The 132,983-nt window shown below is 38.1% G+C and overlaps 12 protein-coding genes across 15 annotated transcripts; 4 read left to right on the top strand and 8 right to left on the bottom strand.

The window, feature by feature from the left end:
* Nucleotides 1-265: 265 nt before the first annotated feature.
* Nucleotides 266-2,489, bottom strand: LOC118808305 (RING finger protein 223). The gene is made up of 2 exons (XM_036570875.1): nt 2,105-2,489; nt 266-1,569 (listed from the first exon to the last, which is right to left on the bottom strand). Exon 2 carries the CDS (start codon nt 1,546-1,548, stop codon nt 868-870), a length of 681 nt encoding a protein of 226 aa, XP_036426768.1. The 5' UTR covers nt 1,549-1,569; nt 2,105-2,489; the 3' UTR covers nt 266-867.
* A 7,333-nt stretch (nt 2,490-9,822) lies between these two features.
* On the bottom strand, nt 9,823-14,976 carry cunh1orf159 (chromosome unknown C1orf159 homolog). Its single transcript, XM_036570876.1, has 9 exons — nt 14,861-14,976; nt 14,358-14,433; nt 14,000-14,084; nt 13,297-13,383; nt 12,899-12,943; nt 12,460-12,594; nt 12,242-12,267; nt 12,077-12,107; nt 9,823-11,553 (listed from the first exon to the last, which is right to left on the bottom strand). The coding sequence occupies exons 2-9, from the start codon at nt 14,418-14,420 to the stop codon at nt 11,441-11,443; spliced, it is 585 nt and encodes a 194-aa protein (XP_036426769.1). The 5' UTR covers nt 14,421-14,433; nt 14,861-14,976; the 3' UTR covers nt 9,823-11,440.
* A 1,241-nt stretch (nt 14,977-16,217) lies between these two features.
* On the top strand, nt 16,218-20,012 carry LOC118807631 (interactor of HORMAD1 protein 1). The gene is made up of 7 exons (XM_036569666.1): nt 16,218-16,273; nt 16,460-16,616; nt 17,062-17,201; nt 17,456-17,504; nt 17,618-17,708; nt 17,935-18,041; nt 18,698-20,012. The coding sequence occupies exons 1-7, from the start codon at nt 16,218-16,220 to the stop codon at nt 19,796-19,798; spliced, it is 1,701 nt and encodes a 566-aa protein (XP_036425559.1). The 3' UTR covers nt 19,799-20,012.
* A 525-nt stretch (nt 20,013-20,537) lies between these two features.
* kbtbd12 (kelch repeat and BTB (POZ) domain containing 12) lies at nt 20,538-25,115 on the bottom strand. 2 transcript variants are annotated; one of them, XM_036570862.1, is made up of 6 exons: nt 24,986-25,115; nt 23,428-24,624; nt 22,790-23,060; nt 22,326-22,476; nt 21,642-21,839; nt 20,538-21,422 (listed from the first exon to the last, which is right to left on the bottom strand). In XM_036570862.1, the coding sequence occupies exons 2-6, from the start codon at nt 24,507-24,509 to the stop codon at nt 21,253-21,255; spliced, it is 1,872 nt and encodes a 623-aa protein (XP_036426755.1). In that variant the 5' UTR covers nt 24,510-24,624; nt 24,986-25,115; the 3' UTR covers nt 20,538-21,252. The 2 variants fall into 2 exon arrangements, with proteins under 2 accessions (XP_036426755.1, XP_036426756.1); XM_036570863.1 differs by having other exon boundaries at nt 24,878-25,109.
* A 2,180-nt stretch (nt 25,116-27,295) lies between these two features.
* On the top strand, nt 27,296-36,310 carry slc26a6l (solute carrier family 26 member 6, like). The gene is made up of 19 exons (XM_036570856.1): nt 27,296-27,541; nt 27,806-27,945; nt 28,398-28,508; nt 28,887-29,062; nt 30,229-30,393; nt 30,484-30,636; nt 31,168-31,250; nt 31,380-31,527; nt 31,961-32,074; nt 32,192-32,269; nt 32,383-32,478; nt 33,058-33,164; nt 33,306-33,375; nt 33,635-33,727; nt 33,852-33,962; nt 34,257-34,664; nt 34,752-34,806; nt 34,971-35,113; nt 35,867-36,310. Exons 1-19 carry the CDS (start codon nt 27,402-27,404, stop codon nt 35,888-35,890), a joined length of 2,415 nt encoding a protein of 804 aa, XP_036426749.1. The 5' UTR covers nt 27,296-27,401; the 3' UTR covers nt 35,891-36,310.
* A 2,787-nt stretch (nt 36,311-39,097) lies between these two features.
* On the bottom strand, nt 39,098-47,801 carry p4htm (prolyl 4-hydroxylase, transmembrane (endoplasmic reticulum)). Its single transcript, XM_036570866.1, has 9 exons — nt 46,585-47,801; nt 45,326-45,407; nt 45,004-45,194; nt 43,347-43,443; nt 43,018-43,180; nt 41,638-41,823; nt 41,374-41,464; nt 41,153-41,276; nt 39,098-40,005 (listed from the first exon to the last, which is right to left on the bottom strand). Exons 1-9 carry the CDS (start codon nt 46,912-46,914, stop codon nt 39,797-39,799), a joined length of 1,473 nt encoding a protein of 490 aa, XP_036426759.1. The 5' UTR covers nt 46,915-47,801; the 3' UTR covers nt 39,098-39,796.
* Nucleotides 47,802-50,124: 2,323 nt separating this feature from the next.
* On the bottom strand, nt 50,125-63,572 carry myhb (myosin, heavy chain b). Its single transcript, XM_036570848.1, has 41 exons — nt 63,097-63,572; nt 62,831-62,886; nt 61,871-62,086; nt 61,628-61,771; nt 61,361-61,517; nt 61,246-61,273; nt 60,641-60,752; nt 60,458-60,550; nt 60,282-60,345; nt 60,058-60,156; nt 59,830-59,933; nt 58,895-59,033; nt 58,536-58,654; nt 58,301-58,450; nt 58,040-58,210; nt 57,646-57,952; nt 57,274-57,341; nt 57,077-57,164; nt 56,773-56,890; nt 56,472-56,595; nt 56,248-56,384; nt 55,883-56,138; nt 55,539-55,781; nt 55,274-55,450; nt 55,031-55,176; nt 54,849-54,939; nt 54,372-54,761; nt 54,129-54,255; nt 53,864-53,982; nt 53,579-53,775; nt 53,315-53,498; nt 52,937-53,102; nt 52,698-52,822; nt 52,282-52,590; nt 52,010-52,213; nt 51,805-51,930; nt 51,535-51,705; nt 51,317-51,421; nt 50,747-50,842; nt 50,353-50,484; nt 50,125-50,249 (listed from the first exon to the last, which is right to left on the bottom strand). The coding sequence occupies exons 3-41, from the start codon at nt 62,072-62,074 to the stop codon at nt 50,232-50,234; spliced, it is 5,808 nt and encodes a 1,935-aa protein (XP_036426741.1). The 5' UTR covers nt 62,075-62,086; nt 62,831-62,886; nt 63,097-63,572; the 3' UTR covers nt 50,125-50,231.
* Nucleotides 63,573-70,555: 6,983 nt separating this feature from the next.
* arpc4 (actin related protein 2/3 complex, subunit 4) lies at nt 70,556-77,287 on the bottom strand. The gene is made up of 6 exons (XM_036570880.1): nt 77,177-77,287; nt 75,183-75,301; nt 73,443-73,554; nt 73,124-73,219; nt 72,510-72,680; nt 70,556-71,376 (listed from the first exon to the last, which is right to left on the bottom strand). The coding sequence occupies exons 1-6, from the start codon at nt 77,177-77,179 to the stop codon at nt 71,371-71,373; spliced, it is 507 nt and encodes a 168-aa protein (XP_036426773.1). The 5' UTR covers nt 77,180-77,287; the 3' UTR covers nt 70,556-71,370.
* Nucleotides 77,288-78,458: 1,171 nt separating this feature from the next.
* LOC118808317 (histone H1.10) lies at nt 78,459-79,536 on the bottom strand. The gene has a single exon (XM_036570890.1). It carries the CDS (start codon nt 79,435-79,437, stop codon nt 78,823-78,825), a length of 615 nt encoding a protein of 204 aa, XP_036426783.1. The 5' UTR covers nt 79,438-79,536; the 3' UTR covers nt 78,459-78,822.
* Nucleotides 79,537-81,266: 1,730 nt separating this feature from the next.
* LOC118808318 (ras-related protein Rab-7a-like) lies at nt 81,267-85,551 on the bottom strand. 3 transcript variants are annotated; one of them, XM_036570891.1, is made up of 6 exons: nt 85,476-85,551; nt 84,898-84,955; nt 84,519-84,645; nt 83,869-84,087; nt 82,223-82,351; nt 81,267-82,103 (listed from the first exon to the last, which is right to left on the bottom strand). In XM_036570891.1, exons 2-6 carry the CDS (start codon nt 84,948-84,950, stop codon nt 82,008-82,010), a joined length of 624 nt encoding a protein of 207 aa, XP_036426784.1. In that variant the 5' UTR covers nt 84,951-84,955; nt 85,476-85,551; the 3' UTR covers nt 81,267-82,007. The 3 variants fall into 3 exon arrangements, with proteins under 3 accessions (XP_036426784.1, XP_036426785.1, XP_036426786.1); XM_036570892.1 differs by having other exon boundaries at nt 84,898-84,951; nt 85,476-85,531; XM_036570893.1 differs by lacking the exon at nt 85,476-85,551 and adding an exon at nt 85,320-85,469.
* Nucleotides 85,552-88,375: 2,824 nt separating this feature from the next.
* si:ch211-157b11.8 (fibroleukin) lies at nt 88,376-97,237 on the top strand. The gene is made up of 6 exons (XM_036569583.1): nt 88,376-89,108; nt 90,486-90,672; nt 92,316-92,414; nt 92,688-92,800; nt 93,797-94,059; nt 96,907-97,237. Exons 1-6 carry the CDS (start codon nt 88,872-88,874, stop codon nt 97,235-97,237), a joined length of 1,230 nt encoding a protein of 409 aa, XP_036425476.1. The 5' UTR covers nt 88,376-88,871.
* A 10,228-nt stretch (nt 97,238-107,465) lies between these two features.
* Nucleotides 107,466-116,368, top strand: gata2b (GATA binding protein 2b). The gene is made up of 6 exons (XM_036570895.1): nt 107,466-107,520; nt 107,812-108,130; nt 108,841-109,188; nt 111,008-111,150; nt 114,235-114,360; nt 114,542-116,368. Exons 2-6 carry the CDS (start codon nt 107,872-107,874, stop codon nt 114,773-114,775), a joined length of 1,110 nt encoding a protein of 369 aa, XP_036426788.1. The 5' UTR covers nt 107,466-107,520; nt 107,812-107,871; the 3' UTR covers nt 114,776-116,368.
* Nucleotides 116,369-132,983: the final 16,615 nt, after the last annotated feature.

Consider the following 132,983-nt stretch of genomic DNA (forward strand, 5'->3'; position numbering starts at 1 on the left):
GGCTGTTACTGCAACAAAGGGGGGCAAATTCCCAATTCATACCCTTGATCTTGATTTCTACAAACTTTTGGACACTGGTTGGCTGGTTTTATGGAAATGTATTAAGACTAAACTGGTGTTATGCTAAAAATGGAAAAGTTGAAACAAAACAATTACAAAAATGAGTCTGTTACATTTTTAGCAAGTGAATAACACTTTTTTGTGCATTTTCGTCATTTATTAAGAATGCATTAATAACACTTCTTCAGGCACTAGTAGTAGTAAGTTTGATATCACTTCAGACATCAGAATCACCACAATGTTTTAGGTGCCGGTTAGGTTTTAAGTGCAATTTTTCACTGAAAAAAAATGTTTTACTGTACATTATAACATAGTTACACTTACTGTACATATATTGCAGTCCAAACATCTGTATACAAATATACACAATCTGAACAATACAAAAGTGATTTCCAAAAAAAGAGATGATTTGCTGTGTATAAAACAGAGAATGTTTTTGTCTGTTCCTGAAAGAAGAGCTAGAGTAATATTGCTAGGAAAAAGCCCCTCTTTTCCATTGTAATTTGATTTTTTGACAGTGACAATTTGTTGGCTCAGTTGATTTTAGCAGCAATACACAGTGTCTCTTTACTTGACTTCTACTAAAACCTTCTTCAGTCAATATATTCACAAAAAAAACTTCATAGTAGGCACACCAGTCTGGTCAAGATCAGAGACATTAATATGGAAGAACCGGACTAAAATTCTTACTTGTGGCCAGGGTGCTCTCAGTGTAAATCCATGAATAAGTGTGCAATCAGATCACATGGCCAAACCCAAGATTAGTGTTGGGTCACCAGAAGAATTAAAGACACAAATTTCACAACTTCACCTACGAGTGGTGGTTGAAGTTGTAGGGAAGACATTCACGGACCCTGCTTGCTCCCTAAAGCAGCCTGGCATGAAACCATGGCTGAAGCTACACTGAATAGGCCAGAGGATTACAGCAAGCAGTATGAGGAGCACTATGATGAGGGTCAGCAGCCGCTTCCAATCGCCATAAAAGCCTAGAAAACGCAGAAGCCTGCTCCCACAACTCTCTCTTTCTTCTTGTCTGTTCTCGCTCTCTTGTTTAGTGCCTCCAATATAAATGCAAATGTAGCTGGGTGTTGTTGGATGTGAGTAGCAGAGCTTCTTTCCATCGAGCCACACATTTCTCTCTTGCTGTTGGTGGCTGGGGAGTTGGCCCAGCACCTCCTGGCTGGTGGTCAAAGCTGGTGGACCATTCTCAGGAATAGAAGTTGGCTGTCTGCAAAGCGGGCAGGTGATCTGGGTGCCCTCTTTCTCTGGTGAAACAGTGATGAAGCGGGACAGACACTCCAGACAGAAAGTATGGTTACAGTCCAGAATCTTAGGCGTTTTGAAGGTATTATCATATGAGTTGAAGCAAATGGAACATTCTGGACCAGCATCCCAGACTTGGTCTTCTGCATCACTAGTGGGTGCTGTCTTATGTCGGTGTGATGATGCATTGGAAGGTGTCCTTATTATTACTTCTGGTTCCTGCATCCTTCTGTCTCTTCAAGGATCCTAAAATAAGGAAGTTCAGTTAAACAGACAAGTTGCTTATAGGTAGCAAATTAAAGAAACATTTTATCTCAAGTAAGAAATTCTAAAATCTTACTAGACTTTATAGTATACTGTACACAGTATATAAGCCAAACTTTTCAAATGTATACAATGAGAAAAAAAATGTAGCTTAATTTATCAAAGAATTCCACATACAATAAGTAAAAATGTAACGGTTCAAATATGAAACTATCAATTTAAAGTTACATTTATTTTTGTCTGTATTATTTTTATTGTTATTATTATTATTATTATTATTAGTAGTAGTAGTAGTAGTAGTAGAAGTAGTGAGAGTAGTAGAATTTCTCTTCTTATTGTTATTCTTAAGTAAAACATAGAAGCTAAGAATTATGTTTTTATTACTTTTATTATATTATTTGTAACATTTTTCATATTATTTTTAACATGTAATAATTTCTTTTTTCTTATAGATCTTACTTGTGAAAACTTTTTTCAGTACTGTTATTTATTGTTCATTCCCAGCACAGTATCTTACCAAGATTAGGAGAGGCTGTATCCTGCTCTGTGTAAATCCCTGTGGAATCAATCAGTCCAGAAAGACTCTTCTATTCCAGTCCACACCAGACAAAGCAGGTATATTTCCTGAAAACGTCTGACTCCGTCTGAATCTCCAGAACCGTCTGCTGATCTCGGCCCCTCAGTTCACTACTTTGTTCCTGTACCTCAGCTCTTGTGTGCACAAGTGCAATGAACTGAACTATGAAGCTGTTATTCTGTCTGCTTCTCTGTTAATACAAAGTTATTTCCCTCCCTCTTCACTCTATGAAGTAGCAACCTTGTCCAGCCAAATAGGTGGGAACAAAGAGAAAGGGAAGAAGGAAAGCTTTTCAGAAACTGATAACACTCGCAATACAAACACGAGTGCGTGTGTGCGCGCATACACAGTATTCATATCCTGCAGAATAAGAGTGACGAAGCACTTACCTGTATTTTTATGAGTAAGATTTTCCATGGTTTTAAACTTTTGACCAAACCAAATGAGATGAAATAAAAGATTAAGAATATGAAACATGACTCACGTACACTCGCAAATCAGATATAAAACATGTTTTTATTACACATCTGTGTGTCTGTACTTAACCATAAACGGTTTATGGCCTAGATGTCTAGGAAAACCTTGAATTAGTACAGGACCTTTACATTATGTGAAGGTTCTTTATGCTCATGTCTTCATACACTTACATTTTTGACATCGCTTACGAAAATGGTTCTTCAAGGAATCAACTGTGGTTCTACTCTGGTATCACTCTAAAGAACTCTTTTTGGTGCCTTTGTGTTTAGGAGTCCATGTGGTGTTCTACACATTTTATGTTACTTCTAACACACATTTAACGCAATCCGACACTAAAAATGTGCTGTTATTTAACCGAATTACTGTTTCTTATTGCTAAATACAGTGGTTAGGTATGAATGTTTGTGCTAGGCCTTCAGTTTGGGCAATAAATGTCAAAATTTGTCAAAAAACACCTTTACTTTAATTCTAATTTCTGCTGGTGCTCCTATGTGATTTTGGTAGTATTTTAGCACCACGCTAACAATGATTCACCTGAGCATTTTGTGGCCATTCTGAATTGAATACTGACAAATAAAGCTTGTAAAATACATTTGGTGTTTTATTTGAACCTTCTAGCAGAATTTAGATTGTAGTATTTAATCTGATGTTAGGCCTTCAGTTCAGCTCCTGAAGTCCTGAACATTGGGAGAGCTTGTTTGACTGTATCTACCAACATACAACTCTATGAGAGTTCCCTACAGGCTGAATGTGAACAGTAACAGTTTACTGGAATTTGATGTTGTACAGTATATTTTTATCATACACAGCTGACAGTTTTACAGCTTATTTTGCTCTGTGGATCCTGTGATAAATAACACACATGCACATGGCACCCTTCTGGTAACTGTTTCTCTTGCTTCTACACCACTAACAGCACTCTACTGCCTTTCCTAGTGCTCTATATACTGATAACCCATCATGATAGCAGTATAAAAAACATATCAATTGAGGAAACAAGTGTACAATGCACACCCTAGCCAAAGACTTACAAGAACAACAGCTGCCTTTCTGCTAACAACCCAGCATTTTCTCTGAGAGATAAGTGGTCAAATATAAGGAAGGACTTGAGGAATGTTTATGTTTGCTTGTATGTTTTCCCGTAAGCTGGCAGGGAAGTTATTGACAGAGGAATAGGAGAGTAAATATTGCTGCTATCACAACAAAGCCTTTCAAATCCAAAATGGCAACTTTGCATATTTGTCACCTGCAATATGTAAGTAATGTTGGGCCATTTTGAAATTATGTAGATAAATTTAAATAGAATAAATTATATAAATACAGCATTTGAATATAGTAATATTGGAATGTTATTGATAATGCCATGATCTCAGTTTTATATGTCCTTTGGTTCATATTGCCTCTATCCAGAAAACATAAACAAACCCAAAGCAAAACATGTATGTCTATTTTTGTTGATTTTTACTTTTCTATACTGTGTGAACGTTGCAGCTGTCCTTTGTGTAAAAAACTCTTGACGAATGGACCAATAGAAATGCATCTTGTGTTTTTTTTTCTATGGCTTACTTGAACAGATTTATTTTATTTATTTATTTCATTTTTTGACATCAGCGATATGTTCTCTGAGCTTGTCTGACCATAGCTGTGAGAGTTTTTTAAAGCAATCAAACTACATGGCTAAAAAGTGAGATTTTATGGCTTATAATATTAAATTAAGTCTTTTGGTCACATGAGACTACTGATTATTAAAAAAAATTAAAATCCAAATGGATTCTGATTAAAAGTTACATACAATCAAAACAATCAAATAAGTACAATTAGATCTTGATGGTTAGATCCAATGTATAACTATAAAAATTCCCACCATTTTAGACCAATCAGAACAAGTTCTGTCATTTTTCCTCATCACTTTATATGCCAATGCAGTTTTTAGTAAACGTAGTATTGTCACTACACAGACACAAATGTTTTATCATATTTTGTCTCAGGCTCTGCATGGCTGTCTCACTTTTAAGGACATTTTACTTCAGAATCTGGTGCATAACAAACTTCACTTGTAAAGGCATAAACAAAGTGGATTGTGTTTAGTCTAACTGGGGCAACTGAAATATGGTCAACTTTTAAATGTTATGTTTTAAGCACAATATGTCCACATTTACAGTAACGGTCAATGCATGCGTTGTTCAGCAAGCTATGTTATCAAACAAAATTCATCTATTTCCTAGTTTATCTTACAACAGGCTCATTTGAGTAGATTCAGAACATTATTAAAGGCATGCTAGCAGTCTTTCCAGAAAGCATGCTCATAAATTAATTTGTGTATTTGAAAGGATATAAATGCTTTAAGGCTTTTATGGCATAAGTGTTTCGTCTTTATGACAGAAAGTAGTCTTTCTTTGAGCTGAACGTGAGCTCAAAGTCCCCCCCCCCTTTCTCTCACTCTATCTCTGTTTACTGAAGGCAGCCGCAGGCAATTGTGACGCATGTTTATGGTTTACGGTTTCCTCATAACTTGGGCAATTTAGTGAGTTAGTTCGAAAAAATTCTGGAGCCAGGGTACAAAACACTTTAGCTTCAGGACACAGACAGACAGTTCTCAGGAAGTCCAGCATTAGCTGAGTTTACTAAGAAAGCACAGTAAATGGACTGCAGTCCAGTATATATTCTTTCTAGTGTTCTACTATTCATTTATTTATTTTTTCCTGAGTTCAGTTTGATGCTTTAGTTGGTTTTATGTACAATGTACATTTTTGGTCTTTCTATTCCTAAAGTCATTTTAGTTACTGCACAGTTGTATGCAAAAGTTTGGGCACCCCTGGTCAAATTATGTTTTGTTGATTTTGTAGGTTGAAATAATTTAACAAATCCCCTTCAGGAAACAAATTTAAATATGGCATTTTCCAGCAAATTTAGTGGACAACCTCTATTTATTTTCTGAGTTTAACATATTGGAAAAAATAAAACAAAATTGTTGCATGTGTCACATTTTATGTTTTATTTTTTATGTTAAAGAGGCCATATCCTTCACATTTCTTACATACTCCTGCAGTCCACTTATAACACTACTGTGGTTTTATGTACCAGACTTCATTTTTACATAATTCATAATTCACAATGATGTATGTAAATGACATCAATTCTGATTGGCTGTGCTGTATTGTGCCTCATTCAGAAAGCAGGCTGAAACACTTCTTATAACTTCAGTATTTGTATTTTTCAGTATTTTTCAGTAGTGGCCATGGCTAATTCAAAACAGAATGACGAATTAAAAATAAGTTGCTTTTGCAGCTTACTTACCATATGTGGACTGTATGGATTGAGGAATGGACAGGATGGTGGTTTTGTTTACATACTTTTGTTTACATACTACATCAAACTCTTTGGGAAATTCAGTTTTCTATCACATGGGCTCATTAAATTCATTGAGTGTATGGTAAATGTGCATTAAAATTAGTAGATGTTTGTTCCCTGTAGAAAGTGTTCAAACATAATTTAAAAAACATAATTTAAAAAATCAACACAACATGTAATTTGACCCAGGGTGGACAAACCTTTGCATAAGACTGTATCTTTAAGGCTCTGTTATAATGAACTATTTAATGGGTGAAATGTGATACACCATGCTCCTCACTAGCAACATCAACTGAAACTCTCCACTAACTAGACAGCAGCAGCTACGATGTAATACCTCCTGTGTCTAATTTTGAGGCAGAGTATTGTTTCTGTCTAAAAAACAGTATCAGTTTTTTATGCATCATTTGAGCACAGCGGCTGTCCTTTATATTTTGTGAAAATTTCATTATGACTGAACCAATAGAAACACTCCAAAACTGAAATTGAAATAAAATCTTTTGTTACATCAAAAGTAAAGAAACTTTTTGCCTTCTGCTTAAGTGGGCCCTTCTGTCAAAACAGAGGTTTTCCTTCAAGCCCACCCAGCAGCCAACACCAGGAGTAGTGTGCTGTCGTTCTGCTAGGAGTATAGAGGAGAGTGGGGCACAACCTAACATGAGGTAAAATGTAACATGGACTTTTTATGTAGTGATACAAGTAGAAGACGCTTTTGATCATCTTTTCGTATTCCCATTTGACACACTGTCCAAATAAATAAATAAGTAAGTAAGTAAGTAAGTAAGTAAGTAAGTAAGTAAGTAAGTAAGTAAGTAAGTACCTCCCAAATTGTAACTTTACAGGAGAGGGCAAAACATTCTTTACTGTTAATGTTAATATACTTTTAAGTTAATGTAAAGAGATTTCATTTCCAATTATTTGGGAGGATTTCTATTGGTCCATCATCATGAAAGTTTCACACAATGAAAAGTGTGGCTAGTGAAATTGTTGTGCTCAAAAGGTGTAGAAAAATAAAAAACTGAAAACAATGGAGATACATGCAGGGAAATTCTGACTGCAATCAGACAGATATTTCATAAGATTCACCCTGAAGAACCAAACCATAAAAGTTACTTTTCTGGATTGTGTGTAGACACAAAATTCACACTTATATTATTTTAATCACTTTCTTGTTGGCAGTTATATAGAATCAACTAACAGTGCTAGCCTGACTAAAGTACAGCCTCAACATGGTGTTGGGATTAGTTTTAACGTGGTGTTATAACTACGCCTTCTGACGTAAACAATGAGAGAAGTTCATACATCCACATTCAGAACAGTTCAATTTGTGGACAGATTTCATGCACAAATTCATAAAACGTACTGATGTCATGTAAGTAAAATGTTCGATGTTTGTAAAATGTTCTGATATTTGACTTATTACTTTCTACAAATAGCCCCTCAGCCTATTACAGTTAACCACACCTATGAGGTAAGTTTACCTTTCAGTTCAGAGTTTTCTGCACAAGCTAGGTGCTGGAAACAAAATTGTTGCCCTTATACAAAACATAAATTTTGCTCAAATATTTTTCAAAATGATTTATCAAAATACTAAATTGTTAGGCTGTGTCCCGCTCTCACCTACATTTCAGGCTTGTCTGAAGGGAGGGATTCACCAGCGGATGTCTATGCAGTGAATCTGCCACTATTTCTCCAGCAAACACACCAATCTCAGGCTACCATAACTGTTTTAACCAACATCAAATCAGCTGTGCTGTTAAAACTGAACTGTCACATACATATTCTTATGTTTAAAGCCCACTAACGGAGCCCTGACTGGGAATTTTGGACGTAACACCATTAAAAACTTAAGAATATCTCTTTATGTCTCTTTATTTTACTTTCACTCCATCACACACAGAAGCGCTCCTTACTGTGGTTCAGCTATTTTGCATCTCAAACATTACATGACAGCAACCGTTACAGTGTTGATTCAAATGTGTGTGAATACATATGAACACTGCAGGTCAAACTGATATCTAGGAATGGACAAAAGCATCACCCAGCCACAAATCTTGAAGCCTGAATTTTCTACATACTTTTTTTACACATAACAGTGACACAACCTACATAAACAAGACTTTGACATCACTTATAACATTTTTGAAGTTATTGCATGGTGATTTTGACATGTTTTGTGTAAATTTGATTAAGCTGCATCATCATTAGTGTATATATTTAACCTCTTAGGCCTTAAGGAACCCGATATATGTCCAGACTTTCGTTTATCCCTCTCATAACTACATAGCTTATGTCTTATAGTAGTTATTGTGTAATTTGCAGAAATTAAGGACTAATAAATCTTAATTTTACTCATATTTAATCCTTCTTATTCTAAGATTAAAAACAATAGTATGTCTAGGTTCAAGAGGTTTTAAATGGAGTTATGAAATAACTGAAGTTTGGGAGGAAGACCATGCCTAAAGCTGAGACACTGTCCAATCTAATGCCCTATAAACTTCCATTTTTACTACCTGTTATATCAAAATGTGGGGTCCAGCTTTCAAGCTCAAAGCAAATCTATGCAGAACTCCAGCCCAAGTTCTCAGAGTTCTGTCCTCACCAACAGCCACATTTTCCCACACTACAACCATATGCTAAAAGAATGGTCCGAACTAGAAAATTAATCACTAAATGATGAAAATCTGAGGGATATACTTTCAAGTCATGGGTTCATAGACAGGTCCAGTAAAGTTGGAACATTTTGGCAAAATCTGCATTGTGTTTGGATAAGAAAGCAAGCACTGAAATGTACTGAATAAGTTCACACTTGTTTCTATTATTGGGTTGCTGTGCTATGCAAAGTAACATTCGCTTCAACATCCAACAATGTTACAATGTTTTGACAGTTTTCTCTTGCATCTGCTACAAACTGATCTGACAGGCTGTTAAACAGAACCAACCACTGTAAACCCCTTGTTGTTTAAACTTAAAAAAAGAACTGGCTGTCTTTGAACTTCTAATAGTGAATGAACAGAACAATAATCAATGTGTTTTGTCAATATATTCTTGGAAGTTCTATAAATTCTGAATCCAAGAAAGCTGACACCAGAATACTGACTGAGAATAGGAGAGCTACAGGCTCTCATGTTTCTCCAGTGGGGAATAAACTGGAAGGAGGTTTTGGGTATTTGGGGAACATAAGGTACCATGTAGATCCCATCTGTCAAACACAAAGCCCACGGCACAATCCAATGTGGCCCTCAAAATCATTTTGATTTTCTATTAATATTAGCCCATTTCACAAATCAGCAGCACTACAATCCCCAGCATGCACTGCAACATAATTTCCGCTGACACCACACTCCCAACAACAATCTATGGGACAGCAGTTTTCTACCCAATTGTACGTCATATCACCAAATACACCAGCTGCATTTTAACTGCAGTTCAACCAACATAAACACTATTAACACTCAGCAGCTCAGAAACTGCTCCCAAGAATGAATGAACTTTCAGGAAGAAAAGTTGTCACGTGTTGAGACCAAGCACGCAGCGAGGTTTAAAAGACCTACATCCTGGGGACATTTATAGAGACTTAACAGTTATCTGTAGCTAATGTAGTCTAAATATACTCAGTACTCACATGTAACATTCAAAGGTTCACTATACGTGGCTGTATTTTGCTGTTGACGTTTTGGCATATTTAAATATAAACACTTTCTGGCCCTCGGATTCATTGAGATTTTTTCGTATGGCCCTACTAGTGGTTGAGTTTGACACCCCTGATGTAGATGGTCAATCTCTTAAAATCAAAGGAAACAATTTGAAATAATTTGAAATACCTGAAATCCTGTTGATCTGTTCTAAGTAAATGAAAGCTTTATTCCTGTAAACATTGACATCATCAGATTTCTTTCCACTCATTGATTATTACAATTTGAATACCACCATACAAAGAATACAGCATCATAAATCTATACATCAATATATAAAAAACAATTTGTACAAGATTTCCAGTGGCTGCACAACAGCTAATAAAATGACACTGGAAACTTTGACTCAAGGCTTCTTTACAATCAGTGGTTATATTTTCAACAGCTACTACATTTGCTCACAAATCCATGTTTTGGCTTCTGCTTTTTATTTAAATAAACTTCTTCAACTGTTCAACTCACATACTGAAAATTTGTTCATCCACTATACCACGTAATAAAATCAAATACAAAGTATACAGCAAAATCAGTTAAAGCCAACCTTAAATACAATAGGACCACATATAGAAAAGAGAGTACCTTTTTTTAAAAGATAGATATAGCGATAAACTGGAATGCTGTGACATACCATACGAATAGTTGTAATACTACCCGCTCAGAATATGTATACAAGATGCACACAATATTTCACCAATTGATTTTTCCAGCCCTTGCCTAAGAAGACCACACAGTGTATATTATAAATCTTTTTGGCACTTCAGTGGTGTTGGCTGTGCAATCAATAATCTATACAACAAATTGGCAGACCACATTCAAGCATGTTCACATTCTTCCACTGTGTTTCTGTGGCATTAAATAAACATGGTAAGTGCAAGAATTTGGGAGAAGTCATTCAAATTGGATTCAAGAGTGTATATCAAGATAGTGCAAACTGAAGCACTTATTTTTTCTTTTTAGAATCTTCATATTTGGTTTAAATCTATAGTGCTTCAACAGAATAAATGGTAACTTGTAACAGGTCACAAGTTGGCGCTTTTTCCCAAAAGTACAAAACTAAACATCATTATCTTCAAAAGTGCAGGTGGAATCCTTCATGCCAAGGTATAATAGATTCACATGACTGTGGCATTTTAACAGCTCACTCTTCAAATTACTTCAGGATTCAATGTGCATCCTAATACCATTTTTCCTGAAAACACAGTGACATTCATTCAGCATCCTCAGTAAGGCCTGACATTAACTGCAAAATTAGAGCCACAAAATGAATTGGGAATTTTGTTTAGCGCAACATATTTTATGCAGTTTCTTTCTCTGGGATTAATTCAAAAAGAGTCCTAAAGGATGAAGGCTGTTGTGTTCTTAAGAAGTTGTGAAAAAAGCTAACGTGCAAATAATGTCCATTTAGGGATTTCTTTTGGACACAAGGACAAAAGTAATACATGAAAATAACATAATAAATATATAAATTAAAAAGTTTCAGAAAATACCTGACTTAATGTATGACCCCCAAAATAACAAAACACTCAAAATACTCCCGTAGTGCGTCAAAAACAGTCGGTCTCTTAAGATAAAAAGAACGGAAATAACATTCTTTTTTGTGCATAAAGAAAGAAACAGGAGAATATGCAATTGTACTACTAGCCCATTTAAATAACCAAAGAAACAGCCATAAACTCAAGAGATGTAAACAATACAATCAATTACTTTCTGCAACAAATCGCTGGCTTTCACCTTTCCTCCGGGAAACCAGGCCCTACTGGATGGTCACATTGTACACCTTTGTTACAGGCCCTGTTGCCATGGTAGCACTGCTGGCTGCTGAGGATGCTGAGGGCCTCTCTCTTCTGACATATCTTGGTTTGCGCACTGCAGATTGGAACAAATAAATCAACATGAATAATTCTCACTAGCCATCCACTAACAAAAAACGATTAACTAATCATGTCAAGATCTTTTTGTAATTAAACCAGTTCAACCCCAGCCATAATAAACTGACAATAAATTGTTATTCGGAAAACATGTTCAAGAGATAATCAGAAAATCAATAGCCAAGCTTAGTCTAATTTATCTGAGAACAGACAAAAGGTTGTTCAGACTGTTTTAATACATGTTTTTGAATATGAGGATTATTATTATTATTTCTATGAATGCTACTCATTGCATTTAAAAGGTAAAAGTGACTCAATGTTTATGTATAACTGTAAATATTAGAAATGTATATGTTCTTTTATGTATGCATATATTTACTATACTTGTACAGTGTTAATTCATCTCCTTAATTCATTTAATATGCTTTATCTTTTAAGAGCATAGCTACATTGACAACAAAACCCAAGATAGTCAACAACTAAAACATTCAATAAACAGCTAAAAATATATATCTTCTTACCTGAGGATGTGTCAGCAGGTATCATTACAGCCTTTAAATAAAATAAAACAAAAGCTCTTTATATAACCGTTTTTAGTATGTGCTGAACAACTGTCCTAAGCATGATTTAAAAAATAAATAAATAAATAAATAACAAATAGAAAAGATCTGTAAGTAAGACCTTACCGTTTCACTAGGTTGAAATATGAAAGCTGATGAAGAGAAAATACATACTTTCATAAACTTGAGCGGATTCAATTAAAATACAATTTGAACGAGATGTTTCAGATGTAAAATTAAATCCAGCCAATAAATCAATTAAAAAAATACATGAATGAATGTTTTCTTCCATACTTGGCTGCAGGCTTCACAAAATCACATGCAGTGAATCTGGGTTTCATTACCTTTGTTACGCTTGTAGAAAACACCAGGGAGACGGTTGGAGCGTTTGAGGTAGAAGAAAGAGGCGACTGAGAGAATAAGGAAAAGACTGATCAGCAGAGTCCCCAAAAGCACGGAGGCTGCAATGCCTGGACCACCTGCACACAAAACACATGACTAAGTATCATCACTGTTATATGAAAACCTCTTTCCTTTGCTCTACCATTTTTTTTGCTATATAAAAATGCAAGCGCAAACATTTCATGATGAATGGACCAAAATTTGATGCTTTAAAGTTAACATGAATAAAAAAAATTATAATGCACTTAATATGACTTGGGACATAAACTTACAAGGTAAAAACAGTTACATAAAAGATTACTGTGTCTGTGTATAGTTAACAGTAATAAGGCATGAGACATAATATTTATTTTCACCTGAAATTTAAATGCCTCATCTTACCAATCTTAATTGGCGTAGATATTGAGTTGTTGTTGCTGGTCTTTGCTGAGAAGTGAACAAAGTAAAAAGGGAGAGAGAGAGAGAGAGGGTAAAAAGCAGAAGTATCTCATACTATAGTATTAAAATAATATTATTTATTACAGAAGAACAGTCACATTATTTAAATAAAGACACTAAAATGGGGAAAATGTAAAATATCTGTGATAACACAACAAAGTAACAGTGCTATTAACATAACAAAAGCTTTATCTTTGGCAATATTATCACATGAATTTTCTTTACCAAAGCAAACAAACTACCCTAGATAGATCAGTAAATATGCATATAACAAAATGGCAGGAAAGGGGTTCCTATTTTAGTCTTTTTTGTTACCCAGTTTTTCCTCGCACAACACTTACTGTAGTAGCAAAGTGTGAGGTTCTCCAACTCTGAACTCAAAGAGTCACATGGCACGCATGTGTTGTTCTCCAGAACATGGAGGCATCCTAGTGGAGAATATGCACCATCATTAGGACAAAACTGTCAAATATTGGGCTGTGTTTACCAAATTTTACAGGACAATTGATGATCTAGGCCCCAATTATTGTTTTAATACCATAAAAAATAAGAAAGAAGCTTTTATATGTCCTTTTATTTCAAATATGGCAGTCAAGACATGTAAGATCCAAATAGATTTGGACAGTTACTCTCCTTTCCTGTTTTGGCTGTATAGATGGAACCTAAGCAGATGAATGATAGTAACTACTCAGGTTAAATATTTGATATATTAAAAACATAGAACACATTTTGAAATGGTTTTAAGCATCTAAGTAGTTCTGTATATCATAAGTGTATGAAAATATTTTTTTTAATCAAAGCTGACAATCTGCATTTAAACCCTAACTATGCCATTTCAAAATCAGCGTACATGAATGCAGAAACTACAAAAAGCAGACAAGCCTTTTTTGTAGTTCACTGCATATTTCAGACTTTCTAAGCTTTAAAAATTAATCACAACTCTCTCTTCATGACTACCCTGGCATTCTGTGTGTACAGACTGTAGATAAGAGGAACCGTATGAATAGAAGTGCGAATTTAAAATGGAGAACATATGGAATATACCAGGATAACAATGTGTGCTGTTTGCACAGGTTTCATTCATCTTCTGTATTCGTCCACAGCAATCATTTGTGTTTTCCAGCAGAGCCTAGAACACACAGACACACATCTCATTTTAGTGTGAGAAACTGAGGCCGTCACTGAATTGTAAATACATATTAAAAATTTTGTGTTTACTTGATATCTAAATGCAATTCTACAACACACAGAATATAGTCTGTTTTGGGTTTACAGTTGCTTTTTCACAGGGTTGTGCTATTCTGTGAACATGCAGTCGGGCTCCTTCAACAGTATAGGTAAAACTGCAGAAAGTTAACCTCTACAGGTTTTTATCAGTGATAGACAAAAATAAGACAGGTACCTGTGCTACTCGAACTTCTAACACAAATAGCGCCACCCCGATGATGCAGTAAACTCTGATCATGGTGAAAGCGGTCCTGTGGGTTATATTGGACTGTGTCAATGTCGACAAATCGATAAATGAGCTGCATTTTTCTTAAAGAAGAAATTAAAAAGGTTACGTTATCCCATTTAGCATCCAACACAACACCCATGTGAAGGGTCAACGTTACCCTAATGATTTAAAATAAAGATGCTACAGTAAGAATTTAACTCTATCCAAAGGGTAAATTAAACGCCCAGTAAGCCATCAAACCAGTAAAAACTGACTTAACAACTTAATTAAAATTCAAACTACACTGATGACCAGCATCAGCTAGCGCTAGCCAAATGGCTACTGTTAGCTTGCTGTTTATTTATATCCCAGACACTTTAAATAACTGACAAAATAAATTACAACGGAAATAAATCTGTCGTATTTAAGCGTGTACAGATCACTGAGGACTAAAACAAACACAAACTTACCTTATCGGATCAAGTTTCTTAGGATGACAGCTTCGAAGATTCGTGTCTGCAGCGATGTACTTCCTGTTTATCAAATTGCTTTCCAAAATAAAGGTTTCTTGTTATTTAAATAACTAGACTACTTTAATATTTTTTCCTAATGGTTTGGCATTAAAGATCGAATTTTACATTTACTGATTTAATTAAGTAACAAAGAAAAGCAGATCGCCATTTTCTCTGATCAGTTAAAGAGGCAGTGAGGGGCAGTTTCAGTCTTAGAATTCTACAACACTGCAGTGATTGAAGTCATGAGAGGCAAGAAAATTAGCTGATGAACATGGATGAACTTCTCTGTGTTGTAACCCAGATAAATGTTTTTAGGAATAAGCCTGTCTAACTGTTATGGAACCTTGAACTTCCTTGGCATATCCTTACTCGTTTGTGTAATTTATGGCTATCGAAAGATTAGGATGGACATCCCTTGATAAAAATAATAAAAAAATAATAATAGTTTAGTTTGTGTTTTCTTATATTTGGTGCACTTCATATAGATTTTTTTACAATAATAAAAATAGGCATGGACAAGAGTCTCAGATGTACTTCTGTCAAATAATATACACAATTCTTACATTTTGTGATTACTTTTAATATAGATAGATAGATAGACAAAAATGAACTATGAAAATTAAGTTGGAGTTTCTAGCCTACTTTCCATATTTACATGTCAGGTCAGGACAAACGTCAGATTTTTGAGATAGTTTTCTTTGGCATTCATGTTATCGCCACTGATACATAGCAGAACTGGTCGTTTATCACTGTCACGTGCGCGACAAATGATTAGCCAGCTCGCGTGGGGCATATTTTTTTATTTAACGGTCACTTTTACCGTTACTTCAGCCGTAAACGACTTTTAGAAACATTACAGGCTGTTTCAAATGCTGTCATTAAGCTAAACATTGTTTTAGACTTAAGTTACTTGTTTTGGGGTAAGTTTTGAGCACAGGGTCTCCCACTCTTGTGAGGTAAAATACTGAATTAATCTGTAAACCCGGCTGTGACTAAACCGTTAGCTAAATCAGGCAAGCTAAGTTAGCTAATAACCGTCCGTGGTAAACTAAGTAGGATTGTCATATTGTTAGCTAGCTAGAAAGCTAACCCTGTAGTTAAGTACCTAACCTAGCTAGGTTAGCAAAGACGGTATCCTAGAAATACGTTGCAAACTCTCTCCTTTCACCTGTTTATTTTCCTGGCTGTGTTTATGTTATAATGCAGGTTTTAGTGTGTAAAACTGGGAGTTTTGGTTGGATGGGTATAACGTTGATGAATAATATTTACTAACTTTATATCTTTTAGTGGCAGGGCATAGCGATACTGGAAAATGAAGCCAAACGTTTGGAACATAAAGGATGTTTTGAATATCCCATCAACCTCGATGTAAGTTAAGTCTCCATCTGAGTTTTACATCTTAGTCTGGCATTATGAGGCTTACGTAGATTGACCATTGGTGAGCGAACACTCTATATTATTGGTTATATGTGGTAACATACAGGCATCAGTGGTAATTCTGTTGCACCTGTTATGAACACTAGCATGCATTTCAACTTATTAATCATTTCATAGGGCAGCAAAATCTGGCAAGGGAGGTGCAACTAGTGACTACTCCAGTCTGACTGACTCCCAGCTTCTGTTTGGATCTCAGTTCTGGCCAGAGAATTCTCAAGGCTTTTCCCAGGAGTTAAGTGGACCGTTCAGAGGTTCTCAGCCAGCCTCACAGGAGGTATGATTTAACAGCTCTTTAGGTTATGGATGGATGTATTCAGTCTGCCTGCTCTCTGCTACTCTACTGCATACAGCCATGCTTTAAGGTCTACAGCTATCAGCTTAGCTTTTAGGTATGAAACCGTGTTTACTATGTTCAGTATTTCTAATTTGATTCACTTACTAATGTCTTTATTTGCTATGAAGTTTTTCTTTCCAAATTACAAAGGAAGCTGGACTGTTGCTCTTGTACCTGTGTACTTTGGAATGTTTATATGCCCTAAGAAGCATTTTTTAGATTATCTTCATATGTTTTATCATTTTTCTTCCATTGTTTAAATATTTTTAAGCTGTTTTAGATAAGAGGGCCTGCTAAATGTTAAACTTTAATATGGAAATATTAAGCCAGTTTGTAAACATTTATCTTTTCAGTAATATATTCTGCTTTACTTAAATCTTGACAGATAAGTGAACTGAAGGTTTCGACCAGTTATCATTCCAAGCCTTTGTTGTTTGGAGATGGCAAAGCAGCAAACATCACTGGTGGTAAAACCTTGGGCATATTAGACAGGTTTGAAGAGGAGAAAAGAAAGGCCAAAGAGAAGTATGTATATTTCTCACCTTACAGCCTATTACTTTCTCTGTTTGTATAGGTTAGGATCTTTTATTGGAATTTTGAGAAAAAAGGCTTGACACTGAAATGTTGTGATCCTGTATCTACTAGAAACAGGTGATTTAAGATATCATGAAAAATAGATTGAGAACTTACAGGCATATGTGTGATGATTATATGACCAGTGATAAAATACCAGTGTGTCTTATACTTTCTTTAAAACAATTTTCCACTGCTTCGTTTAGTGAAATTGTCAGTCATGGATTCCGACAGCTGCATGAAAGTCTGGAAAATGTAAGTGATAAAGGAAGAGGGACAAACTATCTGTTCAAGGTTTACTTTTTGTGAAATGACTTTCTTATGCATGTTATAGTCATCTTAAGATTATTTTTAAAACTTTGTTCCAGATCAAAAGAACGATTTTAAACGTCATTGAGGGGAGCTGTGATTTCAATAAAAAGACTGTAGCTGAAGGAATCGACAGTCTTAGAAAAACAAGTAAATATCATTGTGCCAGTTATTATTTCCACTTTTCTATCATACATTTCCACTATCATATACTGATTCAGTGTATTTAGACCATAAATGTAATTTGTCAAGCAGAAGGTGCTAATGCTCAAACATAGGGGTAATTGTAGAAGACCCCTGAGTAGCTGTCGTTTAGTCCATGTTGCTTTTTTTATATGCCAAATAATTATTTCCATTAAAATAATATGGACTGTAGTTCAGGATGATTTAGCCAACGTAAAGGAGAGCATAGCAGGTCAGGCAGAAGTGCTGGCGAATCTGCAGAACCAGACACATAAAGAGAGGAAGGACAGTGAAGCTAAGGTGAGACAAAAAGCTGAGATATACTGATAGTGAATGTGTGTTGCTCTTGAAAGGATTATGTATTCCTTGCACTGTTGATTGCACAATTTTGAAAAAGTCATAGTTAATAATTGCTTAGTCATGATAGACTGCCTTTCCATTACTGGTATAAGAGTTGCATCAGTGGCAAGCACTCTAATGAGTAAGAGAAACGTAACTCTTGCCCAACTCTGTGCTCATTATTTTTTGTTATTTTTATTTTATTTTTACAACTGGGACATTTTGGCTATTCTATACAGAAACTGTCCTCATACATTCTTAAAAGTGAAAAAGGGTTCTTTGAAGCTACCATAGAGTAGAAGAACCGTTTTTTGTTCCAGAAAGAACCTTTCAACGGAGTTATTTAAAGAACCATCAAATTTAAAGTTTTTTGGGGAACCAAAAGCAGTTCTTCCAGTCTTTAGCATTGCTCCAAAGAGCGCTTTTTGACACCTTAATTTTTAAGAGTGCAAGATGTCTCTCAGTTAGCAGTAACAATTTGGGATGGATGACTTGCTTCTAATATCAGCATAAAATGCAACTTTTATTACTGTGATTTAAAAAAAAGCATGTTTCTTGTTGATGTACTCTGTCTTTATTACAGTGTGTGATCAATAAAGCATTAGATTGTTTGCCAGAAAATAATGAAACAGCAATGTAAACATCACAAATTGGAATATTTTACTTTTTATATCCACACTCTGAAGGAGATTTCTCTGTTTTCACAGACCACATTGGCTGTAAAAGACTTGAGCTCACTCGTGCTCAGTCTCCAGCAGGATTTGGAATCTCTAAGAGAAGACCAGAGAAAGGAGCACAGTGTGTTTGGAGAGCTTCAGTCTCTACTTGGCACAATAATGGCCACTCAGTCATGTGGAGCTCTTCCTAGACCTGTCAGAATGACTGACAACACGGTTCAGACATCACCTGGTCTTGTAGAGAGGTTCTGTGTCATTTCAGAGGAAAAGCATTTTTGTGAAGGCATTATGTTTTGCAGTGGGACTCATTCAGAGGGAAGAGCAGACCACAGTGTGTGTCTTGTTAAAGCAAAATCTCCAAAAAAGCTTAACACAGATGCATCTCTCCGGGTCTTACGCCCTGTGTCTATTGACAAGCAGAAGCAACTGTTCAACAACACAGCGGCTGAGAAGTCCTACTGCACACGCTCAGTGATGACCACTGCTTCGAACCCAGCAGTCACTACGACAGTCACTGCTGATCTTCAGAGAAGTTGTATAGTTGGAGCCCCTGTGCATGTGGAACGAGTGAAGCCTTTGGTTAATATGGAGGAGAACAGGTTCACAACCTGGAATGAGGTATCTAGACAGAAAAAAATGCCCAGGAGAGGACAGAGAAGCCAGCATTTCAGAAGGAAGAAGAGGGCTTTGATCTTACCACAGAGGAGACCGAATAACAGGATGGCTTCAGTTGACATTTTTGAGGATAACCAACATAATGAAGAGCATGAAAATAGGGTGCCTCTATCAACAGTCAAAACTGTTCCAGAGAATCATCTACCGTCTACAAAGCAGCAAGGCACAGCAGGACTGACAAATAGGAGTGGTTGTGGACAGCACCTGAATCCTTGGTCATGGTCCCAGGACAGCAGCAGCTCCCAAATAATGGTGGAATACAAGAAGGCTGAACACGAAGCAGTGATGTCTGAGCACAAAACTAATACTATAATGAGACAGACCGGCATCTGGCAGCTCTTTGATTTCATCAGTGACTCGGATTAATTCTCTAACTAACGCTCCTAATGCCCTGATGAGGGCCTAACTGTTCAGAGAAAGGCTAAATGTATTTTATCAAAGGCAAAACAAGTTCTTTATTAAGGATTTCTGTAGAATTTTGTATTTCTTTAAACCTTGGGAAAATAATTTCCAGTTCATGTGGTTCCACAATTTTATGTTTCCAATGATCTACAAATCCATGAATTTAGAACAGCAAATGTGTACATTATCCAGTCTTTTTTTTTTAGAAAAATGTATTTACATTTACAAAACTTGACACAGCTTCTTTTGTTTTTACTAAGGAGCTTATTAGGTTTCATACATGATTTTCCAAAAAAAAATCTGTTTGTGGTACTGTTTCTATGCAAGCTGCTTTTTCTGAAGTCATTGTATTTACCTTCAAGCCAAAGTAAAATAAAAGTGACACAGAAATAATCTTTGTATGATTATATTTTCAGAATACAGTACAAACGTCTTCTATTGTATTAGTTAAATCAAAGTTTCAATTGTATAAGTTTTATAAGGTGCATAAGCAGGTGTAAACAACATCTTTATAATACATTAAGTCCACCAATTCAAAATTTCTACATCAATCAAACTTTGATAAGTAACCAAAATCATCCAGAGTGGTTTGTTGTGAAAAGGTACATATTAAAGAGAATCTTAGTGACTTACCAATTTATTTACAATGGTGGTAATAGGAATCAGGGTTCACAATGTTTACAGTGCAAGTATAGCCATTTTATTTACTATTCAAACCAACAGTGAACCTACACGTCTTCTCACTCTTCATATGTTACAGTGATAATGGTTAAATCATGGTAAATCTAAAAAAAAAAATATTTCAGTACTGTTTCAGAACACCCTGCATGTACTATTTTAAAATTATTGTAAAATGATCGATATCGGGCATCAAGCAACATATTTGTAATCATTTCATGTAGTGGCTTTCTAAGAGGCAGCTTGTGAAAACATATGCTTCAGATGTTCCTATGACCACCACTGAACAATTCTGACTCTAGAACGGAGCATTTCACAGCAAACTACTCTGAATGAATGTTTTAATTATGCAGAAATTTTGAAAAGTCAGTCCCTTTTAATGACTGAAGAATTATTTCATATTATATTTAATATATCTTTTTCAAGCAGGAGTTAAATGAGTGAGATTCAGTGTAATTTGTTACATTCTCACTGTCAAACAGCTCAAGTAAACAAGTAAACTGAACAGTATCAGCAGTTTGACCTAATTATAAGAGAATGAGAATAACTCATTAACTCATAAACAATATACTAACAGCTTTCATACATAAGATCAAAATGTCCAACTTCAACTATGATGCCTTCAGTGAACATAAAATACAACCTATATATACAGAGAAGATCTCTTATTACGTAACTCAAAAGTGTGCCATATCCAATTTCTGACAGTGGCTTCTTTTGTCATACATGAATGTTTTTTGTTATTCATCCACTAAGTCAGCAGGAGGGGGCATGAGTCCTCGAGGGTTAAGGTTTGCCACTAGACACACATCATAACTGTCATGCATTATGGCCTGTTTGACCATCACAGTCCACTCATTCTCAAATGGATCCAACTGCAGGATGTCCTTGGTGATAATGTCATGCCGATCTGGGGAGAAGTTTATGGTTATAGGTATGTTATGGTATGTAAATATTCACATCTGAAGTGACATTTTCAAAATATATATTTGAATTTCAGTTGATTTCTGGGTACTGGGATGTTAGAGGTTTAATGGCAGGGTGCACGTTGATGAGAATCAAATTTATATCATTCCTCTCTCAAAAGCGGGATCACTCCATGAAGAGCATTAGTTTACTGTATATTTACCTGCGCCTTTATAGTATCCACAGACATATAGTTTTCCATCCACTACACCAGCATTCGTTGCGTTGCTTCGCAGTGACAGAAGGGGCCAGGGTAAAGGAGGGCCATCTCTCCAGAAGTCTCCATCTGGGTTGTAGATCTCTACTGCATCAAGACAGCGACGTGACTGGCCACGATCCACACCCTCACATCCAATACCACCTGTAAAGGCAGATACATCACATAACCAGATTTGCAGGCCTAGTGCACTTATAGGAGTAAGAGTTAATCTGATATCTACATTTATGACTTACAAAATTAACTGAAGCAATTATGTGAACATAGTGAAAGGTGGAAATGTATCGTTTCAGACTAGCATGGCATTGCTTATGAAGTACTTGCTTATCTATAACATTTAGCCTTTTGTGAGACTAAAAAAGCATGATATTTGTAAGCAGCTGCATGTTGCATAACATAAAAATCTTATGACATCATCGTAATATGAGCAAACCACATTCTGCCAAAGCTACTGCACAGTTTCACACTACCATTTAACCATTATATCATAAGTCAGTATGTCATAATAATAAAAAAGCGTTTGTTTTGTTGTTTAACTGCTCATATTGGTTTGGTGGTAGTTCTCCAGTTAAAAATAGCATTTGAGTCAAAGACACTATTCCTAATATTCAGCGTCCTGTTTCTTCTCACCTATAACATAGATTTCTCCATTGAGGGCAACTGCACTGCAGCGATATTTGGAATATTTCATAGGACAGAGCTCATTCCATTTGTTGGTCTCTGGGTCATACTCCAGAAGGCGGTTACTCATACGGTCAGGCTCCTCATCTGTGCGGTATGTCTGTCATTCGTGAGACGAGTCCAAACAGGTGCAGTTGGGGTGAGCAAAGAAAGAGAGAGAGAAACAGAGTAGGGTTACACACTGACACAATTACTGTGTTCCTCTCTCAATATGATCTTTTTTCCTCCATCTTGTGCAATAGCGCATTGTTAACAATGTCATCCTGCACTGCACATTGTTGTGCATTCTCTGCATTAAAGCACCTGCCTTTAAACTAAATTACAGCTGTTTTAACTAGCTGAGTCAGATGTGTTCAAACAGGGAAAACACAAAAATGTGAAGTGAAGGGGTAACCCATTCTTTTGTCTTTTACCTGTGGGGTCCGCCCTCCAAGCACATAGAGACAATTTTTCATCCTAACTACACTGTGATAGGCCAAGGGCATTGGCAGAGGAGCAGCACTGCGCCAAGGGCCGCCCTGTAAGGACCAGCGGTCAACACTGTTGGTGATGAGGTATTGGTTCTTCAGCTTCATCTGACCTCCGATTAGGTACAGGTTATCACCCAGAGAACAAAGTCCATATGAATCGCGATATTCTGCTGAAGTCAAGTGCTTCCAACTTCCCTGCGCTTCCTGATTATACCTAAAAAATGAAGTAAACAAGATTTTTGGTAATTATTTGATGTATCGAACAAGGAAGAGTATAAGCAGAGATATTGAATAGCACATTGCAATACAGTTGGCTCTTCCTAATGTGGAGAAACCTTAGGTTTTCACTGAAGTTTTACCTCCCAATGCCATATTCTCTCTATACTTACTATCAACCTTATACTTGTTTTCAATGTCAGTTGCAATGTCATGCTATTTTGAACAGATATTTAATTACAAATGACAGACTCTTAACATGTAGTTTTGTACTAACAAAATAACATAAGTGTTATTTTTTTTCCATGTTTGATGGAGGCAAATGGCGATTAAAATATTTAAGGCCTTCTGTCCTGGAGCCTTACTTGAAAATCTCAACATTCCTCTCCTTCTGTCTTGCCATCCTTCGTGCTCCTAATTCTCCTGCCACAATGATTTCATTCCCTTCAGTGACGACCCCAGCACAGACATATCCAAGGGCATCACCATAGCGAGGGGAGGTGATGTAAAATGTGCGACCAGTGTTGGGGGCATAGCAGAAGCTGCGGTCCAAATAGCTACCATAGCGTGACCGTATTCCTCCTGTGTCATTGCCAATGCAGAGCAGTAGATCAGTAGTCTCCATACCATAGCGTAGCTTCAGTCGGCGAGGTGGAGCATCTGGATGCATGCCTGCTGCTTCCATTGCATCTTCCATAATCTGTAGACATTCTGCATCAGCCAGCAGGGCTGTGTTGCGCTTCAGGGTCTCCTTCAGGTAACTCACGCTCACCAGTGGAAGACGTACCTTCGTCAAAAGTTCAGGGAGATGTTGGACACGGTTTTCTTCTTCTAGCCCTGGACCAACTGAATGATGTTTCACCCATCGCATCACCATGTCAAGAATGGTCTCCTCCCGGGTTACATTCAGGTCATCTGAAGTCAGCAGTGCTCCTAGCTGGTGGGCCTCCAGCTCCAATACTTCATCACTCAGACACACCTCAGTGAAGTGTTGCCGGAGGTAACGCTGAGCCTGATCAGCCAGCTCCTCAGCTCCCAGGTCCCGGGCGTAGTAATAGATGCCGAGGCAGTTGGAAGCATCCATTTTGTCAGTCATGTAGACCTGGCAACGTCCAAAAACATCATCCATTTGCAGTAGAAAGGCAGCAACAGAGATACCTTGCACATTGTCAGTGGTCAGTGGGAGCTTGGAGCTGTACATGTATTCCAACAAAAGGGCTAAACTTTGAGCCGGCATGTCCCTCAGAACCACGTGTCGATTGGCACTCTCACGCAGGCCACAGGTGAACATAACACGGAAGTAAGGACTGAATGCAGCAAGGACAGAACGGTGACATGGAAAACTGATGCCTTCAGCAACTAGCACCACATCTGTCAACTGTTCAGCCTCTCGCATGCGATTCAACTGGTCCAACAGCACCAGACCATGCTTAGCTCTCAGATCCATTTTGCTTGTTTATGAGGATTGTGTTTTTTAAAAAAATCTCAGAACTTCACTAAGTTTTCCTTTAGCCCAAGGACATTCTGGAGGTGATCTTTTCAAAATGGTAGGGAAGGTTCATCTGGCAAAACACAAAGACACCCAAGCTCAGCTAGTGCAGTTTGTTGACAACAGTGTGACTCTATTTTAGTGCATGCTGTTTACATGTCAAAGCACAGATGGTAACCCATTAAATAACACTATTTTAGGGACTCTTTTCATGCATAATTTTAAAATGTATTTGTAAAGCACAAGTCCTTTTACCAGGTCTAGAAAAGCAAAACTGCAACAAATGCCACAAGCACTCAATACGTCCCGACACACAACAAGCCTACCAGTTAAATATGGATCACAGTCACTGCTGTTTCAATTCCAGTATTGACTACTGAGAGAGACGCGCCAGCGCTGTGGGTTAGATCAGCACATGCATTGATGAGTCGTACCAGATCACTGGCCTACTGTGGTTTTTGCCCTCAGGAGACAAGCCGTCCATTACCCTCGCGTCACACACAGACACACACACGCTATGCCTCTGACAGTACAGGGAGGAGGAGAGAGTGCAAGAGAAATCTGTTTACTCAACCCCTTTATGCCCCGTGCTAAGCAACATAGCTAAGAATAGACCATGATGTGTCAAATGCCCAATGGGGGATAACAGGAAAGAAACTGAAAGATATGTTCTAAAAATACTTGAAAGTAAGTTTCTAGATAAATTGCAGACTGTCTAGAGGTTCATGTTCACTTTCAGTATTTAGCAAGAAGGTGAACTGACTTCAGTGTTTGTATATATTTATTTATTTTTCTGTCATGTGTGTGCATGTATGGAATGGCCCTCCAGGCTGCTGGGCATTTGGGGTCAGATTTCACGCCATCACGTTGTTAAAGTGACTACAGACTCTGAACTTGAGCATTAAGTCATATAAGCATTTGTGCATTCCATGTAAAATCCAGAATTTAATGGACTTGCTAAATTCCTGTTTGTAAAAATTCAGCCAAGCCTTACAGTATAGCAGTCAGGTGACTTGGAGACTTCTGGATGGGAAAGTAATAGGGGTGTAATTATACACTATACATTGTGATGCAAGAATGTGGAGATGGGAGATATTGGCTGTATTTTAATAATTACACCATCTAACCAGATTAGATTCTTTGAACTCAATTAATCGGCAGCAGCATGTTTAGTGTCATTAGCTTAATTAGATTAATCTCATTAGTAAGTTGTGCAACAACTTAAATACAGTCATGATTTTTAAAATTTCGTTGAAAATATTTAGAGAAACAAATTGTGAGCCCCGTATTATTCATCAAACTGAAGTATGAGTGGAATCTAAGGTTATACTCTTAGGAAATAAATGGCTCTCTTAAAGATAAAGGGAGACCATGAAGGTTATAACTCAATAAATTATGACAAATATCAATTTCTTTTGCTTTGTCTTCTTGTTGGATTTTTTAAAGATTTTGTTTCAGTTCACAGTCTCCTTATAGTTCATTTTTTACCAAGGGAGGCATTTGTTCTTGCTTCTCCCAAGAACATCATGCCACATGACAATTATTTTTAGGCTAATTAGAATAATGTCTGAGGTCCAAAACATTCTTATACATAATACATCCAAGTAAAAAATACATAAATAGGTTATGTAACTGACAGATGGTTCTTATTTAGCATATTTTAGCAAATTGTTGGGCTTTCAGTTTAGATATTATTCAGAAGTACAATTATAAACCTGTGATTTGGTCAACTGGCCTCTAACTGCTATGGAGGAAGCCAAATTGATGATCTGAGTTAATACAATGCACTGTAAGACCTTACTACACTCAAGAATAATAAATGAAAAAGAATACCATGAGTGGTCAGCAGTTTGCAGACAGTGGTTCCCATGCTATGGAAGCTAACCTTTAAACAGTCAGCCCAATTATTAATGGAAATATTAACCATGGAGGGCTTTGCCCTTGGAAAATGTTGATGTAATAACTGACAATGAAACATCCTGTCCTTCACAAAAGAGCTAGTCAAAATTCACTGTATAACAGCACTGAAGTCACAGAGTTTTAAGAATATTCTACTAAAGAGATCAGAAGTGTGTAAATTATGAGGATGCAGTAGATTATGGAATTCTAAAGTAAAGGTAAAATATGTTTTTGGTAATATTAATTCAGCTGGAGCTTGAAGGCATCATAGAATGCATTTCATGCTTCATTAGGCTTACTTTTGCAGTGTAAGGCCTCTAAAGAACAGAGTCTGAACAGAGACAATTCCTGTGTTGAGAAGAATTAAAAAAAATGAAAGACTGATGGATAAATAATTCTTCCTGTTTCCTGTGATGAGATTATCAGATTATTCATTTCTTACCCAACATCCGGATAGAATCCGTCATCAGAACGGAAAATGTTTTCAATACAGCTGACCTAGGGCAACCAAACCAGTGGAAAGTAATAAGAGGAAATGACTGAATCAGCAGAAGTACATAATTAAGAATAGAGCATAGTACAAAATCATGTTATTTAGATATGTATATGTCAGGTTATAAAAGTGGAGGGATTCATTCAGTATCTCAGTATTGTGTTTTTGATTGTCATTTTAAAAATCTATTAATTAGTATTTTAGACAATGTCTTTAATTAATGGTTAGCTAAAAGGACGTCCCCTTTTACCACCTCCCTGTCATTTAAGTATCTGTGAGTGTCCTATTAATGCCAATCACAAGTGATGGACAGTAGAGATCAGACTTGCTATGTAATTTAACACAGTATCACTTTGGCATAAAAAGTAAAAAAAACGGAGCTGAAGCAGACAAGTGAACAAGCTACTAGGAAAAGAAGACTGTAAACTAAGTTAGATTTGGACTAAGCTCGTGCAAGTATGGCCAAAGGAAGGAAAGGTGGTGGTTACCGTGTGGAGAGAGAGATCCTGGATGAAGAGAGACTGGAGGAGCTGTCTCGGAGGCTGGACATCTCACAGACTCGCATTCCGTTCGCCTCTCGCCTGAAAAACTCACTCAGGTTAGACACTGCTGAGTGTTAGAGCGCACTAAAAAGGTGACATTTGATTCAAATGTACACCTTTTCCACATGAATATACAACATCAACAGTTTTGTCTTTCAATTTACTTACTTTTGCCAATAACTGCATTGATGTAGTTTCAGTGTGTGTGTGTCTGTGTGTGAACATCATTTGTCTGGGCAACGCAGTGGAGGTATGTGTGCTTATCAGCCACCATTAAGGTGAAGTTTCTCTCAATCCTGTCCTGTCTCTCCCTCTGTCAGGTGTTCTGTTCCCTCACTGAAGCGTAGGGTGGTGGGCTGTTTGCCTGTGCTGTACTGGTTGCCTCGTTATTCCATTTGGGACAATGGCATGCCTGACCTCGTCTCTGGGATCAGTGTGGGCATCATGCATCTGCCACAGGGTACAAACACACTGGAATTACTATTGAGGGCCGATCTTTATGGCATTATGGCAAAAAAAGCATATTGCAATACTTAAGACATTTTCATGATATGTATCACTGTATTTTGACACATGGACACAATGCATTAGTAGTGTCACATTTAAAAGCCATCAAAACGATGATTTTTCTTCAACATTTCACATAATGTACTGCATTAAATCTAATTAAACAGTACAAGTTATGTGCTCTTTTTAATGAAACATGCAATTGTTTAGTGTTCTTTACATACAGAATATATCCACAATATACTCAGAACAGCATTTTGTGTATCATGATAATAAAATCGATTAAAATAACAATTAAAAATAAAGATATTGCCCACTTCTAATACTAATACATAGGACTGAGTTGTGTCCTGTAACCTTACACTTTCGCTTAGGCCTCATATTGGTGTGTTGCATGTTTTGTAGGAATGGCCTATGCTTTGCTGGCTTCTCTGCCTCCAGTGTTTGGACTCTACACCTCCTTTTATCCTGCACTTGTTTATTTCTTCTTTGGCTCCTCCAGGCACATTTCTATAGGTAAGGAGATGAACATATGTCAATCAGGTAATTAAGTAAATACCACTGAAATTAGTTTGAATATAGCTTGAACAAAAGAGACTTGAGCCCATTTGCAATAAATTAGCAATAGTTAGAGTGAATATACTGTGCACACAGGCCAGAATACTAAAAAAGTAATGCACTGATTAAAATTTCAACACAATTATTGAAAGACAAATTTGTGAAGGCATTATGATTGTGTGTTTTCCTGCTTTGTTGAAATGAAAAACTGCAGCCACACTGGCCCTTTGTGGATAAGACAGGACACCCCAGCTGTAAACCTTAAGTTTTATAAATGTTCGTTGAGTGTACGATGGTCCAACAGAACTCCCTGTGTGTGTATGTGTGTGTATGCAGGCACATTTACAGTTCTCAGTATAATGGTGGGGAGTGTTACAGAGAGACTGGCCCCGGATACAGACTTCCTGATCATGAACGGCACTAATGTAACAGCAGAGGTGGACATCACTGCTAGAGATCAGTACAGAGTCCAGGTTGCTGCTGCCACTACTGTACTGGCAGGATTAATACAGGTCTGTACACATACAGATCAAACTAATGACATGGCAGGGAAAAATGGTTGAAAATGTTAGACCATATCTGTGAGTTTTGCATTTTACACAATGTGATGCCTTAAGTTACACATTAAACTGTAACAGCAGACATTTTTGTTTTTATAGCACAAAAAAGGAGATCTTAGAAAGGCACAACTTGCCCCACCACCTGGCAATAAAAATATTACATTTTATAATTTAATTGAGGCCTCTACTTATGTCTTAATGTTTCCAGTTAATTTTAATAAGCTATAACAAAAGACAAATGACAGTAAAATAGAAACACCTGAAACACAAAATTCCTTTTTGGGGAAACACTAATAACAGTAAAAAAACATTCAAAAGCAATAACATTCAATATTTAATCAGTAAATGCAAATTATTATTAGACCTGACAGGGCAGATCTGAGGCAACTTGCTGTAAAACTCATATACAAATACGTCAAATACATCTCCAGCAAACTGGCCAAAAATGTTGCCTAATTCCAATGCTGGCCAGTCAGTGAAAGTCTAGTGTACAATGTTGTGCCTTTAAGATCTAACTAAATAATATATTTGTGCCAATATGCTACAAATAAATTGCTCCTTGTCTGGGGCGACTTCTAGCCCGAAAGGTCTAACTTTATATTTTCACTTCAAGAGAAAACAATATTCCTCTCAAACCCAAATGTAATGTTCTCTCTACAACTCCATAATCATATATTTTTCTAGTACACATACTTTTCATGCACAACTTACTATAATCACATGGATCACTATTATCCAATGACAAAAAAAAAAAACAAAACTGAATTTATTAGATCACAGCCATTTAGTAAATGTGTTGATATTAGATTTGCCCCATCATTCAATCAGGAGAGAAAATAAAGGGGAGGGGGGCATATTAACCTGGAGACTTCTTCTCCCAAGTTATATGTTAACAGAACAAATGCAAGTTCTTAAAATTAAATATCATAAAATTAAAAAATAAATAAATTGAAATAAAATAAATAAATATATAATTAAATATGAAATTGATCTGCACATTGGGACTACACACAGTTTAATAACAGTATGGCTGACTACATTAGGAACATTTTCTTAAACCTGTCTATGCCCAAAACATAAGGGATTTAAAATGAAAATGCATCTTCTCTATCTGTCAGGTGATTCTGGGCTTGGTTCAGTTTGGCTTTGTGGGTACGTATCTGTCAGAGCCGTTAGTGAGAGGATATACCTCAGCAGCTGCTGCACACGCTGTGGTGGCACAGTTAAAGTACATCTTTGGAGTGTCTCCCACCCGCTTCAGTGGGCCGTTCTCCCTGGTGTATGTAAGTACTGGGACATTTAGTTCTTTATGGCAAAACAAATCTAATCAGTATTTCTGAGAATGGACCTTATACTCTTTATTGTATATACAGACACTGGTGGATGTGTGTACGCTCCTGCCCAGTACTCATCTGCCCACTCTTTTGGCCAGTGTGGTGTCCATCATAGTCCTTATCACTGCCAAAGAACTAAACAATAGGTTCAGCAAGAAACTTCCAGTACCCATACCGGTGGAGCTGATTGTTGTAAGTTACCTCCTTATCTATAACAAAAAGTCTTACTCTTCACACTACTGAATATGAATGCACTATTTTTCCAAAAGTTTCCAGACACCCGTTCTAATTAGTGAATTCAGCTACTTTAAGGTGCACCTATTGCTGACACATCTCCATAGAAAAGCACTGTCAATAGAATGAGACACTCTGGAGTAGCCACACTTGAGCCTAAGACCACCATGCTCAGTGCCAAGCTTTGGTTAGAGGGTATAAAGCCCCCAGCATGGGGCTGTAGAGCAGTGGAACTGTGTTCTCTGGAGTGATGGAGCTCCATCCAATGCCTTTGAGAGAGGACGAGAGTAGAGGCTGATGTTGCAGCAAACTCCTTATTAATACCCTTGATTTCAGAGTACGTTGGATGAGCAGGTGTCTCCAAAGTTTTGGACGTAAAGTATATTTCAATTGATGTTGTCTGTCTATCTATCTGTACATTGTATAGCAGGGAACATGACCATTTTATCTATAGCTCAGGCCATTAAGGTATGTGTTTGTTTACTTTAGATTGTGGTGGGAACATTAATATCATTCTACACTCATCTAAATGAGACCTTTGAGATTTCAGTAGTGGGGGAGATCCCCAGTGGGTGAGTTTTTATTTAATAATTGTAAATCTGTTCTTTATATTCTTTTAATTCAGCCACATCTGCGTGTATAAACATAAAATATTTAATTTTGTGGTGTGATTCTGATGAGTCCCTTTTTTGTTCACTCAGTCTTCAGCCCCCCACTTTGCCAAACACCAGTTTCTTTTCTGAGGTGGTGGTGGATGCCTTTGCCTTGGCGATTGTGGGCTATGCTATCTCTATCTCTTTGGGCAAAACATTTGCTCTCAAACATGGCTACAAAGTGGACAGCAATCAGGTGAGGCAGGAAACAACTGTTACAGGTGGGGGATTTCAATCAAAAAGCGTATTCTCACTGTTGCAACCTTATCTCTGAAATAGTAACCTTAAAGTAGAAAGTACACCATTTTCAAATGGTGTAAAGGAAGAGAAACAACGAAAAAAAATCAGGTTTAAGTGGTGGAAGAGGTCTTGGGGGGGGGGTCCTTGGTGGAGGATTGTACTATGAGGTTCCAGTAAATATACTGATAAATACTGTTTTAACAATATACAGGGCTCTCAGCTACTAAATTGTTCTGAAACATTGTGTACTCTTTGTAATGAACTAAATTACGTACAAAAATCATTTTAAATTCAGACTGTGTTCAGGTTTTCTTGGGATAATTAACAGACATTAGAAATTCGATCCTTCTAACTCTGAGTAAAATTTAATGGATTTCTCTGTTTTGTAGGAGCTGGTGGCTCTGGGGCTCAGTAATGCAGTTGGAGGATTTTTCCAGTGTTATTCTGTCTGTGCCTCAATGTCTCGTAGTCTCATACAGGAGACCACTGGAGGCAGAACACAGGCAAGACACACATGCAGAGAGAGAAAGAGAGAGAACGATAGCGAGAGATATGTAGAGAAAGTTACATACACTTCTTATACATCCAGGCTTATATTATGCTCCATTGTGTTGCTGTAGATGGCAGGTGTGGCATCAGCTGTGATAGTCTTGGTGACTGTGTTGAAGTTGGGCCCACTGTTTCAGGAACTGCCAAAGGTAAGACTGAATAATCCTTCATAAAGGTGCAGCCCAGAGTACACATTTATCATCTTATTTGAACGAACTGTATATACTTTGAAATGAACAACTCTATGTATGTGTGTCTGCAGGCGGTGCTTTCTGCCATTGTCTTTGTGAATCTGAAAGGGATGTTCAAGCAGTATGCTGACATTGCCACACTGTGGAGAAGCAGCAAGATTGATCTGGTAGGATGTCATTATATTTCTCCCAAATGCATATTCTTTTAGTGAGTCTTTAGGCAGTTTTGTATCTCTGTCATTGATTAACCCCTTGATCCCTAAGCTTATTATTCAGTTATTGTCTTAAAGCAATTGTTTAAAAACAAATTTACACACTTCTAATATTATCTGACGGTTACTTCTTGAATTTGCAATGAAGCAATGCTAGGCCACAGCAGCTAACAAACAATGGAAGCTTAAACCCCAGCAATTAGAATCATGCAAGCTGCATGCCTAAATCATCACACACTTGCGTCAAATTTAAGTAACCTCACATATTTGGACAGTTTATGACATATATAACATACTGTTATTACTGTGTCAATATTTGGCTGTACTATTGCTTTGCTTTGTTTGCTTACTTGCTTGCTTTAAGACGTCAGTAAGTACTATGAAACTTTAATTCCAATATGTTATATAGCTATGAGAGTGAGAAAGTGTTGGCCTCCATACAGGCTCTTGGGGTTTAAGGGGTTAATTAGCTTCTCTATAAATTTCAAATATTTATTTTGTCATTATCTAATTATATTTATTTCATCCATGTAGTTGGTGTGGTTGGTGACATGGGCGTCTACTGTCTTCTTTAATCTGGATATGGGTCTGGGAGCCTCCATTAGCTTTGCCCTGCTCACTGTTATCTTCAGAACACAGAGGTTAGACACATATCTCTTTTTCTTTATCAATCGAAGATCGCATGGTTTGATATAAAAATGGTATACTTCATAAACCCTGTTCTACACAATGTGCTGTTGTCTAAGTATTTTTAAATGACTACCCTCTCCTCCTCCTTAAAGGCCCAGGTACTCTGTGTTGGGGCATCTTCCTGGTACTGAGCTTTATTTGGACATGGAGACACATAAAGAGGTGAGGTACATTCCGCCAGTTTAAATTTTAGACTCATATGGAGTTTTTCATTTAAAATAAATTATGTTTGTGTATGATGTACTTGCTGTTTGGGTAAACTCCTATGGACATGTAGCTTGTTTTAATTAACAAACAACTGCTTTAGATTATAACAGGTCAAAACAAAGCTTTTCAGTAAATCCCAGAGAGCTTAATTATGTTTAAATGCTAAATAATATACTGTTATTAAAACTAATGAATGGAGTTATCTATGTGACAGGTCAGGGAGATACCAGGGATCACCATATTTCGCTCTTCAGCCACCATATACTTTGCTAATGCTGAACTCTACCTGGAAGCTCTCAAACAAAAGGTGCATATTTTTTCTCATACTCAGAAACTCATCTCATATACCTGTGCCACACTCTGTAATTCATGTGCCAAGTTTGTGATATGGATGTTGTTTTTCACTGTATTTTTGTTGACTGTGACTGCAGAGTGGCTTGGATATCACTAAGATGATCACTTACAAGCGCCGACAGGAAGCCAAGCAGAGAAAAAGAGAGAGGAGAGCAGCAAGAAGAGCGAGGAGAGAAGCAAAAAGACAGGTCAGTAACAAAAGATTTTCTGATGAAGGCCCCCGATATCTAAAATGTGCCCTATACTTACAAACATGACAAATACACTATAAACGGAGTTAAACATACAGTTAGCGGTTCTATTAGTGAATTTTTTGTAATGGCTGAGAGTCTCTGCTAACTCAAATGTAATGAATAAAACAGGTTTCAGGTGATCTTTCAATGTAATTTTAATGCAATATAAATGTACTAAAACTAAAAATGTACTAATAAATGAATAAATGTACAAAAAAATAACTTTGCACTCATTCTCTCTGTGTGAAGAAACAAGCTCTCAGAGCGGCCTCTCAGCGATCCAAAGGGGGCGTGTTCTCAGTTGAAGAAGAGGCGGGGCAGTTTAAAGAAAGGAGCGGAGACCTTGTCCAAGACGATGAACTAAGTTGGAAGGAGCGTGAAAACAGTACAGTTTTTGTTATGCCTGAGACACCACACAACAGCTGGGTGTACCTGAAGGGCACAGACCCTGAGACCACTACTTTAGGGTCGCTGTCAGATTTACAAGACGGGGACATCACCACTCTGGAGTCCAGCAGTGAGGACACCCTCAGCAGAGATCTGGAGAGAGTGTCTCTGGGATCACTGGGTAAATGGACGTGGGACATCCACTCCATCATCCTGGACCTTTCTCCAGCCAACTTCATTGATACAGTTGCAATAAAGACCCTGAGAAATGTGAGTGATGATTAGAAATGAAACCTTAATACTTCAGTACACATGTAGTTGACAGCAATACAAAACGTTTACTCTTTGTTGAAACAGATATTCCATGATTTTGGAGAAATTGATGTGGATATCTATGTGGCAGGCTGTCAAGGTATGTACAACTTCCATCTCAATCTCGATTGGTATGTTGGATATTTAAAGGGCTGCATAATTATTCTAATTTCCTTGTTTGATGTTTCATCTGCACATAAACATTTTGTGCTCAATGTACTGACTTGCATTTGCATTTGTTAATTCTGTGTGCTTTCACTCCAGCCCCGGTGGTGGAACAGCTGGAGCAAGGTGGATTCTTTTCTGACATCGGAAAAGAGCGTCTCTTCACTACAGTGCATGATGCAGTGCTGTACTGCCTCAACCACCGTGGTGCCGGAACTCTGCCAAACTACGAAACAACAGTGGTGAGCTTTACAGACTCAGATACAACATACACAACATATTCACATACACTGAGAGGCTATGTGTAACAGTAAAGTTTAAAATTACATGCAAAAGATCTGCAGGTTCTCATAGCCACTGCCACCAAATAATCCAAGTCACCAACTTGCAATAGACAGAATGTTTTGAGTCAAGGTTTCCAAACCACCTTAGTGCCAGGTAGAAATCTTTTTTGGGCGTTATTTATTGATTCTGTATGAATTTGTTGCTTGTAAGAACAAAGAAGAGTTAGAAAAACGAGGGGTTACAGCAACCCACACCTGAGCCAAGTAATCAAGTGCTAGAGCAAAGAGTATTTCAAGTAACAGCCTAGCTTTGACACTCCCCAAAGCATCATGGGTAGGAGGATAGAGCTAGGATCTGAACTCTAGTGGCCAAGACAACCTTAACATGTTTGCAAAACCGCTACACATTGGCAACAACTAAAACAGGAAAACACAAGATTGCTAAGTTGGGAGGGAGGAAATTGTAAATCTAGCAATAAAACTATAGCAAAGCTATACTTGTGCTAATACGCTGTGAACTTCACCAAACATCATGTCGTTAATATTGTAACTTCATGGAAGGAAGAAAAACTTTGGGTCATTTTGGGTCATTTCTGTTTCCCCATTGTCACGGAATGGTATATTCTAATGATGTAACGAGGTTTTGATCTCATGTTGTTAGTTTAAATGAATGCACAATATTATGTTTAATGTCTGAATTTGTCTTTGCAGGATATGAACAGCACCAAATTATGAGAAGGAGTGTCCTAACTACATCTGCTGCTGTCTGTTCCTGTCACACACATCCACTGCACATCCAGATTTCAGCAGTAACATATTAGTGAAACAACAGTAATATCTGATATATAGATAAATATACAGCAATAAATAACAAAATCTGGTACTGTCACTGTTTACTACATAGATATAAGTTTAGCAGCTCAGTACAACATAACATATGTGTGCCTTGTATTTACTTGAACACTGAAGCAAGGGGATCATAAATGGGGCTGGTCCCTGAATTTTGTGAATTGTGCAATCCATGTTCATGTGTATTTGGATTTGCTATTTGTATTATGGCAGGACGAGTGAAAATATATGAAAATACAATATAATCATTTTCATTTTTATTTTAAATTATTTTAGAGCACAGTTCCCAATAAATACTGACAATTACATATTTTCCACTTTATTTAAAAAACGTACCATCTTAGCATGTTTATAGATAAATCCCATTTTTTTTTATTTGTGACTTTGCATTCTGAGAACACTGCAACATTGTTACAATAAATAACATAAATAAAATAAATCTGTCTAAACAGCCATTAAACTTCTTTGGATGCAAGTAAAAAAAAAGGAAAATCTGACTAAAAATTATCAACACAAACAAGTTAAAAATAATCGCAACCCCAACAAAGAGTATGACTGTGCAAGGATCAGTTTAGACATGACAGATCACAGATCATATCAGTAGACAGTAGCGTTTGATGTAACATACACATCTCCGATAACAAGTCTACAGGAATAAACTAATGACTATTAAACCAAACTGAACTATAACCAGTTGATGCAGACGACATCTGTTTCCCTCAGAAGTGTTATAACGTATACATACGTTTATCAAAACTCTAGTGAACATTCTTTCACACTCCTTAGGAGGTATTGTAGTGCATAATTATGTAAACAAAGGTTATAAAATATGGCTGCATTCCCATAAATAAATAACGGTGCCTTCAGTACTCTACAAAGGGACGGAGAAACAAAAACATTGTCTTTCACAATTGCATAAATCTCAAGACTCTTGTCCCTGAATCCATCCTAACACATGTAATCAGTCTAGGTAAGGGTTAGGTAAAGCTTCACTCAGTCTTGAATGCGCACGCTGTATATGGGACCACAGGCTGTATGTATCGTGCAGGTCAAACAGTGCTTGTGTTATCCAAGTTTTTTTTTTTAATGTATCTCTAGATCTATGTTTACAACGTGTGTGTTTACAAGGTGCTAGTGTGTGTGTGTGTGTGTGTGTGTGTGTTGAGTGTTAGCTAAAGCAGATTTGGTTGGAAATCTAATTTTAGGTAGGACATGCTGCTAAAGACTAAATAACAGACTAAGAAAATGGGCTTAAGAAGAGACAACTCATACATGTGACCCTGGCTCCCCATCCAAATGCCTTAATGATAGCGCAAATGTCACTAAGGATTACTGTCCATTTTAGCCCACTTTTAGCCAACCCCTCCACTAACTTTGTGCTTCATGTCTTAGCAGAACACAACGCTGACATTCCCACATATCAGCATGACAACTGTAGGGTGTCTATATGTGACTGGTTCAACAGACATGATGGAACTCCTGGACACTATGACCAGCAATTTTACCAGACCCAATTACAGTAGGTGAAATGCTGAAACAGGCAAACATAAACTCTGAAATTACCTGACAGGATTGGGACTGTTGTTAAGGAAAGAGGATGTTTAACGTATTAGCAAAGAAATGATGCATGCAACTACTTTTTTGTCTGGTGAGCTTAAGTCAGCTCTGCCTTTGATTAATTCCAGTTACTGCAAAACAGCAATGTATTTTATAATAGGCTAAGAAGGGGTTCACACATGCACTTTTTAGCTGAAGGAGTCACCTCTTTTCTACAGTTTTCAATTGGAGAGGTTTTGTGTGCTGTTTTTGCACACTTGACTTTCACATTTTATACACCCTGCACTGCTGTCTGTTGTGTGCTGTGCTCCAGGCACACCAAGTGGAAAAAGTAGCCTACGTCATGAACATTTTTCTCTGCTGATCAACTGGATCAAAACAGTGAGAGCTGCATATTTTAAAGATCAAAATTAGCACAAAGCAGCTTTTTTATTTAGCTTGTTTTAGTAGGAGCACCACACTTCCTAGTTAACTATAAATCCCTTTCTAAAAGGGCATGTGACCGAGCTTTCTGTCTGTATATATCAAAACAACAGCCAGCTAGCACAGCTGTTTGACTGTTACAATGCTATAATTTCTTAGCAACAAGTAGACAAGCATCCAGACACAATGTTAAAAAAAGACTGCAGTGTGCCTCGTTTTCCACCTTCTGAAAAATACAGTGCGAACCCCTTCTAAGAGGACCTTTATGTGGTCCCTAACACACACCAACATTCTAAACTTGGTAGTTATCTTCATCTGTTCCAGAACAGGAACTGATAAACCAAATGAACCAGTGTGAGTGAACACTGCAGAACAGTGTAAATGGGGGGTGAACATTATAAAGCGATGTGAATGGAGGTGAACACTGAATAACAGGGTGAATAGAGGGTGAACATTGAATAATGGTGTGAATAGAGCATGAACACTGAATAACAGGGTGAATAGAGGGTAAACATTGAATAACGGTGTGAATAAAGGGTGAATATAAAACAAAACAGTGTAAACTGTGAGCTAATACTGAATAACAGTGTGAATTGAGGGTGAGCATTGTAGAACGATGTCAATGATGGGAGAATACTCTCCAACAGTGTGCACATAAACATTAACACATAGGACATTTTAGAGACGCAATAATCAAACACAGGTACAGCACACCAACCCAATGTTTGGGTTTGTTATTGGAGCATTTGGGTCATTGTGCTCAGGGCTTCGAACAGGCAGCTGACCTTAAACACTGCAGCTAAAATGTCAGGTAGGTGAAGTTAAGGTATGGTCTTTGTTTCAATACTTTTGCCAACATGCACTCGCTAATTTTGACTTACCACTCAGAAGTGCATCACACCTACGTTACACAAGGGGGGAAGTGGAGAAGGGGACAGCAAGGAGCGGATTTTTCAATCAGAATGTACTCGACCTCTGCTAGGTTAGCCTCAGTGATCTAATTAGCTAGCTATGCAAATTTTTGTAATGCAAATTTTTGTAATGCAAATAATTCCCTTGAGAAGTCTGAACATAACATGCATACATTTTGTGAATAATAACAGTAGTGTGATGCTTTTCTTTTCGTTCTTGCTAGCTGTGTAGCCTTTAGCTTGCTAACAAACAAGTCAGCAGACTGGCAGTCATATAACAGAGGGAGCTGTCTGAACATAAAAAGAGAGCACTGCAAATTGAATTTTATAGTTTTTAACTGTGAATGATTTCATATTTTATTGCTATGGCTTATAAAAAGCTTTGTTCTTTGAAAAAGTAATTGCATCATAGCCCAGGGCAAGTTCTCCAGCTAAAGTGACACTTATGTTCACTCGCCTCTTGAAGGGCAGACCTAGCTAACTTCACTTGAATTAATAAGGTAATGGAATGGATCTTAACATGGCATTGAGTATTTCTCAGAGGGGAAATGATGAGTCCAAGTTTAACAGGCGCATTTTAAAACGAGTACAGAAACAGACAGAATGTGTTTGAGTGCATATGTATGTCCAGTATCCAGCCAGGTTTGGTGATTTGACTGCTCTAGCACATCAACTAAACCTGGCAATTACCAAATGAGTTGAATAAGGTAAGCCTTTTCAGGAGAATCACCATGAAGCTGAAATGACTGGATTTGAACACCTCTGGTGTACATGTAATTAAGTGTGTAGTGTGTTTCTGTGTGCCAATAAACATGCATGTGTTTGCAGGTTATGGTTTGTGCCTGAGTGTGTATGTGCGTGTTCATGTTCTAACACTGTGTTTTTCTATGTGTGTGTGTATTTACAGGTCTTGGTGTGTGTCTGTATTCTGCTCTGGGTTTGTCTCTAGTTGCTGCTCCTGAGTCTCCTGCTGAGAGACGAGCTGCTGATAGCGGGTCTGTCGATGATAGTCGGGGTCTACGTTGATCCAATTGTTGGCCACCCATTTTGTTCCTCGAGTAACCACACAGCCTCCATGTAGGGAGTACTCATCTTGTTCACCCACCCAGCCTGCAGGGGAATAGAGCAGACGCACAAACAGAAACAAAGCTGGTACACAGATACAAAGTCTAATGAAGAACATACCTCAAAAGCAAGTACCTGAATACGTTGTTGCTGTTGGAACAAAACTTTGTATCCTCTTTTTTACATTTTTTTTAATAATTTGAAAACACCTGCTGCCGTTTACACTGTGTCAAAATGTCACTCTGAATGGACCAACAGAAAAAGTCCAAAATGATTTAAAATAAAATCTTGTTACATTAACTTACTTTGAAAGTTAAAAACATTTCCTTCTCTTGTAAAGTTTTTTTTTTTCTGGAGATACAAGGTTTTGATCAGACAGCAGCAATATACTGGACTAATTTAAATTTGGACACTAATCAATCTATGTTGAATCAGTCTATATTGAATTTACAGTGACCCCAAAAAATATTTGGACACCTGTGCCATATCTAAAATGTATTCAGTTTACTGTGTTAGGAAACAAAAAGTATTTTTCTCCATATGTTAAACATATTTAAGTTTGTTCCTTTAAGAGGATGTGTTAACTTCCTTTTACTTAGAAAATCAACAAAACATGTAATTTGACATGGGGTGTTCAAACTTTTATGTTTATGTTAAACATTTTATAAAGTAGCCTAAAGAACATGATTGTCCATCAAAAGTTAAATGGTTAAACGTGTCAAATATTCTTGGGGGCCAAATACTTTCTATGTAAATTTCAGAAAAATACAGGAAAACATTCTAAATATTTTATGTACCCATTATTAATTTTATTATCTATTACTAATTCTGTGCTATGTGAAAATGTAAACACCACTAAAAAATAGCTTATGTGAGAATTTATCAGAAAAGGTGAAATTTGCTTTTTTGTAGAGGGAGGGGAAAGCAAAGTTAACAGATAACAAATGTTAGTATAAGAAACCACCTGAGCAATACCCAGTACTGCTCCTGGACATTTTCCTATCCTACAGCATTTGATTTCAAGAAGAAGGAGCTGAATCTGCTAATTAAGGTGTCTAGTAGAATCTAAGATTGGATTATACTGGTCAGGAGGGCAGATCTACAGAAGAAAGGTTAGACATCTCTGACAACTAGTCTTTAGACTAGGAAAACAGTTCACTACAGCCACTATAAAAATCATTTTTTTCAGTACCTCTGCCATCAGAGAGGTAGTTGTACCAAAACACTGCTGTCCCCTTGATGGGCTTTACTCTTAGGTTGCCTTTATCACAGTGCTTCCTAGTGTCCAACAGATCCACATCATTTTGTATAAGTGACTGCAGAGCACACAAACATGAAGTTATTTTCAGACCAGTGCACTAATTCAGCAACAATAATCAACACAATCAAACAATTTTAGCCAGTAAGACTCACCACTTCCTCATAGGTCCTGTTGTCTGCCACAGGAAAAGTGGTTTCACCTCCTTCCTCTACATTATTCAGGTAGAACAGTACAGTGATATACCTGCAAATGCAATATAAAGCCCTCAAACAGAATATTCAAATATGTGAATATGTTTTGGGTGAATTGCAGGTATAAGGAAAATCTACTAATTCACTGAGGAGTGAATGCCTTAATAGACAGTCGATTAATCAGCACATGCATTAATGCTGACAGACAGCTCTGCAGTGGCTCACCTGCAGGACGTTTGGAAGGGTGAGGTGGTGTTGGCAGCAAGCCGAGTGTGTGTACAGGTTGTCTCAGGGTAGACCGGTCCACTGTCATGATGAGCATGGTAATGACCGCCTTGCTCGTAGCGCACTACTTGAAGAGGCTCACTCAACTCCACCAAAGAAGGTGGGAGCCTTGTTAAACGTATGACTCTACAAGAACAGAAAAAAAGAGATTCATAAAAAATTCTAATGGCTGCTACATTTTTTAGCTGTGCTATGTACCTTTTTTTCATTTTTAAAGATAACAGTATGTGATACAGTGTCAGACAACATGTTAGCAAATCTGTTTGAAATTACTTAACAGCTCGACAGGGTTCCCTCTCTTTTTAGAAAATTATTTTCCAGGACTTTTCCATAATTTTCCATGGCTCTGATATATGACATCTGTTGCTCATCCTAGAATGACTGTCATCTACCAGCATCCTTAACATTGAAGTCAACAATCCAACAATACAACTTAATTGTATTATGACCCATAGTGACCCTTTACTGACTGACTGAAACAGTGGCACATTCTTACCCTTATATTATTATTCATAATAATCCCATGAATATTGTTATATTATACAATATTATTTAATCCCCTTTACACTAGTTCTGCTTTCAAGGACTGTATTTAAACAATATAAGACCAATTTAATATTCATGTTTTACACCAAATTCCCAATCTGGTCAGAATTCTAAATATGCTGGCTTCTTGGCAATATCTCCTTTGCAAAATACATTTAGATAAAATAAAATAAATAACTGTATGTAGACTGACTTTGCTGGGTGAAAAGACAAACAGTGACTATCACTTCTCCTAAATCTTTTTTTCCCTCTGCTTTTAGGGAATGGCGCTTTTAGTGACATTAATAAAATTAATTAATTAATAAAAATAAATAAATAATAATAATTTTACACAGATTGTTACTGGACGTAGTATCCAACACATTTTACTATATGCATATTCAAATTTTTTTGGTATTCAGCGAATCCCTCATATGACAGTACAGCATTACAATTTTACATAAACAGGGCATCAACAGCTAAAATATGCCATCTCATTTGCTCAATAGCCCAACTACACACTTTTCCAGGACCTCACTAATTTCCAGCACTTTAGCAATCTTCTCATTTTCCAGGTTTTTCCAAGTTTTCCAGTATGTGAGGATCCCTGTGCATTAGCCTTGTAGCTTTAATGCAGAACTAAAGAAGCAACAAACACGATTGACTGATTGTGCTGATTGACCACATTTATAGTTAGTGGAATATTGTGTGAATTTGTTTTTTCACCAAACTTTTTCATTAAAGAAACGTTAGATAAATGGCCACTGGTGAATGGACAAGGTGACAGAGTCATACCTGTTGCGGAGGTCTCTAAGGACCTGGTGTGCTCCTTGTCCCTGATACAGCCATGTGTGCCTGCTGTTCCTCACCAACTGGCTCCTCTTTACACCACGCTGAAGAAGAAAACGCTGGAATGCATCATTGCTCAGCTGCCCAAATTCCTCCAAACTTAACAGGCCTGAAGAAAATACACACAGAAGAAGATAAATAACACCTTAAATTAAATATAAACACTAATTATACAGATTTGACTGGCCACAGTATACAAATAATTCTTTTTGATTGCGTTAATTTTACACTAAACTTCCTGCAAAGTATTGAACATCCATAACTTTGGTCATTACCATTCCCATCATGGTCAGCTTTGAGGCCAGCATAGATCTCCCTAAGATTCTCAGGAGTCAACCAGATTCCATCTCTCACTCGAGAATGTGTCAAAATCTGCAGCACGGGGGGAACAGCATGCATATTACATATCATATCAAAGGTAACAGAACAATATGCAACAATACACCTGGAGACAAACACAGGGGTGGCGCAGTAACAGAAATATAAAACACATGCACACCTATAGTGACGGGAAATAAGTATTCAGACAATTTTGTTTTTGTTATTTAAGAAACTTCCAGTGCATACTGGTCCACTTCAAATTCACACACGTAACGTCTTTTGCCTTTGTACTTACAAACATGAACAAAAAAGCATACATTAATAAGCATAAACAAAGATATGCATGTTTGTTTCTAAAATATTATATATAATATAAAATGAAAGTGCGCATATCTCGAAACGTTATAGGCCCACTGCATTCTCAGCGTGTGGCCACTGGCCAATCATACAAATGCCCCTGCCCTCAAACAAAATATAATAATAACAGCCAGCAAAGGTAAACTGTGAAGGCTAGCTAGACTGAGATGTAAAACCTCCAAAAAGCAAAAAGAGGAGGGGTGGGTACAAGATAAAAAAACAGAAAGTTACTTAAAAAAACAAAGAAATGAAAAAAATGAAAGTACACGATTTGTTTAGATATAAGAGCAGGGAACCTCAGGGCCAAAGTGCAGAAGGAACAAGTTAGTAAGTTCATTCAGTCTGCTCGTACTAAGGCTACAGACAACTAGCTTAATGTTAATGTACTGTCACACAATGGCAAATTATCTAACTAGCTAACTAGCAGTCACTCCAGTTCTCAGCCAACTACAGCATCTTTGACAAGTTTACATTTATGTGGGGGTTGTTGTATGTTTGTGTGTGTGTGTGTTACTGGAGGGGTTCACTGGGGTTGTATAGGGGTGGTCTGGACAAAAGCCCAAGGCTGCATTTAGTCCAGCCCTTTCAGACACTATATTAAACAAATATGTGAATAATATGTGTTAAAATTGAATTCTAGATATTCATGACGAACATAAAAATATAAATATTCTTGTGCTAATTGCACCTGGTGTCATTATAAAACGCATTGTTATTGGTTGGGAACATTGCAAGTATCAATCATGGTGAAGATGAAGGAGCTTCAAAGACAACATTATTATACAAATTACTCGAATGGAAAAAGCTACGGAGCCCTAGCAAAGACCTTAAACATCCCTGTCAGTCCATTTGTTTTGATAATACGAGGATGTTGAAATTGCAATGGACCCTCCTAACCTTGGGGAACTGAATACGGCTTGCCAGGAGGAATGGGCCAAAACTGAACACTGCAAAAAGCTAATTACTCCCTAACGTAGACATCTTGAAAGCTGTAATTGCCAACAACAGCTTTTGAACAGAGTACTAATGCTAGTAATTTGTGGTGTCTGAACAGTTTTTGCTCATCAATTTCGTTTTTCAAATATATATTTGTTTCTACATGTGAACACATACGATTTTTATATTTCATTTTTATAAGTACAAAGTCAAAAGCATTATGTGCATAACTTTGAAGTAGAAATATGCACTGGAAGTATATTAACAAAAACCAAAGTCCCTGATACTGATTAATCCTCACTGTATACACACACAGACCTCATGTGGCTGCAGCTGGCCATCCTGGTTGAGGTCAAGCAAATGGAAGATTTCTTCAGGGCTGAGGTTGAGTTGCTGGTTTAGCTCCTCCTGTCCCTCAGGCACCATTACCTGACTCTCCATCAGGCCCTTCAGCTGAGCCAGACGCACCACCACAGCACACTCCTCCTCTGAGAGGAAATGAGGGATTTCTGCACATGCACACACACACAAAACAACACCACCAACACAACATTCAGATCAATGACGTGTCTGTGTCAAACACAAAAAGAACGAACACTAGGACTCAGTGGACAGACATAAAACAAGCACAACTCATTACCAAAGAGCAGGGGCTTTAGACTGAGGGTCTTCATCTCATGCATCTTTCCTGGCACCAGAGAAACTTTTTGGACATGGCCCACCTAAGAAAGAGAAATCTCTTCATAAACTGTGTTATAAATTAGGGCTGGGCAATATACTATTTCATGCTGACACACTGTGATACTTCTCTTCAGTTTTGGCCAAAATTTATATAATAAATTATTTATTTGATCAATAATGAACACTAAAACAATGGTACAACGGCCATAAATGTTGACAAACAGTCTGTTTTCTTTTTTTTTTTTAATTTGTGTGCTTAAAGGCGAGCTCCACTGATTTATAAATGTTCTGCACAATTTTACAAATAACATATCAGCAAAATCATTCAGAGTGGTTTGGTGTGAAATGCTCCATTCTAGAGACACTTACAGAGTCAGAATTGTTCGCGGTGGTGGTGATAGGAACCAGATGTTCACCTCTTAAAGCTTCCTCCCAGGAAGTTATTACAAGAAGTGGTTTTAAATATACTCCCTGTTTTATGATAGTTTTGTGGTAAACTTTTGATCTAAATGTATTTCAATGTATTTATTTTAATCCATTCATGGTGGAGGGATACATGAAGGGTGATATAAGGCAAAACAGTCCTCGAAGAAAACTTATTTTTTCAGATTTTCCAATTTGAGGATCATCAGCATTATATATAAAAACTCATATGTACATATGTAGGTAGTAAATAAAATGGCTTTATTTGCATTGTAGACATCAGAACACCTGGTTCCTATCAGCCCCACTGTAAAGACATCTGAGACTGTGAGTTTACATCAAACCACTCTGAATGACTCTGCGTATATCTCAACCACTGAATTATGCAGACATTTTGAAAAATGAGTGGAATTCCCCTTTCACTCACAATATTTAGGACTTGACAGTTCACTATAATGTATATAATTTGCAGGGTGCTTCAGCCTGTTTTGAAAAAGGTGTCCTTTTTTGGAAAGCTACTTAGAAGTTAAAAAAACTGAACAAAAATTTTTTGTCAGGTTTGTAAGACATTCTTTCATAAAATACCTGTAATCAGGAAGCACAGGTTCGTTAACTTTATTAATGCTAACACGGATGACAACGTCATCTGATAAGGTGACAACATGATATTTTTGGAAAATATAATGATATTGAATTGGATCATTATCTCCCAGCCCTATATGAACTATCACTTTTTAATATTGCAGTGTGCCTTCTTATGCAATATATAAGGTGCGAATATCATCATCATCTAACCCGTATTCCTTCAATCCGAGGAAGGTGCATTCTTCGTGTAAATCCAGGGTCAGCAGGCTGCGGATCCAGTGGTTCTGCTACTTTGTGGCCGCTGCTCCTGCTGCTGAAGTCTCTGCTGGAGCTGCCCGCCTCCGACCCGCTGTTGTAATGCACGTACAGCAGCAGTGCAATAACATTGAGGACGTACACGTGGAAGAAGACCATGACGACCATAAAGTAGGACCGTGAACACACACTGCTTTTCTGCACCGGGATTCTCTCTCGGGGTAACGGCGGCGGAGCTGGTGATGGTGCGGAGTCATCGTTTGTATTTTCCTGAGGTTCCATCATTTTTCTGCTTATCGGCGGAGATACATTTAGTCACATTTAGTTGTTGTTTAGTTCAGCTACACGAGCGGATCCTGCGCGGAGCAGGTCTGTATCAGAGGCTCTCTCTCCGCCACAGCTGGTGGCTGCAGCTGCTGAAAGTTCACGCATGAAAACATACATACGTCACACAGCTAGCTGCTCAGCTAACCTACTAGAGCTAATGAAAGACAAGTCAAATAAATAAAAAGATATTAACCAAAGTTCGATACCAAGTCACATTCGTTTAAACTGTCCGTAGATTTACAGGAGTACTCTCGGCTTTAGGAACACTTGCGTACAGTTTCTCACAAGCTAGCTTGCTAACCTAAGCAAAAAAGCTCTGTACTCACAGCGCGTTCACAGGCGTCAACATTTACATTCTCATTTACGGTGCGGCGTAATTTTCAGTGCTCATAACTGAGAACATCCAGAAATCCGGACAGCTGCATCGCTTGATGACATTGTTAAAATTCGTCCTTTAAAACGTTTCGCTGTAAAGCAGTTTTATGAATCTGCTCAACTGTTTAGCTCTTTCACTCGCTCACAGCAACATCTCCCAGTGCCGCAGAGAGCACTTCGCAGGAGATAAGACGCCATTGCCCTGACAACTGCGGCATCTCGCTCCCGCTGACAGCAGGCTGACCTGAGGATGCGGGCGCCCTCTGCTGGCGGCCGCGCTCATCGACCGGCAAGCACACTGCACGGGCCAAGACTTTGAGTTTACAGGAATTTATTACATGAAGGAAAAGCCCCCAGCACGCCCACGCACTGATGTGTGTCTGTGCAGTACTCAGAATGATCCACCACCCATACAATACCTGTTCTGTGGTCGTCCTGTGGGGGTCCTGACCATTGAAGAACAGGGTGAAAGGGGAATAACAAAGTATGCAGAGAAACAGATGGAAGTACAAAGTGCACCTATTGTAAGTGGAACTGATAAAATGGACCAAGTGTGTAACATGGACTGCAAAGAGTGTGGTCAGTGTGTGTATGTTAGGTCCATAAATGTTTGGACATCAACAAAGTTTTTGTTATTTTGTCCAACACAGCATATTGTTGAGTTGAAATGAAATAATGAATATGAGCTTAAAGTGCAGACCTTCAGCCTTAATTTGAGTGTATTTACATCCAAATCGGGTGAATGGTGTAGGAATTACAAACATTTTCATTCAGTACCCCCCATTTTTAGGGGCTCAAAAGTAATTGGACAGACTAACATAATCATAAATTAAATTGTCCTTCTTAATACTCTGTTGCAAATCCTTTGCAGTCAATGACTGCTTGAAGTCTGGAACCCATAGACATCACAGATGCTGAGTTTCCTTCCTGGTGATGCTCTGTCAGACCTTACTTACTTACTTGTTCTTGGAGCATTTTACCTTCAGTTTCGCCTTCAGTAAATGAAATGCATGCTAATTGTATTGAGGTCAAGTGATTGACCATTGCAGAACATTCCTATTCTTTGCTTTACAAAAGTCTTGGGTTGCTTTCACAGTGTGCTTCAGGTCATTGTTTATTTGCAGAGTGAAGCTCCATTGATTTGGCTGAATCTGAGCAGATAATATAGCCATATACACTTCAGAATTCATCCTGCTGTTTTTGTCAGCATTAACATCAGTGAATACAAGGGAACCACTTCCACTGGCAGCCATACATGCCCATGCCATAACACTACCTCTAGATGAGGTGGCAATGCTTTGGGTCATGAGCTGTTCCTTCCCTTCTCCATACTCTTCCCATCATTCTTTTACAAGTTGATCTTTATCTCATATGTAAGATGTTGTATCAGAACTGTACAGGCTTTTATAGATGTTTTTTGGCAAACTTTAATTTGGTCACCCTGATTTTAGTTTACATCTTGTGCTAAACCGTCTGTATTTACTCTGGTTTTTAATTCTCTTGATTGTTGGTTTTAACACAGATAGTCTGACACCCTTGGAAGGTGGTCTTGATTTGGTCAGTTGTTGTGAAAGTTATTCTTTATTAGAGAAAGAATTCTTCTGTTGTCCACCGCTGTTGTTTTCCGTTGTCCTCTATACCTTCATGTTTCTGAGCTGACCAGGTTGTTTTTTCTTCTTAAGAATATACCAAATATTTGGTTGGGCCCACCTAATGTTTTTGCTGTCTCTCCAGTGGGTTTGTTTTGATTTTTCACCCTGATGATGGCTTCCTACACTGGCAGTGGACTCCATATTGAGAGTTGACAGCAACAGATTTCAAATGCAAAGGTCACACTTGAAATCATCTCTAGACCTTTAATCTGCTGACTAGTAAGTGAAATAATGAGTAGCACTCACATGGCCATTGAACAGCTAAACAGCCAGTTGTCCAGTTACTTTTGAGCCCCTAAAATGGGGGGGCAATGAATAAAATTTGTTGTACTTCCTACATTGTTCACCCAAATTGAATGTAAGTACTCTCAAATTAAAGCTGAAAGTCTGCACTTTGAGTTCATATTCATTATTTACTTTCAAGTCCAATATGTTGTGCTGGACATGTAAATTAACAAAATATTTTTGTCGACATCAAAATATTTATGGACATAACTTTATATACATACTTGTCTGTGTATAAATTGGTAAATGAATAAGGTATTTGAAAAAATCTATTGCTTTTAATGTTCATATATTGCTTGAATTAGACCAGTATTCAAACAGGAAACTTTACATAAAATATTTTTAGGATGAGTGCTGCTAGAGAAGTATGCTTTTTGTTACTGAATCATTGATTTTATTGTGATTGAACTATGAAATTTGTTTTTTGTTCTAGAGAGACACTAAAGCTCTGCTGTAGCCAATAGGAACTTATGCTATGCTTCATAACAGGCTGGTTTACTACGTTTTCTATTAAAATTTTTAACGTAATGTCTCTTTTAGTATTTTTTTTAAATTTACTTAGATCTAACTGGTTTGGAGGTTGCTTGACTTTAGAAAATGAGACTTTCACTTTTTCTACTAACTAAAAAAGGTGCAATCAAAGTGAGCTTACAGAGGGTCAAGCTGCCTTCTGTTCAAACTAGGTACAGGTTCTTCTAAAAATGGCCCTAAAACACAACTACATGATACCAACAAATTGAAGAATAGTGTTAGAATCCTGATGTGTTTCCCAATATGGATCTAAATTGATATCTGACTTTTTGTACCAGATGAGGTAGCAGTGCTGAAGCATAGATGGACACAACAAAGACAGATATCAGATCACAAGCTGTTTTATTAGAGGCAGGCCTACTCCAGAGTTTCAGTGAAAATTCTGCATTGCACTCATATTATATGAGATCTTGCTACTGTCACGTGATCACTTTACTCAGCTTCTTTTCCCTATGAAGAAAAAAAAAGAAAAGAAAAATATGTATTTAATTATTATATGTACATAATATATGTACATATGTTTTTTTTCTCTTTAAGCACACAAGGCCCATACCCTTCCAAGTTCACGGCTCTTGGCTCTGAGCTTGTTGACCTGCGACTCAGCAATGTCGGCTCTCTCCTGAGCCTCCTCCAGCTCATGCTGCACCTTCCTGTACCTGGACAGGTGAGTGTTCGCCTGCTCCTCCTGTAAACCGAATGGTGCAATGTAAGGTTTTTAATTGCAAAATATCTAATAACTACTTAGATACAACTTAACAATTAGTGTTATATTGTCCTTTAGTCATGTACTCCATTTTTGTAATAAAATATGGCAAACATGTTATGCTTTTTCAAATATATAAACCCTATCCTACCCTAACATGGGAGTAGATCTTTGGGAGGAGCAAAGCAAATCCTGATAATAAGCTGGAACATGTGCAGTCTCAAAAAGTCTGAAGATTACTCACAGACTCCTCAGCTTGTCTCTTGTAGGACTTCACTTTCAGCTGCAGTTTGTCCACCAGATCCTGCAGCCTGGTCACATTCTTCTTATCCTCTTCAGTCTGTGAAGAACAATGAAATCTTAGTAATACTTACATGTCTTTTTATGTATTCCACCAGGCCATTAAAGTGCTGTCTGCAAAAAGGTCATGAAAATAGCATTGGAAGGCTGTACTTTATAGTCTGTGGGTGTTTGCTGTAATGTTGCATTTCATAAACGATAATTTTGCTCTAATAGTCTGATGCTGAAATAATGTATAGCCTTTTACTTCTCAAGCCTGAAATTTACATTAACCTAACTTATCCATATTATTCATAATTGAATATCATAAGTTAAATGGGTTAAATAGGTCACATGTTGTGCAGTTAAGAAAAAGAGAGCTACAAATCTACACTTCCTGCATATGTACATGACTTCCTCCTCTCAGCTTAATTTAAACCACAAAGAGCTGTTTGGTGAACATTCGTAATAGTTGTATGGGTTGAGGCACAAATGGTCCCAATAATAGAAAAGAGGATAAGTGCTGATGTAGTACCTGGTAGGTGAGCTCTTTCACTCTCCTCTCATATTTGCGAACGCCTTTAATAGCTTCAGCAGCACGCCTCTGTTCACCTTCAACCTCACCCTCCAGCTCACGGACCTGAAACATGAGTCCATAGGTTTAAAATGGTTTACCTGATGTATAGAACAAATCACATGAGTACATGACCTCAAATGTGCATGACTGGTTTTATTGTGCACATTGATACATACTCTAGCCTCCAGTTTCTGAAGCTGTTTTTTTCCACCTTTCATGGCCAGATTCTCAGCCTCATCCAGGCGGTGCTGCAGGTCCTTGACTGTAACTTCCAGGTTCTTCTTCATCCTCTCCAGGTGAGCACTGGTGTCCTGCTCCTTCTTCAGTTCTTCTGCCATCATGGCAGCCTGTGATCAGTAATTTTTATTACATGATTAATGGCCTGTATACTAACACCCAGTGCAATGTAATAAACTTCATCAAATCTATTACAGTGTTTTACTCACATCAGTGATAGCTTTCTTGGCCTTGTCCTCAGCATTGCGTGCTTCCTGAATGGCGTCATCTACCTCACCTTGAATCTGCACAAGGTCAGCCTCCAACTTCTTCTTGGTGTTGATAAGGCTGGTATTCTAAACACAGTGGAAAATAATTAGGCCTTAATGCTCCACAGGTTAACTGTTAAAGTTGAAATTGGGTCATTTTGCTTACCTGAGAATGAAGCAGAGTCACTCGCTCACTGGCATCCACCAACTCCTGCTCGGCCATTTTGCGTCCTCTCTCGGTTTGCTCCAGAGCAGCTCTGAGCTCCTCAATCTCAGCCAGCATCAGGTTGTTCCTGCGCTCCACCATGGCCACCTGCTCCCTCATTTCCTCTTGTCCTCTTATAGCTTCATCAAGATGCAGTTGGGCATCCTGGAAAATGCATCAAGGTCATGTAAGTTTATTCTAACTTTTACTTTTTTCATAAGTTGTGAACAAACCTTAAGCTGTCCTTGGACATTTCTGAGCTGTTTCTGGGCTTCAGATGCCTGACGGTTTGCATGGCTCAACTGTATTTCCATCTCATTGAGATCACCCTCCATCTTCTTCTTGATTCTTAGAGCATCATTTCTGCTTCTGATTTCAGCATCCAGAGTGCTCTGCATTGAGTCAATCACCCTTTGGCTATTTCGCTTGATTTGCTCAATCTCCTCATCCTTCTCAGCCAACCTCCTGTCAATCTCACCCTTTACTTGGCTCAGCTCAAGCTGGATACGAACAATCTTGGACTCCTCGTGTTCCAGTGTGGCCTGAGACATGGAGTTGAAGAATTTCAAAAATGGCATTCACAGGATCAACATGTCATCTCAGAAACGCAAAGTCAGTAATATTTAAAATCTGTTTAGGTTTAACACACCTCAGCCTCCTCAAGAGCTGTCTGTATTTCTGTCTTCTCAATTTCCACTGTCTTCTTTCCTTTCTCCAGCTCATGAATTGTCTTTCCAGTCTCACCAAGTTGTTCAGTTAAATCTGAGATCTCCTCTGTATTAATAAGAACACACACAATCTAGGATGCTGAAAATATTCAGTGTTCCTTAACCCACCTGTTTACTTCTGATACCGTTATTTCACTGGGGGGTATGTGTTCTGACTTACGCTGAAGGTTTTTGTTCTCCCTCTTCAGAGTCTCTAGATGGTCTAGAGTTTCTTCATAGGAGTTCTTCATCTTGAAAAGCTCGGTGCTGAGAGAGCGAGCTTCTTTCTGGGCTCCTTCCAGCTCTGCTTGGCTCTCCTCAAATTTCTGCTTCCATTCTGCCAAGACCTTGAAGTAATCACAATTAAGAGTTCATATCTTTTGAACTATCAGTGCAAGTACACTCCTTACATAGAGTATATATTTTAGGTGCTTTTTATATACTTTTCATCAGTAGTTGAGGAAAGGGGGTGATATACAACTGCATTGTATGAACAATTATAAAACAAGTCATGTGCAGTAAATATGGTGTACCAGTGATTCATAGGTCAAGTTATTACCTTGTCAAAGTTCCTTTGCTTTTTGTCAAGGGTGGCCGCAAGTGCATTAGCCCTCTCCACATCAATCATGAGGTCCTCCACTTCACCGTGCAATCTCTGCTTGGTTTTTTCCAAGGAGGCACACTTGGCATTCACGGCTTCAATGGTCTCCTCAGCGTCCTGCAAGCGCTGGGCAAGCTTTTTCCTTAGAAATGCAACAACAGAGTGTTACTATTGTAATCCCTAATTACCTTATTTGATCAAAAAATGATATGAATGATTTACTTTGCTTCCTCCAGTTCCTCTGTACGCTGGATGGCATCAGTCTCATATTTGGTTCTCCACTGAGCTACCTCACTGTTTGCCTTAGACATTGAACGTTGGAGCTCAGATTTGGCTTCTTGTTCTTCTTCAAACTGCTCTCTGAGAAGGTCACAGTCATGACGTGCAGACTGCACAGCATGGGCCAGGGCATTCTTGGCCTTCAAATCAACAGCAGGTTTGCCATTAATGAGTGCAAGACAGTCATTTAAAATGATTGTCTTGTTATGCTTTTAAAATGCAACTTACCTTGACCTCTTCTTCAATGTGCCTTTTCAGCTCCTCAATCTGCTGAGTATAAGCTTGCTTGCTACGAGTCAGCTGAGAAACGAGGGCTTCTTTCTCTTCCAGCTGACGTCCCATTTCACCTAGAGCAGAAACGGCCAGAATGGCAACGATAAATATGGCAGTCTCTCACTCAGCATAATAGCTGAATATGAGATCACAGTATTCTTACGTATATTTTATTCTCCAATAAAATGTACAGTTGTTACGCTTTAATTAAATTATTTACCATTTTCAGTCTGAAGTCGTGCCTTATGGACACTAATGTCATTCAGATGGCGAAGCTGTTCCTCAGTCTTTGTCTTCAGCTCGCTCACCTGATCCTCCAGTGTACGGCACATCTTTTCAAGATGAGCCTGTCATGTTCAAAAAATAAATAAATGAATAATAAAATAAATAATATATTAAAAAGTAAAAACAATAGCTCATGATTTTGACGCATTGCCTTGCAGTGTGTATTTTTCAAATTTACCTTTGATTTTGCAACTGCCTCCATGTTGCTGGTCAGGTCATCAATCTCCATTTTGAATTCACTCTTCTCTTTCTCCAGCTTCTGTTTGACCCTCTGGAGGTTGTCAATCTGCTCTCCTAGCTCGGCCAAGGTGTCGGCCTGCTTCTTACGGAGAGCTGCAGCAGTGGCTTCATGCTGCAAGGTGGCCTCTTCAAGATCACGGCGCAGCTTTTGGAACTCAGACTCACGTTTCTTGTTCATCTCAATTTGGGCAGAAGTGGCACCGCCGGCTTCCTCAAGTCTCTCAGTGATCTCTTCCAGTTCTCTGGAGAGATCAGACCTCTGCTTTTCAACTTTGGCACGAGCAGCACGCTCAGCCTCAATCTCCTCTTCAAGCTCCTCAATACGAGCCTGCAATGGATAACTGATGCTGTAATGAGCTGCACTACATTAGCACTAACATATTATAATGCTTAGTAACAAAGCACTTAGAATAACCTGGAGTTCTTTAATCTTCTTTTGAAGCCCTAAACCAAGAGACTGCTCATCCTCAATTCTGCTAAGAAGTTGGCTTGTCTCAAAGTCTTTCCTGTTGGGAATAAGAGTGATTAGCTCAGAGATTAAATTTTTGAATAAAAGCCTCGTTCATTATTTTTATGCCATAATAATTAAACTCTCACTTCTTCAGCTTTTCCTCTGATTGCTGCTTGTCATTCTCCAAGTCCATCATGGATTCTTGGGCCAGCTTGAGGTCTCCCTCAAGCTTTCTCTTTGCTCTTTCGAGATCCATACGAAGCTTCTTCTCTTGTTCAAGTGAGGCCTCAAGCTATTGTGGACAGAATTGCAAATGGGGAAAAGCATCTACATTGTAACAGCATTTATCAACATCATAATAGGCATTAACTGCTCTTCTGGCAACTTACATCATCGACTTGCTGCTCAAGCTTAGCCTTGGCTTTAGTCAGAGAGTTGACTTTGTCTTCCTCTGCTTGGAGATCATCAAGAATCTGCTGATGTGCCTCTTGAAGAGCTTTCTTTTCCTTGGTCAGCTTGACAATGGCCTCATCTTGAGATGCCATCTCTTCAGTGAGGTTTTTGACCTGAGAAAGATAGTATTGTATAAACTTTGCAGACTTTTTTCATAAAGGATTATCAAACGAAAAAGGACCTTATCTATAAAACAGGGACCTTGTTCTCAGTAGCATGCTTCTCCTTTTCCACTTTAGCTAAGGTAAGCTCCAGATCATCAATGTCTTTCTTCAGCTCAGAACACTCATCCTCCAGTTTCCTTTTCTTGGCAGTTAACTCTGCATTGATTTCCTCTTCATCCTCCAGTCTCTCAGTTGCCTCCTTGACTTTGGCCTCAAGCTGGATCTTGCTTTTGATGAGCCCCTCACATCTCTCCTCAGCATCTGAGAGATTTTCTACTTCCTGTAATTGAAAATATTTTTAGATCTCTAAATCATTATATGACCAGCAACAACCATAGCTCTACATACTGTACTTTGTTTAAAGATGAGCTCAAAACTTACTGCAGCTACTTGTAACTGCAGGTCATTCTTTTCCTGCAGTAAAGTAACCATCTTTTCCTCAAGCTCCTTTTTCTTGGCCAGAGCCTTTGTTAGATCTTCTTTCATTTTCTCAAAGTTCTCTTTCATAGCAGCCATTTCCTTCTCAGTCTCTGCACTCTTCAGAAGAGGCTTGATCTTAAAATACAGCTTCATCCATGGCCAGTGTTTCACATTCATGAATGAGCGGATGTTATACTGAATGCTGAAGATTGATTCTCTGTTACAAAATTAGAGTGCCTTGGTCAGTACATATTTGTTGTTTTTGTTGTTGTCATACCAAGAAATTCGGCTTTTTGGTTCTACTATTGTTACACGGCAGACATTACCTCCTCTCCATCATCTTGACAAACTCTCTTCTCATAAGGAAACCTCTACACAGTGCCTGAGTCATGGTAACAAGGATGGCAAGCTTCTCATCTCGCATCTCCTCAAGAAGACCCAGAAGGCCAGCTTTGAAGAACACCTGTAAATAAATGTTTTTTTAAATCCATTTTTAGGATAAACACTATAGCAAACAATGCTTTGAATCAGCTTTATTACCATCTCTTACCTTGGTGTGTCCAAACTTGTACTGGGTATGATCCACGTCAATGGAACTTAGAAGCTTCTCTGAAGCTTTCTTGTTGTCAATGAACTGTCCCTCAGGGATAACACTGGCATTCAATACTTTGTATCTACAAGACAGGAAATTTGCTTTGCTTTGACCTCAAGTTGATGTACAGGTGTGCATATTCACTCTGTCTGAAGTAGATTATGGTTGAACATGGTATGGTTGAACAATCTACTGTGATGTTCTTAGTCAGCCGTAGACATTACAATTAGAATTCACATATACAGTTTATACAAATTACCTCTGCTTAAAGTCACCGTAGAGGATTCTGCTGGGGAAACCCTTTCTGCAGATTCTGATGCCCTCAAGTACACCATTACAGCGCAGTTGGTGGATGACCAGAGCATTCTCCATCAGGCCTAAGATTAAGATAAATGTGTCAATGGCAATATTATCAATCTGAAAGCTTATTAGAGCTCTTTGTGGATGAACTAATTATGCAGTAAATTGTTTCCAGAGGCTTTTTTGTTGATGTCGTTGTTTTCAGTCTGAACACCAGATGTTTATTTTCCTATATACAGAGAAAAAGTGGAGATAAAACTGACCTGGTGTCTTTGATTCATTTGGAATGATGCAACGCACAAAGTGAGGATGAGTGCTTCTCAAGTTGGTCATAAGCTTGCCCAAGTTCTCCTGTTGGATTACAGAATAACCAAATCAAAGGTCCTGGTATGCTTATTCAAAATCACTTATTCTTTCTTGTTTCAGATTCATACACAGAGAAGAATATCAATATTTTTACCCTGAACAAAGCAGACACGGTCTGGAAAGAGCCACCCTTCTTCTTCCCTTTTTTGCTACCTCCCTCAGCTGTTAATTGACAATGGCAGAAAAGTTTCTTTTATTCAGCAATGTTATAAGGCTAAACAATGTTGAAATTCACATTATGTACTCCTCTCCCCAGAAAAAGCATTGCAAAAGTACAACCAGGATTTCAGTTTGAGTGGTAAGTGTACTCATGGAATCTAAAGAGAATGAGCACTTTGCAAACAGGCTTTGATTTAACTGAGAGAAGGCAGGAAGCTAAACAGACTTAATCACTGCAATACTGAAAAGGTTCAGTTGCAACAAATTCACTTCCAAGCAAGTTTCTCCAAAATAAACATCAACAAACCTTCTGAAGATGCATGGGAAGCATATAGATTACTGAGCAGTTTGAGTGAAGACTTCTGGTAGAGCTGAACAGCAGAGTCATTCAAGGGGTCCTTGTTTTTATCCAACCAGCCGAAGATGTTGTAGTCTACCGTGCCAGCGTAGTGCACCAGGGAGAAGTGGGCCTCGGTCTTGCCTTTAGTAGGCTTTGGCTTCTGGAAGCATGCACTTTTACCCAGATGCTGATCATAGAGTTTGTTCTTGAAGGTAGTGTCTGTGGCTTTGGGGAACATGCACTCCTCTTCAAGGATGGAGAAAATACCCATTGGCTGTAGGTAAGAAAAAATTTTTATGGCAAAAGAACAGCTTTGTTTGGCCACTTAAAAGAAAACATGTACTAGATATGTACGACCTACCTTCTCAATAAGCTCAATGCAGGCAGCCAAGTCCATACCAAAGTCAATGAACTCCCACTGAATTCCTTCTTTCTTGTATTCCTCTTGCTCCAGGACAAACATGTGGTGGTTGAAAAACTGTTGCAGTTTCTCATTAGTGAAGTTGATGCACAGCTGTTCCAGGCTGTTGAACTATGATATAAAAACAGATTTTGAGCTATTCTCCAGAATAGGGCTTCACAGTAGGAAGATTTTCATCATCTTATCATCTAATTTACTTACATCAAAGATTTCAAACCCAGCAATATCCAGCACTCCGATAAAGAACTGCCTTGGCTGCTTGGTATCCAACATCTCATTGATACGGTAAACCATCCACAAGAACATTTTCTCATAGACTGATTTGCTCAGAGCCATGACTGCATTGTTGACCTTTTTGAAAGAGCAAGATAACCCTTTTAACTTGTGTTATGTGTGTAGTTGTACATCACCAGTGCCTTTAAGACGTTCTTATTACCTGTGGAACAGTTTGCCCTTTGGTCACATACTCGTTCCCAACCTTGACTCTGGGGTAGCACAAAGCTTTCAGCATGTCAGCTGAGTTCAGGCCCATGAGGTAAGCGATTTTATCAGCCACTGAGGAAGTAAGGTAAAAATTTTAACATCTCATTGAAAGCAGATGTTTAAGTCATGCTAGAATATCACTGACACAACTCCACAGCAAGAGATCTGCTTTTATAAACTAAGAAAGATGTTCAATTTCATTCACACAGCCAGGCCCACAACAATTCAGTGTATCGGTGTACAGCAATAAAGGTGCCTTACTGCTATGAGTCACTTTAGCCTGATTTCAGTTAGCCTTAAAATTATGCTCACCCTCAGTGCCATCAGGCTCAGCCTGCTCCTCCCTCTGCTTCTGTTTGAACTTCATGTTTCCATGATGCATCACAGCTCCTGTCAGCTTGTAGATGCTCATCTTCTCCTCAGCAGTGAAGCCCAAGATGTCAATAGCTGTCTGAATAATGAAAGAAAACCTAAAGTCAACCTGATGTCAAAATTAAACTTCCTTTTTACCTTGTAAGTTGAAGTCTCTGGTCATATTAAGCATGATTCACCATGTCATATCACTTAAAAAGCACGAAAGTGTAGAGACTTTTCCTAGATTCTAAAACATCTCGCAATAGAGGGCAGGGAAAAATAATATATTAACCAATAATATCATGTTTGACCTACTATTACCACATCCCCGCACTTATCATCAAGCGAAACACCCACGCTAGCTCAGAGACCCTTACTGATTGTCTTTGAACCTGTACAGTCACATGCAAAAATTGGCCAAATGACATGTTTCATTTCCTTTCTAAGTGAAAACAAGTTAACACATGTTCCACAAGGAAAAAAAATTTTTCTTCAAATTTGAATGCATAATTTCTAACACGCTGGAAAAAAATATAAAACTTTCGCAAAGGCGACATTTTATGTTTTATTTTTTTCCCTAATATGTTAAATTAAGCAAATAAACAGTGACTGTGGATTAAAATATGTAGAAGTGTGTTCTCTGTAGAGGATGTGTTAATTTATATTCACTTAGAAAATCAACAGAACCTGGAATTTGGGGCACCCAAACAGACACGTGCCTTCAAATATGTGCCATGTAAGACTCAGGAGGTAGAATTGGCCACATGTAAAGATCAATATTAATTAATTTTAATTAATATGAGAATGACATTCACATAAAAATATGAGAAACAAAACTGGTTAACAGCAGAAACAAGGGCTGATGAATTAAACCTATACAAAACTGTTCTTACATCTGTAGCAATGAACTCTTCAACGTCATTGATGCTCTTGACAGTGATCTCGCCCTGACTGATCAATGGGTAGTCATATGGGTTGGTGGTGATCAGGAGAGCCTCTGCAGAAACAAAGAACAACATCATGAAACATGAAGAAAATATATATATATATATATATATATATATATATATATATATATATTATTTATAATCATGGACTTCAGTTAAGTTTGTGTTTATTACCTAGCAGTTCAGGCTTGTGGCCAGTTGTGACCTGATAGAAAATGTGGTAGCTCCTCTCAGCTGATAGCTGGAAAGTTACCCTTGACTTTTCCAGCAGATCTATAAAATAATTCATGAGGATCATGACGTCTATACAGTTAAGAGAAATTTATACTTTTATATTAAGTAATACTTGCTTATCATAATACTTATATCAATATACTGTTAAAAAGATTTCAACTCACAAGTTTCAATATCAGCTGAGGCCAGCTTTCCTGTGGACCCAAAATGGATTCTGATGAATTTACCCTGAAATGGTAAAAGGATTTACATGAAATCAGAGGATTAATGTAACAGTTAACATTTTTAAAAAGCTTTTTTTTCTATCAGTGAGTGAATATGTCAGGAAAAGAAATCTTACAAAGCGAGAGGAGTTGTCGTTCCTCACAGTTTTGGCATTACCATAAGCCTCTAGCAGAGGGTTGGCTGCAATGATTTGATCCTCCAGCGACCCCTGCAGATTACGCCATGTATAACTGAATCAGCATTCCACAGTGTAGTCAATGAGAGCAGAAGCAGCAACAGCAGGGACTCTTTCACTAACCTGCATTTTTCCAGGAACATGTTCTACCTTCTTCTGTCCAGACACTGCGATTGTCGCAAAGTACTGGATGACACGCTTGGTGTTCACGGTCTTTCCTGCACCAGATTCTCCGCTGGAGTTAAAAGCAGAGCTTAGAATTTACAGCTGCCTGCTACAAGTTCCTCTGTAGCAATTCTGTACTTTGCTTCAGTTAACAACTCTTTGGGATCTGAAACCTGCATATGGTCTGCCACTTCTTGGAAATGTCCTTCTGGTGTGGAAATCACTAGTAGGAATCACTTTAACCTGTTTACTTAGTTTGCTATAATGCTAAAAACGCTACTATATGCTTCTCTAAACATAAAAACTCCTGAATAGCTGTTTCTAGTACATTTACACTTGTATATTATAAGTTGTATTCTGTGAAAGTATGTTTTACAAAGTTTATTTAATTTATTGTTATTGTATAAGTATGATAGTGCTTAAAATAAAGTATGATGTAAAGATGATGCTCCTGATCTAGGTTTAAATCATATAGCTCCTTACTAACTACACACAATTTACAATTTCACAAATATAAGAGAACAAAGTCAGATTTTAGCTGGACCCAGCCTTTCAAGACTTACGTGATCAGGATTGACTGGTTCTCACGGTCTGAAATAAAAGGTAAAATACAATGGAAATTACATAGACTAAACACACATGCAAGTGTTAATGTTTACTCTCTTGAAAACTACATACCAGTTAGCATGAACTGATAGGCATTATCAGAGATGGAGAAGATGTGGGGTGGGGCCTCGATTCTCTTTTTGCCCCTGTAACCTGCTACAACTGTAGTATCATACACTGGGAGCCTCTTATAGGGGTTCACAGTGACACAGAAGAGCCCAGAGTAGGTCTGCAAATGCAGAAAACAATTTTCTTGTGAAACATGAAATATTTAATCTCTGAATATGTTTAGTACAATACCACAATTAGTGTAAAACTCTTAATAATCTACAAACTCACATAGATCATCCATGCTGCATAACGCTCTTTGAGGTTGTACAGCACAGCAGGCTCATTGAGGTGGGTCATCATGGCCATGTCCTCAATCTTATCAAACTTAGGAGGATTCATAGGATAGATGTCATCCTCCTTCACTGTCAAGACCTGTAGGGAAATAAATAATACTACATTTGAATCATTTAATATAAATAAGTTAAATATTGCAGAACCTTACTGACACAGTCAGCCACAGAAAGTACTCACTTTGCCACTCAGAGTTTTGACGGTTGCTTTGCCCCCCTCTCTGCTCTGGAGGACCCCTTTGAGGTACATCTCAGTTGGCTCATACACAAAGTAAGCGGTTTTGGCATCAAACGGTAAGTTTTGCGCCTCAATCCTCTCTCGCTCTGGCTTTCGGAGGTATACGGCCGCCGAGCCAAAGCACTCCATTTCCGGATCCGTACTCATGGTGACGGCTTACTGAAAAGATTATGAACATTACTTTTATTACACGTTTATTTTTTAAAACGAAAAGCTTCATTGGAAATGGCACCGACACAGATAGGAAAATTTAATGGTTGGTGTAGTGGAGTGGGTGATGCTGCTGCCCTCCATGCAGCAGTCTGCGGATTGATTCCCTGCTCAGGCAACCACACCACCCTACACTACACCAGTAAGAGTGCTTGCGGTTTTTAGAAAGAGAGAACTGAAGACAACCCATTATCAGTATGAGTAGAAGTAAAATTATTCAGCCTGTATTCACAAACCTTCTCAGAGTAGAAGTCCTGATCTAGGACGCGTCCCTATCAGTTGAGTTATTATTAGTTAATAAGACAAGAATCTGATTCTTTGCTCTGTAGCCAAATATTAGATACAGCCCTAGGAATTTAATGAATTTAGGTTATGGCTGTAGTACTGTGTTTCTATACAGAATAGAACTGTATCATATCGGAAAAAAACCTTGTATCTCCAAAATGGTAACTTTACAGAAGGTAAGTAATTTTGGGCCATTTCTTTTGGTCTGCGCATCATAAAATTTGCACACAATATAAAGGGCAACAGGTGTCAGAAACATTCTGACCACAGTCTAAGACAGCCTAGCGCAAACCTCAGGTCTGACACTTTCAGCTCATAATTTGCTAATGCTTGGGATCTTGGCACAAGAGCTCTGTGACTTTCTATAATTGCATGGTCTTGCATTTTTCTGAATGCAGTTGGATTTACCTTTGTGTGATGCCGCTCCAGAAGGTCCAGGTGTTTTTAGTGGCTGCCTTGTGGTACTGTTAAAGACAACATACTTTGTACATCATGCCATCAACTGCAATTTTATTTCTATGCTATATTTTGTCATGTTGTTATGAATGTTTCATTTTTTTTTTAATTATTTATTACAATATATGTATAATCTGAAGAGATATAGAGATTTAGATTAGAAAATATAAACAAAGCAACGATCTGTTAAGGCCACAAAGATCCATGAGATCACTCACCTTAGCTGGGTGCGTGCGAGTCCTAGGAGGAGTCTTCGGTCAGTTCTTATATAGCGCTTTAAGTGTGCCATCAGCCTGCCCCAGCCACTCCATTTGGTCATGAATTTTTACCTCGTTTGCCCACTAATGTTTGCCCTCCTAATGCCCTGCTTACGATCACACAGTGAATTATTTTTATCCCATGACAAACTAAGGCCATCTTATGAGCGCTGAGCTGTTGTTTTAGCTTAGAATGACCATGTTTCATCCAAAAAGGGATGACAAAGGTCTATTGTAATTGTGAATGAAACTGCACCTAGTAGCTCAGAAATTAATTAATTGGCAGAGCAAGGCAAGAAACCAATACATGAGATTTATAACCTAAGATTGTCTATAATCGACAGGCACAGCAACTCTTTAAAACTAAAGGGAACAGATGCTTTGTTTTGACTTGTTTGTTATGGCCATAACTGAAGGATCAGTATGGAAGTAAAACACAAGGTCAGATAATTTCAGGGCCCCAGGTAGTTGTTAATCTTTCTTTTGTATGTCCTCTGGCACTGCGAGGCTCCCTGTTATCACCAAGAAGAAGGCACCAAATGTCAGTAGTATAGGGTTGCAAGAGCCACGCAAGTTTAACGTGTTATAAAGAAATAAAATTGGTACACTTTCATTCCACAAGCTGTAAGAAACGCCAGAGGCTGCCAAGGGATTATGCTCTGCAACAGGAAAGACAGCTGAAGTTCCTCAAGCCTCTCCTGGGGGCTCAAACAGTGACAAAGTCCAAGATGTCAACAGCCCCACTTGAGTCATTGTGTGCTTATAGCCATGTGTCTCATCAGTCTGAGAGAGTGAGTGGCAAAATCTGTGTTTACTCGCTTTCAGAGTGTCTATTTTCATCTATAATTTACATACTTGACCCAAGTAAGATCTTCAGAAATAGGAACGGATATGCATAGGTTTTGTACAGGCATTTATTTTGTCAGCTTCTTAGTGGACAAGGAACTAAAGCAGCTGTGAGATTAAACAGATCCAATCCCCTGCTAAACAAAAAGGATGCTGCTTTACGAGAGGGCAGATCAGCAGAGGGTTTAGCTTGGAGAGTGATATGCCACCCATGCTTGATGATTTAAAAGCAGGCTTTGTCAGCCAGTTGGTCAGTCTTTCCACAGGAAACGTGATCCCATTCTGGCAATGATGGGAAAGCCTAAGAAATTCTGAAGCAGTTACTCCGGAGATATAATGGGCTTGTGTTTTGAATAAAAATGTGAAATTCGATAGCTCACCCATAAGAGTATATTCTTATTTGGACAAAATACAAATATAGACCTCTGTACAGACTACTTTGCCAAATGTCAACATGCCGGGGAGGCTTATTGTGTTAATGAAACTTTGAAGTCTCCCTGCATTGCATTTCAAAAACAAACCCAGTGTCTATCAAGCGCCTGCAAGTGTGCACTGTTGAAGATCGCTGCAGGTTTCACAATACAGTAAGTATGGGAGAGTGATTTTAGAGCAGAACTGGGGAGATGGGAAGAATTTTGCTCTTTGTATTTGTTTTGACTGATTCTTTTTAAAAATTGTTTACCTGAGAAAGCCACAAAGTCTCCACAGTACAGGAGTTCAAGGAACCTCTCAGGTGCATCTAAATCCACAGTCTTCGTTCTATGACAATAGTAGCTAGTAACTTTTTAGATTAAAGTTCATTGTGTAAGTGTAAGCGCTCTATAGTTACCACAAATAATTGTGATGTTTTAAATATTTTTTGGTGGAAAGCAATGGAAACTAAAACTAATGACCAGCTTTTTTTGATTATACTGAATTTTTACAGTCCATTCAAAGCATGCAGCGATATGTTTATTAGACCCATGTAATGATATAATGGTTCTCAATATAGCTCAGTAATGTTCTATATTAGTGCATTTTTCATAAGTTTTTATAATGCAATTTATAGCTAGTAGTTTACAATATAAAAAAGAAAGGGAGGCTACAAACAGAAGAGTGTAGGAAAACACACCCACATAAAAGAGGTCAGGACAGGAGGTCATGGTCAGAAAACGTGAACATGTAGTCCCCTTGAACAATTAATTTAACCTACATCAAATTTTGCATGCAGCATTAATCACTCCATGAATGTTATACTGTAGGGTCAATATGGCCTTCAATCACCAGTCTAATTTTGTTTGACCTTTGCTCACTTTACTACATGCAGATTTTAATGGAATATGCCCCCCAGATGACTCCACAGCAATTCAGTTGCACAACATTTAGCATAACAAAATATTACAGACAAGCTTCTGTATTATATTGCCAAAAATAAGTCATTTTATTTTTGCACCACAAAGGATTTGAAGAGCACTGCATATAATAAACATATTTTGTCTGATGAAAATGATTTGACAGTCATTCAAGCAGAACTGGGTATACATCTATGTTTGTATTTCCTCAGGAAGCACACGGAATTGCCAGATTTGTTTGAAGGAAAGTGAATATTGTTTTTGTCTAGAAAATCTAAACAAGACACACCTGGCAAATCTCAGCAATCACTGTGCTTCTTACATCTACTGCCTAATAACTATGTGAAACATCTTTGCTTAATTGTTACTAGTTTAAATCGCTTTAAAAGCACATTAACTGTGCACCTTGAGGAGGCCAGAAGGAGATTCTCATGTTGTGAAATATACATACTACCAAATATATCTTTATTAGAATTACAATTTTTTGACAGTCTGTGAATATGATATAAACATTCACATTTTCAAAGCCTGATGGATGTCAAAATATTATCACTGCAGCAACACATGCTCCTAAAGAGATACTAATGAAAAATTTAACCTTTGCTACATCTTGGTGTAAACATGTCCACTCATGTCCTACAGCCATGCCACAGTAGTCTCTAGGAAACTAGGAGACTAGGAAACCCCCCTTCTGATGATGCCTTGAAGCTAGGAGAAACTTTAAAAAAAAACTACAACTGCTTTATGGTTTATTTTTTTAGAGTGGGGTGTTTTCTACTTTTTCCCATTAGCTGGTGACTGCAGAAGACATGCAGATAGCTGTTACTGCTAGGAAGCTGAATATCTCAGTGCAGCATATAACTAAAGTAACTGTCATCAAATCATTGTTACAATAGAGATAAGGGGTTACCCAGGTGACAGAAATGACTCATCAGATAAGAAGGATAAAAAGCTAAAAAAAGCTAAAGTTAGCATGGTACCTAACATAGCTATGTAGATACATTAACTTACTTTGGCTTCTTTTCTCTGGATAAAAGGGCAAAAACTGGTGTCCATTTTCTAATAAAGATTGAATCCCTATTTTCTTTCTGATTTTGTTCAATGACCAGTGTAGCAGTCACACTAATGCTAGCTTGGTTGTATTTACTAGCGTATAAATCAGTGGCTATGCGAGCGATCAGGATTTGGTCACACTACAAGGATGGCTGTATGATGCATAATTTAGTTTTATCATAGTAAAATGCATAACTTAGTGCTGTTGTAGTTGGTCTAAAAATAGCAAAAGTATGCCTTATGTCTTGGTTTTCTTACAACAATAAATGCTTACATTTTAAGTTACTGGAGTGATAGGGAAGGCAGAGCAAAAATGCATACTGTATGAGTGCTTGTTACCGTCATTTATCCATGACATTTTTTCAAAATAACACAATAAATAGAAAACCTTTTAGCATTTCCAAGGTTCTGTTTTATAAATTATAAACTAACTACATGAACATTTTCATGATATCTTTATCTCCACTGCTAATCCAGTGCTACTTATAAGATTACATGAAAAAATACTAATATTAGAACTGTTGAAAGGCTAGAGGGGCCAATTAGCGTTTGGCATTAGCGAGATCATGTTAACTGACCCAGACAGCAAACACTATATTCAATGACAGTTATGTTAGCATTATGGGTGAGACATTCTTTATATTTAAACAGCTCCCTTGTTCATCATTTGTGTTTCTTCAGTTGGACAGTATTCAATTATTTATGTATTTATATAAGGTATTTATAGGTTTTAATTTGTTCTCAACAAGAAAAAATTACAAATTAAAAAAGGGAGCTCTAAGAATATGATCTACCAACTCTTGTCTTACACAAATCTGTGCCTGAAGCCCAGTCTTAAATACATCAGCACTTAATTTGCAATGGTAAGTGCTGAGATCAACTTATGTGCGGAGAAAAGTATCTCACTGGTTAACACCTGCTGATGTCTTTTGACACTGGGACCGCCTGCTGGTGTCACAGAATCCCCGTCATGGGGATTCCACTATGAAACTTTGCAGCTCTGCCCTAGTGAGATGCATCCATCTGTACTTGCAGAGCCAAAAGCAGTTCTAGACCAGCGGTTTTAGGGCATGATGGATGATGGGGCTTTAGACATTCACCCACTAATGTCTTGTATATACATCACTTCTTGTGCTAGTTTAACATTTAGCTAGCTAGTGTTGTGTTAGCATAATACTTAAGTAGCTAGCTAGCTAGCAAGGATAACTTTTATCTGTGGGCCAACTTCTACTTAACATACACATTACCCATTCTAACCATGAGTTTGCAAAAGCACTAAAATAGACTCAGCACATACATATATGTTGCTCTCAGCTTATTACAGCTAGAAAGGTTCAAAGAGAGGTGGGCATTAAGGTAGGTTTTCCCACTCTGTGTGCACTGTGTGAGGCACTGAGGCCTAATCTGAATTAGGAGCCTGGGGATTTAATTAAGTAACCATATTTTCTATTTACATAGCATAAAAGCTACCCAACAGAAATCATCTGTCAACATATTAGTTCTTGTTATTATCAAAATGGGAAAAAAATTATATTAAGGGGCCAGATTTTGTCTTTGTCTTTTTAACAATGACAAAATGCAGGTGTTTTATCTGTATAGATTGTTTGTTGTTCTATTATATATTTATTTTTTTAAACACACCTCAGTTCCAAAAAAGTTGGGATAGTGTGTGAAATGCAAATAAAAACAGAAAGCAGTGATTAGTAAATTCTATTTTGAATTTGGTCTGGACAGTACAAAACTATTTTTTGTTTTATCTTATGAATCTTATTGTTTTCTTTTTGTAAATGTACGTCCATTATAAATTTGCAACCTGCAATATGTTTCAAAAAAGTTGGACAAGGAGTACATTTACTACTGTATCACCTTTCCTTTTACAACACTTAATAACTGTTCGGGGACTGAAGACACCAATTGACCCAGTTTTGATTACTGGAGTCTTCAGCTACACAACCATACATTTCAAAAGGGAGACAGTTCTAGACAGCAGGCAGGCCAGTCTCGCACATGTACTTTTTAATCATGTAGCCATGCAGCTAGACCATGTGCAGAATGTGCAGCTTGCCATTGTCATGTTAAAATAAGCAGGGATGTTCCTGAAAGACCTTGACTAGAAGGCAGCATATGTTACTCCAAGATGTGTATATATAATTTTCATTCACAGATGTGTAAGTTACTCATGTCATGTGCACTAATACACCCCTACACTACGACAGACCCTAGCTTTTGAGTTTTACACTGGTAAAATACCTTGGTGTTTCTTTTCTTCTTTGGCCTGGAGAACATGGCATCCATTATCTCTATAAATAATCTGAAAGGTTGACTCGTCAGGCCACAATACATCTTTCCACTGCACATCAGTCCATTTCAAATGAGCTCAAGCCCAGAGAAGTCAGCAGCATTTCTAGACATTGTTCATATGTCTTCTGCTGTGCACAGTATAGTCTTAACTTGCATTTGTGGATGCAGCAACACTTTCATCTGTTTTTTTTGTTTGTTTGTTTTTTACCAGATTGTATTAACCAATCCTAGCCCAGGAGGGAGAATTCAACATTCAACTAGTTCATCAGATAGCAGAATGGATAATTCAGCTAGCTAATCAGAGCACAGAAAGGAAAATTCAACTAGCCAATCAGAGCACAGGAGGTAAAATTAAATTAGCTAATCAGATTTCAGAGGGAATATTCAACTAGCCTCAAATTTCTCATCTTCCGCTTGTCCTGGTGAGAGCCTAATAAACACTATGGGCAAAAGTATTGGGACACAGCTCTTAATCATTGAATTCAAGTGTTTCATTCAGGGCAATCGCCACACGTGTGTAAAATCAAGCACCTAGCCACACAATCTGCCTTTACAAACATTTGTGAAAGAATGGGTCGTTCTAAAGAGCTCACTGAATTTGAACGTGGGACTGTAATAGGATGCCACCACTGCAACAAGTCAGTTCGAGAAATTTCTTCCCTCCTAGCTATTCCACGATTACCTGTGAATGGTATTAATGAAAAAAGGAAGCATTTAGGAGCCACAGCAACTCAGCCACAAAGTGGCAGACCACGTAAAGTTACAGAGCGGGGTCGCTGAGTGCTGAGGAGCATAGTGCATAACAGAATGTCAGGAGAACATTACCTGCCTGACTGCATTGCGCCAATTGTAAAGTTTGGTGGAGGAGGGATAATGCTATGAGGTTGTTTTTCAGGGGTTGGCCTAGGACCCTTAGTTCCAGTGAAGGGAAATCTTAATGCTTTAGCATACCAAGACATCTTGGACAATTGTATGGTTCCAACTTTGTGGGAACAGTTTAGGGAAGGCCTGTTTCTGTTCCAGCATGACTGTGCCCCAGTACACAAACCAAGGTCCATAAAGGCATGGCTGGGTGAGTTTGGTGTGGAAGAACTTGATTGGCCCACACAGAGCCCTGACCTCAACCCCATCAGACACCTTTGGGATGAGCTAGAACGGAGATTGCAAGCCAGGCCCTCTCATCCAACATCAGTGTTTGACCTCACAAATGCTTTTCTGGATGAATGGGTGAAAATTCCCACACACTCCAAAATCTTGTAGAAAGCTTCACAAAAGAGTGGAAGCTGTTACAACAGCAAAGCGGGGACCAACTCCGTATTAATGCTTATGGATTTAAAACAGGATGTCATAAAAGCTCCTGTATTGTAGGTGCCCCAATGCTTTTGTCCATATACTGTATAATACCTATTATAAAATTATATAATACATTATATATTACAATTAAAGTGTGGTGATTTTATTGCTTAGTCTACTACTGAAACACTGTTATTTAGACAGATTAAAATTTACACTGATAAATATCAAAGATGTATTCAAGAACAATGAGAGAAATAATCATAGACATTAATTATGCTCAAAAAATAGTACATTTCAGAGATCTAAAGCACAAAAAAATGTCGGCCACCAAAACCGGGATCGGCAAGCTGATGCTGTTTTGAGAAAAACATCCCAAATCTAACTCTTACAGCGGTCTTTATCAGTGATGTTTACCTTGGTGTAATGATCAGTTTTCACTGGAACTGTTTAACATTTCCAATTTATAAGGTTCATTCAGGAACCTACAAAACTGTGTGCACTACCTGGACAAGGCTGGGTTACTAAGGAAGTGCTAACCATATAAAGAAAGCAGAGGGTAAAATCATTTAGTCTAAACACACAAAGCACACAAAGCAAGCAAAAAAATGATTTATTTAATACATTGTTTCACCATCATGTGTCCACCATTAATAAAGTTTTTGTGGTCCATGTGCACCCGTGTGAGGGTCTACAAAACTCAAACATGAAAATGCCATTATGCACACAGTATATATGTATTTATATTTTAAAAAACCAACAGAATCTTGTTTACATTATAGGAACATCAGTATAATTTTCCTGTACGCTTATGAACATTGAAGAGGTTTTATCTAAAAAGACCTACCCTGATTTTTGGGGTTTGTTTAAAGGCTAGAGGTAAATTGCATTTATGCATATTCCCTATATACATACTTATTAACATTCATAAGCATGGAGGAAAGGTGAGATGAATTTAAATGATTGCAACGTTGCGAGCACTTAACTATGGCTAGAGAATAATGAGTTTTCGAGAGTAGATGGCAACAGGAAAGTGTAATAGAGTAGAATGAATTAAGAAAAGATATGGCACAAGCGCATTAGTAAAAAACTTGAAAAGGAAACTGCAAAAGCAGAGTGAGAGTTGAACAGCACAGAGAGTGATCAGAGTGCTATATTTGAATTCCATCAGTGCTCTTGGTTTACAACACTGCAATGCTCTGAATTTAGTTCTGTGGCAGAGGGCACACACCCTCCATCCAGCTGGTCCCCCTTTAGTGGTGCTCCATGCTGATTGGCTGTTCACACTTTGTGTCCTCTGTCTGTCTCTCTGTCATCTGCTTCACTCTCTGGGCTCAAAATCTTCACCCGCGTTTCTGTTGACCGTGGTGAAGTGAGTCTTGCAGTTTGCTGAAGATATGAGGGCACTTCCTTAAAACTGATTTCAAAAAGAGGACATTTAAGGAAGTGTTAGTTTCACATGAGGTTTGTAAAACAGCAAGAAGCTTTTGGACTGTGGAACTATAAATACTTGCAAATCTCATTTGTGAACAAGCAAATAAATCTGCCAGTGACTGAAATACCCAAAAATGTGATGGTCCAGGTAGGAGAAAATTTTAAAAGGGACCTATTATGCTTTCCTGTTTTCCCCTTTCCTTTAATGTGTTATATAGCTTTTTGTGCATGTAAACGGTCTGAAAAGTTCAAAAGTACAGGAGGGAGTAACTCTCTTCCACAGAAAACACTTTTCTCAGCTGCCTGAAATGTCTTGTTGGAATTCCAGCACTGTTCCTTTGTTACAAGATAAAGCAATCTCATAACACCATTCTTATTGCCTGCATTTTGGCAAGCTTGGCATGCCCTCCCACAAAGCACAGCAACTACTGGAGGCCAGGAATAGGTTATTCAGTTTAGTAGCCACGTCGAGAAGACACTGACCTCACTTTCAGGACTGGATTATGGCTCAAACGGATACAGCATTTTATGCCATTAAAAAAAGATAGCCAGGCCGATGTTTATAGCTGCTCAGGAGAGAAGGGTTTGTCTGCAGACTGCAAGACAGGGGTGGAACATGTAGGGGCGGAACCACTCTGGCGGTTGACCAACCAGAACAGAGTGGGCGAGCCGACCATTCAAAGCGTGTTTTAGAAAGTGGGTGAATAGAGATGTATAAATGTACAGCATGTAAATCTATTCTAGTAGATCCCAAAAATCAAATAATGAACATCGAAAATGTGCATAATAGGTCCCCTTTAAAGGGCTTCTATAAAAAAATCTGTTCGGTTTTTGTGACATCACAAGAACAACGATTAAAAATAGGCTGTTTTTGCAGCGTAGTTTCCATATATGGACTGTATGCACTGGAGCGTGAGACACTGGTGGTACATTTTGAAACTTTAACAATTTTTACATACTACATCAAAGTTTTTTTTATTTTTTAAAGTATAAACTTAACTAAAATGTGGTTCAGAAGTAACCACCTGTAGAATTCAGTTTCACTACTAATCTTAATCTAACACAACTCTTTTTATGTGTGTGAGTGAGAGAGAGAGAGAATAATGCTACACTTACATTTTTCAGGAACTCTTCAGCGACTATTCGCGCCCTTGCGTTGACTGACAGTTTCATTTCACTGATTTCTTTATCAATCTCCTCCATAAAATGGATGACAAAATCCACCAACTTGTGCTTATACATCTGCTCCGTGTGGAAGTTAGTAATGAGGAAACTGATATCATAGCCCTGGAGTGGCAAAAAACATGGGAGGGGGTTATCCTGCAAGTGAGGCTACAGTGATGTTTTAAATATAAAATGGGTTAATGATGTTTTTTACTTATGAAAAACTGCACTAAAAAGTCTGTATTTTATTCATTTTACGGCATTTGTAACCCTCCACAAATAAATTTTACATTTCTCTGTAATGCAAAACCAGACGGATTTAGCCCCAATTTATGTATCGGCATTGACATGTACACAAAATTCCCAGAATGCCCATATCAGTGCATCCCTATTTTTAAAGTAGAACACAAGAACTGTACAAAAACAGTGGTTCTGTTCAGCAATATTTGAAAAACAACTGTAAATACAATCCCAAACAACATGTAAATTATGAAACAAATGTGTAACTTAACAGTACTTCTGACAGCATGTCTTACTTCTGTCCTTCTTCTTTAAACATTTCTTACCTCCACAGCTTTTCTCCGCAGAACGAAGAAGTTCTCTGCTCTCATCATCATGAAGCGCATGAATTTATGGCACAGAATCTTCTCAATCTCATCAGCCTAGAGGTGACCGCCAGAGCAGAGTGAAGATATTAGAGCCAAATAGTTTTAATAATATACATGATTGTTTAGAAAATACATTACTGTAACATCAAGATCCTGCAAGTAAAGATTGCCCTAGTGATCAGAATGTACATATTTCACATATTCAGTGATGTATTCTAAACTAACTGTAACCTAAAAGGAATATTTGGAGTGGATCTGAAGTTAAAGTTGAAGGTACCTGTTTCACTGCAATGCTGACACGCACTGAGTTGATAGAGCCCTCAATAAGGACTTTCTCTTTGTCATTCCTGCTAATCACAACAGGTTGAAGCAACAATTCCTTACTGCTCCTGTTAAACAACACACAAAAATAAACACATGGCTAGTCAGTAGGGAGAAGTGAATGAAACACTAACCTGGCCTATGTAGCACTATGAGTCAGCGGGCATTTATTATTCATTTTCAGTTAAATGGAATGAAATGAAAGGCTGTATAAAATTAATTACAGAGCTCTATGACTGAAATCACAAATTTTTCACTGCTCTAACATGCCTATGTGAGGTAACATACAGAAAATTGGTTAGACTTTACATATTATGGCATAATGATAACAACTGCTCAACAACACCACCAAAGCAGTGCAAAAGATAACCTCATAACACACTTTCCAAAATTAACCAAGAAATAATCACTGTGCTACTTTAGAACTCAACTACACACCAGGAATAATGTACAGTGATCCCAAAAAGTATTTGGTCATATGTCCTATACTTTAAAAAGTCTGAAGTTCATTGTGTTCACTGTTAGGAAATAAAATGCCAAACCAAGTAGAAAAAGACTAAAAAGACTAACTTTTCTATTAAAAAGCATCTGGTATGTTTCAGATTGCTATATTTTGAGCAGTTTCTCTACAGACTTCTGTAGGTTTACATTGTAAATACTGCACATCTGCGTTCATGAGCTCATCAACGAACACAAGTTCACTGACACCACTGTAAGAAAAACAGCCTCAGACTTTGACATTTTCACCTCTGTGCTTAGTGCAATCTGTTTGGAATTCTTCTCCAGGCTTTCTCCACTCAAAGAGTCTACCATCAGTTTGATATTGTGCTAAAAGTGTTGTTTCTTTCAAATATCATTTTATGAAGTAACCCAAAGAACTTTAATAAAGTTCACCAGTGGTTATAGTGTCCAAATTCTTTTAGGAACCTTTTTTGAGAAGCATTTTTTTTTTTGAGAACATTAAGACAATGATGTAAAATTGGCCATTTTGGTTGCATGTTGGTCATTTTTGCTGCATATGTAAAACGTCTAACTAACGGAATGTTTCACAAAATACTAAGCTGAATGGTCAGAATGATGAAATTGTAATGTCCCTGATTAGTGCCTCTTCTATTGGACAGGTTTCAGTTTTGGATTGTTATCTGGCTAAATGAGAAATCCAGCTTTGTGAAATACACCCCTGCATTAAAGGGGAAGTACACCATTTTTATTTCTGCATAATTAATTGGTTAAGAAATAGGTAATAGGAAAGATGAAACATACAGTCAGAATCGTTCACAGCAGATGTGACAGACTTCTGAGGGGTTTTGCTTCTAAAACCTCCCTCAAAGAAAGCGATTATATGAAATGGTTAATACACTTAAAATGTATTTTTTTTAATCCATTCATGGAAATACAAGCAGAGTGTTAATAGTGGCAAAATAGTACCCAAAGAACACTTTCCAGATTTTCCACTATTTTACCATTATCAACATTACATATTAAAACAGTGAGTTTGGAAAATAAATAAAATGGCTATATTTGTGTTGTAACACTGGTTTGTCACCAGCACTGTAAAGAAATCTATGTCAGTAGTTTCTCCACAATGAGCCACTTCACATTAAACCACTCTGAATAATTTTGTTTACATCCAAACAATTGAAATATGCAAATATTTTGAAAAATCTTCCTCTTCTGCACACAAAAACACACTTACCGCACTTCAACCTCAGGTTTGTTGTGGCGCTCAACCACCTGTGAGGAGAAGTTCTCCAGACAGAGAGCCGCCTGCAGTGTTGCACGTACTGCATTCAGGTACGGACGCAGAGTCGCCGTCTGCAGAGAGGAGAGAATGGTGAGAGGAGTCGGTTACTAAGCCCACTCATGTGACCTACCCAACTCCTACACACCCACAGTCAGTCAGCTGTGTGCTTATACCCTCTTGCATTCTATATCTCAGTTACTACACGTTTCAACCTGTAGGGGAATTCTTGAAATACTGTATTCTTCCACAGTCCCTCCAACCCCACACACCACATCATAGAACCTTCGGTTACTAGGAGCATCAATATCATTCAGTTGTCCAAATCAGAGTAATAAGTAAAGTGGCATGAAGAGTAGAAAATACTTTTAATCTGCAATATTTGATGCAACATAAATAAAAGCATGATGGCAGCAAAACTGACAGATGTAAATCACAAACTTGAGGTCATCAGATTTTTAACTGGTACATTCTTAACACAATTAACAAAAATGTTACAAAATATCCAGCAAATTCTATCATTAAAGGGAAGTTCCACCAATTATTTTCTAATTTCTGAATGATTCAATCCCTAAACAGAGTCATTCAAAGAAGTTTGATGTGAAATCGCTCACTGTAGAAAAACATACAGACTTTTAGGCTATTTCCTTACAGTGATGGTGATAGGAACCAGGGATTGCCATGTCTACAACACAAATATAGCCATTTTATTTACTATCCAAAACCACCAGTGAAGCTACACATGTCTTCTGAGATTTTATTTTGTAATGCTGATAATGGCAGTCATAAATCTGAAGAAAAAAAAAGTTTTTCTTTTGTGACTGCCTTACAATGTCCTGAATGTACCCCTCCACCATGAATTCATTAAAATAAATGAATTTAAATACATTTTAATCCAAAACAAGACATCAGGCAGCGTATATCTAATCATTTCATGTAATAACTTTCTATGAAGGAGCTTTCAGGGGCATTAAACTCTTCAGACGTCTTGTTCCTATCAACACCACTGTAAACAATTCTGATTCAGCAAGTTTCTCTAAAATGGAGCATTTCACATCAAATCACTCTGGATGACTTTGTTTACATCTCAACCATTTAATTATGCTGATTAAAAAAAAATCGGTGGCGTATCCCTTTTAAATCGGTGCAGTCTATGTATACTGTATAACTGATATTCACTTCCTAGACTTCATCATGAAAGAGGAAGTCCTAACGTTCCTGCGAGAGCGAAATGACATGCATCATTAAAATGACCAAACTTGGTTCTGTTATGCTTCCACGTTGTGCTTATTCGATCTACTTCTCAAATGCTGCAACAACGAACTAAAAAACCAACACAGCTTCGGACAGTCTGGTCATTTTCCTAACTGCATCGTAGTCCTATAAAGAAATTGTTAACTATTTCTTACAGGGGTGAAAGACAAGCCTTTTTTCATTTTACATCATGCATACTCAATAACGCTGGGTCACACAGATTCTTATCAGCATCCTTCCACAAGAAATGTCCATACCCCGCAGAACAGCCTGCATCAGCTTCAAAGACTTCCAACCATCGTTAAAACCGCTGTAACGTTAGCGGTTAGCTAGCCTACTACAAAACAGCAACATGTAACCTTGTAAAGCGAAGGCAACTTGTGATGACCTGGTAAGTTGTGGTGTGCACAATTGCAAAATTAGTAGAAATGATGGCCGAGTAAGTTAGTAAAGTACAAACCTGAGCTCGCTAACTGCAGCTTTCTCACTAGAATCCAAAGCTAACTTGGGTGGGGATCTATGCTAGCCAGCTAGCTACTACTGTTTCGCTAGAATCGGAGCACCTCCGTGATTCACAACAGTTCGGCGAGCTTAGAAAAGATTCAGCATCTTCAGCACAGCACTAATGTATGCAGGCAAGTTAAGATTTTAAAATCAACTCCACAGAAGTCATTTTAGAAGTCTGGCTCTCTTACCATTTCTGTGTAAGCGGCGTTTCGTTAGAAGACGGAAACATCGGGCTACTTCCGCGCTCGCCGTTCTTTGGGGGACACGACTAACAGGGCGGAGTCCCAAATCACAGAAACAAGGTAGTAAACGAGAAGGAGTGTACAAGCACGAAATACTCTGTGAAAGCTCCCTGTAACAAAAAAACCCGTTCTTTTGAGCAAAATCATCACGTAATTTAAAAGATGGGTAATTTATTACGTTATTATATATGCTTCTATTATTCTTTCTCCAAATGTTTTCTAAACCAGTTATAATTTCTAAGTTAATTCCGTGGCTGTGTCATGCTCCTGTTGGTGTAAGCGTAACTACATGTTTATATTGGAGTAAAAACAAAAACAACAACAAAGCCAAATCAGACTATTTAGATAAAAAATCTGGAATAAATACAAAGCCAGGCACAAAACAAGTCAACTGCAAGAAGGCAGAAGTATAGAAATATATAAAAATGCAGAACTTACAAACTTAATGTGTAAACTCTAATAAATATGTGAAAAAATGTTGCCTATATTTAAGATTGATTTTCATATTTATCTGGTACATTGCTCTAAATTGCTAATGTATTTTGTGTTGCATAGTTCAGTGCCATAGTATTTGGATGTGAAGCTATATGAGAGAATGTTAATAAGTGTACCTCACAGTGTACCTCACGAAAAATAAAATTATAAATAAGCTACAGCTTTTAAAGGGGTCTTAATGCAGAATGTGCCCTACTCAGGTTCCAGAGCTCAACAGAGCTGCAGAGTTTAGTGGTAACCCTGTTCTATACCTATTTCAGTATAGGAAAGCTTGGTACTACCAAGCTACTACTTCGTGATACGCTGTAATCCTCTGCAGAATTTGCAGTCATGTACTCATCTACAACATTTCAAACATCCAGAGCTATGTTTTAGTCCTTATTAGGTAGTCTTTGAGCCCCGCACGTTTATGTGCTTTGTCTGCTCCGACTCACCTCATCAGAGTAGTAATAACCTCTTCCTGACTTTGGGTGTATTAGCTGAACAGATAGTCCAAGACCAGGGCTGCGTCCAAAACCGCATCCTACCATACTAAATAGCATGCAAAAAAGAAAGCCTCCATTGAATATGCAATCGTTAATATAGTCTACTTAGTATACTAGTGCGCAGTTTTGAAACGCAGCCCAGGAATGAGAACCAAAGCATCATTCTGGCCTGAGGATTATCTGTCATCTAAAGGTGGATGAGAGTAGCCTTTAATTTAAATATCTAAAGAGAAAAAAATACAAGCATCTTTTTATTTAAGCTTTTTAAGCTTTTATTTTGAAACAGTTCATAAAAAAGTCAACTCAATAGTTTTGCAACAAAAATAACAGAAGAGCATATCTGCAACCGAAATTCAGAAGAGTGCAAACCCAAAGTGGGTGTGTCTGTGTAACAGTTATTCAAACTTACAGCAATAAAAACAATCAGACAACAAAAAGGAAAATAAGACTTACAACAGTTTAACAAAACGTCACTTCTTCCTTCTTAATAAACTCTAATATGTCATCGTCCATTTACACATCAGCCTTTCAGACTCATCATAAACAAGTCAGAGTCATTACGGTCCTTCAGTTTAGACTGAAACATTCAGGAAAGAAAGCTTTTAAACGAGTCTATTTTTTGGGCTTAGCCGTCTTAGCCTTGGTCGTCTTCTTCACAGACGCTGCTGGCTTTTTGGGGGCTTTCTTCGCCTTGGCGACTTTCTTCGCGGCGGGGGTCGCCTTCTTAGCGGTCTTCACGCTTTTCTTCTTCTTCTCCTTCTTCTCCGCCGCCTTTTTGGCCGGCTTCTTGGTCGGTTTCGGCGCCTTGGCGGGCTTGGCGGAGCTCTTTTTGCTCTTGGTTTCGAATTTCTTCTTGTTGAGCTTGAAGGAGCCGTTAGCGCCGAGCCCCTTCACCTGCACGAGCGTGTCGTTGAGCAGCAGCGCGCGGATCGAGTACCTCAGGTACATCCGGCCGTTCTGCTGGTCAAACCAGCTCACTTTCTTCGCCTCGTTGTATATCTTGAACAGGGACGAGCCGTTTTTCTCCCCCAAGGTCCGGATGGCTTCGATCACCAGCTGGCTGTACTTGCCGGGCCCCTTACTCTTCTTCTTTTTCTTCTTCTTGCCTTCCGGAGAGGCGCTCTTTGCAGCTGCCTTGACTTTGCTGGCGGCTGCCTTCTTCTTGGTGGCCGGTGCTGCTGGGGCAGGGGCCGGGGCCGGGGCTGTCTCCTCGACCTGGGCAGACATGGTCAAACAGTTCGCAGGACGCGAAATTACAGCGTCGTGTGAGATAAAGTTTCAGCTCTAGTGCTGCGACGAGCTTGTTTTGAATTGCACGCGCATGCGACTCAGATTTAACGCCTGTACGCGGACGTGATTGAGAACAACAACACGGGCAGCAGAAGCCATTTGTTGAGTTGTGTTTTTTGCCGCCACTTTGAGACGTGTTTTCTCACAAATTCTGACCCAGTTCGAACCCGCCATGAGCCCCGTATGAAGAGCAAACGATGCTGTGAAAAGCAGTGAGCGAAAATAGTGATGTACACGGAAAACTCAGCCAGACGAGGACAAACAAAAGATCTCACCCCTCGGATACAGCGCTGTAGTGGGTGGGGGGACTCACTTTGAGGGCGAAAATGTATTAAACTGTACACCGACTCACTCCTTACTGAACATGGGAGGACAGTTGAGGGTGTGAGTGATTCCAAACGATGTTAGTTTTCCCGAGTTTACCAGAGGTGTCCGAAATACGCGGTGTTTAATTTCTCTAAACTAGCACATAAAACGCCCTCGCGTGGCTGTGAGCTGGCAAACTTTTTTCCTCTCTGCTCTCTACTCTGTTCTTCCTGGTGACCTCGATTTCTGCATCACTGTGCTGCTATTGAAAAATCTGAACTGTAACAAAAGTTTAGAGTTGTAACAAATGAGTCTGGAGCATAATACTGTTTCACATCACTTCACATGCCTCAGGTTCAATCTCCCATTAAATTAGAAACAAAATCATGACTTTAGATATGTGTTTTCTACAACGCTGCAGTACACCTCAGTCACAATATGTGCACAGTATGATGTGATCAAGTGATTGCTTGTTGAATTTGTATAATAGCTGTATTATGAAAATGATCAAGCTTGCAGCACCGATCACACAGATCACAGTTGAGCCTGCGATAGAATATAAGGTCAGAAAGACTTAGGAACCCCTTTGATTTAATGAACATCATGCACATGCAAAGACCCTATGGATGACTCTTAATGTGGGATTGCTGTTTATAAATATACATAGATTTATACATCTATGTCTGATACATCTATGCAGTTATTTAAATCACAGTGCTGCTGTCTGGCTTCAAATGCTAAATGTACAGACCATAAAATCATATTATCTGGACCAAATACTCAGCTGGCCCATGCTCTGTATAATGTAATGTTTTCCTTGCTCTAACACACCCGCTTATAAGTGGTTTAATTGTTACCTGATGAGAAACAGGCATTATAAGAGGTACAAAAAATATGTAGTGCATGGAATTGACTGGACTGGCATTGGAAACCATTCTGCCAGATTGTGATGTGCTCCAGCCCTGGAGAGCACCAGTCCAACACAGTTTGGTTATTTTTCTGCTCAAATACACGCACTAAACCTGGTAAAAGCAGAGCTGAATCAGGTGTTTTTAAGCAGAAAAAAAATCACCAAACTGTGCTGGAGTAATGCTCTCCAGGACTGGAAGGAAGGCATGTCTGCCTGCTTAAGACCATTCATGCAGATTCAGTTCGGCATTTACCAGGTTTAGTGGGGGTGTTTGGGCAGTAAAATGATCAAATTGTGCTGAACTCTGACTGTCCAGGTCCAAAACTGGACAATCTTGTTTTATGCGTAGGATCTCTTTGCACTAAACAGCTGTCAGTTGCAAACTGTTTGCTGCAGAATCATTGATGAGGAATTGTTCAAAGATAAGGCACTTAGTAAATACACAAAACAGCAGAGAACAGGGAAAATGACACTGTACATTGCTTTTTTTCATCCACAAGACTAAAATGGGTCATTAAAGCTGCTAAAAATTGCAGATGTTGACAATGTATATGCATAAAAGAATTTTAATCTTATTTTGATCTGCAAAACATGACAATTCTGTAAGTCATGAAGGCATGAGTGTTAACCCTATGTAGATTTCTGTTGGTCTAATGGAAACTGACAAGAAGCATATCAGCGGCCTACATCACAATCCAAAAATCTATACATTATTACATTTAAGAGTAGCATTTTCTTGTGGTAATGTGTAAGATTTAGCATAAATGGTTGGGTGAAAACAAGTATACTTGATATACATGTCTTTTTTTAAGTCAGCAACAGAAGGAATCCTTGACAAGAGATTTCTAGACATCACCTGTGTGACCCAATAGGGCACTTTATCTGAAAACAAAAGCGAGTATACCCTGAAGTGTATTTAAATTAACAAATTAAACTGGAAACATAGCTAAAAATAACAAAACATAAAATAATTTCAGATATAGAGCAGTTAAGCCAATCATCATATATTTTAGTGCATTCTCTTTTATGATTAGAATACCTACTTAAGCTAATTCAGGTAAAAAAAAAGAGCAACAAGACATAACAACTTAATCAGAGTGGAATAAGAAGTACTTCCAAATTACTGCAGACACGGCACAGAAACTAGTACCAAAGTTTATAGCATAATCAAGTAGTATGACGTGTATGTAGACATGTGTCTGTGTGTGTTGGAGAGCAAGTAAAAGAGCAAAATTAGTGTGCAAATCTGTTTTCATTAAACAGTGCATGTTAGTGTCTATGTAAACATGTCTCAGCAGCTGCAGCTTTCTGCTGGAGCGTTGGATCGGTCATTACTGTCCAACTTAATGGGGTCTGGAAACTCATTGTACAGCTCTACTTCTGTCTCCTAGAAGGAGGGAGAAAGATTGCAACAGTTTTTAAGCAGTACACATACATCAGTTAACATGGTGAATCGAAATGGACAAATAAGTAAATATACTGTAGGACATAATGTGTTCTGTTAACCTGTTTTAGGGCATTGCGTGCAATGGTTTGAAATGCCTGTTCGACGTTTATGGCCTCTTTTGCACTGGTCTCAAAGTACGGCATGTTGTTTTTACTTTGACACCAGGCCTGCGCTCGTTTTGTTGTCACCTGAAACACAGACATAATACTTTACTCATCATACATTTACACACACACTTACACATATGAACGACCATTATATACTTCATAAGGACAACATATTATTCACAGCCAGAGATGGGTAAAAAAAAAAATAAGTATGGTTGACTTCAGAGTAAATCCACAGCAGAACCAGACCCTAACCTGGAAGAAGTAACAATCATGTTGCATGCTCACGTTGTTCATGGTGTGATTTATAACATACACTCTGTACTGTGACATGAATGTGTGGGGTGGTTGTAGAAGCACGTGAATCAAAATTTAGTGGTTGAGAATTTAGGTCTGGCTGTAGGGGATGCAGAGTGTCCAACTGCACCCAAGTTAAGAAATTAGCAGGACTAGCATCTGTAGAAACTGATCTAATAGGCCTTAACCATTATCAACAACAGACATACTGACATTTCCAGTCAATTAAACAATTCAGCCACTGTAAAGAGAAGGTAACCAGCTAAAGCCTATAAGAAGCCTTGGTGATCTACACTATTATGGCAGAAACACTCTGAGGCAGAAATTCTCTTTATAATGTTCTATAATGTCCATATGACAGTCATATGAATATACAGGAAATTACATTACACTACACTACAGGAAGTCTTAGGGGTGACATGACTCCTGTTTCATTGCACCATAACAGAAGAAATCGCTTGTTGCACAGACAAAGTTTTGACTCATTGCTGCACTGTGACAGGGCAAAGTGAGAAGAAATGGCAGAAGGCACAATGGTTCAATAAATTCAATGAATCAATTAAATTAAATAATAGAAGATAGAATGATTGATTTAATACAACAGTTAGTTTCAAACACACAATTAGATTGGTTGATAAGCATTCATTTACATTTACATTTACTTTTACGGCATTTTGGCAGACGCTCTTATTCAGAGCGACTAACTATTTGATCAATTTACACAGGTAGGCGAAGGTAGTGTTAGGAGTCTTGCCCAAGGACTCTCATTGGTATAGTGTAGGGTGCTTGCCCATGCAGGGGACTGAACCCAGCATGGAAGGCAGAGGTGTTACCCACCATCCTATATCAACCAGCAGCTGTTTTTTGATAATTCTAGCTAGTTTTGTTATAATAACTATAATGACTATGACTATTATAACTGTCTAGCTGTTTTGTTACAATAACAGCATTGTAATAACAGCATTTTGACTATATATCATTTCACTGAACACCAGTTGCTAAGTAATGACTCAATTTTTGCTACAGCTAAACGTGACTACTTTAGCACATACAGAAACAAAAAATGGATATGTTAGCTAGATAAGCTCAATATGATTACATTTGACCTGCAGCCTGTGTGGTCAGATTCTGAAGAAGAGTGTGAAAGCAGGACATCAAATTCTGAAACTTTCGATGCCTCTACACAAGCTTTTAGGCAGGTGCTGTGAAACTGATCAACAAGATGCAAATTACGTAAAAGCTAACAGTTTTACGATCACCTCTTTAGTATGTGCACTCTTTTGGTTTTCAATATTACACACCTGCCTGTTTTCCAGGTCGATCTTGTTGCCAAGCACCACAAAAGGGAAGTTGTCTGGGTCACGAGGGCTGGCCTGAATCAGAAACTCATCTCTCCAGGAGTCCAGAGTCTTAAAGGTAGATGGAGCAGTTACATCGTACACCAGCACACAGCAGTCTGCTCCACGATAGAACGCCACCCCCAGAGACTGGAACCTCTCCTGCCCGGCCGTGTCCCAAATCTAACAGGGACAGAAACACCACAAAAAATATAAATAAAAAATCAGGAAGAACAGAAAACAGTACTGGTTTTGCGATATCGTTTCTTACATCTTTCTACAATGTGCTTAAAGAAACAAGAAAGCGTATCTGGGGCTCTAAAGGAGCAGTACAGCAAGTCATTTTCACTCATAATTATCATGTCCAACTGGCTGGCTGATGGTCACATGGTTAGCCACGGGGGTTGTCATGGCATTGGAAAAGGAAATAGCTCACATGGTCACTGCAAGCACTGTAGAGAAGAGCATTTTTCCAGTTCTTGGCTTTCCATGAAACTCGTTTTCTTGTCGACATGAATGTTTCCTATCTGCTACTATTAAGTGTTGTTCATGTTGTAAATTCATTTTTTCATTTATGACTTGAATGATGGTGCAGTGATGACAGAATGTGGTACCTGCATAGTAACAAGTCTGTCCTCAACCATCACCTCCTTTGTAAGAAAGTCAGCTCCAATAGTAGCTTTGTACTGATTACTGAACTTCTTGTTGACATACTGGTTCATTAAAGACGTCTTTCCAACACTAAAAGGGGAGAGAGAGAGAGAGAGAGAGAGAGAGAGAGAGAGAACTGAAAAGAGGAATCTGGAATTTTCAGCATTATTGGTGTAACATATGAATCTTTTATCTTGACCCAGACCTGATTTTAAGAGGTAAGATAACGAACTCACTAGATTTCTGTACAGCTTTGTCAATGACAGGACATAGGAGTCAAATTACAACACGGCAAACACGAGCTCTCTATCAGTCTGTCTCTCTTTTAATGGACACACTTACCCTGAATCCCCAAGGATGATGACTTTGAGCAGAACTTTCTTTCTCGATGCCATGCTGCCTGGGGGAGACAGCGAGGACACAGGTCAAAATAACATGTCTGACGTATCGCCACATCAGCAATCATCTGTACGTGGACCTAACATACGGATCCCTGTTGCAAAGCTTGTTGAGAAGAATTAATAACACGCCTAATGTGTAAGCATAAGGATGAAAGCACCCGCCCAATCTATCTCTCACACACATACACACAGCCCCCCAAACCTGTTGTGGTAGGTCATTAATGACAATGCGCACTGTGTAACACTCGCTTCGGTCTCCAGTCCACACGACTCGATCCGCAAACTCAACGTACAAATATTAACCGAGAAAGCAGATCTGTTTACGGGCTTAACTGTTATTCGAACAGTTTGCTTTGAGCGAACCTGTTACTTCTTCTTGTCTTCTCTCCTCTTCAAGAACAGCCAATTGGCTGGATTATGGATATTAAAATACTAGGCTAATAAAAATATCCAGATGCCCGTGTCTTTTCCTTAAAACACCACTGAAATGAAAGCTGACGAACAGTAAAGCTTTCTTACGCTCTTGCTTGTGTGTTTCCTTCCTCCTCTCACTTCCTCCAGCTGCTGTTCCTGCGCATGCTTTGGGGAGGGCACGAAGTCCTCTAAGCCCCGCCCACGTGGGAGCTGATTGGTCAGTTTCACAGCGCTGGTTTAAATTCCATTGGTAAATTCCGTCCTCATCTCGAAGTAAACTCTGCAACACAGTAAGCGGAAATGTCCAGGCCTTATCTTCTGAAGACTGTAGCCAAGTTCTGTCCTTATAAGTCGGTCCGCACACGAAATAGGTTTGAGTCAGTTACATTACACTACACTTTAAATTTTTTTCAAATGTTTTCTAGGTTCCCTTTCTCTGTTTTTCACTCGGTATATCAAACAGTTCTGTACTTTAACACTAGATGGCGCCTTAAGGCCAGTTTGTGAGTAACACCGAAAGGTAATACTAATATATAGTAATACTAATATCCCGATAACAGTACTTTTTAGAACTTCTTGTCCACACAAAAAGGAGAATTCTTTGTGATTTCGACGGTGAAAGACTATATAATAAATACACATATCATTAATACAATCAGTAGTATTTATATAGAGGTCAGTGTTTTCCATTCAGAATTCCTAAACCTCTCCTCATGGAAGACCAGTATTATTTGTAGTTATCATCCAGTACCTGGATGGGCTAATCAATGCTAAATCAAGTGTGCTGCTGATGGAATTCATCCATGCGATGGCTGAGGGCATCCAGGAGGATCGCAAAGTTCTTTAAACTAATTCACAACACAGCAAGAAATTTACAAGAAATTCATATATCTTATTACTGTATTTATGTGTATGTATGTGTGTTTTTACCTGCAAAATACATTTATTGCTCAGATAAATGGTTTTAAGCAGTGTGCTTATGTGCCTAAGACTTGCACTCCTGTACATGCATGCACACAATGACAAAATGAAAAAAGAAATATTCAAGATTCTGCACTATTTATAGGTCAGTATACACACTGAAGCAAACCTGTGACATTGAGCATTTTAAGAACTTTGTACAAAAGGTTGGATGTTGGTAGTCTCTAAGCCCTCAGATGATTTTCAGGTGGATTGAATCTTCCTTAGTTCCATCCCATCCAGTGTTTGCATTTGTTCCCAGTGATGATGATGATGATGATGATGATGATAACCATGAACATGATTTTGTTGGTGCATTTTTGTCTTAAATGGAAAATCAATGGGAAACCCTCACAATTGCAGGAATACATACTTAGTGTAAGAGAAGGCACAATACCACTCCATTCTTTTCAGATATTGATACTGAAACCTTGAATATCGGCAGATAATGACAGATATCCAGTACTTAAAAAAAAAAAAACATTACATAAGTTTTACAATGAGCTATTTTTAAATGAAGCATTTCACTTAAAATTATCATGTAAAAGTAGGCTATCATATTCAATTTACTCAAACTCTTTATTAACCCCTACAACATCAGCCAAAATCATACTGTGTAATTGTGAGCTATTTCAGGCTTGATTTGTTACGAGATCAGATCGGATGCAATTTTTTTTTACCTTCGATATCAGATCCAGCGTTTCCGGCTGATATCAGTCCAGTGCTGATAACCATCAGTGCTGATATGCTGCTTCTACTGTGTGTGTTTGTGTGCGTGCATGTCTTTTAACCACTTTTTAACCACTTCATCTTATCTCACTACAATCAGACCCTGTGATCAAGCCCTTCTCATATTACATAGTTTTGTCATATTACACAACTTTTAATGCTTTGTTCATGTTTAAGGTTTTGTTTTTGTTTAGAGATTTTGACTCTTAATCTTTGGAGTTGAACGACTATATTTATTATTTGTAATACAACTGTTACAACTGGGCCCAAGCACATCCTTCAGCATTCAGTAACTTCTGACAGTGTAGTCAAAGCAAAGAGTATTACACTTAGAGCTAATCATTCTCTCCTATCTAAACTTTTTGTACCCTCAACAAATTCACACACACACACACACACACACACACACACACATACACAGACACACATAGAATAAACACACCTCTCCAAAGCACAAAGGACAGGTCTAGCACCTTCCTCCTCTAGACAGAGAAAGGTCAGAGGTCAAAGTGTAGTGGAGGTCACTCCATTCAGAAGGTGTGTGCCTGTGTGTGCGTGTGTGTGTGTGTTTCTTTTTCAGAACAAAAATGTCCTGACTTTCTAATAACACCAGAGAAAAACAGGGGTAGCTTACAATGTGGGGCCCAGCAAAAAGGTCTTGACTTTATAAAGTGCATTTTTTACAAGGTTTAAAACTGAAAGAGTAAAATTTCTTCTTGGTTATGATTAAAGTTAGGTTTAGGCTTAGAAAATTCTTATTTTATGTAGGTATTTACATATAATACATATGGAGCATAGTATTATTACACAGAGGTACGTATACATATAATATATATGGGCCATACTATTACACAGAGATATAAATATATAATAACAATATAGACAGCATATATGGGACAAATGGGACACATATAAAATATATGTGGGACAGTATTATTATTAAAACCATTAATCTTTATTATCAATCATCATTATTATTAAAACATATCCGACATGATTATTACTACAAATAGATCCTTACACGTATATAGTACATATGGCACAGATGTACAACCTCATGTCCTGACTTTGTACAAAACCAAGTCTGTTTGTGTGCGAATGTGTTAAACCCAGTGTAAAATGTAAAAGAGGAATTCTGTTCTTTCAGTCTTTATGACTTTTAACAAGCTCAACAAACAGTACACACTTCACAAAAGTACACACACCAGGCAGTGTAGAAGTATGGAGCTGTCAGTGTGTGTGTGTGTGTGTGTGTGTGTGTGTGTGTGTGCATTTAATTTGTGAATGAAAGAGTGTGTGTATCTTAGGAGCAGGACAGAAATTCATTTATGTGATCAGTCAGGCAGTATGTTTGTGTGTGTGTGTGTGTGTATGTGTGTGTGTGTGTGTGTGTGTGTGAGTGGAGGGTACTGTTGCATGTCAGAGAGCAAAGAAACACAGTTATCTAGGAATCTGAGCCAAAGGAGCTTCACTAACAGGAGAGGTAGAGAGAGGGAGGTAAAGGGAGAGAGGGAGGGAGGGATACAGGGAAGGAAGGGGAGATCAAATAAAAGAGAAAGAGAGCAGAAGAGAGAGTGAGATGCAGACAGAAACAGACAATGTGAAAGGCAGTGCAGAGTGAGAGTGAGTCTGTCTGATAAAGGTACACTTAAAGAGACACAGGGGAAGATACATCATCTAATGAGGACAAAACAACTACAGATTTGAAAGAGAAAAAACAGACTGACTGATTCAGACACTGGAGCGCTAAGAAGGAAAAGGAGGCAACACTAATTCAGTCCAACGGGTCATTTGAACTCCTCTCTTTTTCCCATGAGTGGCTTGAGCGGTGTGCGTGGGTGTGTGTGCGTTCTGCGCTGGCTTTTGCTGGGTGTGTGTATGATGTCTGAATGTGTGTGGAGTCAGAGGGACAGTTTGGTGGCCGGACCCCCCAGCAGAAGGTGTGAGGGGGCCTGCAGTGAAACCCCATCACCCCCAAAAGCGCACCTCACAAATACCCAGGTCATGCTGTCCAGGAAAACACAGGAGACCCGCCAAAGAAACCAGCAGGTGAGTTTGCAAACGGATTTTAAATTGTTTAAGTGTGATTCTACAAGAACGAGGATGATAGTGACAAGAGAATTAATGTATTTGTGTCTAAGCTTGAGTCTAGGTTGAAAAGGCTTTTCAATGATGAATCACCACTGGCATTACAGTTTAGTCCTAGGCTTAAAGGGGAAATCTACAGATTGTTCTCCATAATTCAGTTTGTTGAGATGAAACAAAGTCATTCAGAGTTAGTTGTGAAATGGTGCAGAGATACAATGGTGGTGATAGGAATCAGGGTTTGTGATGTGTGCAATGCAAATATGGTAATTTTATTAACTATCCAAAATAACCAATGAACCTACATGTCTCTCATCGTTTTCTTTGGTGACTATTTTGCCTTACAATGCATTGCATGCATGTCTTGTATATACGGATTGTAAAAAATACAGTTTAGGCCAAAATCTTATCGAAAAACTGTCATAAAACATTGTCTCAGATAGAGTATTTATATCCATTTCATGCAATAACTTAGTGTGAGGAAGCTTTTAGAGATATTAAACTCTTCAGGTGTCTGGTTCCTATCATTACCACTTTGAGCAATTCTGACTCTCCATTTCTCTAAAACTGAGCATTTCACATCAAACCATCCTGAAGGACTTTGTTTACATCTTAGCATAGATATTGGAAAAACTGTGGAATTCTACTTTACTCCACATTTCCACAAAAGGCTAGAAGTGTTTTCTAGGAATATATTGTCGTTGCTGGAACAAACCTTGTATATCAACTTTTTAAGGTATTTAAAAAAGCCAGTTGCCCTTCCATTTCAAAGTTAAGTAATGTTACTATTTTGGAGATGCAAAGTTTTGCCACAACAGCGACTGTATGAAAGTTTTGTTTCAGCACTTTATTAATTTAAGTGTATTGTGGAATGTACAACTGCCTAGATGTCATAGCACTGAAAAACTGTTACTGTGTCTGATAACAACAAAACACTAATAAGTGTGAAGTATGACATGATTTTGAATTATATCTTGTGAGTTTTAGAACAGGGAACATCACAACTAACGAAATACATTTTGGCAATGTACTGATTCAAATTGTAGACATGTGGTAGATGATTTAGGCCCTGCTGTTTACAACTAGACTGTGATTTATGTATGTAATTGTGGAAAACAGAGCACACTTGACAATTATATGCTGGGTACACTATTTGTAAAAATGATATAAATTACAATACGTTTATTAAATTATTGCCTTCAGCCCTCCTGACTAAACTGAAGGGAATCAAGTAACTCTTTAAACACTCCAGGTGTCACTATTTACACTTGAATATTGTGTTTGCAGAATGTGTCACCCTCAACTGAACAAGGTCCCTTGCTCTGTATTTTTGTCCTCTAGGCATCTGCCATCTCAGAGCGTCTGGTGCAGCTGCAGCGTTGTATGAAACAGTATGAGCCAGCCACAGGCAATCGAGGTGATGGATCTGACTCACTGGCGGCCATTTTGGCTCTAATGACCGCAGTCCTAACCGAGTGTGACCTGCACTGCCACAGTCAGAGGCTAAGAGACATGGCCAGCAGGCTAGGTCAGTGTAAAACAATCTCCACTTGGTCCACATGGTCACTTTGTGTGCTTTCATTCAACTTTTCTTTCTGAGTAAAAAAGTTCTCCTTACCCCAAATGTAGTCCATCAGTGAAAACATGTCTGGTGTCTGAAGTTTGCTTCTCTAGTTTTGCACTGGAGGTACAAGGCTAATGTAGATAAAGTAATGGAAGCTTACCCAGTTAGCATCATGCAAACTGCCTGTCTAAATCGTCACACTTGCCTCAAACTATGCCAAGTTGTTAAATAATCTCAAACAGAGGTTTATGTGGTTTCTGACACTTGCACAATGCTGTTTTCTGTAAAAAAGGAACAGAAGCACATCACTAATGCCTATCAAGTACAAGTCATCAATATTTTTACGAAATATTTGCATAAGGAAGAAAAAAGTCAAAGAAAAATAAGTGGAAAAACAGGAGTTTGCAAAACTGGAGTTCAAAAGATATTGAGAAAATGGGACTCCTAACAACCATGCAAGACCTGGTTGACCACCAAAACGGTCACCATCAGATAAACAGTACCTAAAGCTTTCATCTTTTAGAGAGAAAATCAAGCTCAATTCTTGCTTCAGGTCTGAAAGAATCCACAGGTGTTTCTGTTCATCCTTCCATTGTGAGAAGACACTATGAGTCTGAAAGGATGTGCAGCCAAGAAGCTGTTACTGTGAAAAGGAAATAGACAAAACAGAAAAAGTTTTGCCAATCAAACAAAGAAGCTGCTGGTGTTCTCAGAATAACAGACTGTCCACCTCACAGTCCAGACCTCAACACGATTGAATGTATCTAGAATTGCTTGGATTGTGAGAAACAGAAAATGCAACAAACTTTTAAGACTAAACTTTGGAGGCCTGAAAAATATCACTGTAGATTTCTCCCGAAAAGAATGAAAGCTGTAACAAAGGCAAAAAGTGGACACACTAAATGCTGACAAAATGTGATATTATATTTAGTTGTTGAGGCTTTTGTGTAATTTTCTGTATGCACGGTACTGTAGCTAAAAGTGCAGCACCCAAAGTGTGAATTTTGTATGTACTTTTGGTCATTAAAAAAAAAAATCTCACATAGTCTCAGTACCAACATAAAGAAGTGTATGTGCGCTTATTTTACAACTCAATCTGGTTTGTGAAGCATGTGATGATTTAGACATGATGTTTGCAAGATGTTAACCTGGTGGCTACACGCCTGATTAACATCAATGCAAAACTAAAGAATCAAACTTTAAACACCAAACATGTCTTGGCTGATTTACTATATTAGGGATAAGAAGAAAACTTTAAATTGTGAAAGACCAATGATGTTTGTACCCCTGCTAATTGCTCAGGAAGAAAAGGGGTCTGTGGAATTTTTTCACTGCCTTGAGTACCTTTTCCTCATACCACCATCAATTAATTAAAACATACCCCTGCAACAAACACACACACACACACAGTAAACAGAGGCTGATGGCTGTAGTACTCTCAGGAATGTGAGTCCGCAGCAAGAACTGACCCTTAAACAGCCTCCATTCAACCAATGAACAACCTTTGTGCAATCTTTATATAACCTTGTCACAGCCTCACAAACCAGCCTTTAAATCAAACAGCTTCAGACCACCTGCACAACCCCCTCCCTCTGTCTGTCTCTCAGAGGGTGCAGCTGTGGGGAGAAATGGAGAAAAAGATCTGCTGCTGCTGCTAAAGAGCATCACGATGTCTGCCTCCACAACTGCACCACAGACTCCTACAGGTACACATACACACACTCATTAAAATCCATGAAGCTCTGTCAAGGTAATTTTCGTCTTAACCTTTTGTCCTCACTTTCTTATGCTTCTTTTGGAAAATCTACAAGCCACAGTATGTACTTTCTGTTGTAAGCACATCGTAATAATAATAAAAATAATGATACAATAACAATAATAATAATAATAATGAAAAGAAAACCAATCCTGTAATTAATTAAAGTGTAGTATTTGTCACTGGGTGCTATGTGTATTTCACTCATGTGTGTTTCTGGTAGTGGCTCCCTCTGCAGGCCTTTATCCTCACGACTGCTATGAGATCTTTCAGTTAGGAGTTAAAGAGAATGGAATTTACACCATACAGCCAGACCCTCAACAACCAGCACTAGAGGTACAACCACATGCACATAAATCAATCAGTGCAATGCTTCCAAAATCCCTCAAAACTATGTTTAAAGTCATGAAATATCCACTGTAACTGTGCCACATTGGACCTGTGCAAAAGTCAGAGACCCCCCTTGCATTTATTGAATTTCCAGCATAAACAGTCATTAAGTACAAGTCATTCAGCAACAGAAAAACATACCTTTAGTCTCCACCCTTTTTCTTTATTACAGCTTCCATTCTTTTCAGGAGACTTGCTTTCAGTTTTTCTAAGAAATCTGCAGGGATATTTTTCTATACCTCCAAAATTCAGTCAGGTTAATTGCATTTTCTGCTTCTCATGATCAGTTAATCCCAATTACAAATTTAGACTCCCATCACAAACTTTACGCTGCATCTCAGATGTCCAGTTTCAGTGCTCTAGGGCAGTGTTTCTTTTTTTTTTTGTCTATTTCTTTTTCTTAGTAAGGGCTTCTTGACAGCTACACATCCTTTCAGACCCATAGCATTAAGTTGTCTGCTTTTTTTAAAACTCCAATTTGTGAAATTCCTGTTTTTTTTCACTTGTTTTCCTTTGAAATTCCCCTTCCTTATGCAAGTGGATTTCTCTTAATCTTCTCAAAAATATCTCCTTTAGCCATTTCAGAAGCCCATGAGGAAGAAATTTGCAAGGAACCTAAGATGTGTTTGGGTAGTTGCTTGTGTGAATGTTAGTATCGCCTCAAAGGAGAAGATAATATCAGAAACCCTTTGGGAAGCTTTTGTAAGGAGATCACATTGGAAGGATGGACTAATTCAACACTGACAGATTGATATTATACTTTCTGTTTTTTTATGACACTGAAACATGACTGGAAATTAAATAAACAGAAAGGTTGGTCTCTGACTTTTTCACAGCAGTGCATAGTATGAATATTAATGAAGACAACCTATAGAAAGAAAGAAACAGACCCATGCACATAAGCACACACATTATGTATCTCATTCATCTTTCTCACTGCAGGCTGTGTGTGATATGGAGTCTGCGGGCGGGGGGTGGACAGTTTTTCAGCGCAGATTTGACGGACAAGTGGACTTTAACCGGACGTGGAGAGAGTATCGAGATGGCTTCGGCTCTGCACAGAAGGAGCACTGGTTGGGGAATGCAGTCCTTCACGCTCTCACAGCCAATGGACAACACACACTCCGCATCACACTCCAAGACTGGCACCAACAGACACGACACGCCACCTACAACAAATTTAAAGTGGCAGGAGAGAACCAGAGGTATAGAGAATACATGAATGCAATTAATGCAAACACATACTAATAGTACTGCATGAAAAATATTTTGAAACAATAAAATGCAAAATGCAATAAAAGATAAAAAGAAGATGAAACCGTCCATAAAAAAAAAATTAATTTAGAAGAACTGGGTGCATAAAATTACACAGACACAGTCACATGCCAAGAAAAAAAGGACAAGTCTTAAGCTAAGATTTTAAGTCAGCAAGGGTTGATGTAGATCTCACATTAATAGGTAAATTATTCCACAATCTTCAGGCGGCTACTGAAACTGCATAATCTCCTGAGAGGGTTTGATTGTGAGCAGTAATGTATTGGCGGATCAGAGGGACGTGCCGGAGGAGTAAGGACTAATCACATCACAAATATACTGTTTGGCCAGACCATGTATTGCCTTGAAAACAAACAGTAAAAATTTAAAATTGATTCTATACTTGATGGGAAGCTGATGTAGAGAAGCCATGACAGGTAAGATGCTGTCTCTTTTAGTTGTGCCAGTAAGGAGTCTAGCGGCAGTATTTTGGACAAGTGGGGACTGACTGACTCCCATGTAGAGAGAATTGCAATAATCAAAGTGTGTTATAATAAAAGCACCTAAAACTACCTCCAGATCATGAACTGAGAAGACTGAATTCAATTTAGAAATACACCTCAGCTGATTAAAATACTCTTTACAACTGAATTTGTCAAGAGATTAGGAAAAAAAAAACAAAATAGCGGAAAATCAAACATACACAGTTTCCCCCTTACCTCAAGTATAATCAATCAGTCAAAACACTACAAAACACATTATGTGTCTGAAGTTTGCTTTGTTAGTTTTTGCGCTGGAGCTGTGAGGCTAATGTAGCTAACTAGTAATGGAAGTTAATGCAATGTGCAATGTTTGTGGTGGGCTGGGGGCAGAAAGACTAAACAATATACAAATGAAAGAAGGCATGTAGGTTTTAAACCAAGTTACAATTTGTTACTAAAATGCTAAGAATTTAATAAACTATATGTAGTATAAAATATATATTCATTCTCTCACTGGATGAGGGCAGGGGCGTCATGCCCATTAAAACTGGGATAGGTATGTAATTACAATCATTGTATGAATGTTTTCTTCTAATTATGTCATAAATCATAAATCCTTGTTTCCCTACTTTACTGGTTTCTTACAAAAGTTGCTGAATGAAATTGGTTTGCAGCAGCAGGTACAGACACACACAGCACTCAAGTGTGTATCAGTGCTGGGTGGTTGAACAGCAAACGGTGTGTTACTAAAATGGTTAGTAGAGCATCAGTCTCTTTTTCAAATTGTGAAAATGAAATGCAATTAGTTATACACACTTAAGTGCATTTAAGGAATACAGGCATAATTTGCCTTGCAAGATAGTTGGCTATGGCTAGTAGCAGCTAAAGTAAGTAGCCATCCCTCAGTCCAGTTGTTTCTAGCTTGCTAGCTAGTCGTGACTTGTGATAGAGTGGCGTCCTATTTAAAACTGGTGAAGGAAAGCTGTGTGAATGTTTGGCACTGTTTATTACCACTGTCACTTTCTTCAGATTAATGGACAATGTATTGTATACCAACAACTTGACATCTTAACAACAGCAGAACCCTTTTTGGTGCTATATAGAACCATTTTCAAAAAGGTTTTACATAGAACCATACACAGCACATTCTCCATCAATCTGAAGAACTATTTCACCATGCAAAGAACCATTTAAACATGAAATGGTTTAATATAGAACTCATGGTTCTAACTAAAACCACTGCCTCTACTAAAACCCTTGAAGAACCATCTATTTTAAGAGTGTAGACTGTTTTTTGTTCATGGGAATGTTTACAGATTAAATTGAAAGAGTTGTTCCCTCTTTAATATGACCATTTCAGACCAATGAATTGATGATCATGCAGTTAAAGCTGCTGATCTGTGTAAAGCAAGGATAAAGATAAGTGAATAGCTAAATGATTATTCTTACAACAACAACAATAACATGATAATAATAAGAATAATGACAATAATGGTAATAATAACGTTACCCTACACTCTTAAAAAAACATGGTGCTTCAAGGGATTCTTTAGATAAATGGCTCTGTATAGAACCATGAGCTCTCAATGAACTCTTTGCATGATTAAAGGGTTTGTTGCACTGTAAAATGATTCTTCAGAGTGATGGAGAATGATTGTACATGGTTCTATATAGAACCTTTTCCTTATAACACCAAAAAGGTTTTTCCTATTGTTATAATGTCAAGCTTGTAACAATAGAAGAACCCTTTTTGGTGCTATATAGAATCCTTTTCTAAAAGATTCTATATAGAACCATCTACAGTCCATTCTCCATCAACCCTTTCATGAGGCAAAGAACCCTTTAATCATGCAACCATTCTTTTAAGAGTGTAACATATAAATTGGGAGAATTCTATGGGTATAGAGGTGCAAAAACTGATTTAACAAAGTTTTTTTAAAAAAAAAAAGTGTTCGAATGTGTCTAATTGCAGAAAATTGTGTAATCATTTACTTTTTTTTCTGAGGAAAGACACCCATGCCCTCCACTCTAACTAATCCTGATTATTTCAAACTTGTGAAGATCTAGAGGAGGAGCATATTAGAATCATTTTATGCATTTGTCTGAAACTGAAACCTTTTTTTATATTATTGAAAATTCCAAACTTTTGAACAGTAGCATATATTTGCTGTTAAATTTTTCACCAAAATCTTGCTTTAACTGCACACAGACAGAGATTGTACTCTTCTTGCACATACAAACAGACTGTCAACTGTTCAATACAGCAGTACACACAACAACTGTCTCTTTCTGCTCTGTTTCCATTCTACCTGGCAGGTTCCGTCTGACTGCGCAAGAATATCGTGGAGATGCTGGTAACGCCCTCAGTTACAGTAAACGCTACAACCACGATGGCAGAGCTTTCAGCACACACGACCGGGATCACGATCGCTATGTAACTGGAAACTGCGCTCATTACTATGGCGCAGGCTGGTGGTTCGATTCTTGCCTGGCTGCCAATCTGAATGGCCGTTATTACCGCGGACGCTACAGTGGAATCACAGATGGCATCTACTGGGGCACCTGGTACATCCTCACTGACTCTCGCACTGGAGAGAGATACTCATTCAAGAGTGTGGAGATGAAGACACGACCCAAACGGCCCTGAATGACTTTCTTCCCCACACAGATAAACACTCATTATGTAATGTTACTTTTAAACTCTTTATATTCCATTAAAATATATGTATGTAAAGTATTAACAGTTGTCACCAATGTTACAATGTTATATTTAAGTCACAATATCCAAGTTATGGACAAATTTATGAAATTAATAAAAGTCTATGAGTGGCAGATTAAGTGTAGGGTCTTAATAAGTGTGTGACTCTGATGTCTATGCCTTTTGTTTGATGAAGGTGATGGTTTATCACATTTGCATCTAGAAAACATAGTTACATGTTATACAAATCAAACATCTTCTTTATGTCACTGTGTTATAGGGAAGTTAGTCGTTGTGGTGAAGGGAAGCAAAAATGTGCATATGTATATAGGAGCCCTCACTGAACTTAAAGATCTCTCACCATGTCAACAGTTTGGCAAAAAATTACATCCACACATTTTTCTCCTTATTCCAAATGTAGCTGATCAGCAGAGACACAGTGGCCCGAAAAGTATTTGGGTACTTTAACCACTGGTAAACTTCAATGGAGTTCTTTAGGTTACTTAACATACTTTTAGCACAACAACAAACTGATGGTAGACACTTTGTGTAAAGAACATCTGGAGAAGAATTTCAAGAAGACTGCACTAAAGGTAGTGTAAAGCACAGAAGTGGAAACAAAAAAGTCTAGGGCTGTTTTTCTGACGGTGATGTTTGTGACATTTTGTTCATTGATGTGATCATGAATTCAGAAGTGTACAAAGACATTTGGGATATAAACTTGCACAGAAATTGCATTATATTACATTGTGTGTTCACGTGTATGGTGTATTTGAAAGATAATTATATGTGATGTTACAACACCAGCCCTGGCGCGTTTGATGACACCACAACAACACTAGTAGCTACAAAGGGTCTACCTCATTACACACTTGCCTCAGACAGTGTTGAGTTGTTAAATAATCTCAAATAGACTTATTTATATAGTATCTGACACTGTATGATAAACTACTACCTATAAAAATGGACAAAAGAACTTTGCACGTCTAAAGCAAGAATATAAGCCATTGTTTTAATAGAGAACGTTGTCTCATAAGAACAGACCACACAATCAAAATTGTGAAGATGTGATTTTTGGCTGAGCAGTTTAAATATGTATTAAAACAGCTTTGTTTCTTCATGTGCTCCACACTCTACTCCACTTTTTCTTTCTCCTCACAATAAACCATAAACCATAAATACAGTACAGTTGCACAAATACAGCAGGTGATTAAACATGAAATATTGCCTCCAAAACTGAAGTCATTGCAAACCACTGACCATTTGTGATCTGTCTCCAGCTAACAGACAGCCAAGCCAAAACTATGCTGGGAGATGTTCAGTGGAGCCGATGCACATTACTCTTTATCTTCACTTTGAAGGAAAGGTTGACAGTAAACTGTGGATGAGTACTGTGGTTTGTCTCTCATTTGAGAGAAGAACATCAGCGCCAACCGCGGTGGCCGCAGCACTTGTATTTTTCTGCACTTGCATCGCACCTTAGAAATAGTTTCAGATGAAACTATCAAGAAAACACACACTCTGACACAAATTCATACCATGTCATCAGTAGGGTCATCTTTTGATCCAAGATTTAGAACAGTTTCCAAGCCTGGCCCTGGAGGACCTCCCGCAATGCACATTTCACATGTTTTCCCTGATCCGTTCCCCAAACATGCCTGATCCAACTAATCAGTCAATTAATCAGTTCTTGAGCTTAAGTGGGTGAAAAAAAAAAGTCGAAAAATGTGCAGAGTCGGCAGTACTCCAGAACCAGGGTTTGGAACCCATTATTTAGATAACATGCATGGAGGAGAATGTAAGAGTGTGTGTGTGTGCGTGTGTATGTGTTTATGCATGTGCAGCAGAGGAGTGTTTAAGTGGCAGAGAGAAAGAGATATAGAAAGCAGTGTGTACACTGTGGAGTGGACCCGTTTTAGCTGGATTCACAATGAGCTGCCAGTCTGTTGAACAAGCTCTGAGTATCTATTAATACCACACGCCTCTGATCTGCTGACTAGCAACCAGATACGATATTTCACATACACTCACCAACATACACATGCATACACTCATACACGAAGGCACAGACACACAGGGATGCACACTCGTAAATGCAATGTCAATGGTTTTATTTAAGCAGTAATTACATAACCTTCCACTTGGGGTCAATCAGCCAAGATATGTTTGGCATCTAAAGTTTGCTTCTTTAGTTTTGGGCTGGAGCTGACACGTAATGGAAGCTTATTTACACCAATTTCAAACTTTCAGTCAGCATGCCTAAATCATCATACACCTGCCTTACACTGCATTGATTTGTTAAGTAAGCTTACATAGACTTATTTATGTGGTTTCTGACACTTATTCATATGGGGGAGTGATGGTCTTTTTTGACAAGCTTTTGAGTTATGCTGAGGTTAGCAAACACCCCATAGTTATGGATATTGGTTAAACTGGAATTTGATTGTTAATGCTAAAAATAGAATTTAAAATATTTATCCACTGCATTTTATTTGTGTTTTCAGTTTAGTTATTTAAATATTTTAATATCAAAATAGATTTAAGCAGTCATTTTGGGTGGAACAGTGATAAAAGTGGATGACAAAAGCCTGCTGGGCCTAATCATACAGCTGCCACTGCTGTATGACATACTGTTCTCTATCAAAACGCATTTTAAGGCAAGTATGTGAAAATGCAGGCATTCAAGATAAAGCTTCCATGGCTCTTTAGCTACATTAGCCTCATAGCTTTAGTGCAAAAGTAAAGAAACAAACTTCAGAGACCAAATATGTCTTGGCTGATCAACTATATTTGAGATAAGGGCAAAATTGTGTGAATTCGATTTTTCACCAAAACATAATTTTATGGTTTGAAGATTTTTTTTCCGAAGGCAGGAAAACTAAAATTATCTGCAATTCTGGCATTTAGCTATCTGTAGCGTATATGGTTGCATCTATGATGCATGGAGGCAATTATGATAAAGCAAGGCAACCCACTTTAACTTAGCATGACTTACTGAACTGTAGTTTCTGTTAAGTTCTGCAACAAATATCACATCTCAGATGAGAACAGATGACAAGTAGTAATAAAAGCACCTTTCAAGAAAAAAAGGCTTTTGAACTAAGTGTTTAGGCAAAATAATTTAGGGAAAAATGACTCCACATTACTTCTGTGTCTATCCCTGTCTCTACACTTTTCTTTACTATAATTGACATCATCATTCTCTAATACTGTTATTTCTTATTTTCTACTCTAAACTCTTTCTGTAGCTTTTTGACTGTATCTTTGACTGTAACTTGACCATCAACCCACTGTGTTGCTTGCACATTCAAACTATTCCCCTCTTGCTGTAGATCATTTAATGACATAGTTTGACCTGCAGGCCACCAACAACCATGACTCCTTAAATTATCACGCTGCCATTACAAACAGCTCAAAAACATGCCTACACATTGTACAACCTATCTAGAAGTTGTTCAATCCAAAAACATTCAGTGCCAACTGTCCAGAGGCCTTACCATGAGAGAACCTCACCATGAGAGAGTACTTCTTGGACTGACCACTAGATGAAGCTGAATCTCCAGTGCTTAACATCTCCAGCACTCCTGGAAGGCCCCTTTAATCAATGAAAATCTGGGAGTTTGCCACCCCTGCTTTAGAGCATCTGTCTTAATATATTGAGTCATTTAGTCATCTGTCTTTATATATTTTTGCTCTTTCTAGTTGTCCTGGATGTTTGTTGAAGCCCTTGTCCTTGAGTTATAAGGGACCACAAAGACATCTATTATATGCGTCATTGTGTCTTCTACTGATGGCACATCCTGTAAACTGCCCTAACTAGGAGAGTCTGGTGAAGGGATAAATGTGCATAGTGAGCAATTGCTAAGGATCAGATATAAAGGGCCTGGAACATGGAAAAGCAAATTTACCTCACTTTTCTGAGAACACTGTTGAAGTTTTAAAAGCATACCATTTACTGCATAGTCCACACAGTCCATATATGGAAACTGTGCAGCAAAAGCAGCCCATTTTAATACATTCGTTCCATGATGTTTAGCCTACAGCAGCCCTGCCCATTTCTCCCTAAGTTATAGGTAATGTTTCAGCCAGGACGGCCCTTTAAATGAGATACAGTACAGGACAGCCAATCAGAACAGAGATTTTCTTATAACAGTTTCAGACACAGTCACAAAAACAGCCTGTTTAACTCTAAGAGATAAAGAGACGCTTGATACATAAAACCACACAAATGTTGTAAGTGGACCTTAATGAAAAAAAAATAGTACAAGTAAAAAAAAGTACAAGAAAACTGCAGGATATGGGCCTTATAAGGGCATTTGTGAATAGATGAATAAATTAATTTTGAACTGAATTAACAGGGAAATCTAGTGGCTTCTGGATTTTACAATAAAAGTTGAAGAAAAATGCTTTTTATTTGGCAGAGCTTCACTGTTCAGGCATTTTAAGTTTGTTCAGGGATTTTAAGCTGAAGATGTGTACTGAGTTCACGACTGACCACTTTTGACCTGCTGACTGAGATGATAAGTAAACAGTGCTGTGCTGTCAGACAGCTTTCTCCACATCACTCCACTGTCCTCCTCAGTGTATAGCTGGGCGCTTTGCAGCGGAAGCCTGCTCTACTGTCACCACAGTATCCTGGCTGAGTGCCTGGCTGCTGTGATAGAGAGATAGATGGAGTGATGGAGAGAGAGATAGAAGGAAAGGTGAAGGGGAACCGGCAGTCTGCAGGCACCCAGTCCGGAAACCCAGAGCGGGCTACAGTTACCCAGCACATCCCCTTAAAGATGACAGCACACACACACACCCACACACACACACAGGCACAAAAAACACACACACACAAACACAGAGCTGCATAGAAGATAAGTGGTCAGGCAAATTATGAACACCCTAAACTAGACTGCATTATTTCAAAATGTGAATTAGCCATGTGAAGCTATATTGCTGTCTATAAACACTGGCAGCACTTAGCACCATTTTATTGTACAGTGCAATTAAGTGGAATTTCTAGCTGGGCCTGTCAGGAGACACAGGCTGGATTATGAAAGTGGCCATGAGTCAGGAACCCAGGGTGAGCTTGGATACAGTGTGAAAGGTATGTCTTAATCATTATGGCCAGGAGATGGCAGCTTTGGGTTAGAAATGAGAGAGAGAAAACCTCTGCTTCTGGCCTGACTCAATCACATCACTCATCCAATCACACTTTCTCACACAGCTCACAACTCAATCATACACTTTCTCAAAGGAAATAGAGTGTGATTGCATGTGTGTATGTGTGTGTGTGTGTGTGTGTGTGTGTGTGTGTATGCACACGTGTGTGCATGTGTGTGTGTGCCTATGTGCGTTATGGCTAAACACTCAGATTAAATGCAGAAATAATGTGTAGCTGGTTGGAGTTATAGAATATGTAGCCAGTTGACTTTGTGAATAAGAATGATTATGCACAGGCAAAAGCTTGAGATATGCATGTTATTCATGCATGTTAATCTAATCTAAGAGACTGTGCAACTGTGAATACTACAAGCTGTGCGTTATTACAGTAAAGCATCTTTGCATGTGAGTAGTTTCTGGATGTGTTTGTGTGTGTGTGAGTGTCCGTTGGAGGCACCTGTCCCTCAGTTTGGAAAGGAATGTGTGTGTAGAACACACACGTTGCGGTGCACCAGCGCTCCATTTCACACCGGAATTCAGCAAGCAGCAGTGTATCCTGATGTGGTGAAAACCAGGCCTGCAAGGCACTGTGGGTAAAGGAGGGGTTACGGGTTATTCATGCCACATTGCTACATCCAAAACACACACACACCCACACACACATCCACAAAACACACAAACACACATACAAGGTCACACACATATTAAAGACACAAACACAATCAAATGTGCACTGATTTTTTGGATGCACACAAACACACACACACTCAGACATTTGTGTGAACACACTCATGCACACACACACACACACACACACACCCATACACACACACACCATCATCTCTTTAAGACAGTGATTATTGCTTAACTAAAGGTCTTCATTAAGAATTATTCAGCAGAATTAAGGATTTGAGGCCCTCATGGTCTTCTAGGCCTTCCAGAAGGCTTAATGATTTCTGTAAAACAAAAAATAATACATAACTATATTAATTTTTATTTAATGGTATCATCAAACTTGTTATATTTAAACTCTGCATGTATTGTAATACTACTCTTATTTCATTGTTAAGTTTTGGCTGGAAACAAAAAGAGGAAAACTTTTCAAATGGCCAACAAAAAACTGATGTATACAGCCATGCAAGCTCACCTGTTGGTCAGGACTTCAGGAACTGAACGGAAGGCCTCATCAGATTAACCACTAACATAACTATGGAGTGACAATGGAATCAACCAATCACATTGTAATTTGTAATGGGTGGGACCAGGTTTGTGAGATGCTTCTTGAAGTCTTGGGTATGTTACTGACTAATGGGAGTGATAGCCTAACCAGTTAGAAATGGAGCAGCAGTGGTTGCTCTAGGCTAGCGCTCCTTACTGAAGGAATTTCTGTAAAACTGGTGTGTACGAAGCAACATACATGTTAATATGTCTGTTATATGATTAAAATAAAAAATAAATGGAATAAATTCAAATATGTTTGAATATATTTTGAAATATGTTTTTACAAGCTTTAGATGTCTGCAATTGTCTAGAATCACTAAAAAATGTTCATGTGACATACCATTAGTTTAGTGCTAACATACTAGAATCCCAAAGGGCCACAGTGGGATCATTTGCATTACCACGGAGTTGTTTTTTCACTTGTTTTTTTCCTTGAGCTTTGACTTTTATGGCGTAGTTCTAATAGTCATGGTTCACCACTGAAAGTGTCAAGACACCCCTTCTAATGAGGAATTCAGCTACTTTAGGATGCACCCACTACTGTCACAGGTGTTCAGTTATGCACACACAGTCTCCATAGAAAAGCACTGACCAACAGAATGGGACACTCTTGAGCAGCCACACATGTGCCTAAGGACACCATGCCCAACACCAAGCATTTTTCTAGAGTTGCATTTGGCTGTGGAGCAGTGGAACTGCGTTCTCTGAAGTGATGAAGCTTCATCCAATACCTTTGGGATGAGCTGGGGTGGCGTTTGTGATTCAGAATTAATCACCCAACATCAGTACCTGACCTCACTAATGCTCTTGTGGCTGATTGCAGACAAATCCTCAAAGCATTGTTCCAACATCTAATGTAAAGTCTTCCCAGAGGAGTAGAGGCTGTTATTGCAGCAAAGGGGAACAAACTTCCTATAATAACATTGATTTCAGAGGAAATATTTGACAAACAAGTGTCTACAAACTTTTGGACATATAGTATATATGGACTCAGCTCTACAGAGCAGAAAGAACAGCATAGAAGCCTAAATTATTGAACCTTGATTCCAGCTGACATGAGCTATGCAAAGAAGTCTGGATTTGTTGCAGCAGAACTGAATAACCTGGATAATAAGTTAGGTCATAGACCTAAACTTACTGGTAGTCAGGGTTAAGATGCATAGTGAAGTCACTGGCATTGAAGACTACACATAAATGTCACTCAAAAGGTCTAGTGATTCAGTTAATTGATCAATGATGTAATTAAGAAAAAGTTGTTTTGGTTGAATGAAAGTTTCATTCTAAAACTAGCACTAATGACACAAATATTTAAATAAAAACGTTTTGTGCAATAGTTTGGAAATTTTCTCTGGTTATTTATCCTGGGATAAAGACAGCATGATTGGCAGGTTGTCACTGTAATATGCCATAAATACTGCCTTCCTGTTTCTCTCTGCACAGGAAATGAACTTTTGACTCCGAGGCAATAAGGAAAGCAGGTTCAGCTCCAGGGATTGAGCGGAGACATAACGAAGAAAGTACTCTAAATATGCATACAGTGTTATGACCTTATAAGAAAAAGCTCCAGGTTTAACACTGCGCTGTTTTAAGGTTCTTTAGCACAGAGGACCAAATACCCCTTTGTGGCAGTAAAAGAATCTTTTAAGGAATCCACAGTGAGCCTGAAGAGGTGCTGTAATGGCTGGCCAAAGCAGAAGCATCTATAGGAGAACCAACTGAGATCACACAAAAAGACTCCTACCTTCCGGAACAGACAATTTCACAGCTAGATCTACAGATCTGCAGTCCTTAAAAAAAAAACTGTGTGTCATCTGTTTGCTGCTTTAGGGGTTTTGGCTTTAGGTAGAATCCTCTCAAACGTGTAAGTTGGAAGGAATTAACAGATATACACTGTATATTCATAATCCTCAACAAACTGCAAAATCATTATCATATCTTACAATTTGAGACTTGATATCTATTCTTCTTGTAACAAAACCCTTGCAAAGTGCAGTTTGCTACTAAATATGATATCTTTGACTTGGCTCTGGTTATACAGACTAAATTCAACCCATTTTAATTTTAAGAGATTTAACATGTTCTGTGCATGAGCTCACAGCAAACTTGGTGCCACCTAAAAACAACACATTGTGAACTGAGTGCACTATTATCTCCCTGTATCTACTGGCTTGATCATGAATTTCTTAGTCATTAAGACACTTCAACTACAGCAGGATTTATTCTCTAAAACTCTAAAGCCCTCCTTTCTTCAGCATCCTCTGAAGCGTCTACAGATATTGTTTCAGGTCATTTTATTTTAATCAGCCATCTGAAAAATAAAAAGTAACAAGACAAAATCAAACCATTAAAGCATACTAGGGTTTTGAAGAACAATAGAAGTGAATTTTTACATAAATGTTGAATTGTGTTCAGCAACACTTAAATTAACACAATGGATGTTGTGTAGAATATTAGAACTCTCTCTCTCTCTCTCTCTCTCTCTCTCTCTCTCTCTCTTTCTCTCTCTCTCTCTCTCTCTCTCTCTCTTTCACTGTCTGTCTGTCTGTCTCTCTCTCTCTCTCTCTGGGCTCTGATTATCAGCTCTTCTGTATTTGGACTAATAGCTTTTCAGATGTAGATAGTGGCCAAAGACACAGAGAAATAAAACTTTAATCTGTAGACCTGATGGAGACATTCACCTTTTTGGTTACCAAATGTGCTGTGGGTAAAATTAGACTAGAGTGAATTTGATTAAATATTATAAAACACTGGCTTATCAACTTATGGCACAAAAAATACACAATAAATAGATATCTAACCCCTTAAGTCACAAAGCCCTGTTTATTTGTTCAGATATATTAATATAAATAGCCATTTATTTCAACCTCTTAAGATCTACAGGTAGGTCCACCCTTTACTTACTCTCAAAACCACAGAACTGATGCATTAAGCCCTATTCAAATCAATGAAATTACATCACCTCTCAGGTAAAACTGATCCACAAAAGTAGGCCTTTTACAACTCAATTCTGTTATTTATTTAACTACTAATCATTTGATAGCTTCTATTACAGACACCCCTTCTAATTAACAAGTTTAGAGACTTTAAGGTTGATCCATTGCTGACACAGGTGTTTAGTTGCACACGCTGGGCTGGTAAAGCCCTAGATAAGGTCACAATGCCCAATGCCAAGCATTGGCTAGAGGGATACAAAGCCTCCCAGCACTGGGCTGTGGAGCAGTGGGACTGTGTTCTCTGGAGTTGTGGTGCTCCATCCAGTTCCTTTGGGATGAGTTGGGGTGATGATTGTAATCCAGAACTAATCATCTAACATCAATACCTGATGTCATTAATGCTTGTGTGGCTGAATGCAATCAAATCCTCACAGCAATCTCCAAAATCTAGTGTAAAACCTTCTCAGAACAGCAAAGTCTGTTACTGCAGCAAAGGAGGGACAAACTCCCTATTGATGCTCCTGATTTCAGAGGACACACTGGCCAAGCAGGTGTTTATTAGGCTTTATTGTTTTCACTATTATTATTTATTAATTAGGCAAATTCCACCCATTTTAAATGACCCTCGGATGCCCTAGCTGCCCCTTCGCCTCTCTTGCCCCACACAGTCAGTAATATGAGGACCCCGCACCACTATAACCTCAGTGTGAAACCAGCTGCTCCCCAGCGCGCGCGCACCGGCTCTTCACGTGTCAGATGCAGTTCAGGGCGGACTGTGATTGGCTGCAGGTGCTCGGTGTCGGAGACCGCAGCCCGCCCTCCTGCTCTCATAAACCCTGAGCCCTGCTCGACACACATACACACAGTGTCACTCTATCTCTCACCCACACAGCTCACTGGACACGGAGACGGGGCGCGCGGGTACAGGTGCGCTTTCATTTCTGATAGTAACTTTATCATCATACACGCGCACAGTTAGGTTTACGCAACTGCAGCGAACATGTGGACTGACTGCTGTTTGTTTACCGAAAGGAGAGGGCGGTCTCTGTCCTCTGTCCAGTGTCTCTCTCGTTTTCCCTCTCTCTCTCTCCCGCGCGCGTGTGCGTCTCTTAACAGCAAGAGGAGAAACACAAGGCACGCGCCCGGCACGCGAACACCGGGCAAATTCTCAGAGAACACAGCCTAACAGTGTCCTCTTCTTTGTTTTTTTTTTTCCAGGACCTCCGCCAGCTGTGCAGGGTGCGCGCGATTACCTGCCTTACAGTGCTTAGGCTGCGGATGGAGCCCAGCTGGATAATGCACGCGCATCCTCCTCATCCTCATCCTCAGGGCGCGCTGGGCTGCCCGGACCCCTCCGAGCGCCACGCCATCGCGGTACATCACGGCCCCGCGTACCCGGATCAGCACGGATCCCTACTGCCCGCAGAGGAGCTGGACATGTTCCTCAGTCCCGCTGAGCCTCAGGGAAACCCATACTTCCACACGCACGCGCCGCAGACACACTGTCGAGCGCGCGCGGGCTACAGCTCCGCACAAGGTAGGTAGCTGCGCGTGGAAGTGAAATCCAGTCTTAACTGTACTAACACGGTGTAGCCTGAGTTTCCTCACTCAGCTCCGCTCTCAGACACTTACAGTACAGTAACATAGCGATATGATATTTTCTGCGCTTACCGTGTAAATATTCTAAACAGTCCTTGTGTTGACGTAATTTTGCTAAAATCTTGCTAATTTTGATCGGGACCACCCCGCACAATCACTTTAAAACAATGCTAGAACTTTTGCTTTTTGCTTTTATTTTGTGTTATATGCTTTTCAATTACCATTACAATTTCAAGGAACCCAAAAGTGGAGCTAGCCTTACTTAAGCCAGTTATTAAACCCTATAAATTCATTAAATCCCTATAAAATCATTTTATGGACGAAGCCATTATTATTATTATTATTATTATTATTATTATTATTGTTGTTGTTGTTGTTGTTGTTGTTGTTTTTGTCGTTGTTGTTGTTGGTGCTGGTGGTGGTGGTGGTATTTCTGTTGTTGTTTTAACCGTTTACTTTTTCAAGATATTTAGAAATAAGATATTTAAACTGCTGTGCCATCTTAACGTTTATGTTCAATGTCCAATGTTTGTGTATTTTTAGTCCGCATAATTTGACTGTTAATCCTTAGGAAAACAAATGTCAAATTAAGCTCATTAAATGCTCATCTTTCTAATTATAATCTTATTATTACCTTTGTATTTCCAGCTCGACTGTCCGGTGGTTCCCTGTACAGACCCCCAGTCCTCCACTCTCCACCTTTCCCCTGGATGGACACCTCGAGAGCGGCTCCTCCTGCGCACCAGCACGCGCCTCCCTGGACTCCCGTTTCTTTCTCTAAATCGTGTCCGGTGTTCCCGGCTTCCTGTCCGCAGCCCTGCCGCCTGCCCCCCACACCGCCCACCGACACGACCCCAACACCTCTGTTGGACGGCCTGGAGACGGAGAGCTGCGGCCCGAGCGAGCGCGCGTGCACCTATTACAGCGCGGCGGGAGCGCGAGAGAGCGCAGAGAGACCACCGGGAACAGCCAAGAGCAAACACAGAGCGAGCCCTGGTGCGTATAAAGAGAAGCACTGACACAGCCAGGCACCACGAACTAGATACACTCACTCACTCACTCACTCACTCACCCACTCTGGGACTTAAGGACAGTCTGCAGATTTTGGGTATTTTAAAATGATTTTCACTTCTGCTCACGTATTTTGTGAGGAAACAATCGACGGTTTACTCAGTGTCGTTTCAGTCATTCACGTTTAGTTCCTAATTTCCTTTTTGATGACTGTTCAGCTGCTCGTTCCTCTCGCTTTAGAATTCAGTAATTTATTTCAGACCAAAAGGATCCCAAACAGAGAAGAAGAGCGCCAAACACACTACAGACCCTGTGCAGATGGTGGGTGCTCGAAGAAGTTCAACTGCAGTTCACTAAGTTACTCAGACTCACAATCAGAATCAGAATGTGCACTTAAAGAAAGATGGTTCCTCAAGGGTTCTTTAATAATGAAAAGGGTTCTGTGTAGAACCATGATCACTCAAAGAAGTCTTTGCATGATTAAAGGGTTCTTTGCATCGTGAAATGGTTTCTTTAGATTGATAAAGAATGCGTTGTATATAGAACCTTTTAGAAAAGGGCTCTACATAGCACCAAAAAGAGTTCTTCTATTGTTTTTTTTTTTAATAAAGAACGATTGAAGAACCATCTTTTTTAAGCCTGAAGGGATTCCTCAACATAAAATTAAGTTCAATAAAATACATGCAGAAAAAGACATCATACATATATAAACACAAACAGTGTACAAACAAACTGCGAGTAAAAGGATGGGAGATACAACACAGTACAGATACAATCAAGTACTGGAACACTGAGGTACATACAGTATGTACAGCTAAGAGAATGGAGCAGAAATGGAAATAGAAATGGAAATTGGATATTTACAAAATATGTATATTGCAACATTCAGTACTTACGTAGTTTCTTGGCCTGAGAATTTTTACTCGAGTTGTTTTTTGGTAGCCACATTTAGCCTACTCTAGTCATTCGCCATAGTTCATTTAAGTAACAAATACTTTAAAACAACAATAATGTTTTAGGCTACTCTCCTCTACACCGCTGCAAAACATTCAGACCTCACCACCACTGTTCGGACACCGCTATAGCATAATTTGCGTTTTTGTCGGTGTTAATTTGCTGCTAGAGTTTCAACTCAACATTTCTTTACTTTTGTATGTGTGGAAGCAAAAATATAAAGAGATCCGTTTCAGAAGAGGCTGCAAGAATTAGTGAAGAAATACTGCAAGAAAACGTGTTGAACTTGTACAAAAATGTATAAAATCACTATCCAGCGAAACATCGAGGAAAACTCGTGTTTGTTGGATTTTCTGTAAAGTAGTTTCGGAACAGCCGTCACCGTTGGCTGTTTTCCCACCCGTTTTCAGCCACCTGCACTTGGATTGGCTGGTAGTTCACTCTCGCAAGCAGTCCGCCAAACAGTCAGCCAATCCTAACGCAGGAGGCGGGGCTTCTGGAAAACAGGTGGGAAAGTCATCATTAACCTGAACACCGTCTGAATAATTGCGCGTGGCGATGATTTAGGATCCTTAAAAGCGTGAATCGTTTTTTGTCGTTTGTCACTGAAAATACACGTTAGTCTCTCTGTAGATTTAAGTGAAGTGTTTCATCAGTTCATCACAACCAAATCTTCTAAATTTAATGATCGCTCTAATCAGCTTCATTGAGTTCAGTGAAAAGCTGAAGTATTCTGACTTCTCTTTTGCTAATGTCCTTTACTGATTTCTAAACTTATCACATCTCTTCTGTGTGTGTGTGTGTGTGTGTGTGTGTGTGTGTGTGTGTGTGTGTGTGTGTGTGTGTGAAGGCCGGGAGTGTGTAAACTGCGGGGCGACCTCCACTCCTCTGTGGCGGAGGGACGGTACAGGTCATTACCTGTGTAATGCTTGTGGACTCTACCACAAGATGAACGGCCAGAACAGACCACTCATCAGACCCAAACGCCGGCTGGTAAGTCCAACACAGTAAATAGATATAACTAGAAATATTCTATTAGTTAAAAAACATTAAGTTTGTGTCTAGTTAATGTTAAACTGCAGAAATTACATTTTGAAAAGTACCATTTGAACCATTTGTCAGAGTTTTAAAAAGGGGCTGATGAAGTGCAGAAACTGTGAGTCTTCATTGTGGAGTGGTGCTTTACACCGCCATTGTGGTTTCTGAATGAACGTTTACTTGAATTACATGCTCAGATAGAAAAGCAGGTTAAAGAGATTGGGGGCAAAAGAAGGAGAAGGAAATAGGAAGAGAGAGACAGACAGAGAGAGAGAGAGGATTACTAACCATGGACCATTGAGTTTCCATGGCCGTGTCAACAGGCTTAAATAGCAAGTAATGAATTAGAATTAATTAGAAACAATAAGTGTGAACCTGATCAGATATCAGACACTAGTAGCTTCCCTGAGAGGCCGATCAAATTGACATCTGCATTTGTGGTATTATAGGCCACCTCTGAATAAGATTCTGAACTGAAACAGACTTAATGCCGACCTATGATAATAAACATGCCAACTATTAATAAACCATTTTTTACTGTTCGCAGTTAATAAAGTCTAGGACACTATGTCCATTTATATCCCCCATAATATTTGAATCCTTGCATATTTTCAATCTGAGTGCTCTACAGCGTTACATTTTATTAATAGCCTAACAGTTCTGTTGATTAATCAAGGCTTCTGCATGTTGGCCTGTAATTACTATGTGTTGAAGTGGGTGAAAGTAGGTAATGAAGACCAAAGAGAATTAAATAGTCAACATCAACATTAAATTAATAGTTTGGCAAAAAAAAAAAAATGACACTATTTCCCCCTTACCTCCAAAATAGACAAATGATGGCTACTGCTACGTTTGACTTACATATTTCCCCATTTTAATACACAACAAAATGTCATACAGTGTCAGAAACCACAGCTGTTCTTTTACTACATTTGACACAAAAATGACCTTTTAAAAGGCTAATAATGCTCAGCTGAAATTACTGAATCATCTGAATGTATTAAAGTATTTTTTACATGCATAAAATAACACACACACACACACACACACACACACACACATATATATATATATATATATATATATATATGTGTGTGTGTGTGTGTGTGTGTGTGTGTGTTATTTTATGCATGTAAAAAATACTTTAATACATTCAGATGAATATATGCTTCTTGGAAAGTTCCTATCATACATGCTGTTCCTTCTAAAGAGTTTTGGTGATACTTTAAGTTCCTCTTATGCTGCTGTTCATTCTGTTGCTCCTTATAGGCTTCACCCTGACCCAGTCCAAGTCCCAGCCATTCTTTCCTCTCAGGTGTTTTCTGAGACTCTTGGCGTTCAGCCTGCTTTACTGTGCTCTTGCAGCTCGTATATTTGCGCTTCTCTCGCAGACACACACGGGCCGGCCCACTTGTTTCCTGGCCCCGGATGTCTGCTCGGTACCGATAGCGAAGCAGGACCCACGAGAACACGCTTCCTCTCAGGGGTTGTTTTTTCCCACCCGTATTCAGACGCCTCACATCTCTATGCGTTAGGATTGGCCAGTAGCTCATGGTTATACCGAGAACTTTTTGCAAGTATGACTAACCAGTCCTAGCGCAGGTGGCTGAAGCTACCAGCCAATCCCAGTGCGTGGGGGCGGGTCTTGTCGGAATACGGATGGGGAAAAAGTAACGCTGCAGAGAGTCGAGCAACGCTTCTATCGCTTAGTGCTGTACTTCTGGAGGCGAATACAAAAGAGAAAAAAACAGCATGCAAGGGAAACATAAGGGCTGGGAGGAAAGGGGAGATGGAGGGGCTCTTGTAGGCTCACACAGGCCATAATGTAAGTAGGACTGAACAGCACAAATAACCTAATTTATTAGCCCGCAGCTCTCCGCAGTGTTCAGGTGAAGGGCACAGTTGGTAAAGTCTGACGTTTAAAAGAACAGTCCAAAAACATATATTTACTTTTATAAAACTATATTGGTATTTTGGCAGAAAATCACATGGAGGCCTCAACAACTAAATATAATATCAAACTTTTCAGTATTTAGTGTGACCACCTTTTACCTTTAATACATCTTCCATTCTGTTCAGGAGACTGGCTTTCAGTTTTTCAAAGAAATCTGCAATGATGCTTTTTCTTGTAAACAACTCTAAAGTTCAGTCTTCAGTCAAGTTGGTTGCACTCTCTGATTTTTATAATCCAAGTAATTCCAAACCAATTCTATGATGTTTGTGCTCTGGCATCTTGCACAGTTGTTAGGAGTCTCTATATGTTTTTTTTTAACTCTGGAGGATGGACAAAAACAGAGACTGATTTTCTCATCTCTCTCAAAGGTGATAGTGATACTGATGGTTTTGGTGGTCTACCAGCTCTTACATGGTTGTTAGAGCCCCATTTTCTCTATTTTTTAATTTGAACTCCAGTTTAGGAAACTTCTGTTTACATTTTATTCCTCATCCCTCTTCCTTATGCAAGTGGATTGTCTTATATCTAATCCCATCAGAAATATCTTCATTATCCATTTTAGCTGCTCTTTAGAAAGATTTGATAGACTCTGTTATATGTTTCTGTTTCCTGATTTCTTTTCTGTACTTAATTACTGTTTTGACTGGAAACAGATCAAACAAAAGGATCTGACTTTGCACAGTATTGCACGTACACCAAAATGTGTTTTTCTGGAGAAATACTGAACAAATCCTTTATGTATGTTAGAAACATATAACATATATACATATATAATATATACAATCCATAAATATAAATTAACTGGTAATTAAATGAAATATATAAGAAGTAGACAGAAACAACATCTAAAATCATAAAACAATAGTTTACATAAAATACTTGCATACATTTTTCAGGAATATTTCAGGAATTCTGTTAAATTAGAATGGAAAGCTGCTGGTTTTATCTTTTAATTCTTCCATTAATCCATTACTAGGTTAAAATATACATGAAAGAGGTGACAGCTTGAGACAGCAGTCTTCTATGAACTATGTAGATTAGTGTGAATTTTCTGTATATATATGTGTGTGTGTGTGTTTTTACAGTCAGCAGCCAGGCGAGCGGGTACTTGCTGTGCAAACTGCCAGACAGCCACTACCACACTGTGGAGACGTAACGCCAATGGAGAGCCTGTTTGCAATGCCTGTGGCCTTTACTACAAACTGCACAATGTGAGTGTCATTGTCTGTGTGTTACATGTCTGCTGACAGAAGAGTCAGTGACCTGTAATACTGTAATACCTTTACCACAAACTGGACTTCTAATTGTCAAAGCAACAGCTGAGCTACTCACTCTGCTTTTGGCACTAAATGTGTATATGCATATGTATGACTGTTTGTGATCATTTCTCAGATGAATCGTCCACTCACTATGAAGAAAGAAGGTATTCAGACTCGAAACAGGAAAATGTCCAGCAAGTCTAAGAGAAGGAGAGGGGAGAGCTCACACCATATGACCAGTATCATGAGGGACAAACCACTGGCCTTCAACCACATTACCAATACTTTCACCATGACTCCGCCCATGGAGTTACATCCAGCCTTTAGCCACACCCACCAAACTAGTTTGGTTACTGCCATAGGCTGATCTTTAGAACTCACCTTCCACATTAGTAAGACTCACCTGCACACAGACACAGACAAGCCCTTAATGAACACACAAGTTTTTTCAAAGTTTTTAAATGAAACATTTTTGTATAACCATTAGCTTTTGTAAAAGCTTCGTGTTTTTTAGGTTTGGCTTTTGAACATTTTTACATTTTCACTGCCTGATTAAGTAAGTAATAAATGGCACTTTAACATGGAAATTCCAGCAATATAGTTTATAAGATTCAGTTTTTTACTGTGTATTCACTGGGCATTTATTGTCTTTTGTTGTTCAGTAATTTGGTAATTAACCACCTAATTGTTCCTTAAATACAATAACATTTAGTGTACAGTGGTTCTCAAGCTGGCCCTCAAAGACCCCCTAGATGGCCCACATGTGTGCTGTCTCAGCTTCCAACAGATAGGGTTGGAGCATAAATGTGTACCATCTGAGGGACCCTGAAGACCAGACTGAGAACCATGGCCATCTGCCAATGCACAGTTGTAAATATATAGCCCTTGATTCGGTCTGAATATTGGAGCGGTCAAGTGAAATGGTTAGCCATTTCATGAATGGATGCCAAGTTTGAGAGCCAAGCTTATAATTCTGTTCAAAACTGAACGTGAGCTGGCAGATATAAGTGTACAGCATTTCGCTCTATCATTTGTATCATTCATATTTTCCAGAATCTTTACTCACTTGGTTAGCTCTGTAATATGTGTGTCTGTGTGTATGATAGAGCACTGCAAAAAGTCTTCTGTTATCCAGTTCTTCCTTATGCTGCCCCATTTCCTACTCCACCCAGATAAGCTTCCTCCATTAATTATGCCCTGTCTTATGCCTTTAGACCACCAAACATATCAGCATAACAGGCGTATTCACTTCAGTTTTACATACATTTCACCTCTGCCAGGTCACTAACCTGTCTGGTCATCTACCTGTTTCCCCTCTCTGTGTCTTTATTAATCTGAAGATGGAAACCAGACAGTAAAACGTTGGATTAAGACTCTGCTTCCTGCCTTGTAAGGGAACAATGTAGAAAAAGGCCTGAGACTGTTTTAAACTGTTCATCATGATATTATTTAATTATCATAAGTATTACTGTAATTTATTTTCTTCCTCTCTTGTCTTGTATTCAGAGTTGGTATCATGTATGAATAGTGTCAAAATCAAAAGAGGTTATCATGTGTTTTAGTCAGCACCCATAATCGTACACAATTACATAAATACAATATACTAAACATACTTTACTCATGTTTTATCATGTTTCATCAAGCTAATACCATAGTCACTGCAGTGTATGCCTTCTTATTTGATTCTAAGCATCTTTGATACAGTAGTTCACAACTCCTGGAGATCCACATCTTTGTTGTTCCTCCATACTCCTGATTGGGCTTGAAGGGGAACTCCACAGATTTTTCAGAGATTCTGCATAATTAAATGGTTAAGATGTAAACAAAGTTATTCAGAGTAGTTTGGTGCAAAATGCTTAATTCTAGAGAAACTTTGTAAGTCAGAATTGTTTGCAATGGTAATGATAGGAACTAGATGTCTGAAGAGTTTAAGGCCTCTAAAAGCTACATCACAGGCAGTTATTACATTAAATGGTTATGAATACTCAGCCTGATGTCTGAGACATTGTTTTACAGTAGTTTTGAAGTTTTGGCCTAAAACATATCTTAATCAATTTATTCTAATCTGTTCATGGTGGAAGGATACATTAAGGGTGTTCTAAGGCAAAATAGTCCCCAAAAAAACTTTTTTTCAGATTTACCACTATTTTACCATCATCAACATTTCATATAAAAACTTTAGAAGACTTCTATGTATGTTGATGGTTTTGGATATTAAATAAATGCCTATATTTGTGTTAGACATCAGGACCCCTGGTTCTTATCACCACCACCGTAAATAAATCAGACTCAGTGAGTTTCTCTACAAATAACCCATTTCGCATCAAACCACTTCGCATCAAAGCCGACAAAAGCCCAAATAAGCCCTTACAGAAAAGTCACACATGTGAAGTGTGCAAAAACACATGTTTTTTTCACATATGAAGTTTGCATGGCTTTTTTGTAATGTAGTATGTTTGAACAGATTATTTGGTCCCTGTGACTAATTTTGAGAGCTATATTTCACACTAGGGCTGTAAAATGTGTCAGTGCATGTGATGTGATCTAAAGGTGGTGATTGGATTTTCAATTTTTTCTCAGAATTGACTGAATTGATTTTGGATTTTTTAAAAATGACAACTGATTTTTAAAAATTTTTTTTTAGAATTGACTAAACCAACTTTGGATTTTATTTTTTTTTTTTTTATTGACTAAGCCGATTTTGGATTCTTCACAGAAGTGACTGAATATTGGATTTTTATTAAAAACTGACTACACTAAATTTGGATTATTGTTGAAAACAACTATAATGGATTAAACAAATATTCAATGAAATATGTGTTCATGCTCTGAGTATTTTCAATCATAAAAAATATAAACAAAAAAAAAAAACTCAGTGGTTTGTTTTATTGTCTGTATTCCTCTGGTGGATAAATAGTTCTTCCAGTCAGGCTTATTCCTAAAAAATTATTCCAAATCCTACCAAAATAAACAAATCCAATTCTGATGAGTAATTTCCTAAAGTATCTTTAAAGTATCTATAAAGGATCTGACAATTGGAATGTGCTAAAACCTGAATTAATATAAATGAATAAATATGTCTTAACTTTCTGTCACGTTACCCTGACTTCAACTTTTGCTTCCAGTATTTTTTTCATGTTGTATTAGGCAATATTGTAAAATATGTCATCTGAAATCAGACCACATTACTATGTGTTTATATTCTTAGATAGATCATTTATATATCACACTCCATATACTCTCCTCATATGTCTGTAATATTGGTTGATGCTACTTCCCTGAGTCAAAGCAAGCAAAGCAAAAACAGTGTTCCTCAACCCTAGTTCTGAAGTACTTCTGCCAGTGGGAAACCTCAGGGTGTTTTAGGCCTTTAGAGAAGGTTTAATGATATTTGTGACATAAAAATACATATCTGTAATTTTTAGTTCGTTTTGATTTACTATAATCATCAAGCATGTTGTATTTTTTATTTTATTAAGTTTTGGTTGGTAACAAAAGGGTTAAAATCTTGAAATGCAAAGCAGAAAACTGCCTAATCAGGATTTTTTCCTCCATGGGTTCTAGGTAGATACAGCCAGTCTAGTCTAGTCTCTCATTGGTCAGGACTTCAGGAGCTGAACTGAATGCCTAACAAGTCAGATTAACCTCTGACTAACAATTGACTTTTTCCACACTTACGTAATTGAGACAGCACAAATTGTCATTGTAGGGAAAACATTAAACCATGGTGGTGTTTATTCACACTCATACATTTTTACATCCTTATTAAAGACTTTACCTAATTTATCCTCAAAAGACATTGTTTGTTTGGCAGAGGAGTTTTCATTTTCAGATATAAACAAGCTTGACAACGTTAAGAAGTTGAGAGTATTAAAAGTAAACTAGGTATTAAAAGTAGACTACTGACGGCATGGCTATGGACACAAAAAATGGGTTGCTCAAAAAAGTACAGTTTTAAACTATTTAATTTTATTTTTGTCTAATATTTTAATATGTTAACATATTCAAATTTGGTTCCATTTTAAAGGTACAGAGTTATATTCTGGTGAATTTAGGCACTTTAACAACAACTTTAACATTAACTAGGGGAAAATGTAAAGTTAAATCACATAATACGACCAACAGACAATTAGTTATAACTGACTCTGTTAACTTTATTCCCAACCTGCGCAACACTGACTACATTCTAGTAAATATTAGACAGCAAAATTTTGCTAACCTCGTTGGATAACTTGTCATGAGATCCTTAAGTGTACCTTCTTGGTCAGGTAATTCTCAAAGAGAAACTTGTAGCCCTTGTCAAGCTTGTCTGTCTCTGATAATGAAATCCACTCCACCAAACAAATGCCTTTCATGGAAAAATTATATAATAATGTATTCTCATTTATAAACACTGTCACTGCTGTAATGTTTTCCCTACTATGACAACTTCCACTGCGCTAAATACAAAAATGTGAAAATGGTCTATTAAAAAGGAATCAACCAACCATATTTTGATTTCCAGTGGGTAAATCAATTTTGTGAGGAAAAACTACACTCTAGGACATGTGGGGCCTAGTTCTAGACAGGCCCGGCACCAGAACCTAATCCACACAGCCCGGGGGGAATCCAAGGGTGGGGCCACAGTTGGTCCCTTAAGTGCCCCCCTTCCAGACACTCACCACCTGCAGTCACAGCACTGACAAACTTGTCACAGTTCCGTAAAATTCTTGGATTTGAATGGTCAATATGCTACTCATGTGAATTGTGTAGATTGAAAGAGTTTCAGGAGTGCTGCTGGATAATAATAACAACTTAGCTAAAGTTACTGGTTAGTTAGTTTCATTTTCACAAATATGATATCTCCTTTTATTAGCTTTAGAACGGTGGGTGCAAAAAGGCTAGTATGAGTAAATCATATTGTTTGCAACTAAGTACCACTTTGTTTTTGTCTTAAATTGATGTGCTAAATGTTCTAAGCTAAATGTTCCAAGACTCTGGACCCTGTACAAGGAACTGGTTTCTGAACTTGTGCCATTTTTCACTGCTTACAAGTTTGCATGTCTGTCTTTGGTAGTTGTGAAATTATCAGCCTCACGATTGAATTTTACCATGTCTGCTGCCGAATGTAAACCATGCTAAATAATATATCTGTATGATGAAAATAATATGTACAAATATATTAAATAGATACTGTGAGTAATTATGGAGCTCTTAGAATTTGAATCCAATTATTTGGCACCTGAACAGGAACTGTGGCCTCATTATGGCCTCACCTCGAAAAAGTCCTAGAATTGCCAGTGACACAGCCCGCCATATATATGAAATATATGGAACAATAGCTGCATGGTGGATCTGTGCATGGAGGCACTGCTCCACTAAATGACCCCCTGATATGTCAAATATGAGCTGTAAACTGATGAATGCATTTCAGTCAGATGTAACAAATGGAAACCAGCAATAGCAGCTCTATGACAGGGCTCTTTAGTAAAAGAGTAAAACTAACACTGCAACATACAGGGTTAAATATATATTAATGTATGCTACAAGCATCAAAATATGGAATATCTTTTACAAGCATTAAATATCCATATTTAATGGCCAAAATATGTTCATATGAATCAGCATTCGCGTAGCACTAATATACTACTACAATCCCCTAGGGAAATGAGCATTATCACAAATATTTATGGCTCAAACGGAAGGCTTAGCACTAATAGTTCCGGTTCCGGACTTCTGCCCTGCTCTAACTCAGCCCCTATATCTTATTAAGGCCTGGTTAATTAGCAGGTTGGTTGCATCAGGTGTGTTAGAACAGGAGAAACACAAAAATGCAGGGCAGCCTTACAACCACTGTAGAATATGACATTAACGGTAAATAAAAAAAAAAAATGTACCTCCATTTTTTTCTACATTTATTTTTCTACATCATTTGAACACAGCAGCTGCCCTTTGCATTGTGGGAAAATTACATTGTGATGAACCATGTGAACCAATAGAAATGCTCCAAAATTACTTGCAATGAAATCTCTTTATATTAACTTGCATTAAAGGTTAAGAACGTTTTTACCTTCTCCTGTAAAGTTACAATTTTGGAGATATATGTTTTTTTGTTTGTTTGTTTGTTTGTTTGTTTGTTTGTTTTCTTTTTGGGAGGGGCAACAATCTTTTAATCTTCTTTTAAGATTTCCAACCCACCGTCTGCGTTTATTCATCTTACCCATTCATATTTTCTCATCACACAATCATCTCTACCTCCCTCCCTTTTTCTTTTTTTTCTTTCTTTCTTTCTCTCTTTCTTTCTTTCTTTCTTTCTTTCTTTCTTTCTTAAACAATTTATTTACCTTAAATCACAGACTTGTTAAGTGAGCTCTAAACTCCAAAGAACTTTGTCCCAGACAAAGTTCAATTGAGACAAATGAATGAAACGTTTGACACAAAACAGTTCAATAAACTATAGTACAGTATACAGTAAAGTATAAATGAATAATTTGAAATGCATAAATCTTGCACCCCAAAGACTTGATAATAATAACAAGACTTAAAATAATTATTATTTTCAGTCCTGACTACTGTAAACTATTTGGTAACTAATGAGACACCAAAATGTGTTGTGTCATTAGGAGAGGACTTTAGGGTTTAAGGAGTTGGCATTCGTATTATGGCTGTCATCTCTTCATTTATTATTTCTTAAAGTTCATTGTTTGCTCTGACATTTGTCCGACAACTGCAGAATGTATGAAACAGGTTCTTCTTCTAAAACAGGAGCATTTGGCAAATATATAGCAGCTGTAAATTAAAGAAAAAGAAATTAGCTATACTTTACATACAAGTTTTCGTTTTCATACAAATGTTCAAATATTCACAGAAAGATCTAAAACATCTAAAAAATAAACATCACAATAAATGTTGACAAGAAGACAAAAAATGCATTCAGCCTTCATTTACTGCGGTTACAATCATTAGTATACAGTGTTTGCAAGGTCTGGCCTGACAGGTGTATGTTTACTAACGTCCCAAAGAAAACTGGGGCACACAAACCCTCCCACCTCCGAGTACATTCACCTGCTTTCTTTTCCCTTTCTTTCGCTTTCTCTCTTCTTTCCCTTATCTTCCTGTTCAGCTGGTAAATTAATTCGCAGCTCTGTTTCAAAACAATCAGTCCTTTCAAACAGTGAACGCCAACTGTAAATGCTCAGTTGCCCTCTCTAGGGACAGTTTGTGTGGTGTGAGGAGGTGAATGTGTGTGTGTGTTTATGTGTGTGTTTATGTGTGTATTCTGTTGCATGCCTTTGGGGACAGGGTGACAGATACGCTATCTCTCTCTCCACCACCCTCCTGCTCCACTCTTTTCTTTGAGTTGTTCTGGTGGTTTTGTCCTGGGGGAAATTTTAGAGTGAGGTTAGAGGGAGGAAAGTAGGCCGGGGGCAGGAGGGAGGTGACCACGTTTTGTATAATTAGATATATATCAACATACCTGTTGAGTACATTATTGTTACAGTGTTTCTAGACCATGTAAATTTCACTATGTCAGTATTTGAAGTATTATTCTGGGGGGTGTGGGGAGGGGGTCATTTGGCTTAAACTCCACTCACTACATTCCACTCACTCACTGTACTGTCAGAGCAAATTAACACAACTGAGGCGGAAAAGCCCAATAAAGTAGGTTATGAACACTCTTTTAGCATACATATATGTATACAGTGAACTCCAACTGTAAACGCTGTATATATATTGTAGTGTGCATAGTTCAAATTATATATACTTCATCTCCAACAGCCAAGGATGTGCATAGAGGGAAAGCTAGCCTGACATTGTAAATATACAACATGCCGCTAAGGGAGAACAAGAAAAGAAAGAAAGTTTGTAAAGGAGCAGGGGAGAGGGCAAGCTCCTGATTTAAGATAAGCTGGCTGACAGACAAATATTTGCAAAATGTGCAGAGGGAAAGCAAAAGAGCAAAAACGAGAAAGAAACAGAGAGGTATACAAATACACACAGGTACGCGACCATTGAAAAGTTTGGAATTATTTGTCATATTAGTAATCATTATTTTTCTATGTAAAAACTTGTACAATGTAGATATAAACTAGACACTAGAAGGCATTTTTGGATTTGTGGAATTGTTTTTTGATTCAGTGTTTTAAGTTTTTCTTGGAAATTAACGTGTCATTAAATTACAACACGCAACATCTATTTATAGGAATTTCTTGTCAAGTTCACCACTTTAAAGATACAAGGCATTCAAGAGATTCTTTAATATCTTCATTATTGATGCTACTCTGCTGTCTGGACCTAACATTTCTTAATTTTTTACTTGAAGTTGTAGTATACTAGCATCACATCAGAATAATTATCACATGTATCTGCAACAAAATTGTTTTTTCAATATTGCAAACAGTGACTGAACTCTTTTGAACAGTAATTTCAAAGTATGGAACTGTAGCATAAAGAAAAGTCTAGTTGAGGCTGAATGAGCGAGTGGGCTTGGTGTGATCACTTACAGAGCTGCAGTTGATTTTATACTATTTGACTTAAAAAGAAAATCCTAGGGGCTCATGGATAAAATAGGGTGCCATAACTGCAGTAACCTGAGTGCTGTATTGAGTGACAGGCGGGTCTTTAGAGCAGGACCTGTGGTTACAATACAGAGTGAAACCAACATGTGCCCTATAAGCACACTCTCTGTAGCCACTATACTCCACTCTCTCTGTCTTGAAACATACACCAAAATCACCCCTTCAGTAAAGCACAGCCCAGCAGCTTTATTATAAGATTTTAAGAGCAGCATTATATAACTGAGTGTGCGTATAAGAGTGTTAATGACTTCTGCTCATGATGAACACACTGTTTATGGTGGCAGCATAGAGAAAGAGAGAAGGTTCTTCTGGGTGTATCTGGTTTCTCACTTTCTACTCTATTACAGTAATGCACTGATGTTATCTGACTAATACAGGTCGTTATGCACATACACACACTGTAAAACACATTCCATACGTTAACAGTCACAACTTTTTCATCAGTCTTTCACTCTTTTGGTCTACCATACAAAAATATGCACATATTTATAACAGTTTCACAGTATGATACACTCTTAAAAAAGATGGCTTTTTAAGGGTTCTTTATTAAAGACAATGGTTCTGTAGAGAACTGTGAACACTCAAAGAACCATATGCATGCTTAAAGGTTTCTTTGCATGGTGAAATTGATGGAGAATATGTTGTATAAGGTTCAATATAGCACCAAAAGGGTTCTTCTATTGTTACAAGCTTTTACAACCCTGTGTGGTGCTATACAGAACCCTTTTCAAAAAGGTTTTATGTAGAGCCATTTACAACACATTTGCTATGAATCTGAAGAACCATTTCACCATGCAAATATAAGCAAACAAATGGTTCTTTGAGTGAACTACTGTCTTCACTAAACAACCTTTGAAGAGGCTTTTTTAGAAGTGTAGCTTAACATTCTTTTTTGAAAAAACACACATTGCCACTGTCATATCAAAACCACATAAATTTTCTTTACACCTTTTGTAAATGTCTAACATGGGTTGATCGAGAATTTTGGTTGATTCAAAATTACTTAGAATAAAGTCTCTTTGCACAAACACATATTACAAACATAGTTTTGTTTATTTTTTAATGCACTGTGCGAGAGAAAGTGAGAGACCATCCTTCCTTTGTTTAATTTCTAGTAGCCATTAAAGAAAGTGTTCAAAGCATCTTTCAAAGATATCAAGCAAATGGGACTTTTAACAACTGTTCAAGGCCTGGCAGACCACCAAAACTGTCTCCATAAAGATTTAATCTTTGGCAGATCCACACTTCTACAGACGTGTAAAAATCCACAGGTGTTTCTGTCCATCCTTCCACTGTGAGAAGACAAAAAAAAATAGAGAAAAAAAGAAAATGTGCAAATCAAAGAAAGAAGTTGCTGGTGTTCTCAGGACAATGGACTGACCACTCCAGAGTCCAGACCTCAACATCACTGATTGTTTTTGAGATTACTTGGAGCAGAGACACAGAAAATGCAACCAACTTCTAAGACTGAACTTTGGAGCTGTGACAAAATATCCCTGCAGATTTCATTGAAAAAATTAAAGTGAATCTCCTGAAAAGACTGGAAGCTGAAATAAAGACAAAGATTGGACACACTAAACAGTGAAACATTTGGTATCATATTTAGTTGTTGAGGATTGTTTGTACTTTCCTGTTAAACACGTTTTACGTTTTTTTTTCCTGATGCTGAAAAATGAATAACTTGTACTTAATAATTGTTTTGACTAGACATTAAATAAATGAAGAGTGGTCTCTGACTTTAGTACAGTAAAGCTACCATTTTGGAGATATACGTTTTTATTACGAGAGTGGCAAGTTCACCAAAAAACAAACAAAATGTTTTTTTTTTTTCTTAATAAACACACGTACTGTATGCAGATGTGTGTAAACACACACCTACATACACAGAATATCTCTCTCAGTAAACGTATAGCTCTTACACTCTGGTAATTGTTTATTTAGAGATGGGCTGTAATTGAATAACGGTAATTGTATAGATCACTCTGTTTATCGTTTACAGATAAGAGAGAAAGCCCACTAATGCTGTTAGTCTCATTACTAACGGATACAGGAGGCTTTTAGCTCACTGCATTATTAGATGGATGAGTCTGAGAATGTGTGTGTACGTTACACTCTGACCCCACTGTTCTGCACAGGGTCTATGCCACAGATACAGCACTGGCGGAAGTACGGAAGCAAGCCAAGTGGTTTTACTTGTAATTAACTCAATTTGCCAACACAAAACAAAACATGTGCTGAAATTTAGTTTAACAAAAGATGTTCATAGAATTCATTGGTTTAAAGAGCTGCATTCTTACACTTACTTATTATATAGAAAGATTCTTCACACTCATTCTTGCTAACTTGATAACTGCAACATTGGCCAGTTTTTATTAGAAGCTGAATGTGAGAATCAGGTGGATATAACGTGGCAATAAATCTATGCAGGAGCAAACAAAATATAGCCAGAAGCAGCAATCTGTGGGGTCCAAGCACCACAACTAAAATCACTAAAAACACTTTTACAAATATGTTCAGCTGTGATTCAAATCAGGAACTTTCTGATTTACAGACAAGCAAATTAGTAGAAGCTAATAGTAGACCAGGGGTTCATTCCCTTGCCTGGGCAAGTACACCATGCTTTACCAATAAGACTCCTTGGGCAAGACTCACATTTGAGACCTGTCAGTCTTGAATGAATCTAATTGAACTCTTATGTGCACCAGGACAATAAAACACACACACACACACACACACACAAACACACACACACACACACACACAAACACACTCATATATATATATATATATATATATATATATATACACATATACAGAATGCCACAACTGTATCCTCTGCACAGAGTGTAAGGATGCTTATGTAGAACTCTGACCTGGAAAGAAAACAGAGAAGAAAGAAATGAAACAAAAGGTCAAAAGACTGCACGAATGTAAAGACTAGGATAAAGGAAATGTAAAGACTAGTGTGCACGAACAAAGGAGTGACACAGAGAGAACGTTACAGAAAGGAATAAGGATAGAGAGAATAGACTGGAACAAAGACTCGCGGGTGGTGAATGAGTGGGATACATGACTGTGGTTTTGTGAAGGTGAGGCTTTATGCAATAAGAGTGTTTATTTCACGTTAACTCTGCCAACAAAACCCGAGCTTAAAGGAGGGAAACATTAGAACGTGTGTGTGTGTGCAACGTGTTTACAGTGAGACCTATACATATATTAGTTTCAAACTCCACGTGGTGCACTAATCCAAGACACTTTCTATTTGTACTGTGATAATGAGAATAAAGAATGATTACTGTGCTTCCAGATATCTTTCTGTAATTGCTGTTACTTTTCAATAAAGTAAAGGTGCCTGCAATGATTGTCTTACTATAAAACAGCACTTTGATCACTGTCATCATGATACATATATGGAGCAGTCTACCAATTAAGTTCAAACTGTAGTCCCACAGAAGAAAAGCTATCAAAAAAACAGATAAGTACTCAAACTTTAGATATTTACAAGGATTATGTTATGATGTATTTATACCCAAGGCATTGCAAAATCATCATTTATTGGGTATTTTCCCCTAAACTATTGTTAAAACTACTAAATCCTTTTCCCCATACTGTAAATAATTGCTGTAAGTTACCAGCAGCATAGTTGCCAGTAAAGTACTGAAAATATATATTATTGGACTGTAAAAGATTTTACTGTAAGTTTACAGTCTTATAATAATCACAGTAATGATTGCAAACACACAGTATGCTACTGTATGTCTACAGTAAGTAGAAGGAGTGCAGAAAGTGTAAAGCTATAGTAATGACATTTAATTGAAAATTGAATGCCAGTTTGTGTGTGTGAAACTCACTTGTGGAACAACCACTGGGTAACCAGTGCACTGATATCAGGGCCTGCAACTCCAGGCATAGTGCACACAGTGCAGTGAAGTGGTTTAGAAAGAGTCTTTATTTAATGACTGGAGCAGAGACATCCAAAATTGGCAAACTAATCAATAGATTGATCCATTGACTTTGTTGTGTAATTTAGCTACTGATTGATTCATTGAAAGTGGCAGGTTGTCAGTCTGAAAAGAGCAAATGGATGACTTCTGTCCAACACACAATGGTTCCTTATGTGAGAAGCCTGCTTTGATAATTAACACCTTAAATGTCTTATGGGTTGGGTTCTGTAAAATTTCCATGTGTGTCACATTTCCATACTATAACCTACATTAAAACAGGTCGGCTCTTTACACACATTGTTCTATACTGGTCATGTGTCAAAGGCATATGATACGTGCACAGACCACAAATACAGTTCACAATTTGCTTACTACAGCATTACTAGTACTGTGCAAGTGTCAGAGACTATATTTAATTTATAAAGTATGCAGTAAAAAACAGCTATTAAGTACAGGTAATACATTTTTCAGCATCAGGAAAAACCAAAAGTCAAAACATGTGCTTAACATAAAATTAACAGAAGCCTCAACAAACTAAATATGATATCAACATTTTAGTATTTTGTGTGTCCACGCTTTGCCTATATTACAGCTTCCATTCTTTTGGGAGACTTACTTTTAGTTTCCTCACTATCAAAATTCAGCTTTAGAAGTTGGTTATATTTTCAGCTTCTCTGAAATGATGTTGAGGTCCACAGTAACAAGTCCATTGTTCTGTTCTGTCTGTTTCCTTTCTTCAGTAGAGCTGCACATCCTTTCAGACCCATAGTGTTGAGTTGTCTTCTCACAGTGGAAGTATGGACAGAAACACTTGTGGATTTTTCAGATGTGAACCGAGAGTGGAGCTTTTTTTTTTTTGGATTTCTCAAAGATAAAAGCTTTGAGTGTTGTCTGTCTGATGGTGACAGTTTAGTGGTCTACTAGGTCTTGCATGGTTGTTAGGAGTCCCGTTTTCTCTGTATCTCAGTATTTTTTTTAACTCAAGCTTTGGAAAGACCTGTTTTTTCACTTACTTTACATCGACATTCTGCTTCCTTATAGAATCTGATAATCTTATATCTTATCTCCTCAGGTATGAAAAATGATTAACTTGTACTTGGCTGTTTTGAATGTACATTAAATAAATGAAGGGTGGTCTCTGACTTTTGCAAAGTACTGTACATGTTCTTTATATGTATATGTTCAAATTATACTGTAAATTTAACTACAAGCCCAATGAATCTGTGACACATAGTAAGTTTTAAAGGCTATAATGCTGTGGCAAAATTTCACTTATATGACTGAAATAATTAGACCTACAGATTTGCAATGGTTGCAACTGGGTTCTGTGTTCTGTATCTAAAACATTAAATAGACACCAGTAGAGAGACAACCATTACACACACGCACGCACTCACACACACACAAACACACGCATATACACAGACAGCAGAGAGAGACAAAATCAACAGATCAGCATAAATCTCAGCAAAGGACAGATCTTATTCCTCCATATATGAAACTAATCTCCTCAGACACTTCCCTTTGAACTGAGATTATACCTTCCCTCCAAACCGCTCACAGGTGTGTGTGAATCAGCTGCCTTTTAGATAACCAGACAATGCAGCTCCTTCCTCCAGTAACCACAGTTCCTAGATGCACAGCAAATTGATAAAATGATAAAACGTAAACATCTTTGGCATGATCTGGCTGTGCGTGTGCAAAAACTACAAAACAGATGAACCTTTCATTTTTGAGAGTCATCCCTTCCAGAGTTTCTGATTCAGTTTGTCACTTAGTCATCAGCTGCTTTTAGAGAAGGAGGGACACTCAAGTGCAGAGTGCTGCCTGGGCCTGTAAGTGTGACAACACCGAAAGAAAAAGGTATCTGTGCAGAAAAGTAACAAAAATGACACACAGGATTTTTTTCAGTGTTGGAAACAGACATCTGCCTTAGTGTCACCATTTCATTTTGTTGTGAGTAGCTCAGCTGTGAACAGTTTGGCTTGAGTCGAATGACAATTTGCTTTTTTAGTGTAACTTGTGCTGGTAACTTTACTGCAGATTCATTACGTCCACTGAGAGTCAATCAGGACTAGACATTAAAAAGAATTTCAAGACTGAGATGTCATCACACTGGACCTCCGTGAGCCCTCTATTCTCATCAACATCATATTATATGAGAGAGAGAGAGAGAGAGAGAGAGAGAGAGAGAGAGAGAGAGAGAGAGAAAGAGAGAGGCAATAGCATATGCAGCCATACATACATGCTAATCACACAGCAACTACAATTTATCTGATCAAACAATAATTACATCTCCCTCACTCTCTCTCTCTCACACACACACACACAAACACACACACACCCCTAATGAAGTTGATGGTGGTGACGTTGGTGACGACTCATGTACAGAATAGGACCCTCCTTACTCAAGTCTAGTCTAAAGGCTAGGCAGGGGTCAGGAGTAAGGAAGCAGCCAATCAGCAGCCTTGATCTCACGGGACATGTTCTGTTTTCATTCCCTCACTGTGCCTTTTCTCTCCTTACCCTCCTCCATCCCTCCACCTTCCTTTCTCTCCACTCCTTTATGAATTTTAAACAGGCACTCTGCAGAACCTCTTTGATGAAGAACCCCGATTAGAGAGGTTAACAGACTCAAGCTGTCGTATCAAACACACACATATATACACAAACACCATGAAAGAACTCCATCTGAACGGAATCGAACTGAGATCACTATCAGACAAACACACAGAGAAGAGAGAGAGAAAGAGAGAGTTAGAGAGAAACAGAGAGAAAGTGTCAGAGAGAACCAGAGTGAGAGAGAATCCAAGAGAGAAAAAACAGAGTGAGAAACAGTGAAAGAAAAAGTGAGAGAAAGTGAAAGAAAGAGAGAGAGAGAGAGAACAAAGCAAAGTGAGGAAGAGAGACAATGAGAAAGATGGAGAGAAGCAGACAGAGAGGGACAGAGACAGAGAGAGAGATCACTACAGTGGAAGATTTATGGAATTCATAATCGTAGTACAACTTGTAACAGTCAGAATATTTGCTCAGGCTGATGGATAGCAGATACAGCAAACTCTTTCAGGCACTCAGAGCTTTAAACTATGTAAGATTAGTCACAGTATAATCATCCAACAAAAGCATTTCTTTAGCAAAAAGGACACATACACACACACACACACACAAACACACACACACGGCTGTAATGCCCTGCAGTGTTTAGCTGACTGTGTCTCTTTTTCCTGCTGTAATTAATGAATCCACTTCATGCATAATAATACAGAACATAAGAAAGCTTTCAGACACGCAGACACCACCTAACATGAGAGAATGGCCGTAACCACACCATTCCGGCACCTAAACACCATGATTAAAGGTAAAAAAGTATGGCTCATAACACATTCCTTTTTTATTTTGTTTATTCATTTTGAAATAAAAAAAAAAAACACTGTTGTACTTTCAATACTGTGCAAAAGTCAGAGATCACCTTTCATTTATTTAATTTCCAGTCCAAACCATCAATAAGTACAAGTTCGTTTTTCAGAAGATATTTCAGAGAAGATTACATAGAAAATAATCCACTGGCATAAAAAAGTAGAAAGTCAATGGGGAAAAAGTGAAAAAACAGGAGTTTAAAACAGGAGTGCAAAAAATGATTAAGAAATAAAAAGAAAATGGGAGAAAACTGAGGGAAATATTAGCAAAACAGTTCTAAATTTCAATTATTATTAATATTATTATTATTACTATTATTATTGTTGTTGTTATTATTACTATTATTATTATTATTATTATTATTATTATTAAGTGCCATCAAGCACTTATATACATATTAAAATTTACACACCCCTACTGGTTTATTACACGCTTGTTTAACTTAAGAACCAACCAGTTTGTAGTCTCTGTAGTTACTGAATAATAAGACTTACTATATAATAAGTCTGAGATTTTAAGGTGTTAAAGTTTGTGAACTCTTTATCATTTTGTGAATTTCTACATAAATTTGCACTAAAATATGATCATATCTTCATTTAACCTATTGCAATAGATAAAGAGAACAATTAAACAAATACATAAAAGAGTATATAGTTCATTCTTCATTCAATGAACTAAGTAATCTAATATTAAATGTCTTTTTGGCAAAGGTTTGTGAACCTATGCTTCTAGGAACTGGTGTGACCATCTTGAGCCCAATGGTTCCTGTAACTGTTGATCTGCCCTGCAGATTGTCTTGGAGGAATCCTGGGCCCATTCCTCCAAACAGAACTGCTTCAACTCTGTTATGTTGGTGGCTTTCTTGCATGAACGCCACACCTTAAATTCTGCCTCAGCATTTCTTTTGGATTAAGGTCTGGACTTTGACTCAGCCATTCCAAAATGTAACATTGCTTCTGATTTAACTATTCTTAATATACTAACTTTCATGTTTAGGGTCATTCTCTTTTTGCAGTACCCACCTTATGTCAAGCTTCAGTTCACGGATAGATGCCCTAAAATCTCTAATCTTGTAGAATTTCTTATTACAATCCAGAATTCACAGCGCCATCAAAAGATGGCACACTGTCTTTGTTGAAAAGCAGCGAAACAGCACCAAACCACAATACCGCCACCACCATGTTTAACAGTTGGGATGAGGGTCTTATGCTTGAATGCTGTGTTCAGTTTTGCCAAAGGGCAGGGATGAGTCAAGCTCCCACCTAATTGTCATCCAACTAATTGACCCAAATCATTACCTATATCAAACTGATAATTCTAGAGGTTCACATACTTTTGCCACCAAAGACATTTAACGCTGGATAACATTGTTCAAAAAATGGGTGAAGAACTATATACATGTTTGTGTTATTTGTTTTATTGTTTTTTTATTTATTGTTATGACAAATCATATTTTTAGTCATATTTATGTTGAAATTCGCAAATTGATAAAGGGTTCACAAACCTTCAAGCAGCACTGAGTATGTTTTCACTTATTTCCTGACCCTGAAAAATAAATAACTTGTGCTTAATTGAAATAACTTACTGCTTAATTGCTGTTTTGACTAGAAATGAACTGTGTCATAAATGTTTCTGTTAGGGACAGCATCTGTACTGCTTTGTGTTTGGTCACACCTCTGACTTCTGAGCTTTATCTGTTTATTTTAGGCAAAGAGAACTTAAAAAAGAGAAGAACTACACCAAACAAACTTCAATTATTTTCCTGATGGACACTGGATGTACAAAGACATTCTGCAGCAGTTATGCAAGTTACACGTCGAAGTGTATCAAACTTTTATAAGTGTTTCACTTCAATGTTTATTATTATTATGGATGTATGATAATATTGGAATCATAATGGTATTATAAAGTTATTTGTTCAAAAAAGAAAGATTTGCATTGAACAGATGTTTAGATTTGACTGATATTTTAAGCAGATATTTGATGCTGGGCTACTGCACAAAAATCGAAGTATTTTATTTAAATTTATTTTTAACCCTATAGAAATAAATGTTATATTAGAAAAAAACAGATATTGAATCGGGCCACGATTATCATATTGATGCATCCCTATTTATTATCTTCTAAACCTGTGTACATCAGGCAATATATTTTATATCTTAGGCTAATGTAAATGCCATTAAATTAAAGTACAATCATAATAAAGGCAAATAACATCGAACAAGACAAGCACATGGGAGTGAGAGAGGGAGGAAAAGAAGGTGATTGATATTATTTATTTATAATTTATTATTAGTAGTAGATGGTGAAAACTCTGGATGTCAAATTTGCTGTCCTTCCTCACAGCCTCATTTGGACAGATGCAGAATACACTTTCTGCACACTCCACCAAAAAGTAAATCAAACCCTGACAGATAGTTTGGTAGTCAAAGCAAGAATGTGCTACAGGCAGGAGTTCCTTATATTTGCACATATATAGAAACTCACAAGCTGTAGGCAGTTCTCACTTTGTCAATAAGTGCTTTGTTCCTACACAAGTCTATAAAACACAAACACGGAAGTTCAAAACAGTTGCCATGTATGTGTGTATCTGTGTTTTTAAGGTAATTTGCCTGAAGCTTGCTCTAAGTTGGAATACAAAGGCAGGAACAGCTAT

Source organism: Colossoma macropomum, unplaced genomic scaffold (assembly GCF_904425465.1).
Source record: "Colossoma macropomum unplaced genomic scaffold, Colossoma_macropomum, whole genome shotgun sequence".
Taxonomy (NCBI): Eukaryota; Metazoa; Chordata; class Actinopteri; order Characiformes; family Serrasalmidae; genus Colossoma; species Colossoma macropomum.

What these genes read in the sequence shown, in the direction of transcription:
- si:ch211-157b11.8 (XM_036569583.1), top strand. Translation starts at nt 88,872, where the DNA reads ATGAGTGGCTTGAGCGGTGTGCGTGGGTGTGTGTGCGTTCTGCGCTGG. An exon ending in TGCACCACAGACTCCTACAG is followed by an intron (nt 92,415 to 92,687) that starts GTACACATACAC and finishes TGTTTCTGGTAG; the next exon opens with TGGCTCCCTCTGCAGGCCTT. An exon ending in GTGGCAGGAGAGAACCAGAG is followed by an intron (nt 94,060 to 96,906) that starts GTATAGAGAATA and finishes TCTACCTGGCAG; the next exon opens with GTTCCGTCTGACTGCGCAAG.
- LOC118808317 (XM_036570890.1), bottom strand. Translation starts at nt 79,437, where the DNA reads ATGTCTGCCCAGGTCGAGGAGACAGCCCCGGCCCCGGCCCCTGCCCCA.
- LOC118807631 (XM_036569666.1), top strand. Translation starts at nt 16,218, where the DNA reads ATGAAGCCAAACGTTTGGAACATAAAGGATGTTTTGAATATCCCATCA. An exon ending in AATATCCCATCAACCTCGAT is followed by an intron (nt 16,274 to 16,459) that starts GTAAGTTAAGTC and finishes ATCATTTCATAG; the next exon opens with GGCAGCAAAATCTGGCAAGG. An exon ending in CTCAGCCAGCCTCACAGGAG is followed by an intron (nt 16,617 to 17,061) that starts GTATGATTTAAC and finishes AAATCTTGACAG; the next exon opens with ATAAGTGAACTGAAGGTTTC.
- LOC118808305 (XM_036570875.1), bottom strand. Translation starts at nt 1,548, where the DNA reads ATGCAGGAACCAGAAGTAATAATAAGGACACCTTCCAATGCATCATCA.
- LOC118808318 (XM_036570891.1), bottom strand. Translation starts at nt 84,950, where the DNA reads ATGGCATCGAGAAAGAAAGTTCTGCTCAAAGTCATCATCCTTGGGGAT. An exon ending in ACAGACTTGTTACTATGCAG is followed by an intron (nt 84,088 to 84,518) that starts GTACCACATTCT and finishes TGTCCCTGTTAG; the next exon opens with ATTTGGGACACGGCCGGGCA. An exon ending in CACGCAATGCCCTAAAACAG is followed by an intron (nt 82,104 to 82,222) that starts GTTAACAGAACA and finishes CCCTCCTTCTAG; the next exon opens with GAGACAGAAGTAGAGCTGTA.
- gata2b (XM_036570895.1), top strand. Translation starts at nt 107,872, where the DNA reads ATGGAGCCCAGCTGGATAATGCACGCGCATCCTCCTCATCCTCATCCT. An exon ending in GGGCTACAGCTCCGCACAAG is followed by an intron (nt 108,131 to 108,840) that starts GTAGGTAGCTGC and finishes TTGTATTTCCAG; the next exon opens with CTCGACTGTCCGGTGGTTCC. An exon ending in TCAGACCCAAACGCCGGCTG is followed by an intron (nt 111,151 to 114,234) that starts GTAAGTCCAACA and finishes GTGTTTTTACAG; the next exon opens with TCAGCAGCCAGGCGAGCGGG.
- kbtbd12 (XM_036570862.1), bottom strand. Translation starts at nt 24,509, where the DNA reads ATGGATCTGAGAGCTAAGCATGGTCTGGTGCTGTTGGACCAGTTGAAT. An exon ending in AGGAATGTTGAGATTTTCAA is followed by an intron (nt 23,061 to 23,427) that starts GTAAGGCTCCAG and finishes TTCATTTTTTAG; the next exon opens with GTATAATCAGGAAGCGCAGG. An exon ending in TGGATACTATAAAGGCGCAG is followed by an intron (nt 21,423 to 21,641) that starts GTAAATATACAG and finishes ACTTCTCCCCAG; the next exon opens with ATCGGCATGACATTATCACC.
- myhb (XM_036570848.1), bottom strand. Translation starts at nt 62,074, where the DNA reads ATGAGTACGGATCCGGAAATGGAGTGCTTTGGCTCGGCGGCCGTATAC. An exon ending in AGGCAGTTGCAAAATCAAAG is followed by an intron (nt 54,256 to 54,371) that starts GTAAATTTGAAA and finishes TGAACATGACAG; the next exon opens with GCTCATCTTGAAAAGATGTG. An exon ending in TGACTCTGCTTCATTCTCAG is followed by an intron (nt 51,931 to 52,009) that starts GTAAGCAAAATG and finishes CACTGTGTTTAG; the next exon opens with AATACCAGCCTTATCAACAC.
- arpc4 (XM_036570880.1), bottom strand. An exon ending in AAACCTGAGGTTGAAGTGCG is followed by an intron (nt 73,555 to 75,182) that starts GTAAGTGTGTTT and finishes GTTGTTTAACAG; the next exon opens with GAGCAGTAAGGAATTGTTGC. An exon ending in TCAGCATTGCAGTGAAACAG is followed by an intron (nt 73,220 to 73,442) that starts GTACCTTCAACT and finishes GGTCACCTCTAG; the next exon opens with GCTGATGAGATTGAGAAGAT.
- slc26a6l (XM_036570856.1), top strand. Translation starts at nt 27,402, where the DNA reads ATGGCCAAAGGAAGGAAAGGTGGTGGTTACCGTGTGGAGAGAGAGATC. An exon ending in TACTGGCAGGATTAATACAG is followed by an intron (nt 29,063 to 30,228) that starts GTCTGTACACAT and finishes TCTATCTGTCAG; the next exon opens with GTGATTCTGGGCTTGGTTCA. An exon ending in CCACTGGAGGCAGAACACAG is followed by an intron (nt 32,075 to 32,191) that starts GCAAGACACACA and finishes GTGTTGCTGTAG; the next exon opens with ATGGCAGGTGTGGCATCAGC.
- p4htm (XM_036570866.1), bottom strand. Translation starts at nt 46,914, where the DNA reads ATGATGGAACCTCAGGAAAATACAAACGATGACTCCGCACCATCACCA. An exon ending in GCCAGCTGCAGCCACATGAG is followed by an intron (nt 43,444 to 45,003) that starts GTCTGTGTGTGT and finishes CCCGTGCTGCAG; the next exon opens with ATTTTGACACATTCTCGAGT. An exon ending in AGCTGACCATGATGGGAATG is followed by an intron (nt 43,181 to 43,346) that starts GTAATGACCAAA and finishes TATTTTCTTCAG; the next exon opens with GCCTGTTAAGTTTGGAGGAA.
- cunh1orf159 (XM_036570876.1), bottom strand. Translation starts at nt 14,420, where the DNA reads ATGATCAGAGTTTACTGCATCATCGGGGTGGCGCTATTTGTGTTAGAA. An exon ending in TATTTCAACCTAGTGAAACG is followed by an intron (nt 12,108 to 12,241) that starts GTAAGGTCTTAC and finishes TTTTATTTAAAG; the next exon opens with GCTGTAATGATACCTGCTGA. An exon ending in ACCTGCTGACACATCCTCAG is followed by an intron (nt 11,554 to 12,076) that starts GTAAGAAGATAT and finishes TCCAATCTGCAG; the next exon opens with TGCGCAAACCAAGATATGTC.